Source organism: Mya arenaria, chromosome 16 (genome assembly GCF_026914265.1).
Source record: "Mya arenaria isolate MELC-2E11 chromosome 16, ASM2691426v1".
Lineage (NCBI taxonomy): Eukaryota > Metazoa > Mollusca > Bivalvia > Myida > Myidae > Mya > Mya arenaria.
This window is the reverse complement of record NC_069137.1, coordinates 44,820,229-44,945,973: the sequence shown is the minus strand read 5'-3', so window position 1 is coordinate 44,945,973 and position 125,745 is coordinate 44,820,229. Positions and strand designations below refer to the sequence as shown.

The window sequence follows — 125,745 nt, the reverse complement described above, 5'->3', positions numbered from 1 at the left end:
TTGCTTCGTGATCTAATGTCACTTTAATTGTCAATAAGTTATAAGTACCTCCTCGATCAATCTTATTTAAACCGTGACGTCGTGAAACGAGAATTGGTTTTCTGTTTTAAAATAAATTTCTCTTTTTTACTGTCTCTGTCACTGTGATTGTTTTCGCTTTTAACAACGAGCTTGGCTTTTATTCTTTATAAAATATTGTAAACTACAGTATGCAAGCTATCTGACATACCCATATTCTTACAGTATCAAATTGATACCCTTAGCCTGTCTGACAGTCTTAAGTTGATACCCTTATCCTGATTATGACAGTCTTCGGTTGATACCCTTAGCCTGTCTGACAGTCTCCGTTTTATACCTTTAGCCCGTTTGACAGTCTTCGGTTGATACATGTAGCCTGATTCTGCAAGTCTCCATTTTATACCCTTAGCCTGTCTGACAGTCTTTAGTTGATAATCTTAGCCTGATTGTTGACCGTCTTCGCTTGATACATGTAGCCTGATTCTGACAGTCTCAGGTTGATACCTTTAGTCTGTCTTACAGTCTTCGATTGATACCCTTAGCCTGATAGGGCTCCGGTTGATATCCTTGTCGGATTCTGACAGTCTCAGGTTGATACCCTTAGCCGAATCCTAACATTTTCAGGTTGATACCCTTAGCTGGGTCCTGACGGTCTTATGACGATACCCTTAGCCAGATCCTGACAGTCTCAGGTTCATTCCCTTAGCCGGATCCTGACAGTCTCAGGATGATACATTTAGCCTGATTTCGACAGTCCCCGGCTTATAACATTTGCTGGATCCTGGCATTCTTCGGTTGATACCCTTGTCAGATTCTGACAGTCTCAGGTTGATACCCTTAGCCGAATCCTGACATTCTCAGGTTGATACCCTTAGCCGGGTCCTGACGGTCTCATGATGATACCCTTAGCCAGATCCTGACATACTCAGGTTCATACCCTTAGCCGGATCCTGACAGTCTCAGGATGATACCCTTAGCCGGATCCTGACAGTCTCAGGATGATACCCTTAGCCGGATCCTGACAGTCGCAGGTTGATATTCTTAGCCGGATTCTGAAAGTTACTCATTGATACCATTGAATGAAACTACTTATTTTGTTTGATACAAATTAAAAAGCTCCTAAAATACATTAAAATTCATCAAACTGAGAGCTTCATGAATTAAGGCATTGGACTAAAATTCTGATTTGGACAAATTTTAAGATAAGCCATGTAAAAAAGTATTAAACAACTTATTTGGTCTTTATGAAGAATTTTCCTTGTTTGTTTATGGAGTTTGCATTAGTGTATGTGGAATTTATACGTGTTTTGTCTCTAGGTCATGATCATTCGGCATTTGCTTTGTGAATCTTATCGCGGCTAATTTTGTATATGTCCGACTTGTAGGCCTGTCCCTGTAGTTTTCATTGTATTTTGGTAAAAGCAAACAGACCTGAAGTGAGCAGAGAATTGTTTTTTATACATTTCTACAGGTCTATTTTTGGCGAAAATTAATTTAATTGTTCACAGTTACCACTCGAATCTTTGTTTATGTTGCTGTTTATCTTTGCTATATTATGCTGTTTTTGGCATGCTGTTTAATTTTACAATATTTAGATAAAGCATCTAAAAAAAAACGAAAGATACACGGCCTGTGACGTTTAAAAGAAACGTTTTTTCATATTATTAATGAATGCACATTACCCAACACAATTTATAACATAACTTACGGCGCAAGAGTGATATACCCCATATAATAATTTTCATATGTAACTAGTATACTAACTATGCAAATTAGGTAACCGGATCACAGTATGTATCATAAAAATGAATTTACACACGCTGTACATAAATGTAAACAGACATTAGAAACGATGTTTCAAAAGAAATCATGTCGGTGTCTACAAACTCAACTTCACGATGAAACGAATGGTGAAAAAGGTTGGGCTTAATCCAAACAAACACCTCCCTGATAACAGCGCCAGAAAATACCTCGTCCAGAAATTGAATGATAATAATGTTCCTGCGAACCAGATTATTTATGCAAACATCGGTACACAAAAACATTGCATCTATAAACAACTATACCCACATAAATCATAATCAACACAAGGAAATTGCCAGCATCCTGTAACTTTAGTCAAAATACCCCGTCTACTTCCTTGCAAAATGCTCGTTCTAGGCGATTGGCCAGCAATGCTCAAGTGCACACACTGTCACAGTCACTGATTTCACATACAATCCCATCTTTTCTGGTAAATTTTACCGCATTTGTGGTGCCCAAGTACACGGAGGTAATGTTCTTGTGCACATTCATCAAAATCCATGCTGTAATCGACAAGCTACAAAGCGAATTCGCACTTTTGAAAACGACTGTGACGCTGACTAATGACTTCAACCGCCAAATGACATGTACACACTCGCGTGATTACTAATGACGTCACGCAGTTATGACATTACTCTTTTTATTGATTTGCTGTAATGCTTAAAATGTTTGTCCTGTGTTACATGTGTATGTAACAGCTTGTAGGTCTGCTTTGATATTCGTTAAAGTTTATCGAGACCTTTTTAAGTTTATATTAAATACAAATAATTTGTTATTGTAGCTTACGGTGAAAACATATACTCTTCACTATGTTTTTTTAGGCTTTAATATTTAAAAGAAATATCTTTATTTTTTCAAACCAATTTCATTTGAGTACATTATTTGATCATTTTTGTTCATTGAAATTCATGCTTATAGCATGAACCCGCTCTTAAAATAATCTCTCTTCCAATATTTTGCCTTAATGGCATTACATAAGCAGTGTGGATTTGTTCTTCACAATGTAACATATTTTGCTTGTTAGGACACTGTTTAAAGCTGTATTAATGTGTCAACACGTGTTCAACAGGTACTTGACTACAATAATAAATCTAAGCAAATTAATAGTGTTTCCTGGCAATTTCTCATTGGATAGGAGGTATGGTTTTACATCTTAATAACTATGGCAACAGTAATTATATACTGTCAAACGTTGGTTGCAAATGCTTTATAACACTGACAGATACTTCACACACATATCTTGTCTCTTGTTGGATTTACCAGTTAATGACAACCCGTTTATTTATATAAAAACTAAACATTACCTACAATTTATAGAGAGTGCTGTAACAACAACTGTTTAACGATGGGGTTAATAGTAAATATGAATAATTGCTTATACAGTAATATTATGAACAAAATCGGTCAAAAAACGTTTAGGAATGCATTGTTTTAGGTTTAAACCTCCTTTCATGTATATCTTATCAGAAACGTATCCGTGTGATAGTAACTAGTAATAGCTTTCTTGCGACCACGTACTTTAGTTGTTATATTTAAAAGATTGATTTAAAATCAGGTAACGTTACTTAGGCTTCATATTTATAACTTTTTCAACATGTAACGTCTCTTAGGCTTCATTTGTGTGTCTTATTTCAGTAGGTAACATTTATTTGGTTTCATAATAGTGCCTTAATCAACAGATAATGTCTCTTATACTTCACATCAGTGTTTTTGATCAATTGGTTTTGTCCCTTAAGCTATATATTTGTGTTTTTAATCAACAAGTAACTGTTTCCTACGCTTCACGAGTGTTTCTTTTATATATGTGTACTTAATCAACCAGTAACGACTCTTAGGTTTCATATCTGTGTCTTTCACGAACAGCTTCCATCCATTCGGATTTATAGTATGCTTTAATAAAGATATAACGTCGCTTACACTTAATACGTGTGTCTTAAATCAACAGGTAATGTCTTCTAGGCTTCAAAATTATGCCTTTAATTAGAAGGTAACGTCTTTTAAGCTTTATATATTTGCATTAGAGTAATAGGTTACGTCTCTTAGGCTTTATTTGTCACGTAGGCTCTACATTATATACGTACCTTTTCAACGAGACGGTGGGTTTTAAAAAGTAAAGAACATTCACTATTATGAATCAGTTTGTGTTGTTATGTTGTCATAGGAGTTGAGATGGAGAAATGATTTAATTACCAAGTGGCCTCGTAAACGTGCGACTAGCAAAGTTGCACATTGTATTTCCCCAAATCTTCCTCGTCGAACAGACAATAGCACTACAACCACGTATGGAAAAATAGATGGATTTCTGCTATATACGTGTCTTTGAAAACTATTTTTACACTTTTTATGAAAAACAATTGATTAAAGCTCCATTTAATAAAGTTGTTCTTTTCGCTATCTAAATGACGTCATGCAATTTTGATAATCATTACAAGACATGTTTGTAATCAATGGCAACTACTAGTATAACATAGGCGAACCATTTCCCATCTCAACTCCTATGACCACAAAGTAATGTTTTTACCCCTTTTAAACCCATATTTTAAAAACAATATTGATTTAAATCTTGGATTAATGTTATGGATAACAAGAATTATAGAGAGACTTTAAACAAAACCTTTTATAATATTTATAGAAATTATGCAAGTTAAGTCTTTGTTCTACAAACGACACTTGAATATAAAATTGAGCAATGATATTTATGAACATAAAACAATAACAACATGCGAAAGTCAAACATGATTTATTTTATCCATCTATGTAAACCAATGATTGGATAATGAGAAAGAACTTCATTATTAAAAATAAAATGTTGAGATTCGATGAACATGCGGAGAGCAACTTTAAAATTTGATTGACATAAATGAGACATAATATTAATAATAATAATAATAATTATAATAATAATAATTTTAATAATAATAATAATAATAATAATAATAATAATAATAATAATAATAATAGTAATAATAAAATGAAAATGATAACGACAACGATTATAATTACGAGGATAATAATAATAATAATAATAATAATAATAATAATAATAATAATAATAATAATAATAATAATAATATAATTAAATAATAATTATAATAATAATAATAATAATAATAATAATAATAATAATAATAATAATAATAATAGTAATGATAATGATAACGATAATAATAATTAGGATGATAGTGATAATAATAATAATGATAATAATTAAGATTGTAGTTCTGTATCGCATGGCGCTAACAGGACTCCATGAGAAAAACATGATGGTTATTTGGCAAAGGAACACGTTGTAGTGTGGGAAATAAATTCACGGTACTTACATGTTTACTTCTACAGCAGATGAGCTGATTGTTTAGTCTACGATACTGACAAATAAACGAAACGTACATGTAATGCGGTATGTTTCTAGTTTGCGAAGAAATGTAACAGTCTGCTCAAAATGCCAATTCAAACACAACTATGCAATATTATTGTACAATATCTAAAATGACAATAGAGGAACTAAAGTACATCGTCGGAGATTCTCATGTCATACATATTTCTGACAGTTGGATACACTGTCACATGCACAGGACGTTAATATTGCACGGACGAAATAGGGAACAGATTATTTGTCACCCTCATCCTATCTCAAATGAAGTACAATAGAATGCGAAAATAAAGTATCCGTTTTCGTAGATCTCATGATGTAAATGCCGTTTTCAGTGAATCAGACTTATAAGATATCTTTATTTACTGGGTCAATATCATGGATGTATAACATGGTTTTAAATAGTTCATAAACTGGTCTTAGATGCGTTTTCACAAGTTCTAATTTATCCTTTTATCAAAAATTACTGATTACTTCAGGTGGGTAAACCATCCCAGAACGGAATATTAGCATAGCGTTGTACACAAATATATTTAAGACTTCGAAACTAATAATGCTGATGTAATGCTTTGGCATTTAAGCATTTGTATACGCTAATTGAAATACAAGTAAATGCTCTATCAAAACATTTAAAACATACTCACTTAAATCTTTTATTTAAACATAACTTTATGAATGTTTTACTCAACATCGAGAAATGTGTCTGTTAGATACTCTGCTAGTTGTTTTTCGGTATTTAACGTTCTGCAATCTGCTGCAGTGTGCAAGAAATGGGACATTTAATAATAAACCTGCACGAGCTGAAGCTCGAAATAGCTACCTATATAACAGTGCTGGTACATCCCAGGTACCAGACACGCGGATGCCGGCCTGCTGGAACATTGTGAAACGGTGCTAAAATTTAACGGGATAAAGTTAAAGCATAGTAGTCATTTTAATTTGGACAAGGTATGTTTGCATAATAGTAAATATCTTTTTAAAAAACAATTGTGAGTTATTCCCAGTGATTTTCAAAACAATATTATGGTCATATGTATGTTATAGCCGAGAGTTGTATACATGAATAGTAAGGGTGTATTTTCCTAACTTTCCAAGAGCTCTTTTGCTTTCAAATTACATTAATTCGCAGAAAGCAATACGTTTAAATATGATACCAAAATTATATGGGATCACAAATCATTCCTATAAAGCTTTAATGACTCAATGCTTAGACACGTTACGACGTGTGTACATGATATACACGTGACATTAAAAACATACTAATTACTAACACAACACCTGTTATACGTTTAGAATACTTTATCTAACTGAGCTGATAAGAAATAAAGCGAGCGGGCTGTTAAAACGCATGCGTAATAAACATGTATCATAGTAAATGAAAACGTATAGCATTTGCATATTGCAAATCATGTTTATCTTCGTCCGCATTACAAAACCTTATTTATATGAATATTTATGAGGTACTGGAGAAAAAAATCTTCAAATAAAATTGTACGGTTACAATTAAATACTCTTTAAATGAATAGATTAACATTGATGTTATACAGGGGTTTTAAAACTAAATATAACTAAATATATAAAAGAACACACGGCGTTATCACATTCGGCATATATTCCGTAGAGGTTCCCATAACTGATTCATTAATTATTTATGATAACAAGATTTTACAGCGAAATGTCGCACGCCAAAGTACTCAATGATGCAGAGCGTAAATATGAACTTAGGGTATAAGACGATTCGTTCAAATATGATGTATTGTTATACTGCCTAAAAGATTTGAATTTTTAGCACCTGGATCAATTGTTTTATTGTTGTAAGACCGATATCACGGAGAATGATTACAAATTATCTTCGAACTCTCAAACCTCTTTAAATTCATAATCAAACACAGGTAATAAGACAGTTGCTCAACTTCCCAATTAAACAGGACAAAAATATCATACTAATAAGTCGTACTTTTTTAGTAACACTACAACTAAATACATTAGCATACAGCCGTTTGTGTTCTTTTAAAGTGTAATTACCTGATGGAAATCCGTTTATTTGTTGATATTACATACAAACACTTATTAAATACATGACAAGCATGGACATATACATGGAATAATAATATATTCGTTATCATATCATAAAGTTATGAGAATAGCTATAATTATGTATATTATGAATTCCATTGATGTATGCTTATGGAGATATGGCTTTTTGCATTTGAATAAACTATGAAACTATCTTTGTATAGTGTTTGGGTATTTAAACGGCCAGCATCTAATAAGGATTTTATATTCATATACTTCTGCGTTTTATCAGGTAGGAAATAAGACTTATAACTAAGAAGCCCATTTGAAATAAAATTGTGTTGATAATGTTGCACCATTTGCATTCAATATTGTGGACGAGAGTGCATGCTGTTCATGCGTATATGTGTATTAAAATTGTTAAAAGCGTTATTATTCAACTTATTTATCTTCAGCCAAACTGTAGCAAGATACGGACAATGAGTAAGAAAATGATTGTAGTTTTCACTTGATGACAGTGATTACATACAAGGATTTGCTAAGATATCCAGCGGTTTGAAAGTGTTACCAGGATTTTATAAAGTTTTTACATAGAAAGCTAATTTTTTATGTTGACTTTTTACATGTAAAATTAAATACCATGATCCCCAGTTGTTACACATTTAATATCGTCATATGATCAGAAAATTTAAAATGGTGAAGAAATAGAAAAGTTATCTTCATCTTAAGTAGTCATTCGAAGTAAACTATTGCCTTCCCATGGTATACACACATTGATAAAAGTATCGTTAAAATATTAAACAATGCGTTTTATTTATCAATGTATTTTACAGTATGATGTTGTTACGCCCATTCGTCATTGTTGCACTGGTAGTGTTGACGACCTGTAAGGCAGACAGGTTAAGCAAATTGGAGGGACAAATGAAAGGGATGAAAGGTTTTCAGTCGTACGTAATGGCGGTAGGTATATATTATACAATTATATACTTCTTTTGAGGACAATATGTAGTTTTGCTGACCTGATCAACGGTTTTAAGCGAGGAAGCGAGTTTCTTGGTAATACGATTAAGCGATTGGTAGAGATTGTGAAATTATATAGTTTTGTTGTGGTCAATATTTACTTTTGCCAGCCTGTTAAGTTATATTAATCGAGGACACTAGCTTGTAAGTAGTTCGTAATAGTGGAAAAAGAAATCATTCATTTATATGCTTCGGGTAATGTCAATATGTAGTTTTACTGACCGAGTAAGTGATATTGACCGAGAGCGACAGTTTAATAAAGCTAGGTAATGCAGTAAGGTATATCGTATCATCATCTTCTTCTATTGAGGTCAATATGTAGTTTATCTGATATGTCAGGTGATATTGACCGACGACGCTAGCTTTTCCCTACTAGTTCTACGTTATGGCGGTAGGTATTGACAGTATATTATGATTGCAAAAATGATTACCATGTTAAAATAGGTCGTATAAGTTTGTTTCATAGCTTAGATATATTGTCACATAAAAACGACTTCTCTCTGTGTGCAACTTAGAATTTGCTTTTATTTTACTTTAAATGAAATTATACAGTTCCATCACTTTATTTACAGGGGGCTTGTTCTCGTTTCAGAGATTGGACACACTTGAAGGAGATTTTGGTACATTAACTGATAGAGTTTCAAAGCTTGAATCACTTGTTAACACGTCCGAAAGCGATAATCGGGAGACTGACAGTATCGAATCAAGAACCGGGCATACTGTAGGAAATAAATATATAAAACCTGAAATTAACGAAATCATTAAAACGCTCACAATGTATAAACATTCGTTTAAAAAACATAAAAAGGAGCTAATTAATGCAAATAATGTTTTCAAAAACACATTGTCGGCGTTTGTTTCGAACGCATCCTTAACTGTTAGCTCATTAGCTGAAAAAATATCAGCTACTTTGCAAAAGGTCAACAATACAATAGCTGAAAGTGGAATGGTATTGCGCACTGATACTTTTATATATTTGGGCAAATTCAGATCGGAAGTTAGGACTGATATAGTCATTCACTTTGAAGGCGAAGAACAAAAAATCAATAACACATTGCTTGCTATAAATTCTCAAGTCCGTGAACATATTGCAAATGAAACAAATACTCTTGAACGTTTTAAAACAAATATCCTTCAAGACGCAAAGGCAGCACAAGCAAATGTCCAAAACAAAACATTTGAGATGGAAAAGAAGGTTGAAGAGCTAATAGGCAGAGCAAATGAAGTTATTGACATCATTAATGAGCATAGATCTTCAATAGAAGACGGTATTATGGCCAACATCAGGGCGCGTAAGTAACTCGTTGCTAACATGAGGATATTAACTTAATCCGTGTTTAAAGCAAAATTCTGTCAAGACCTACCTGCATATCTCCTGCACTAGGTAATTCAACAGGCTCATTAAAGGATATTATATGTTTTTGATGAGCACTATAACGATCAATGTGTGGAAAATATGTAGGACACGCAGTTTTTTACCAACTTGAATTAGCAGGGTCTTTGAGGTTCACGCCATGTTGGCAGTTTTACATTTCTAAAATGGCAAGTGTCAAAGAGACATCAGCGGTTACTTGAATACGACTGTATCAAAACAGAACATAACAATTCTTTGCATATTGATCCGCGTCGCCCATTCAAACATACGGATAAATAAACGCGCATTTTATTAATAGGACGCATTTTATTGTTTTAATTCTCATTCAATATCAAGTGACTAGTCTTGATGTTTCATTTGACAGGTGCAGTAGAAATAGTCACAGAACCTGCTTTGCTCCAAAGATGTTCAATATTGTTATATTTCCCTGTCTATTTCATTATATCTGACGTATAAATCTGCATGGACCGACTGTTCGCAGTCATGTGACCGGGATAGCTTCAGAATCTGCGTAGCTATACTGCCGTTAACTTTTTCTCTATTTCTTTCCGCATATTACAGTTTAGAGGTCAAGGTCTTTCTGTTCTTAGTCATGTGACACTTGTAACAGAATTAGACGCAGCATTTGAGTTAAACAATTTAAGCATTTGTGTTGTTCCACTGCTCTCTCAGATTGTTTTTTCTCTAGTTCACATATCTTGGAGTGATTGGTCTACATGGTCCGACTGTTCAGGGTCAAGTGACAGGGGCAGCAGGAGAAGACACAGGTCATGTGATGTATTGTCACCTATTACTGATGGCACGTGCATTGGATATGATACAGATACAGAGTTTTGTCCATGTGAGTACGTTTTGGCTACTCCTTTAGATAAATAGTATCCCATCAGTAACTATCAAAATACAGATTTTTTCAAAACATACATTTTTTTTTCGGTTCGTGTAGGTACTTCCTTTCCCTTTTGTCCATATAAATATCTGTGAGAGTAAAGAAAAAATTAACTGAAGTGTTTAATATATCATACGAATATAAGCTTTAAGAGGCAACTAATATTGTTAAATTGATAAAGTTAATGTAAACGTAAAGAACAAATAAATGACGTAAATCACATAATTACAATTATTTCTGAATGTATTTAACAAAACAATCTTCCAGACATGCCTGCTGTTGGCAAAATTTCCACATGGTTTGTAGCATTTATATTTATTGCAGCAGTGTTTCTTGCAATAAATTAATAATTTGATATGCCATTGTATTTTTCTTAGAAATGTTATCTTCTACGTTTTCAAGATAAGTACTTATAACAATGTAAACGTAATAAATTGATATTTCATTTAATACGAATGCAGGTCTTTTTAATTACATATGCCAAGAATCAAACTTTCATTCTGATAAGTGACATTATTATACTCACCAGATGACTGCAGCGATGTGTTAAACCTTGGCCTGTCACGTGGGTCGGGTGTGTACAATATCAGGCCCTGGAACACGCAAAGGGAGGTGGAGGTTTACTGCGATATGGATACCGAAGGTGGTGGATGGACGGTAAGTATGATTTTGTTTATATTTAGGTAATTCTTTTCTTACATTTCCTGTGTTGTGAAAGAATACCAGCTTCTTATTAAACGATACTATGTTTAAGAGCCTAGTAAATGCATACCTCGGCATTTGAAAGGAAGTTACGAATTAACGTTTCGTAACCGAAATACGTTTATAAGAGTGTTTGCGTAAGATTACAAGTATTGATAAGATTATGCGTTGGCTACTTTTTGCGCTCTACGTCATCACGATATGTTTATATCGAACAAGTTCTAAATGACTTTTTAAATCAAACGAGGAAAGTGATTAGTGTGTGTATTATCGAGTCTACGAGTATTTAATTCAACGGCACCTAGCAATATCTCTATGATCTTGAAAGAAATATGGCAATACTCTCTTCTATCATATTTTGTGGGATCTAAAGGCATTCTTTAAAGATAAAAAATAGTAAATAGTATAAATAGTAAAGGTATTGTTGTTCGAAATATGTGACCCATTTAGGGTAAATAATAATGAAAGGGTTGTCCAAAAATAGTAAAGAGCAATCTCTTATGCTATTTAAAGGATTCTACCCATACACATTAAATAAAACTGTTGCTTAGAGCTGGCGACCAATAAGTATTACGACTTATGCATAAAGTATTTGAGGTAATTTTAGGCAAGAGTAATGGTGTTTAAAGTATTGAACGAATGCAAAGTATCGATTATATTTTTAACCCATAATAAGAAAATATGATTGGTATCTATCCAAAATTACAAAGGAATAATTTAGTTTAAGGTATGTGAAATGAAATAGTACAGTACTATTCTGTTTTTTTGGCATACAAAGTAAAGACTACTTTCATTTCCGGCATTCCACATAGTAATGCTATTTATGGAGTTCCACTTATATAAAGTAAATGATAAGGTTGTTTTAGGTAATTTACCCATGATTATTAAGAAAAATCGTTAATAAAATGTTCCCAGACATACACAGTAAGAAAATATGCTGTTTAATGTATTTGACACATGCATAGTAAACACCTTACATATCAAAATATTTGGCACATATATAATTATGAATAATGTGTTTTAAGGTAGTCAATACTTAGTTCGGAAAATGCTATTTAAAATATTCGAGTGTTTCAATGTTTTCGGCCTTTATACCTAAAAGATAATGCATTGTGTTCGACTTTAATATAGCTCTATATGATGAAAACTCTTGTTTCGTATTTTATTGTATATTTATGAGTGTGAATAATGTAACGACATTATGATAATAGACACGAATAGGTGTCAATGTCTTTTACAATAATAACTATATTATATAGAGGTATGAAAAATTTAAATGAAAACATGTCGAGTTTCTTTAAGCCTAATATTCCGTTATCTTACAGTTTGTTTAGTTAGAAAGGAAAAATGTTATTTAAAGTATTTGGCACAGCCGAGTTACAGCAAGTGTATTTGGCCTTTATACCTAAGAAATTATGTACAACGTTTATTGATGTATAATGTTGTTTGATTAATATATTCAGCACAATTCAAGAGTAAATCATGTAACTACATCATAAAATCGACATACATTGGGATAAATATATCCTTTACAAAAATGTTTATATTTTCAATTAATATGCGTCGATTTTCTTCAAGCCATTTTCAATGATTTAGTTTATTTTCAATGTCATTTTAACCCAACGAAAAATGACGTTTTCGCGAAATATTTGATCGCAGCGTCTATATAAAAAGTCTTGCTATCAGTCATTCTCAGTGCATTATCCAGGAATTCGGATAAACAAACGGTTTGTAATTAAATTAATTTTCAACATTGCTGTCCATATGTAGGTGTTTCAAAGACGCTGGAATGGTTCTGTTGCCTTCAACAGGAGCTTTGCGGATTACGAGAGGGGTTTTGGCTCATTGGATGGTGAATTTTGGTCAGGTGTGTTCTTACTATTACGAAGCTTTTCTCGTATACAAAAACATTAATTAAGCGCTACTCTTCGTTTTAAATTTTGCTACACATTTTTGGTATCAAACATTATAAGGCATCTTGATTCGGTGAACTATTGTAATTCATCTCAGAATTGCAGTCAAATAATGCCCATTTCCAAACATTTCTTTTAAGTTGATGTTTTAAATTGGTATGCACCACGTTAGTTATATTTATTGATAATGTTTGGTAATGTGCAAATCAACTAAACTCGTTAGTTCAGATGCTTATCAGATTCTTATTAGTAAGGTTTGCTCTGGTCGTGAATAGTTTATCCTGTTGTTACCGTACTTACAGTATTCTTTGTCTATTCGAGTATAGGGAAGAACGCGATATGTTAGTTTTTATTATAAGAGCTTATGTAACATCATCTTATTCGAGATAAACCAGATGACTTTACCCTACGCTTGGTTCCCTTGAATTTTAAAGTAAACAGCAATTTCCATTTAAACAGCACTTTCGACACTATTCTGACACTAAATTATCAAACATAATTTTCTTGATATGAAAATTTCCTGATATTGTTTTGCTATGTCTAATAATAGGTGTACACATTGTACTTGATCAATGTTAGTCGCACGAAAGTTTGATTACTCAACCTTGAGAGTAAAAAAAAAAAACTTTATGATTTTGTCTGATTTTCTTTGAACAACTTACAGTGCGTTTGCTTTTAAATGATTATATCGAAATCAAGATGTCGGCAAATTACTTAAAACGGCGGTATGCAGAGCACGTGTGTTAATACATTAGATATTATGGCAGACATTCCTAGCACGCGCTTGCCCGATTCGTATAATAGTCGCACAGTGGTTTCCTGTCAATATACTGTGTTCATTGACTAATGGAACGTGATCTTTATAAATCATCCATGGGGATGAAACACCGAAAATCCATTATACTTTTTCATTTCCGTGAAACCACATGACGTTTGCCTTTAAAAAAAAGATGTCGGCAAGGAGTTTAGAACGGTACTATGCAGATTACCTGCGGTTTGTTTTCACTCGCACATTGTGTCAAAATTGCAGAGCACGCGAAGGCTTAATTTGTATAATTTCGCTAGTAAAGGTTGCAAAGTGGTCTCCGCAGCCTTTAATCTGTGTAACTGTACATAAAAATGTTCATATCAATGTCCTACAACACCAAGGCATGAGAATGCGCATTCAACAACATTATATATGTAATTTAAATGTTTCACAGGTCTGAGTCTTCTTCACTCAATGACAAGCCGGGCTAACATGACGTTACGTATGGATATGAGTTTACCAGACGGAACTTCTGGATTTGACGAGTACTCGGGCTTCTATATTTCTCTACCAGACCGATACAGCATTAACGTTGATAGGAGGATCAACTCAAGAGGAAGTACGTAAATCATAAGTCACTAGGAGGTTGTATACAGTTACATCAAATACGTCTGGATACGATCATAGTAAAACAAATGTTATTTTATTGTTTTCATATGCGTGTTTTGTCTTACCCACACATGTTTTTAATACCGTTGAATGTTTATAGAGCAAAAGTATATACGTCTGGAGGTCTGTTTGTAATTGTTTAGTTGTTTATTGAATTGTCATTCTGTTTGAAACACTCAAACCGCGTTCTACTATAAATATGATATTGATATCAATTTGGGTAAACGGGTATATTTGCAGTGTCCGATTCCTACCTTCTCTCCGACAACAGTACTAATTTTGATATGAATCACCTGCCGTTTTCAACATACGACAGGGACGTGGACAACACCTCTACAAATTGTGCCCAAAAGTATGGAGGTGGCTGGTGGTACAATGCCTGCATGAGCATGCAGCTGAATGGCCCGTTCAGAAGTAACATTTATTATTACGCTTCCTTCAAAAATGGTTTTCCGCGAACACTTAAGACGTCAATTATGATGCTACGATTGAGTTATTAAGATTTGACCGGACTATTTAATGCAAGTCATTAAATTTTGTAAATTTACTATCAAAATGTTGCAAATGCATGAAATTAATACATTTTTGTTCGACACAATCAATGATTCGTGTAATTAAACTAGACATACCCGCTTTTTACTAAGGTATTGAAATGCGATTTGTGAAATGAGTTATCACTTCAGCCATTTCTAAGCCTTTAAGAAACGCTTGTAAAATGACAAAGGCAACATTTTTGGTCAATAACTTAAATTATGTTTGTGCCCCATGTATTGAAATTTGATAAAATTTGCCCTTATGGGTATTTTATGTAACAATACTGAAATTTCAATCGTGTCTCGATCTCAGTAAAGTATTCTGTATTATTTGTATAATTTACGCAGGTACAAATCAGTTTAATATCATGATGGAAATGTCACGGTCATTGATTTACTGGATACAATTCGTTACCAAGGAATAAAAGAGTCCCTCTTACAAGTCAAGTGATAACGTTTATTGTCTTAAATTTATGTACACCGTGAAAACATTGAGGTAAACAACAAACGTATTACAATGAAGAAATAAATTATGAAAAAAAGAAAAAACATGACGCGTAATATTAATTATATCGTAATTTTCCATTTTATTTGACTTGCTTTTATTTATGTTTTATGTAACTAAAATGATTTTGTCATTAGTTTATGTCAAATGATTGGGTTTATTGTTTTAGAAATTTCTTTTTAAGAAAGATGAATCTACATTTTAAAGGATCAATAATGTATTAAGTGCCACTGTGTTTAATGTCACTTAATTTGCCATTAAATTCGTTTTTGCCATTCGAGCGTTTCTTTTTATCTTTATTGAATGCATTGTTGTTGGTTATCGGACATTGGTTATCATATGCCGTATTCTGAATGCGTAGATAACGGACGTTCCCTTTGGCAAACAGTGAATTAGTTAAAACCTACTGTTTGACAATGGTTCAAGACAAACCAATGAAAAACTCTTTTTTTATTTTAAAAAATCACCGTATGTCAACTTTCAGTTCTTGTGCTAGTTCTTTGCTTCACTATATTTGCTCAAATTGAGAAGATAACTAATGACTGCCAGAGGCATAGGGATCTGATTTGGACAGATTCTGAGAAGAGAGATGTGACAAAAAAAACAGTAACTGTTATTCAATATTTACTAAAACATTCTTCTTTGCTTGTAGCATTACGTACGTTTTGATAGAATGTTGATGCTGATCCTAACGTGACAGATGAAACTGTTTAGTGACAGATAAAGCATGAGTAATATTGAGGATCATAACATATCATTGATGATACAAAAATGGATTCGTAAAACAAGCAAAACAAATCTTACTGGTTATAGTCAGTGTATCATGAATATAGGCTGCATTTTAAGAACTTTTTTGAATTGACAACAACATTAATTTTACTATATGTTAAGAGGTAGACTTCAACTTTAAACTCAACCTAACGGGCAGAAAAACAAAACAAACAAAACCCTGTTAAAAAACATGGTTAAGTTTCATAGACAGACAAACAACAGTTAGGGATATATTTTTCACATCAACATCTGACTAGAAATTCAAAATTTCAAAGTAAAAACACTGATATATTTGATCTCTTTAATAATTTCAAGTCATTATTTCTAAAGGTTTTGGTACAAAAAAAATGTTTTATAATAGTTGTTAAGCAAACAAAAACTTAAAACGTCGTATGTCGCTAAACAGAAACTTACTTTTATCTGTGATAATCTTTCATATCTTAATAATAATAATCAAAACATCTGTATTAGTTGAATTAAACAACGTTAAAGCAAATACAGAGCGGATTGCATTATACAAACTACAATGTGTGAAATTGTCAATGCTTTATGTCAAATAATTGGGTGTATTGTCTCAGAAAACTATTGTTAATAAAGATATTTCTATATTTTAAAGAATACAAAAGGAATAAGTGCCAGTGTGTTTAATGCCACTTAATTTGTCATTAAATTTGCTTTTTCCATTCGAGCGTTGCTTTTTATCTTTAGTCAATGCATGTGCGTTGGTTATCGGACATTGGTTATCCTATTGGTGCTCCGTTTTCTTTTTAACATGTATAGACAAAAACGTTTAAAAAACACATACACAAATATATACACCACAGACCGACCACACAAATATATACACCAAAGACCGACCACACAAATACATGAGTTTGATGACACTATACACGCGTCATATCGGATTCATCGTCGGAAACTATAAACAGTCCCCGTAATTTTGCACTTACTGGCTGTTAGACAAGTGGCATTAAACACATTCCAATTCTGTTGGGTACATTTAAATGACCATGCCAATTAAGGTCAGCCTACATTTATACCAATGTGTTGTCTTCGCTGCTTATCAAGCTTGGCGATATTGCTCAAATCGCCATGATGATACGAAGGAATTGAAGTTATTATATTTTTGTTTAAATGTATCCCTTTTTCTTGGGATATATTTTGAAAATGGGGAAATTCCGAGGCTAATTTGTAGAACAATAAGTGTCCGTCGCGTGTACCGGATACGACAAAGAAGGATAACAAGGCCCCGGCTTTTACTATAGTAAATAATAGTTTACTACAATTCTAAAAGGTTCATTTTGATATTAGAATATTCGATAGAAAGAATTACCGAATATTCGAATATCAATATTGTCATTCGTTTGCATCCCTAAATTCTAAACACAATTGCTTGTGAATGTTTGTTCAAATTATGACCCTGGGGTCATTACTGGCCAGACCCCCGGGTTCAAAGGTTTAGTATACTTAAATTGGGAAATGTTTGAAAATATTTTTGAAACCGCTAGGCAGACCCTTGGTATTGAATAAGGCGTAATTTAGTTGTCCGCTACCATGGTTGTTCAAATAATGCACATGGGGTCAAAACTGGCCCTGCCCTTGGGGTCACAAGATTCCTAGAAATTAATTTAAGAAAAGCTTTCAGATCTTCTTGTTTCAAACAACAGGGCTCATACCTTTGATATAGGTTGTAGAGCATCATATGATGACCGTGTAGCAAAACAGTTGAAATTATGCCCATGGGGCCAAAGCTGGCCCTATCCCTTTTGTCCTCCTTTTTTATTTTCGAAGCTACATCACTGAACTTTGGACCATGTGTACTGTTCTGTAAAAAATAAATGTTCTTTAATGACCTTGTTTGTGATCGCTTGATCTACTTTTTTACATTTTAAGCTATAGCAATACAAATTTTCATCGTGTGTACAGTTTTGCAAACAATGATCAATGTTGTCCTCGGATGACCTTGACTGAGACCTTTTGACCTACTTCCTTAATTTTGAAGCAACAGCTGTGAAACTTTGACCATGAGTACAGTTTTGATAACATGTTTTTCTCAGATGACCTTTACTCGGCACATATAAAAATAGTTCAGGTAACTTAACTGCTTACAAAACTTTCTGTCATCAGATGTTTCAGCTAACCAAAACACAAAACATGAACTATATGTGTGTTGCCCATTACCAATACATAAATGCTCTGGATTAAAAACGATCACAAGACCCATGCCAGTAGAGCATAGGCCCTCATTGGCCTATTGTTTTATCTTCTAGTTTTTGCATTAGTCTCAGAATCTACTGTTTTAGAAGAGGATAGCAGTTTCCCCGAATTAGACCCAGTCAATTCGGCTGAAATACAGTAAACCCATGATTAAGTTGGCCATATCGATGCAACTAATATAGCTTGTGAATATTCAAATTCCGTTTTCAGTAAAATCCGAGCAATCAAGCTGAAATTTGGACAAACGTAATAACAACAGTTTATCGACTATGAAAACGGAAATGCATCCACCGCAACCGCATCAGGTTCTGTATGTCTCGATACATATGATGTAAGCTTTGTATTTAAACGAGTTGCGAATATATCGGTATGCATATCTTGGAACTTCAACAATATTTTGTTCAATTCAGTCTCGTCTAAATACCATTCTAAGTCATCATGCCAAATTCGGCTAAGGGTATCCGCTTGTTTATATGATGATCCTACCATATGTAGAACGGAAGTGTGTATATTCCTTCAATGGCCCCAAACCATAGGCGTCTGGCGATCGTGTCAAGATCAGGAATATTGCCTCCGTATTTATTGATGCATAAGCAATAAGTGGTGATATCTGTATATAATTGCACGTGCACCTACGTGAACCGGGGTAGTTGGTTGATTTGCAATTTACATCATTGTTTTAAAGATATATGTTAGAGGTCCCCTGACACCATCGTATATACAGATTCTTCTTTGAAAATGTATGGGGCATACGACAAAACTAACGAATTAAAACAAATGTATTTGGTCTTTAGAAGAACAAAAATTGCATATTAACGTTTTGGAACTGAGGGCTTGTGAGATAGGTGTACAAACGTTTTACAAGAACATAACCAACTTGCACGTGCAATTATATACAGATATCACCACTTACTGCTTATGCATCAATACATACGGAGGCAATATTTCTGGTCTTGACACGATTGCTAGACGCCTATGGTTTGGGGCCATTGAAGGAATATACACATTTCCGTTCTACATATGGTAAGATCATCATATAAACAAGCGGATACCCTTAGCCGAATTTGGCATGATGACTTAGAATGGTATTTAGACGAGACTGAATTGAACAAAATATTGTTGAAGTTCCAAGATATGCATACCGATATATTCGCAACTCTTTTAAATACAAAGCTTACATCATATGTATCGAGACATACAGAACCTGATGCGGTTGCGGTGGATGCATTTCCGTTTTCATAGTCGATAAACTGTTGTTATTACGTTTGTCCAAATTTCAGCTTGATTGCTCGGATTTTACTGAAAACGGAATTTGAATATTCACAAGCTATATTAGTTGCATCGATATGGCCAACTTAATCATGGGTTTACTGTATTTCAGCCGAATTGACTGGGTCTAATTCGGGGAAACTGCTATCCTCTTCTAAAACAGTAGATTCTGAGACTAATGCAAAAACTAGAAGATAAAACAATAGGCCAATGAGGGCCTATGCTCTACTGGCATGGGTCTTGTGATCGTTTTTAATCCAGAGCATTTATGTATTGGTAATGGGCAACACACATATAGTTCATGTTTTGTGTTTTGGTTAGCTGAAACATCTGATGACAGAAAGTTTTGTAAGCAGTTAAGTTACCTGAACTATTTTTATATGTGCCGAGTAAAGGTCATCTGAGAAAAACATGTTATCAAAACTGTACTCATGGTCAAAGTTTCACAGCTGTTGCTTCAAAATTAAGGAAGTAGGTCAAAAGGTCTCAGTCAAGGTCATCCGAGGACAACATTGATCATTGTTTGCAAAACTGTACACACGATGAAAATTTGTATTGCTATAGCTTAAAATGTAAAAAAGTAGATCAAGCGATCACAAACAAGGTCATTAAAGAACATTTATTTTTTACAGAACAGTACACATGGTCCAAAGTTCAGTGATGTAGCTTCGAAAATAAAAAAGGAGGACAAAAGGGATAGGGCCAGCTTTGGCCCCATGGGCATAATTTCAACTGTTTTGCTACACGGTCATCATATGATGCTCTACAACTTATATCAAAGGTATGAGCCCTGTTGTTTGAAACAAGAATATTTGAAAGCTTTTTTTAAATTAATTTCTAGGAATCTTGTGACCCCAAGGGCAGGGCCAGTTTTGACCCCAGGTGTATTATTTGAACAACCATGGTAGCGGACCACTCAATTATGCCTTATTAAATAGCAAGGGTCTGCCTAGCGGTTTCAAAAATATTTTCAAACATTTCCCAATTTAAGTATACTAAACCTGTGAACCCGGGGGTCTGGCCAGTAATGACCCCAGGGGCCTAATTTAAACAAACATTCACAAGCAATTGTGTTTAGAATTTAGGGATTTAAACGAATGACAATATTGATATTCGAATATTCGGTAATTCTTTCGATCGAATATTCGAATACCAAAATGAACCTTTTAGAATTGTAGTAAACTATTATTTACTATAGTAAAAGCCGGGGCCTTGTTACCCTTCTTTGTCGTATCCGGTACACGCGACGGACACTTATTGTTCCACAAATAAGCCTCTGAATTTCCCCATTTTCAAAATATATCCCAAGAAAAAGGGATACATTTAAACAAAAAATATAATAACTTCAATTCCTGTGTGTTCATATTTGTAAACAATGCAAAATAAGATCGGAGAATTTCTTATTTTCCCGGTTTAATGACGATATGCGCCAACATGGGACTTGCAGCATAGTTCTGGGATTGACGTAATATATTTATTGAGAACGACACCATGGCCAAACGTCGACTTTGACTGATGTATTGTACAACAATACAAGACATATATCCTTAAATGCTAAACCATACAGCTACGTTTGAAGGCAAGAGCGTTTTATCGAAACATGTTAAACAGTTTGATGCACATAACTAGCACATGTCCTTCATATCATCATGGCGATTTGAGCAATCGCCAAGCTTGATAAGCAGCGAAGACAACACATTGGTATAAATGTAGGCTGACCTTAATTGGCATGGTCATTTAAATGTACCCAACAGAATTGGAATGTGTTTAATGCCACTTGTCTAACAGCCAGTAAGTGCAAAATTACGGGGACTGTTTATAGTTTCCGACGATGAATCCGATATGACGCGTGTATAGTGTCATCAAATTCACACCTCTGGCATTAGGGGCCAATCGTTGTAAAAACAAGATAGACGAAGAACACAGTTGTAGGCAAAACGTTTATTTATATAATAATTCAACAAAAACATCGAATATTCGAATACCTATTTTGACATTCGAATACCGAACGTTCGATCGAATATTCGAATATTCGTTTGCATCCTTAGTTTAGATGGATGCGTGAACGACAGAAACTTCTGGTCTTTGGCCAATAGAGCTAAAAATGGCCATTGGCCAAAAGACCTAAAAATCAACCAACCCCTTAAAACTGTAATTTTGATCCCTTTCAATAAGGGCAAGGGAGAGTACAACATAAAACCAACTGCACAACCAAAACACAACATGTCTTTCTTTAATCCTAGACTTGGCTTCACATGGAGACTTGGCTGAAAATAACATATTTTTATACTTTCAAGAGCCTTTTTCTAGGTATGCATGGGCGGATCTGGCTGGTTTTCGAAAGGAACCTATCTCTGATGGATACCTATAATCTGTACAAGTTTCATTGAGATACAATTAAAAGACTGTATCGTGTTCACACGCAATTGTTTACAGAAGCACTGACGCACAGACTTACTGACGCAGAGACGCAGAGACGCACAAACGACGTACACATTACCATCGCATAAGTTCTTATGGCCTTTGGCCAGTAGAGCTAAAAAAAGACTTGCGGTTTTCCTTTATCAGGGAAGCGTTGCAAAAGTAAGGAATATCGAGAAACGCTGAAGATCTCATCATTAACTCCTGGCGAGGTAGCACACAACAACAGTAAATTTCCGTAAAGGGATGGGAAATCCCTTTAATACATCTGTCCGAATTGTGATGACATTTGTTGTTGATCTTTATCAGAAAGTATTAAGTTACAGTTCAATTAACAAAATTCGATAAGCAGTTTTGTTTCAATAACGGGAAATGTGAATATTCACGATAACGAACTATTTCGATGAGTATGAAAGGTGTATTCAGTGCAAGACCACAGCTACCACGATATACCCAAACTTGGGACGTGTACACTGTGTTACAATACTTGGAACATATAGTTACAATATCATTATCGTTGACTTGTAAATTGTTCATGCTATTTCTACTAATTTCTACTCAGAGATGTCATACTTTACATGTTATAAAACTCTCTGATATGGAAGTGTTAACTGGACAAAATTGTGATTAATGATTCATGCATATTGAAACAAACACGACCAGGGTTTCACCTCAAACCAAATATCTAACAAGCAAACCCTGAAAAAACGACAAACTTTGCATTGTGAAGACGATAAGAAATTAATTGGAAATGTGTGTGCTGCGCCTTCAACGCGCAGGACGTACTTTTTGAATTGTTCATGCTATTTCTACTAATTTCAACTTAAACATGTCATACTTTACATGTTATAAAACTCTCTGATATGGAAGTGTTACTGGACAAAATTGTGATTAATGATTCATGCATATTGAAACAAACACGACCAGGGTTTCACCTCAAACCAAATATCTAACAAGCAAACCCTGAAAAAACGACAAACTTTGCATTGTGAAGACGATAAGAAATTAATTGGAAATGTGTGTGCTGCGCCTTCAACGCGCAGGACGTACTTTTTGAATTGTTCATGCTATTTCTACTAATTTCAACTTAAACATGTCAAACTCTAGATGTTATAAAACTCTCAGATATGATAGTGTTACTGGACAAAATTGTGATTAATGATTCATGCATATTGAAACAAACACGACCAGGTTTCACCTCAAACCAAATATCTAACAAGCAAACCCTGAAAAAACGACAAACATTGCATTGTGAAGACGATAAGGAATTAATTGGAAATGTGTGCGCTGCGCCTTCAACGCGCAGAACGTACTTTTTGAAGACGTTGTGTTTTTATATTTCAAATCCATCTATTGAACTGTGGAAAATGACCAATATCAGTCACGCGTTGATATTCTAAAGAGGCAACTGTCCTCCTCATGTATCTTACTATTACGAATACAAGTATATGGAGCATTGTTGTGTTTGTTCACATCCTTATGAAAGAATCAAGGTCTGAAAGCGAACAGTTTATCTTGGCTTAGATTTTTAATGTCACATTTTCGCTTTCGACTTATGACGAATGAGCATTTTTCCAAGTGTTTCGTTCACACTACACTTAATTAAATCAAAGCCGGGTGACTTTTGATAAATTGATGTTCCGTTCGATCAAACCGTGTCACAACTTCTTCCCTTCCTGCTGTTCGCAGTAGCAGTCAACACATTATCGGATATTTCGCACACCAACTTCGATACCTGTTATATCTAACAAGCAGGTGTGATAGTTGTGTTATTCAACAGACAGGTGTGATATTTATCTTCTCTATCAGGCAGTCCATTTCAAACTGTTTCACGTTGCCACATTACATTCACACTTGCGACACGAACTGTATACTGTCTGTTTTTGATGGATACATAAATACCCGCATAGTTACAACACTGATATTCAAGCTCTCGAAGTTAATAATTGAATATAGTTATATGGATTCACATATATATATATTTATAAGTGCAATTTTGCAATGGATTTAAGGGTAAACTTATTTTCAATTATTTACAAAACTTTCATTATCCATCCTATGTACACTTTTGGTAATCAGTACTCAATTTTAGTATACATGTACCTGTATTACGTGAATAAATGCGTTATGTGTTGATGGAAAATATCGTACTTTTTGTATTGCTATATTCTAATGGAATAAAGTCTTTGTGCGTGTAAATACACACCGGGGTTTAAATAACACCAGATATGAGAACTATTTTTTATTATTAATTGTATCTATTTTAAGTGAACAAATGCGTAATGCAATTATTGCAACCATCTTATCATGGGTATTGTTATATTCTAATAGAATAACGACATTGAGCGTGTAAATAAACAAGTGGTTTAAAATAACCCCTGATATGAGAACTATTTTTAACCTATATTAAGTGAACAAATGCGTCATGCGATTATTGCAACCATCTTATCATGGGTATTGATACATACTTAGTATTATGGAATATAGACATGGTTCATGATAATACATACCAGATTAAAAATATATCAACATAATATAATGTTATATTTGAATTCTCAATTACTTTGAGACTATATCTTATTTTTTGGTATATTTACTTGTGGGTTATATTACTATCTAATTATATACTTGTACGTGTAACTGATACATGTTTTCAATGGTATGAAATGTGATCATAATTGTGCCCGTCGCTTTACTGTTAACAGCAATTTTGTGTGATTTGTATTATATAAGATATCGTTATGTGATTATTTTTATAACCACGGGATGTCATTTCAAATTATGTTTCTTTTATTTAAAATTAAACAGTATATATTTTTTAAATGGAACCTTAATTACGTCTTGCATACGTTCGTGCTTAGGACGGCACTATTTTTCGAAAACAAAACAAAACATATATGAAATACAGTTATTTTCATACCAGTTGGCAGAGATCAAGGGTCATGTCCATGTCTGTTGAATTGGACCATTTATGAAGCCGCCATATGTTAAAACCATTTCTCAAAGCGTATCACTTTTTCACATATATTTATTGTTATGTTTTATGTATTGTATCCAGCCAACTTCAATGACAGATGGCTCCCAGAGGAGGACGACCCGAAACCGGAACCTAACAACCGAATTATACCTCGCCACTTGTTGCTACGTAAAGGAGTGACAACCACAACACCAATGATTCCGGAAATTTCCGGTATGTAACTTTAAGTAAAAGCCTAATCATCATCACCATTATCATTATTTCCATCGCAAGCAACAATACAATGATCATCATCAGCAGCAGCAGCAGCAATAGCAACAGCAGAAGCAACAGCAGCATAATTATCTTCATCATCGTCAGCAATTATTTTGTATATATGACTGCATGACAGTAGCATGATAATTATTCTATATCAGAAGAAGCAGCACGAGTAGTAGCAGTAGCAGCAGCAGCAGCAGCAGCAGCAGAAGCAGCAGCAGCAGGAGGAACTCATATTTAGCAATTGCCTACTAGTAATCGTGCTGATAATAGATTAATGGTGATATAAACGGAAATAAAAATTCAAATTTGTAGTGCAATAGTCTTTGTGTGTGTTTTTTTTTGTGTAGACAGAAAGTGATGCACAGTGTAATTTTTTAAAACCTTGGTTAGAGAGTGTTGCAAAGCTCGAGATGTTGTCGTTGTTAAATTGGATTAAAGGGTTTTAAGGTGAAATATACTTAAATGAGTTTCATTCAACATGACTAAAGGACAATAAAAATACTATATATATTATATATATATAACTAATACACTACCTGTTGTTGTTTTTGTTGTTATTTTTGTTGTTGTTCACTACCGAAATAATCATATTAACTGGCCATGATTACTTTTGTATTATGTAATACGGGAAAACTACCAAATTTGAACATAATTTACAACCTTATAAATATAATTTTGAACAGCTGTTGCCTGTTCTCAATTTTAATGTGTTATTTACCAAATATGACTTCCCTTTTAGACCCAATTTTTGATTTTGATTTTGATTCCCAACAAAGAGGAAACCCTATTTCTACAAATTTTGTTAAGATTTAGTTTCCTTTTGACAACATAGTATGCGCGTAAATGCTATAAAAATCAATTCCTTACGATAGTACAGAGACAGCTACAGGGACAAGCCCACTATTCAACAAATTGAGAAAAAAACTTTAAAGAAATGATACTTTATTTTTAACAGTATGCAAAAAAATAAATACGAGGTAATAGTATTATGTACATGTAATTGTTACACAGCAATGCCGTGAGCATTTTGAGCAGTTTATTGTATTGTTACAGAATGTTTAGAAAATATTCCTACGATTAATTAGTTATTCACGTATTGACATGTTTTCCGAGTTATGTTTGTTTGAAAAAACAACAACAATTGGAACTACGGATACAAGATACAGGGACAGGCCCATTCGTGAAGTTTTTTTAATTGCGAGTACAGCTCATCTACCTTGGTCGTTGACTGTATTGGAGGCTCCAGAATTTGTTGTCATTGAGTTGTGTGTATCGAGTGTTTCTTTGGGACTGGTTAACCGCACCTCGATAGATCTGTTTAATGTTAACCGTAAGAAATTTTATCCGAGCGGTTTGAATGTAGCAAATTGTCAACGCACATCCTACATCAACCTCAAGTGAATACCATAAACAGTCGGCAGAACGACACAATGGTAGCAGACAACCCTTTTGTATCATATGACAGTTAATGTATCTCCCTGTTCGTATATTCTCCACAAAGAATTCTTTCCAAAATAGTGTTAAACCTATGAATTACTTGACTTATAACTTCTTTATATCAAAAATAGGGGTATACAACTCTACATCAACCTCCCTTCTTAATCAAACCCTTTTGACGTTTATCCACTTGCAATTTTGTTCATTTACAGCGGCGGGAATATCTTTATCCTTACAAACGACAACGGATGCCCGAGAAACTAAGGTCGACAATGGAGGACTGCTGTTCGGAGGGTCCGGCCTCATAAACGACGAAACAATTGACTCTACCACAACAAAAACAACGAAACTTAGCACCTCCGTCATCTCTGGTGACATCACAACGAGTAGAAGTGATTCTGAAGTTGACGTTTCTGTTGGTGAGGATATAACCACAGACGAGCCCTCCGCTCTCATTGACTTCACACGAAATCGACGTGGTAAAAATGACCTCAAGAATGCAGAAGGCTTGCCCATGATTCACGAAATTGAAGAAGGGATGTGTATTAGTACTATGCGCGCGTACATGGACGCGTGGCTGAGTGTTGATTGTAACGTGGGTTATTTGCAGGTTTGTTTGAAGGGATAACAGGAACATAGCGAAACAGGCGCACATTAAAGAAATAGACTAAATTATTATATTTATTTGATGCATTATCATGCGTAAGTTATTTTACCTAAATGATAAAAGGAATATGTTTTTGCTCTTGTTGATACTACGAAAGTACCTTTAAATAAAATAAAAATATATTAAAAGGCTTATATGTTTGAATGAGCCTAAAACATGTGCAATTTTTATTTTACCATACATTTCAATGAGTTAAACACGATACAAAACTATTGATTATTAGTTTTATGCTTTTAAACTGTGAAAACTGCCACGTAGCTATACATAAAAACATTTTTTGTATAAAGGTTTATATCTTTATAATTACCTAAATCATGTGCAACTTTTATTTGGTCATAAAATGAGTTAAGCATGATTATGCCTTAAAATAAAAAATGGATCGATCATAAATGTGCGCCTTTAAAATGGATAACTACGTCGGTTGTTATATACAATCTAAGAGAAAATCAGTGCATGTTGTTGTTGTTGTTGTTATTGTTTATATATGAATTCCAACCGTTCAAATGAAGAATTGTGTATTCATTTGTTTTTGGTCCTTGCGCAATATATTTCCAATTTACAATGAAAACTATACAAATTCTTTATAGAGTATGACCAAAAATTTGCTCTGATAATAGAAATGAATTTTAATACTGATGTAATTAAAATGTTCTTAAATAAAATAAAAAAAAATCAACAACATTTATTGTTTATATTACCCTTATTGGCTAAAAATTCACATATTGTGATATATTATGTTACTTGTGTACCAATGGTGTACATACGAAGCGAAGTCCGTTTAAGTAGTGGCAAATATATTGAGAAACACTGCAGTGAACAAAACCAAGCATGCTTAAAGCTGCTGATCTATTTCAATTCGGAATGACAAACATCTTTAGAAATGCAGCTTATTGCGAGTTAATAGCCATATAAACTATCTAAAAAAAACGGTATTCTCGTGTTCCAATAATCTGGCCGTTCAAAGGAGTAGTCCAATTATTTATAGGTCAAGCTATCTTGATACGTCTGTTTGTGTGTTTTATTTTTGTATATTATTTTGTGGGGATCATATGTTTGTGTCTCTAGTTTATTGTCGTTCGGACTCTAAACAGTGTTATAGGTTAAATTTTACACTACTTGGCTTGCCCCTGTAGTTCTTATTGTGATAATCATATAAACTCAATGCATTTGATCTCAAGTCAATTCCGTGACAAACTTATGCTAGTCTTGCTTGCCGTATTATCATGATTCATTTTAGGCACCAGTTTATAACATTGAATGATAAGACATTTATTGTGTTAGGCAAACAAAAAAATTAGTTTCTCTGACTTGCCGCAATTTACTTTTCATCGCGTTTTTAAAATACCAAAAAGCATTTATATAATTCCTCAGCCAAACAATATATTTGAAAACAATATAAGGATACTATTTGATTTGTTGATAGTTGGGTATAGCTTTTTCATTTTGTCATGAATTTATTAAACAAAATAGCAAATGCGAACCTATTGGAACATATTCAACAACTTGAACACATGTTTGTAAAAGAGTAATTTACTATTTGGGACCTTTTCAAAGACATTTAACATCTTGAGTATAGACTTGTGAATTGATAATTAACTATCGCTTAACCGTTTGGAACACATTTTACCTCTTAAGAAATTTTCGTAGAATGGTCATTACTACATTGGACCTTTTAGAAGACATTTAACGTCTGAACAGTATTCTTAAATTCTTAAATGAAAATAAACTATTTTGGATCGTACGAAAGGCAATTAATCAATTAATATTTGATTCCTTGTGGAGCAAAATATCAAAATAGAAATAATAAATGAACTACAACAAAATCCCGCGCTAACTTTAAGTGCATGGGAATCTAGAGTATAGTTTGACTCGGCCTTCCTACACTATCTGCGTTTTCATTTGAAAGGAATACGGAGGACACCACTGGTCTTAAAGTAAGTTAAAGTTTAAGATAATTTTAAGGTTATTTCAAACATTCCTATATGATGTTTTTAATTATTTAAAGCGAGCATTATTTAATTTATATAACATGTGTTTGATTTTTGTGTATATATATTTTAAAATAATCCAGTAAGTAGTATAAATTCATTTTATCATGGTATTGACCTAAGTTTAATGTTCAGCCGGTATTACTATGGTTGTCTTATCTACTTTAGTTCACACAGAGTACTCAAATATTGACCTTTGGGATCATCAGTTCAGAACTTGAAGATGATTAAACATTTAACATAAACGGTCGATCAGGACGAAAGAGATAACACATTGCTAAACTTGCTTTAATAAATGATAGAATGACATTGCTCCTTATAGAATAATTACTTTTAAAGTTTGGTTTAAAAATTCAATTTTCAACTGATGTTAAACAGGTGACTGCATTAATCTATTTGTTGTCAACCTTTTTGTTTGTCCAATGAGAAGGCAGTATTTATTTATTTCAGTAAATAAGCAGTCAGCAGTTATTGAACTAAAAGCACGTGAAGCGTCTTACCTTATGTTACATAATCTATATAGTTTACACAATAAAATGTTGACCAATTAAAAGTTTAAGGTTGGTAGTCGCTTCAAATCTTTTTCGTAAGGATACACTTACATTTTAACCATTTTGAGAACACTCTTTCCGTTCAATTTTACATCTCGATTCAGTTCTAAGTACATTGTGCTATTCAAATTATCATTGTTGTCAGATTCAGAATTATATCCAGAAAATGACCTCAAAAATTGGCCTGGCTGTATTTGGTATGGGAAAAATGGGTGAGTGTTTTTGTTTGTATGATTGGAAAAGCTGGTGTCAAATCTGTGTTAATTTATGTCAGTTTACACTGATACTCTTGTTTTTCCTTTTTGGGCTATAATTTACAGTGGATCCATATTCATATTAAACTCGTCTTCAAGATGTTTCAAGTTTTCAAGTTTAAATGTCAAAAGCGGCAATACATTAGCATCTGCAAGGAACATTGCACATAGAAATAAGGTGTCCACAATACTGAATCAATAATTGATAATAATAAAAACAGTTCTAAAATACATTTTGTACAAAACAGAGAATTTGTATATTTCAGTGTATTTCCTAACTATGAAGCAAATGCATCAATGATTTAGGGACGTCGTAGCAATGTCTTTTAAATGTGTTTGAAGTCTTTAAGGCAGATATATCCGGTTGTTTTTTAAACGGACTGTTGTCACAAATCTAGAGACTGTTTTTTTACATTAAAACACCTTTTTGCTTTATTTTGGGTGACTCATTAACTATGTATTTTTTTCACATAATGATGAAAGGTAAGATGGAAAGAGTAACCGTGGAGGTTGAAAGTTTAAACCCTACCAGGGTGTCAGTTGTCCAGTGATATATGTATCCGCCAAACACGGAAAAGGTTCTCATTCCGAGCTCGAACAGGATTAAAATTGACATCTGTGCTGGTTTTTAATTATTCAAATTACAGAATCAAGCATGATCCTATATTCACAATATGGCTACAAGACATCATTTTGAACTAAACACATTACAACCGTGTTATCACTTATATGCTTAGTAACTCGTTTGTTATTGTTAAATATATACATAAAACATGTTTCATGAAGTGTTAATCAACTTGTTAATGCTCTACACATTTCCGATGTCAGGGTTAGAGCACGTAAGGAATATTCTGCGATCGCCACATGCCGCTCTCAGATGGATAGTACGTGAGAACGTTGAACAGGCACGTGCTCTGACGTCATCATACAACCTTGACACGCGCTGCGAGACGCCTGCCAATGCTCAAAAGGCCATCGAGGACCCAAAGTCGGTAGTTAGGGCAAAACATTTGATAAATAAATGGTCTTTTGTCCGTTTTAGTCAAAATGTATCGGCAGCACATACCCAATGCTGTATATCCAAATGAATGATCCAAAACGAGTCGTCATATATCAAACACTTCTATTTAACGAGTAAGTTCAATGTTTAAGTGAATGATTGCTAATATATTGCCTGGACGAGTTGAATGAGTTGGACGAGTTAAATAAATTTGGCGTATGTATATAAGAGAGATTGATACTTTCTATCACATGTTTATGTCAGAAATAAGAAGCTTGTATAAAGCCGAACACCAATTAATGGCAACCCAAGTCATTTCCCGCGTTAAATTCAGTGCAGAAATGTAGAACCCAGAATAATAAAATCAAACAAAATCTATATCCAATCAATACATACGGACATTAATGTTTTGTTGTTGTGTTTTCATAGTTTAATAATATATTTTAATTCATGGCGAACACTAAGTATACTATTATTTACTCAAGATACTCAATACTCAACGGAATATTTAACCTATAACAATTTTGTTTTCTCTGTTTCCTCGATAGGCATATCAGGAAACCGATACCTAATAGCTTAACCGTGTTATTTATATCATGAAGATACATTGCAAGCCTATTTTCTTATACGGACGCTAGTTGTTGAATGCTGACATTGCCAACATTGTACAAAACCAACACTTCACCGCACTACACTCTTGAAATTATAAACTCACGCTGAAATGCAATCACTTTATGTGTATTACTTTTACGTAACATCAAATGTTTTGGTACATTTGATGGTCGTATTTCAGTGTGGAAGCAGTGCTGATTGTATCCCCTTCATCCACCCACGAAGATCTCATTACCAGATCTCTCAATGCAGGTACAATACATAATGATTCCAATGTTCTGTTAAAAATCATCACGGCCTTATTCAGACCAAACCAAGGACCATAGAATCAAATGTGCATAGACATGCTTAACTCGTAAGACTTAACTTCGACCATGTCTGAAGGCACAACGATCAAGGATTAAACCTCTCACAGTTAGGGACATACAACAGTACAATAAAATATTGTCCTTGTTGAAGAGCGGACAACGGCACACAAATCATACAAATGCTATCGATTGTTCAGAGAAAAACCAAGTAAGCAATACTTTGAATGGTCTTGTGTAAAGACACATGGCTCAATACAAATATTGATACCATAGGGACAAGCCCAGTAGCCTTTTACTTAATCAAACATTCTGTTTCAAGGAACAGGAATGAATCTCATAACTAAACACGCAAAAAGGCGAAACAACAGACTTTCTGATGTATCGAAATATCGTCATTATTGGGGCAACATACTAGGCACAGTCAGTGCGACCCGGTTTTGAATATTTAGCCTGTGCGTTTTTTGAGTTTGGTTGGTGTTCACCGTGCTAGACACATGTGTTTCTACAGATTATCTGGTATTCCCCGCATCGCAAGACCACACTCTCGCGCAATATCACGCCAACGAGTGTGTTTTAGAATTAGTAGGTATAAACATTCTTAACACTCGTTTAAAAATAAACATAAATGTTTGAACTAAAACGAAGAAAGAAGTCGCCTAGGAAATGCATCATGTTATCGTTATAAAGAGTGTTATATTTCAGGCAAGGCTGTGTTTTGTGAAAAGCCGCTGACCACGAGTATACAGTCCACCCGGGCATGTTATGACTTAGCGGAACAAAAAAACAAACCACTTTTCTGTGCCTTCCATAGGTGAGTAAACCGTCGACCCGCTAAGTTACTATATTACTGAACAGAAAACAAGTATTGTGTCCAACTGGGCATGTTACGGTCTTTTTGAGAGAAAAAAACACACACCAAATGTTGTGCTCTCCATAAGTGAGTATTGTGTCTAACTGGGCATGTTAAGGGCTTATTGAGCAGAGAAAAAAAAACACCCTATGTTGTGCTTTCCATAGGTGAGTATTGTGTCTACCTGTCTAACTGGGCATGTTACGGTCTTATTGAGCAGAGAAAAGAAAATACCCTATGTTGTGCTTTCCACAGCGAAGTTTTCAACCACACTACAATTCGAAAACAATTATCATTATTTTTTGGTGTCTGGCTCCAACTTTGACCAATACAAAATGAGGACTTATCAACACATTATACCTTTGAATATATCGCGTGCATACGAAAACTTAAACTTTTATTTTCGATTCAGGCGATTCGACCCCAGTCATTTCTCGATCTATCAACAAATTCGCACAGGAAGTACAGGGCCGGTGCGCATTGTAAAATCTACCAGTCGTGATTTTAGCCACCCACCAATAGAATACGTCAAAACATCAGGTGAGCTATGCACCAGACATTTGTAGCCACGCCCAAATGTCCTGAGGAATACCGGGGAAAAACGGCCGTGTTTTTTGGCTTCCAGGTGGCTCCGCAGTGCCGAGTGAAGCCGGTGGTTTTCTCTGCGCGCCGACAATAGAGTCAGTTTTTGCAAAGACGATGTGTCAGCCAATGAGGTTGCATTCTAAAATGCAGGTTGTATTTTAAGTAATTAAGATGACCACAAATTGTATAATAATGATAAATAAGTGTTCGTTTATTTAAATTTAAAATTAAACTTCATGTCATCTAACTATTACTTAAAAAACAGCCTAAATGTTCAGCAAATGAAATTGCAGATAGACAATCATTAATTACATGGCCTAATCGTTATGAATTTCAACTTCGCAGGTGTTTAAGGGCCGCCAACTGCTTGCCACTTATCCAAAACAGAATCCCTGCGTCAAAAATTTGCGTTGACGATATGTCACTCATTGCGAGTGTATTCTAAGTTTATAAGACGGTCTAAATTAAAATATTATTGCTTGAGATCTTACTTCATGCCATTTAACTAATATGTATAACTGTGTTTGTCCACAACACTAGTATATTATAACAGGAGATTCCTCTGGAAAAAAGAAGACATCAGACGCCACTATCTAGGTGAGAGTTGACAAAAACAGGACATAAGTGTGTTACCCAAGCTATTCATCTAGAAGACATTGTTAAAAGGACCAATACCGTGCACGTTATAAACGATGCACAAATAAACAAAGCGATTGCAGATCAAGAACATTTCGAGCGTTGTGTGCAAGACACGCGTAATTCCTTATATACGTATGTACGAATGTCTCTCTATACGATTCAAATTTTCAGGCGGTATTTTCCGGGACTCGACCATCCATGACCTTGACATGGGAGGCTGGATCATAGGGAGTCGACCGACAAGCGTCTTTGCACACGGCCACGCCCACAAAGAGGAGCTAAAGGCGGCAAGCGACAACGATCAAGTGGTTGTCATAGTTACGTATGAAAACGGCGCCATTTCTGTGATAGTCAATGGGAGGTGGTGTCCCTTTGGCTATGATCAACGGCTTGAGGTATAAAAGCATATGCTCCACTATTTCAGTAGTGTTTAGTAACAATTTGAAGGTGTCTCTATTTTAAGTATGGGAAAAGGCTTAAGATTTCAATAGTTTGAATGGGAGTAGCATATTACAGCATATCAATAATGTTACCATTTAGACACAACAACAGCTTACATAAAAATATGAACAGTGATTTGTCAAACTTGTATTCAAGAATTGATATTAACCAATCAAATGATATAAATGTACAAACTAAACTTAAACCTGCTAACAACTTTTCAAGATAATATATATACTAATATTAATAAGTCATGGTATGCTTTTTAAACGATTTCACAATATGAAATTATGTTGTGACGGTACAACGTAGTAACAATAACATTTGCTCATTTGCTATCGCTTAAAAAAGATCATTTAACAACAATAACACACACTTATTTATATGTCGTGAAACATGGGGAATCTTATGTTGTGTTATCATACCTTTTAGTTTTATCGTATTTAAAGCTGACTATATTGTGTAATATTGAAACGCGTTTTACAATTCAGAAGAGATTAATTTGTATCTAACTACTAGTATATATGTTTACATTTGGGCATATCACTATTACGGAGTGTGACGATGTCAAATCATTTGGTAATTCCGTGTAAATTTTTATTGGTTGTTCAATCTTGAAAATTTGCATATTTCCTACAGACATGCACGTACCTTATAGAAGTAAAGTGCGGCGCAATTTTCTGATATGTGCGAGTTCAACAATGCTTAAATGTACATCATACCTGCAAAACAGTAGTCACAGAAACATGTGAACCGCATGGGTTGTTGGGGGGTCCTTTTAGCCCCGATACATTATTTCCCCATTTGTTCGTTAGGTTCTTTGTGAAAAGATGCAGCTCTCTGTAGAGAACAGGGGAGCTAACCACGTGGTTAGCGGTACGAACCAAGGGATGTTACAATCGGCTCCTGAGGCCAACTTCATGCGCAGGTACCCGGAGGCGTACGCCAACGAGTTGGAACACTTCCTTGACGTACTAGAAGGTAAAGAGAGTCCATCAATGTCTAAATTTCATCAGTAATTGACCATTGTCTTTTAAGTTAAATATTCAAATATATATTGTCCATTCATTTTGAATTCTGTTGGACAGGATCGCATTTAATATTGAACGTAAGAGGCGAAGCAAAAATGTGGTTTAGTTTTTCTTTTTTGTTTTTTTTGGCGGCGGGGGGATCTTCTCCAAGGAGAGTGTGGCAGTTTTAGATTAAAATGAAGCAATCTAATGTATTCATATTTTGTGTATAGACATAATAATTCATTTGGTCAATTAACGCCTCCCCTTAATTCGCTAGCGTTGTATAATGGAAACTACATTTGATAATTACACAGTATAAACTACAAGTTTGTAACGTTTTAACTTCAGGAATGAAGGTGAAATACGAACAAAAAGCAGGGCTAACATTGTGTAACTCAACATAGTATAGATTTTATCCTGAGCAAGAGCTATGTAACCAGTAATTAAAACGTCTTTTCATTTTTCAAGAAAAGGAGTATTTCTTGTCACATGATAACACATGTACAGGAATCTTTTGTACAGTTTGATGTACAGATATATACAAGCAGGGTGCAACTATAAAAGTGGTGTGTAACTTTTATCATACAGTTTCTTCCCCTGTTTCAGGAAAGGATGAGTTGCGAGTCACGAGGAGAGATACCATACAGGCCATGCGTCTGGCTGACATGTGTTATGAGTCACTGAGGACGAAAACAGCCGTACCGTACACTGATTAATATTTTTGAATTAGAATTTCATGTATAAAAGATGCTAATAAAACATACAATTTACGAATATTAAAAATACATCCTTCATTTTCAGCCAATAAAAATGCAGATAGGCAATGATTAAGTACTAGGCTTAAGTTTTAGTTTTCGCAATTTTTCAGGTCTGTCAACTTCCACACATTCTATGTAAACTCCCTGACCATGTGTCAGCTATTGTGGTTATATTTTAAGACAGTTAGATGCCCTAAAGTATCCTTAATTGTTTAGAGGGGCTCTTTCAATACGGCCACTCATCCTAATCTTAATTATTAAAATATAGGTTTTTCCTATATATATTATTTTTGGCACAAGATAGCTATTGCAATACAACTTTACACACAGACACGTTGGCTCTTCCTTCAAAACACTGTGTTATTCGTTTTTGAAATCAGCAAGGGATTCTGAATATTCCAACGTTCAAAACACCTCTATAATTTCGTCAAAATAAGCATACTACCAACCCCATAAATTAGTCGTTGTTATTTGACCAGTCTAGTGACGTTTAAAACTAGTGACGTTTCATGTTTCTGATACCCCATCGTTATGATTTTAATTGAGTAACAACAATGAACTATTATATTTTATTTGTGTGATTGGAAACAGTAACTGGTTACAACTTAATTATAACAACTGAATGAAACTGAGAGGATGCTGAAAAGTGTATAGTCAACATTACTAAGAAAACTATACAATAACTTCAAAACAAAGATATTTAACAGTTACACTTAGTAAAAACTAACAATGACAAGAACAAGCATGTATAACATGAACTATCTGATCAATTATTGACTCTGGGATCAATTAATTAATGTATCCAATATGTCACCAACTACTAGTGTCTTCGACGATGATGGTGGGTTTAAATAGTGTGTTAATACATTTGACGGATTTGGTGATAACTTATTCGACCTTCTTTTCTCTTGACATGTTCGAGGAAAAGCTTGCATATAATCCCATGATTTTCCGCCTGCATCTGTCTTTAATAGTCAGCATGTTATAGCTTGTTTATAAACGGAAAGCGGCTGAAGTCAAACACCGAGGTCTTCGATTATTTCAGGCTTGCTTCCGGAAAATGATCGGACTATTGCGGAAACTTTTATCTATTTTCAACTGAGATACATAAATTGAGTTCGCCGATTTAGACAAAATTAGACAAAAACAGTTTCCAATCATCATTTTCGTTTTATTACGCGCCTCTTTTAAATTATTGTTAAATATTTTTAATCCGTTTTGTTACTCATCAATTTTTAAAACAACTGCTTTTTCTATGATTCTGTAACTGTAGACACTTACAAAGAGAGATAACGTATGCACGTACACACATGTAATAATTAATTCAAATTTGAGTTGCTTCCCTTTGAGAAAGATGCCGCAATAAAACGCCAGACTGGTTTGTTAGAAATATTCCATTTTCACTGTTTTGCAGTTGGGCGAAAGAGTGGTACGGGCGAAAAATAGGTCGCTATCCAGTACGTATTTTAACATTTTGATGAATATCACTATACATTTAGTTTCTCTCTCTCTCTGTCATTTCATAAATGTTGATAAAGCCACTACCATAATTGAATAATTGATTTTTGTTTAAAATTTCCAAATACGTGTACAAACGTGATTTTGTAAGCGTATTCCAAGATGTGAATGGCACGAACGAAATCAAGAGGGAGTAGTCTGTCAAATCCAAAATATATTCTCATTCGTCTCGAAATATCTATGAAATGAATGACGCAGTAATTTATATACGTTTTCGGATACCAATCACGCAAAAAAAAGTTGTAAATGGTGATTTATGAACAAAGTTTCAAAACCTCTGACATCAAAAGTCTTACGATATTGAAATTTTTATAGTGCAGCTTTCTTTCAATTAAAGTTTAGATTACTATTTTTTTTTCACGATATTGATAAATAACATTTCAAATTTATTTCTCACAAAATTGATGACTTTATTGCTACTTTATTTCTCAAGATATTCCAAATTTATAATGAAGCCGTCTGCCAATCACAATGATGGAGACATGAGCGTCAACACTAAAGCGTGTTTGCCAAAATAAATAAGAGAGTTCATCAATATGTGGTTCAATTATACATATCGTGTAAGATGGTACTAGTTTCACAAATAAGGTCGAACTGATCATGAACTCAAGATAAGCAGGACTGTCTTCATATAAACGTATAATATTAAATCAGAAAAAAGTAATGCTATGTCAACTGACAAAGAGAAAGGTAAGTTAGCTTAGTTCATTCAAACTATATTATACACTTCAATAATGTGGAATATAATTTATAATATAAAATTATACCAATGCGGTATTATCTCGACGACGGAGTCTTAAGCACGTAAATTCTTTTGTGAAAAATGTACATGTTATATGTCTGAGAATGAAATGCTTTCATTGCAGCAATTCTACTGCTTTTGGCGGTTTGCCTGCACGTGGACACAGGTTTTGGCTCATGCGTGGACCTGGATGTAACCGGCTGCCGGACCAACCCACAACTCTGTCAAGACCCCATTCTCGCAGAGGTCACGTGTCCTGTTATGTGTAACAGATGCTGTGAGTAATGTAAACGTTTTTCGAAAACATTGTGTAATAATATTTATGAAGTGGAACAAGTTGCGAATACTGTAGCACACCTCTCAAGACAACCTAAATCGTTAACGACACATGCATCTTTCGCTGTTTTTGCGTTTGTTTTTTTCCAAATCTAAATTTACTGGGTTTGCCACATAAATACAGGAATTTGAAAATAATGAGCTTCGGTATATGTATATGTTCTAGTAACGTGCCATTCGATATTTTTTCATTTACTTTTATAAATGCATTTTTGTTATCAAAGACATTTCTTGTCTCTCTAGTGTTGTTGTTTTCATAAAGACTTCTGAAATGGTTGTCGAGTAATTTAACGTTGAATTAGAATAACTACTTTACTTTTGTTGACAAGAAAGCAGACAATCAGAACCGTGTCGAAATATTTTGAAAACAACATATCCATATAAGATCAATTTTTCCAGCATCTGTTCCACAAACGACGCCATCTTCCTCATCGGGTAAATGACTTTTTAATAGATTTAGAAACAACTTTTTTTACCATTTTTAAAAAAGGCCACCAGTCTTGAATACGCACAGATAGATGTAAATATTAGCCTTAAAACTATTGTATTTCACAAGGGACTAAAATGAATGCAAATTTCACATACAAAAGAAATGGACAGAGGTTGGTACAGTTTTATCAGGTCGAGACAAATACAAATATTAACCAAGACAAATACAAAAACTAAAATGCAGCAATTGTTTTATTTTCAAATACTATGATGAAACGAATGATAAACAAGTAAAGATAGAAAACGCCCCAATACTAAACATGGTCCTTTATGGATATATGACAGACTAATCATTACTTTACAATGTATCGCAAGGGCAACAGACTGAAAAAAATGGAAAAAATATCACTATTTCAATATACACTCGGAAGGTATAGATCATTGAAGTCGGCATGAAAGTGTCCATGATATACTAAGCAAGCTAGAATGACATTGTCCACATTACACTGGGCCAGCTAGTAAGATGTTGTCCACAATACATTGAGCCGACTTACATGACATTGTCAAAAATATACTGAGCAAACTAGTATAACGTTGTCCACAATATACCGAGCCAACTCATATGTCATTGTCCACAATATACCAAGTAAGCTAGAATGACATTGTCCACAATATATAGGGCAAACTAGTATGACGTTGTTCACACTATACTGAGCAAACTCATATGACATTGTCTACAATATCGAAGCAAGATAGAATGACATTGTCCACAATATACCGGACCAACTAGTATAACGTTGTCCACAATATACTGAGCCAACTAGTATGACGTTGTCCACAATATACTGAGCAAACTAGTATGGCATTGTCAACAATTTACTGAGCCAACTAGTATGACAATGTCCGCAATATACTGAGCCTTCTAGTATGACGTTGTCATCATTACACGCAGACATTTTGTATGGCGTTGGCTACAATTAATTGATCCAACTAGTAAATAAGTGCCAGCCAGGCCAATGGCTTTCACAGAAATGAAAGCAGAAGATAGCGACATTCTTAGTCAATACAAACGCCTGCAATTCCAAACATAGTCATTTTTAAATAAATACAGGTCTCAAATCGAAAAATGGGAAGTTCCCAAATAGTTGACTTACTGAAAGGCCATTGCCCCAATTTAATGATTTGTTAAAGAATAAAACTCCCAAATTCGTGAACATAGTGAAAGACACAAACTCTCAGATTTAATTCACAACACATGTATTGGACACAAATGGGTAAATTTAATCCAATCGTGCTATTTATACGTTTCTTTCCTGATCACTGATGCCCTAATGAAAAATAGGTTTGACGCCACGCTATACGGAAATAATCATAGAAAAATTCTGCTTTTATTGTGACTTGTAGCCGACTTCATTATAGTATTTATTCTTCTTTTCAAACGGAATTCAAAGTACCAAATGGAAGCTAGGAACTGCAGATTTATTTTCAATTGCATGAAATTCAGATTTAGTATTATTTGATAATGTCATGATACTATAAAATCCAGCTTTGCTTGCCGCGGTTCACTGTATCATGGTTATAACACACACATGTCCACCTCTCAAAAGCAACGGATGTATCAATATTTAAATATATTAATTTCATATCTTAACTTATTGTGTATCCGTAATAATCTTACGGAGCCTGAAAAAAATAATAAATAAAATTAATCTAACATCAACATTTCCTTTTGAAGCTGGGGTACTCATAATTAGCCTATTCCATTTGATCTTCCTTAAAATGAGTGATAGCGTATGTGGTCAAGACAATCGCAGTTAACCAACATACAACTTCAACATTTGTGATCAATGAGCAAGTTGCATAACTTGTCATATTTCATTCTACTTTACACACTTGATATTGTAATTTTGATTTGTTTTAGCCCTCGAGTGTTACAGTTGCAAGAATGTAAAGACGCCATCAACATGCAACCAGACACAACTGTGTGGCTTGGGACAGGTTAGTGTAATGTTACGAAAATATGGATATTTAAATATCAACAAACTTATGTGGAAGTATGTTATGGCTAAAAACAAACATTACGAAAATGAAAGATTGTATATTGAAATATCAAACTTGAAGCTTGTAGAAATAATGTGAACGTCCAAAAATATATATACAAATATATAGTTAGCTATTTTTCCAGTCATGCTTTATGGAAAGAACAGTTACAGCGCATGATGTTTCATATGACATGGGATGTCTAAGCAGCAAAGTGAGTTGTTATTTATTTGTATCTTCAGTACATTACAGTTATACTTCCTCATTATTAACATTGCATTAAAAGCATGTTTTCATTTATAATTACTGAGTATATAACTTTGAGTTATTTTTCGATCAGCGTGTACACATGTTATCGATGAAAGACTTATCACTAATTTTGATAATCTATTATTTGAATTCTTTATTTATTTTACAAATATAAAATGGAAATAATTGACTTATTGATACAACTAAGTAATTTTACATAGGGCATACATAACATAATGAAATAGTCACATCGTTTTTCATTCCTTTTAAATAGCAATATTTAACTAGAATACCAATTGTGTCCGTGCATATGTGTAAACGTTTCTGAGTCAAAAATAATTAAGTCGGAGTTTGACTTGTGATGCACATTGCATAGCGAACGTGTAATTAAATAAGCAATGGTTCCAGATACCAGAATGATTTACATGTCAACAATATCTCGTGGTGGTATCTTTACTCAAAATAATACAATAAATAGACTAAACATCTTTTGGAAAATGGCAAAAGGTTTTGTCAACAAATTATTATAACTGTTTCTTGAATTCTATTTTCTGAATCACTACATTTAGTTTCGATAAATAAACAGTTATAACCGATAATGTTGATGGTGTATTATAACATATGACCGGATTATTTGAAAGCAGTATTCAAAAAGGCTAACTCTGTTAATAGGCACAATTCAACTCACGACGACATTGTTGATAACGTTTCTCTATGTCATCGAAAAATTATGAAACTGAATGGATTAAAGGACAATCACATTCATGATATTCACTTCTACAGCCTGTCTATCTTTCATTGAAGTATAGCACATTTTGAACTGCTATTCTAGATTTGTTGGGTTTTCTCTTTACAGATGTGCACACTATCGGGTAATGTGCCTGAAATCGTCGGTCGCTCAATTGAAACACGACAACAACCATCCTGCCATGAATGTTGCACGGGAAGCCTCTGTAACATCCAATTATGTAGCATAAGTAAATGTTCCCTTTATACGATACAAATGTTGGTGTTACCTTCGTGTACACCCATGCTTCAAATAGAAACAACCTTTATTCATCGGCATTCACAGTTAACTTATATTACTGAAAAGTATAACGTTCCATTCAAAGAAAGAAATGTTAGACAGTGAATTTACATATAAGAATTACTTGAACCAATACTGCTACAGAATTCACATGTGGGGATGAAAATATATAGCATATTCCTTAGACCTTGATTACGTGACAAAGGGAACTGAGAAAGTTAAAAGTTTCTTATATTCATATGAAAACATCCAAACGTATTCCACAGTTTATAAATAGTCAATCTTTTTAATCCTACTATTGTGTTACATTTTTAAAACCAATTATTATGATTAAACTGTATATAAATAGTTTCGGCATTATTTACTCAACAGATGACTGCAGCGAAGTATTAAAACTGGGCCTGTCGCGCGGGTCTGGTGTGTACAGAATCACGCCCTGGAACACGCACAGGGAGGTGGAGGTGTACTGTGATATGGATACAGAAGGTGGAGGGTGGACGGTAAGTATGTTTTGTTTAAATTAAGGGTACGCTGACAATATTTGTACTGTTAATGAAAAGCAGCTTCTATAAACGATAATATTTTTAAGAGCCAGGTCAATAAATATTCGTGCATTTGAATGTAGGATATATAAATAAATGTTTCGAAAAAAAATAATTATAAAGAGGTTGGAAACCACTTGTATGAAAACGAGTATGTGTGGGTTACTTAAAGTTAAGTGTACATCGTACAAGCTTGGCACGACTGGTACGACAATACAATGAAAACATGCCGTTTTTCGTCTCAATAAACTCCAGAAAAGATGCCGTGTATGCCATATATTCTATATCGGCGTCTTCAAAGACGTTTTGAGAGCATCTATGCATAATGCATTATCCAGGACTTTAAATATACAAACAGTTTGTAATAACCATGCTTTCAATATATAGGTGTTTCATAGACGCTGGGATGGTTCTGTTGCCTTCAACAGGAGCTTTGTGGAATACGAGAGGGGATTTGGCTAATTTGATGGCGAATTTTGGACGGGTCAGTTCCTACGAAAACGAAACATTTTCTCGTATAAACAAACGATAATGAATTGCTACAATTTGTTATAATTTATTACACATAAATATAACATCACAAAACATCTCAGAAAATTCACAGAAATTAAAAAAATGGCTGTTTACAAACATTTATTTTGACGTAAGGGTTTTAAGTGGTATGCGTAACGTTAGTAACACTAACTGAGATTAAGTGTTTATTTACGAATAAACTAAAATAGTGAGTTTCAATGCCTATAAACATTGTATGCTCTGTTCGATGAATGCCTTACAATATGTACAAATACTTTTCACTCTAAGAAACGTTGTACATTGTTTTGGTGTTACTACATATAGAAATGTTCGTACCCATATCCTATAACATCCGAACACGAGTACACATCCAACACCATTGAAAATGTAAATTAAATTTATCTTATCTCACAGGTCTGAGTCTTATTCACTTAATGACAAGCCGGGCTAACATGACGTTACGCCTGGATGTGAGTTTACCAAACGGAACCACTGGATTTGACGAGTACTCGGGTTTTTATATTTCTCCACCAGACCAGTACAACTTTAACGTTGATAGGAGAATCAACTCAAGTGGAAGTATGTTATTCGTGATATTTGCTAGGAGTTGTTATGCCGTTAAAGTGGTCATAAAGGCATATCATGAATCAGCTTTGTACATAGCTTAAGTTAGTACATATCAGTGTATATAAAACATAATTATTTACCATTGCTCAGTATATCAGTCCTATAAGTTACTAGGAGTTGGTTTATTATTTAAATACATATTATGGTATGATTTATGCACAGATAATAATTACTTGCCATATTTGTTTTTAAATAATTCTGCGCTGGCACATTTAAAAAGCGCAAAAATATCGCTTTTTTATCTCTACACTGGATTGCATCAATAGACTTTAAGTTAAAAATTAACTCATCTTTATGTATGAAATTAAATTAAAATGTGTTTACAAAAGGTTTATTTTTTTATGTAATTTATTCAAATTCCAACACTTTTTAAAGAGTTTTAATGATAATGGTTTTATATGGATACACCCTATTTGCAGTGTCCTATTATTGGCTTCTGTCCAACACTGGCAATAATCTTGATATGAACCACCAGGCGTTTTCAGCATATGACAGGGACGTGGACAACCGGTATTATAACTGTGCAGGCAGATATGGAGGAGGCTGGTGGTTCAATGGCTGCTTCCACACTATCCTGAATGGTCCGTACTCCCATGGATATTTTTATTATAGCTCATTTACACAACACCAAAGACTGAAGACGTCTAAAATGATGTTTCGAATGAGAAGTTCAGATTAAACGTGATTGTTGCAAGTGTTAGCTCATTCCCGAAACATACAAAATGGACATATTTCAACTGATTTAATTAAGCAATAATGTTCAATTCCAAACATTTGTGTGACTTGCTAATCCAGTTGTATCACAAATATGTTGGTGTATTTAACATTAGCGATGACGGAGAGGTACTCCATTCTGAACTAACACATAGTAAATATTACAATAAAAACATTTCTAGCCCAAACAGAAGTATTGTAAATAGTTAGTTGTAGAAAAACGCGGGAGACTGAACACAAATAGTATTTAAACTACCGAGACAACCCCGGTAGTCAACCATTTTAACAAGGACTCTTTTTAAACGCGCATTGCTTAAACTCACATAACGAGAGACACACAGCGTGCAGAAAACCTAAACATGAACATATGTATGAATACATGTTATTTTTTATAATCAATTTCGCGGTTGAATGAAGAATGTGTATTCTTTTTAATAACGTGTTAGTATAAAACCAATATTTCAGAAGGAATGGATACTATTTAGGAGGAAACATGTCAGATATGTCTTGATTCTTTCGAATTTGTTATGAAAATTAAAATGTCGTTATGTTACGTGACTCTATGAATTAGTTAAAGAACCCGTAAGAGCTCAACATCAGCTGTTGATGCTATCCAGTTGACTGTAGCTGGGCTTTTATTTGGATATCAACCACCGGCCTTCAACCTGAACGGGGGCAACGGGGACAATAGTGACCAGCAAACGACAACAGTGCACAACAGTTTGGCTGGTTCAATAACTGCATGTACAATTACCTGAAAGGACCACACACCACTCATCACTTTTTTGTCAAATCTCATAAGAAGGAGTTTCAATGAGCATTTAACACGTTTTCTATAATCGTACATTTTAAAGAACAATTCAAATATTTCAATTGTTATTTTGTTTTCAAAATCATGCAAAATTATGATCTTAATACGATTTTTGTTTAGATCAGTGACTTTTCGTGTTAGTAAACTCAACAATTTATCTTAACTATTTTAACAATTGGCCGATTGTTCAGATGCTTGTTAAAGTTACCAACGTGATTAACGGCATTGTTTTTAACTCTCCAACGTGACTTTTTTGAATATGTGCTCACATAATATTAACAGTGCAGCGGAAACACTTGTCTAAAATTTTGCTTAATATACAACATATAACATGGCCAAGTGTATTCAATAAACCTTTAGAAAAGTAACAATTCGAGCTGGAAATGATGACGTTAATAACGTTGTTAATTTTAACGAAATATTGGACACTCGATCAAACAACGCTTATTTTCAAACAATGTATACATCAATTTCCGTCTAAAATATGTTGGTGTAATGAAATTGATTGTAATGCTCTCATGGATTGAAATCAAAGTTGTTTTTAGAAGTGAAAATCGTTCGTTGTTGTAATTGTGAGTTTGCGCCATGCAGGTAAAGTCTACAAATGATAGCATATTGCCTTTGACATTGAACTCAATTTAAACGGCGTGATTTACAACAAAAATAGAGGAACGGGCACGCGCCGCTGCCACTTCTACAGAATTGACAATATCTCGCGTAACACCTCTGCATTTTGAATATAATATCCCTGCCAAGAACTATACCGGACTATAAGTACAATAAGGTTAAGAGTAGGATTCAGTTTAGTATCAAGTAAAGGTATATTGGTGTACAAACGTGTTTCAATGATGCTACTACGTGACGGTCTGTAATTTTATATTCCTTCTTCGTCTGTGAGTATTATAGTCGATTATTTTCATAGACCAATAACGCAATGGATAAGGCTCGTCACGAACAAAGAAGAAGGTACATGATACATTCCCCAGGATAAATACTCAAAAGCTGCTTTGAGGTATGACCAATTAAAATAATCAAAGGCGGATTTATTAGCTTCCATATTACATTTGTATTATTGTTAACTACAACAAAAACAACGGATAAAATGTATTGCTGTTTCCGGGAAAAGTTAGAGGCGAAGTGTTTTCATCGATTTCACATAAGGTAGGGTTGAAATTTTATCGACGTACGCATTTATAATTGCTTCACAGACAATGCGAAGAAAAAATGGACCACTTTGAACGAAAAGACTGTGCTGGTTTAAAACAGTATTTATTCATATGTTGCTAATATATCAGCATGTTACAAGTATACTGGGTAAGGATTGAAGAGATAGCTTAGAGCTTAGATTAAGACTTCTTTACTTAAAAAAGACTGTGTTAGTTGTTTAAGAAATGGAAAAGTGATAGCCAACCTAAATCCATGAGTCAGCACTGTTTAATCCATTTAGTAACTAAGTAATTAATGTATAGTGGTATCATGTAGCCCTTACATCAAGCTCATCGAACATGATATGCCACTCAGCCTCAATTTGACTGCATTTCCAACTCGGCCATGATAAATTCAAAGCCTCCGAAGTGAAGCTTTATTGAAGTCCATAGTCGTTTGAAGAAGCTCCTTTGCCATCTCCATTAGCTTTTGATCTAAGCAACATCTTCTCCGTCAACAGCTTTTTTGGATAGTTATGTGTTCGGGCTGTTTGACAACAACATTTAAACAACATATCCTCTTTTATACTGATTTTGACATATTCTGATATTTTTAAGTAATAATCTTTAACAAGCATTCTTTCTTCTTATCAAGGATTATATAGCCACTTAAAAGGCAATATATTTGATAAATAAATTCCTATTCGCGAAAATAATGGTAAAACTGATCACCTTTTTTACATGCAATCGGTAATGGATTAATTGTTTTATGGTGTCAATCACCGGTTTTGACCGATTATTTTGATAAATGGGGAAATTTCCAGAAGTTGAAATGTTTTGCTAAGATTCCGCATGACTTCTGCCTCAGAACGGTTTCAACAAGGTATGAGAAAAGGTCATGCATAGCGATGAATATTGCATGGAATTTCAAATTTACTAACAATAAAAAGAACGTTTAAATGCTGCCATGTTGAACTGAATCAATAAATATCGAGAAATACATGAAGCTAATTATAACCAGAAGATCTCTTTAACAAAGAGGTAAAATACGAAAACATAAACATACCAACACATGCCAAAAGTAGTGTTGCAGGCATAGTTGCATAAATTTGGTGTTGCCTTATTTCGAGAGAAAGCGGTTAATTAAAGTAGGGATTAAGAGCAAGTGAATGTACATTGTACATTTTTAAAATGATGAGCATAAGGAGCTACGAGTTATACCCATGGTTATTATTCGTAACTTTTCTCTCTCTGACTCCAAAACAGAAGAAATTGATCCTTATTTGGAAATGTTGCGCTGATTAAGAAGTAATAAACTTGTTGGTATTTGCAGTTTTACGATAATAGAATCAGGTAATGTTCGGTTAAACATTCAATGTTAACTGTTTAGTCATTAATTGAACATACGTTCAACTGCTTGAACTTGAATAACATAATCTGTTCATGACTGCATCGTACTTTTGAAATAGTTTTGCATGAGGTGCTTCCTCCATCTGCAGAAAGAGTTGGGATCTCTAATCAAAGAAGTACTTGAGGTTTACCTATAAGTTATTATTTTTGTTATTCTTAAGTTTCTTCAAGTTAATGCATACTTTGGTAAGATTTACCTTTTGCGTTTTTTCTTTGCTTAGGATTGTTTGGATAAGAATGGGTTTGTGCACTTAAACTGCTTTAAGCTCCCAGTAAATTTACATTTTACTGACCGTTCCAATGCAGTACCTAACAATCTTTGATAAACATACCTAGTTTGTATATATATAGTTTGTATGCCCTGTGCTGTTTGTGGAGTTTTGTGCTGTTCTTCCATGTTTCTTGTTTGTGAGTTAATGTTCTTTGTCGTTGGCGTTTACCTAGTGCCATTAAACCGGGTTTATGTTTAAACTTTTTGCTACTGAGCTTGTTTCTGTAGCTTTGCGCATAAATACTGATCGTTGGTACTTTTATTACTTGCACCTTGCACTCGTATAGATCACATACTATTTATTTCATATATATACTTGCTTTCTTTTGGTAAAAACAATATCGCAATTGCATGCTTTAATTTTTATGGTAACTATAAATCCCGTTGCATTACAGTCGTGTATAATCTCCTCATTTATAAAAAAATGAAGCGACCTTTTTATAAATAACTAATAAGTGCAAGCATGGTGTATGGATGGAATGGTTACAGTAATTCGATATAGATTACATACTCCTAAGTTTGATGCAAACGGACACAAAGACAATAATAGCTTTGTGGCCTAAATTCCACTATTGAAAACACGCAAACGTTTCACTCAAAATAGTTTTCACCTCATTGTGTACACATTATTTTCGTTTGAAAGTCAAAATAATATTGTTTTAAAACAATAGAAGAAATATGTCGTATCAATTTTTTGCAATCCCAATTGTGGACATAAATATTTTTGCATTAATGTATGGTAAAGTGCAGAATCTATTCGTAGTTGCGCAATAGACATTTAACCTGGCATTTTGTATTTTATATCGTGATCTTCCTTTGGCCTCGACGACACTTTAGGCACAAGGATTGTCCTGTCGTGTTTATAGAGTCATATTTGTTTACTTAAATTGATAAGACTTTTAGTGCGCATGATCAGATTTGGTGTTCAAAGATTAGGCATTATATCTAAGGTTAGTTGTAATCCGCTTTCGATTGTATGTGATCAGTTTGTCGTATTTGTGTATGTGGTGTTCAAACGCTTGTGTTTTCTAGTTCACTGTTGTTTGGCCATTGCATTGGCGGCGTTTCCCTGCAGTTTGCATTGCATGTTTGTCGAAATAATGAGACTAATTGTATATCAGGATTGCTTAATTAATCGTATGAGTAAAATTATGAACGTGAAAAGGTCGTTTGTACTTTGATCAATATAGAAAATTAAATTTTATTGTAAAGGTTATAAATACGTTATTTAACCATTATTTAACAGGTTTGCATTGTTCAGCGTCAGGCCAATGAATTTGGAGAGATCGTGTACGATCTCAGAAGTTCCCCAAGCACTGTAGGTATATCATAATTAAGCATCAGGTGAAACACTCACGAACCGGTCTAAACCCCAATCGAGTTTTTATATAATTCTCCCCGACTGTGACACGGCGATTACCCCGACATTTTGAATATAACGAGTTATACGCGATTATTTCTGCGATGATAATCATGCCTTATTTCACATCTTGCCTTTTTGTTCGTTTGATTTTTAAAAAATATATTGTTTTCTTGTTTAGGTGAAGTATTGCTTGTGCAATATCAAACTATGTTTAACTATAGTCCACTTGTCACAATTATTCATTATTTCTCTTGTAAAGTTTTAAGTCATTGACTTTGCAATACGAAGTCGTATGTATCCTTTCAGACATGTACGAACATCACTTCTGTATCTCAAAGCAGCCGGTGTACACATTGTTGTGACATTGATCTTTGTAATCACGTAACCTGCAATGCACAAGGTGAGGATTCTACAATAAAGTTTACTTGACTTGGTGACCAGTAACGATACTCACATTCGCCTAAGCCAGATACAAAGAAAATCAACTCTGCTTCCATCGGTTTTCAGCGATGTTAATGCTACATAAATTACAATGAAATGTACATTGAATGGTAACCAAATGTTTATAATGATAATGAAACGGAATGATTTAACTATCAGTAAAGTATTTCCTTTCAGACTATCCTGCCCAAAGAGGTCCAATCTGTTACAACTGTCAGAACCCTACGCCGTCTGGAAGATTCCATGATATCGAGTTCTGTGAACAGAATAAGGTAATTTTTACGATTTATTAATAAAATATTTATTACTTTGATTTATTTTCCGGTCTTGTGTATCGAAATCTTTATTTGATTTATTCTAGAAAATTGAAAATCCCTGAAATCCTGATATCCTCATATTGTTTTGGAATCCTTTGTGTACAGCAAAAATAAACAAATAAATGTCTATTTTTCTAACAGATTATAATTGACCAAAATATATCAATTAATTTATTTTAAACTAACCTTATAGGAAAGTATCTTATTTGTAAATTAAATATCTTAAACAGGTTGGACTTGGGCGTTTCACAGTCTTGTATTTAGAGATTACACTATTCATCAATTGATTTTTATATTAAGACCATACGTATTGATCCACAAAAATAACATATAGTAGATGTGTACGGTGATTAAGCCCATGAGATGGGTAATTAATTTCAAGGTATCGCACGTGTTGACAATGAAATAGTTATTTGTTACAGTTATCCAAGATCGTGTGCAATGATATTTCGTGAACTCACGACTCATTATTTTAAAGATATGTAGATTGCGGAATAATAGCGATATCCAATCTATTTGGTCCGCAGTTACTTTGTTTCGTTTGTAGGTAATCTCTAACCAGACAATTCTGCGTGTAATGGTCTCAAGTTGTTCTGTAATACTGAATTGATTTGTAATCAGACGTACCCCGTCATACGCCTCTGTAGAGCTTTATTCGATAACATAGTATATCATGATCAAAATTGTCTATATATTCATAAATTATTCAGATATGTAAAGTGGCTGCGAGGAATATATTCGGCGATATTTGTTATACTTCGTCATGTGAACTTCAGCATGTAAGTTTTAGACCTAACTAAGCGTATTCTTAGAATTGCATCAAATCTGCTAGTTTTGATAGTGGATAAAGGTGTTTGTCTATCAAAATAATGTTTATATAATCAATTTCAAAACTTAAACAACATGCACAGATTGGTTGGAGTAAAAGGAGTTGGATCGCATCATTGACATATGTCTTCAACAGTCCGTAAGTCTTCCTTTTGAACCAAAATTACAGGCGCTCTTTAGAGCGACGAACCTTATTATGCAGGGAAAGATGAGTTAGGCCAGGCAAACTTTTATTTGAATGATACATATGTAAGCCAAATACTTGTTGTTACAGTATTAAGTCCAAACTGTTTTGACAAAATGTTTGTTATATAAACGTGAATGATACTTCAGACCTGTGGACGGTACCACGGACCAGGAATAATTGGCAAACGAGAGGCCGAGATCGTCCGTTCAAGCGAAAACATCCACGTATGCGATGCTTGCTGCTCCACAGATCATTGTAACAGAGATTGTCAAACAGGTAATAAGGTTGGCTCATGGTAGGACAACGCAATGGTGTGTTATATATAACTTCAAACTTACTAGAGTGAACTAATATACCACTTCATAGGTTGATTTTTTTATAAAGCATGTCAAAATATGGGTCTGCTACAACTTGTAAGGACGACAAATTATCAAATAACAAAAATAAAAAAGAAGTTTTACTTAATTATTAATGAATATATACACTCTTTGACTAGAATTGGAGAAATAATAAGAAAAAAAATAAGAATAAAGGAGCCAAATTAAAAAAGAAAAAAAAAACCATGAAAATCATGAGCTTGAAGTGATAATGGACTATCAAGCTACGACACATTCTGGTGCAAAATTGATCCGTTCTTAATTGCATTACTTTATGTTCTAAATAATTATAATTCTATCATTTGAGCTCTTTTATTGATTTATGCATATTTAATACATATTTCAGATTTCATGAAAACCAGATAAAAATTCATAAACTAATTGACTGGGTTCTCATTTTCTTCTGCTTGAAGAATAATTTGCTATTTCATATTAGCAATGCAACGTATCGATGGCCAATGGGCTGAGTGGTCGTCTTGGGATTCTTGCTCGCTCAGCTGTGGTGACGGCGTGCAATCCAGACACCGAAAATGTACAAATCCTTCACCGACAAATGGCGGAGTAACGTGCTCAGGACAAGTAAACGAGTCAAGGGCCTGTACAATACAAATATGTCCAAGATGGTTTGCAGGGAGTTCAACATTTTTTTTATATTATTGTTATGTAATATCGAAACATGGTGATGGCGTTGTGACCAGAACACGATCCTGTTCCAACCCAAGTCCGGAAAAAAAAGGCGGGAACAATTGCTTGGAACTTGACAATGAGAGAAAATCATATCAAATGCCACATCATATTGTGTGTAAAACTTTATTTATTAATGGATGAGACTATAGCCTGCATTTGTCTGTTTTCAACATGTCTAATCAATACATATATCAAGTGACGTAATGATCATTTTTCACAAAATTACAATAAATTTCATATATTATATACTGCATGTTGATCAATATCTACATAACAGATGACTGTAGCGATGTTTTAAAACTTGGCCTCTCGCGTGGTTCAGGAGTCTACAAAATCACGCCCTGGAACATGCACAGGGAATTTGACGTATACTGCGATATGGATACCGAGGTTGGGGGATGGACGGTAAGTATTTTGTTGCTTATATCTAATAATTTATTCTGCTAAACTGATTATGAGCCTTGTTGTATAGTAGTAGTACGTGTGTAAGGATAATAAGTGCTACAATGTTTGAATGTTAGATCAAGAATGTATTTCTTAACCAGAAACCATTAGTTTGATAAATGGTATATTTACAGTGTCCGATTTATACCTTTTGTCCCAAACTGCTACTAGAATGGATATCAACCACCAGCCATTTACAACATACGACAGGGATGTGGACCAAGCCCCTTCTGACAACTGCGCCAAGAATATGGAGGTGGCTGGTGGTTCAATGAGTGCATGTGCAATAACCTGAATGGACCGTACACCAGTCATCTGTTTTATTATCAGTCATTTAAATTTGGCGATCCTGAAAGACTGATGACCTCAACTATGATGTTCCGATCGTTAAGTTAAGGTTGACTGCAGTATTTCAGCATTATTAGTGCGCTTGTTTTTTATGTTACAATTAGCATGATTGAAATAATGTTCCGTCGCTGTCTGCGCTGATTTACCCGTATAAAAATGTACACATTGGTTCCCGAGTCTATCGTGTGCATATTTAATATTTGAAAGTCACGTGATTAGTAAAGATACATAACCCCAACCTGTTCTTGAATGATCTGTTTTAACTTGGAACACAAACCCAGTAAATTTCGAATTTGAAGGAAACGCAAAAACTGCGAAAAATACATGTGTTGTAAGCGATGTGATACATCAGTAAGTAAGATTCAAAGTGTTGCAAACAACGATTTCAATTTTCTGTTAGCTTTTGACAATTTGCATTCCTTTTCGAATTGTACCATCTTGTGCCTTGATGTTTTCATGATGGGTATGCTACATTATTCGCAACGTGTTTCACTTCATAACTGTTTGTGCAATAACTTTTCCATAACTCCCGGCATCTGTAACACATTACTTGAAACGTGACCTCTGCGAGAAGTGGGTCTTGACAGAATTGCGGATTGGTCAGGCAGCCGGTCACATCCAGGTGCATGCAAACCGCCCAAAACAGTATACTTGTTGCGATAAAAATATCATACACCCATCTTAAAGAAATATTACACACTAATGAGGGACATATGACAAAATAAGGACCGGTCAGTCAGCCCCAGAAGGTGTATATGGTCCGAGGGGCTAGCATAGGTCTATTCACATTCGGAGGCAGACTGGCCGGTCCTTGTAATGTCATATGACCCGAAGTGGTGTTTTATATTTATTATATTACACTAAACACTATTTAACAATTTAATAATTCTAAAGCGCCTTTGAGGTGTTTTTTAAAAGATCTAATAATGTTTACTTGCCAATGAAATGTCGTTGTGAAAATTAAAAGCAGTTTAATGACTTCAGCTGTCCATATTATATGATGTCAGGTGTCCATATCATATTTTAGCGAGGTCCGGACCGGCCTAAAATGATATAGACCATTTGAATAACTGGATATTTATTCAAATGCATTGATATACGACCGATCAACTTTATATATACGAAGAAGGGGCACATTTATGTAAGGTATAATATTACTTAATAAATACATTTTTCACAAACAATTATATGTACTTAAGACTAAGTCGACGAGTTAGTATGACATTGATATGATTTTATATTATATAATATTCTACAACATTATTTTGTATTATACAGTTTTATGACCTAAGCTTAATTACCTTCATTTTTGTTAGCAGACCTGGCCTTACTTTTACAGGTTTAATATTATACGTTAATATAAAAATATTCCTGCTTATCTTAAATTCATGATCTGTTCGACCTCATTTGTGAAACTATTACCATCTTATACGATATGTATAATTGAAGCACGTATAGATGAACTGTCTCATATATCATAGCAAAATACGCTTTAGTGTTGATGTCAAGTCTCCACCATTGAGATTTGCAGACGGTTTTTGGTGTCATCCTTCATAACGCCAGTGACGAACCAGTTTTATTAAGTTATTAGCAAGTTATAAATTGACCATAATTTGATGCTGTAAATGCAGTATAAATTTTCAATATCGTGAGAAATAAGGTTGCAATAAAATTATCAACGTGTATCAATAACTGTGTTATTTATTTCATATAATTATGTTTCCAGACGAGTGAGAATATAAATTTGGATTTTACAGACTTCTCCCCTTTGATTATCGGAATATGTGCTCACCAACATCACTTATTTGCACGTATTTGACCAAAACATGAGAATATGTAAAATTTTGACTAACGAAAGAGGTTATCTTGTTCTCGATACTCTTGAGAAACCTGCTGGTATATATATATATATATATATATATATATATATATATATATATATATATATATATATATATACTGTTTGTGAACGATATATATATATATTTTCTCTCTTTTTTTTTGAATATTAAAACAATATTATTTATTGTGGTTAATCTTATTTGGGAGTAAGAGTGCATCTTTAACTGAAACGAATCACGTTACGTTTTAGGGTAGATTTTGATTTTTGTTCAGAATTTTAACATTTAACACAAGACATGGTCACGGCAATGCTTTGTGGAACCACATAGTTTATCATATGCGGAATTTCATTCCCCATTTTTTTAATTTCATCCAAAACATAAAATTAAGAAACACTAGACGCGTTAGAGCATTTTCATTGCAAAACAAAATGTTATGGCTCCAATGATTGCCCGCCGGGAATTTGTCATAAGACATACCGTTTTGAAAGTATTGTCGATGCGAAGGTACCTACAACTTACAATTTTCATATGATCTAAATAAATACTTCAAATTAATGCGGGTTCCTTTGAGTCTGAAACATTTATTACAGTTCAATGGTAGTTTTACCTTTAAACTAGTCAGATGTACAGATTGACAGTCAGGCCCGAATTTCTCGAAACGTCTTAAGCTTAACAGGCTTAAGTAGCTTATTTCAATTAGCCAAAATACATACTTTAATTGAATTTTGATAAATGAAAAATAGTTTATCGTGATTATTATAATGATAATTCCTATCTAAAGTATAAGAACTCCTTAAGAAGTGAATGTTACGCAATTTATTGAAAACCAAAAAAAGTTAGCTTAGCTTTATCCTGTTATAAGGGACTTAAGAAGTTTCGAGAAATCGGGGCCAGATGCTTTGCTTTGTTTTATTATAACGTGTGTTTTCGGTTTTGCAGAGATCAACAATCAACAGGTCGTCACTACAGGGTTCTGTGGGTACTCATTCGTTCCTTTCGAGCTTTGAGATTCAGCGTTTAACATGGTTTGGTCCGTGGCATGAAATTACACGTCTACATAAAGAAATTCTTTATTTCTGTTTACCAAAGTGCTCCATATGTTACAAAACGTAATTGCTATATCTCCTAATTAAACTTAACATACTTCTTTAACCTATTTTAGTATATAGTTTAATGGCTGTGGGCCTAAACGCGTCGTTTATTGTTTCCAGTCGGAGGATGCTACTACAATGGAAAGTCGTACACTCAAGGCCAGACCTGGGACGACGGTTGTATGTACGAATGTACCTGTGACGATGCAACTATGGGCAAATATAGCTGCTACAACAAGTACGTTTCGCAGTGTTCCCGTGCGGGACGCAATTTTCTAGTGAATACGAATTTATTTAAGCTCGATTGTGACGAAAGCTGATAGCTTTTGGTAGCAAACTCTAGTTACCTGGTAAGAACAAGTACTAGTGTCCATTTTTCATATACCATTTTTTAAACAACCCGAGTGAGGATCCAACCACCTCCTCTATGACAGGCGGTCAACTCTTCCACAAGACCATTATCATCATTTGTATTTATCAAAATTTGGTAAAGGCGACGCAACGCGGTGGTAAAACTATCGAAGAACAATGTTTGTCAAACTAAAATAATTGTTTATAAGCATACATTCTCGACCCAGTCCGATGACAAAGTCATATCTTAAAATGTAATCCCGAGTTACGAAATTGTCCTTGTCCGCTTAAGCGGTCGACCTGGCTTCGGCTTTGTGCTATTCTTCTGTATTCTGTTCATATTAGGGAAAATAAGACTCTGTATTTAATATTAACACTCCCCCCTGCCTCAACAGGTGTCCTATTTACTACAATATGCCACCCCAGTGTACGCTGGTGAAGAAGAGCGGCGGCTGTTGTTTAGAGCCCGTCTGCCAGTTCAAGGGAACCCACCTCACAACCAACGGCCAGTCAACCGGAACATACAATGGAATGGGTGCGTTGGTTCTTAATGTTGATAAAAATTATATACGGGAACGCTCACCTCCGTTACATACTGCAAACTTTACAAGCAACGTGTGCGGATTATTGTTATTCCAGGTTACTTAAGCTCTTTTTATATGACAAAAGTTAACCCTGGGGGCAAAGTTGTACCCGCGGATAATGAACACTAGGGGAAAATATGTGCATATAAACGCAAATGCCAACGGGACTAAACTTACCGTCAGAGGCAAATCAACATGGAGGCTTTTCTTTCAAAAAAAACAAAACATTTCGTTCAAAGATATGACCTCCTATTTTAGCTGATACCTTGAAAATTATGTCCTTAAACACATTCTTTATATTCTAATTTGTTTCATTATTTTTCTGAAATTACTGCAATATAATGTCCCTAAATTAGATTGGTAGCAATTACACACATAAACAATTGGCATTTTATTAAAGGAATATTTAAATTTATCAGTTAGAAATCATTCTAATACTCAACTTGACCTTTCTTGAAGTAATCACTGACGGCACGCCGAGCAAATGCCATTTGGTTTCATTGTGTTTCAATTTTTTATTGCAGCTGTATGTATGTACAAAAGCATTCCATACTACCAGGGCCAGACATGGCAGGACGGCTGTGACAAGACCTGCTACTGCCAGGACGCCGAGGTCGGACTGTACACCTGCCAGTCTGTGTATGTATAGCATAATGTTGGTATACTTGCCATTAACCGCTTTGCAGATCAATTTAGGCAAAACCCGTCAGAATAGATTGTTCTGATTGAAAGGCGGGAAAACCGAGAGCTGTCCGAAAATAACATGACTTTTTTATAAGAAATAATTAACAAATGTAAATATAATGTTTAATTGGGGCGAAAAAAACGGCTGACAGTTCCGGATTAAAACTAAAAAAAACAACAAAGAAAGCCAAGGGCAGGTAATTCAATTTTTAAGTAAAGCTAAGAAGAATACTCTCCCTTGATACTTATTAAATTTTATCAAAATGTGTTATCTATAAGGAAACCGAACCCTCTCGCTTATGCTGTAAATATAAATCTTTTTTCTATATACTCAATGCCACTATATTGTATCTTCGACACCACCTAGAAAGTTCTTTAAATGATTTGCCTTTATATAGCTGCGCCCACTACGACTCTGTGCCATCGGAATGCCACTTGGAGACACAGGCCGGCAAGTGCTGTGCGGAACCGGTTTGCACCTTCAACAAACAATATGGCCACTTCACTGGAACAGGAACGGTTTCCGGCAAGGGAACAGGTATATATTTCCATAATAAATGCAAGGAATGCATCTGCAATGTAATCGTTCCTACCCTCAGCGCTTTATTGATAGAAAATAGTTTGTTTTTCAACTGTTTACATTTATTGCGATATTTTATAATGATAAAACATTAAAGATGCACTCTTACTCCCAATCAAGAGTTACCACAATAAATAATATTGTTTTAATATTTAAAAAGGATGAATAAATGTCGAAAACAATGGTTCTTATGAAGGATACCTGAATTTGAAAGCAATGAGCCTAAAACGCAAAACTTCTACCTTATAAAACTTAAGTAGACCTCAGTAAGCATTCACCAATCATTTAATATTTTTGCGCTTTCTGCTATTTAATACACGGTTACAATCTTGTTAGGCCTAAAAAAAAAATACATTTGGTTCGGGTTACCCGACCCTACCTACGGAATAGGCGCCGACCCTAACGTTTTTATAGTCAGTTTGAAAAAAGATATGAAAAACTAAAAAAAAAAAAAAAAATATTTTTTTTTTGCTTTTCAATATGTACTTTAAAACCTTAATTGCTTATATAGAAGATAACTTTAACACCATTCTCCAATGATGAAAATGACATTCTTATATAAAGCCTAATAAAAAAATAAAAATAAAAAAAGCCTACCTTCCCTACCTATTTTTGAAAAGGATGTAACCCTAACCAAACAAATTTTTTTTTTAGGCCTTACCTGTAATTAATATTTTCCATAAATGCATTATTTAGTAACTACTTTGAGGTTAATCAGTCAAAATGTATGTTTGATAGACATGTGTTTGTATTGATTTTGAATAAGAGTTTCAATTTAATACAACTTACTTTATATCACATGTTTCTTTTCCAGGGGCCCTTCAAGTGACAACGCCGTTGCCATGTACCGATAAGATTCCTAACTGTGCGTCCTATGGCCAGGCAACATGCGCCGATGCGAACTATGTGGCCTGGGCACATGATCAGTGTACCCATTACTGCGGATTCTGTGGTTGGTATACATTTGGAGTTCCTCGGTCATTATTATCGGAAAACAACCTCGGATGTATATGGACGGTTAACAATGTCAGAAATCCGGGGGGTTTCAGTCCGCTGCAAGTAGATCACGTAGTAATTTAATTTAGCAGTTAAACTTAATGACTTAACTCTTAGAAATCTAAATTATATTTGCAATTATACACTTCACGGACAATCGGTTTAAATTAAGACCAACACATACAAGGTATAACACTACATTTAATTAATGATTAAATTCAAAATGTAACGAACTACATGTACTTTTACTGATTTACCGGCATACATCCGAGGCACCGTCGTTTTCGATAAAAATGGCCGTGGAGTTCTGAATGGTTGGTATATTGAAACCAATTTATGGTTTATGCTTGAACTATGTACTAACAAAAATAGTTTGGTGCGTCGCAGTTACATTGCCATATATTTTGTGAATGTATATACTAACAATACTGGGTCAGCCTCTGTTTATATTTACCGCTTCACCTCCTGAAAATCATTAACGGCTGGCCGCAGATTTCTGAAATAAATGAATTGAAAAACTTGAGAAAAACCTTCTTCTCTTTTGGCTGAATATAATTTTGATCACTAACACAAACACAAATATTGTCGAAGTTATTGACAGTTGCTGTTTTCTTTTGGCAGTATAAAGGTATTGTTTACGATGATAAAGTCCTTCTTATATACACACAACACTAATGTACAATTAACTGTAGTGAACTTATTCATATAAACAAGAAACATTGGCGACTTGGGCCGGGTTACGTTGAGATGCGATGCCACAGAGAATCCTTAGTAAAATTTGTATGAGTTTTGGCGAATCCATACGCTATGATTTGATCAACATATCGTAAAAGATACACGACAATTCGTTTGAGAGAGTGTTTACACCCCTCGACATGAGACTGTATCGACGGCGTGGTCTGTGTTTAACGTTTAACGTCTTGATTTCCAGATGGAACTCCGACCCCGGGACCAAACGGTGAGTGTAACCGTTTGTTAAGATTATAAACTTGATGTTATTGCTGTGGACTTATATTTCAATAAAAACATCCCTTTTAAACGTGGCTCTTTTACAAAGATAATCGAATAAAAGTTATAAAAATATCATAAGTAACAGTTCCCAAATCATTATTGATAAGCCTGGGATTTTTTATAAAAAATAGGGGGAGGGGCGTGGTCAAAGGGTTGTGTCAAAGCAGCGCACCCTGCCCCTGTGAAAACGCCGGCATATCTATATGGTTATTTATACATTTCACCATTTTCAAGTGAGGAGTAATTTCAATTGCAACTTTCATGCCAAAAATGACATGGAATTAAATATTACCATTCAAAAGTTTATTGTACTTACGGTTGACGTCTCGCTGTATTTTCTGTACAGACGTGTGCATATACAACGGCGTGGCCTACTACCAAGGCCAGCGATGGGACGACGGATGTGAACTGGAATGTGTATGCGATAACGCCGCCTATGGATTCTACAGATGTCAGAAAAAGTAAGATTATTTGACCATTGCTAAGGTATGCAACTGAGGACAAATTTACGAAGTGCTTACTTGTTGTATGAAAATATTTTGTACAGACGGTCGAAAAATCGCTCTAAAAGCTCTCTATATGCTTATTAAATATTGTTCTCCTTAAACCAATTTTCGGACCACTGTGCGCATGATTGTTGCAGAACTGAAGGTTAAACACCACTCTTGCTGTTCATCTCAGGTGCGCGGATGTCGTCAATCTTCCCCTGGGATGCTCGCTGGTGAAGAACACCGGCGACTGTTGCTCCACGATCCAGTGCACGGGTAACACCGGCACGTTCACGAGCTCCCAGACCATCACCGGAACCATCGGTGGCAACCCGGCCCCGCAGCCAGGAGGCACGGCAACCGGAAACCCAGGAAGCATGATAACTGGAGCGCTCAGTAAGAATTTTCATTGGATTTTGTTGCATTTAAATTATGTTTCATACATATACCAATGACTAGCAGTGAATATTTAACACCAAACAGGTGAAATAATCATCTATACTTTTTATCAGGCGGTTGTCTGTACAAGGGAGCGTTGTACCAGGTTGGTCGTCGCTGGGACGACGGATGCTCTTACACGTGTGTGTGCGCGGATGGATCTACCGGGCAGTATAAATGTTCACACAAGTAAGTAAATCCGTTTTAGATAATCATATTGATATATTATGCTATATACACATTTTAGAATGGGGGTTGCTTGTACATGTATCGTGAGTTTGAAAAGACAATAGTAAAGAATAAAACAAGGTACCCGAAGTGATGTTAAATCACAATTGCTTGATTAATATGAATGATAGCTAGTTGAATACGGTAGTGGCCTATTACGCATTATATTTTTTTCGATAAAAATGGCCGAGGGGTTCCGAATGATATTTTCACTCAAACCGGGGTTAATGGTTACACACTACTATTTCCCTATACATTTCAGTGTTAACGGGCAAAACTTCAGATCGGATAAAAATGCTATGTGTAGGGTTTCACGTATATGACAACCATGCATTTTCTTAAAATTCAGTTCAAAGTCAAATTATTTAAACAATACAAAAAGGTTTGTGACATTTCTCCTAAGAAAATTCGCTATAATACACTGCCGTAATGTTAGATATGGAGGATATGGTCAGCCGGTGATGCCCCAAGCCGGCACCCAGACTTCCGGTATGAACACTACCCCCTCCCCAGGTAGCGGCGGCACAGGCACCGTCATTACCGGAAGTGGTCGTAAGTATCTAATGACACATAAACCCGAGGACATGAAGTCATTTTGGCTGATTTCTGCCATTTCGGGCGATTTTATGGTCTTATATGAACCATACTTCGGCATTGGTATGCATACATACGGTGACCATTCGTCATTGGGCGTATGCTCGCCTTTCGTTGCGAAAATGCGAACACATGAAATGGCATAAATCAGTCACCATAGAAGTCGTTCCATCTGAAAAAAGTGGCATGGGATAAGATCTGAAGATCTCTGAAGATTAATGAATGCATCAGCAGCTAGTTAACCCGTCTCTGTTTTGTTTTGAAGATTTTAATAAATCTTATTTTTGCCATGATTACTTCATTTAAGACACATACGCTCTAAAAACGAGTTCTACCAATTTTCTTTAAATATCCAGGCGGATGTGTGTACAAGAGTAACACGTACGGACAAGGCGCCACCTGGGACGATGGCTGTCAGTATCGATGTGAGTGTCTTGACGCTACCGCCGGACAGTACAGGTGTACCGAAAGGTGAGAAACACATAGGCTATTCTGCAATTTTATTTCTTCCATTTACAAGAACTGTAAATTGATGAGTTGCATTTATGTTGACATTAAAACTATATTAACTTTAAGGCGGCATTTGCGCAGTTTTTCCCCACATTAAATAACAATGGAGGTAGCGTTTTTAACCTTGGTAAAGTCGTCGTCCTGGGTAGCGGCTACATTTGTGACGTACACACATTGAAGTTTGGCCATAATTTTGTGAACATGACATTGTTTTGAAATGGAAATTTTATATTTTATGTAGTATAATGTGTTTAGAATGAGACTTTCATAAACTAGTTTGTACTCCTGCGCAGGTGCCCGGCGTACGTGAACCTGCCTCCCCAGTGCAGCCTACAGACGGATCCACACGACCACTGCTGCAAGACAGTCCACTGTGACTACAATATGGTCGTCACCACGCCCGCCCCCATCTTCGCCGTCACCACACCGCCCACTGGAGATGGTAACATTCTGCATTTTAGACATGTTACTTTTATTTTATGTTTCCATCTTGCAACGATCTGGAAAAGGCTGCATTTTTTTCCGACGGATTTTCTTTTATTTATTATAATGAACCTGAAGTAGTATACATTGTGATGCTTGCCTCCATTGCTGCCTTGTACTTCAATGTATTGAACGTGTGACTAGGTCTGAAAGTATGATTTTATTACATTATTATCATGCTTTAATATTACGTTGTTTAAATAACTGTTTCAGCCCTGTGTCACTACAAGGGCCTGTATTACCGACAGGGCGAGTCCTGGTATGACGGATGTGGACTCCAGTGCCGCTGTGAGGACGCCCTGAACCACTACTACCAGTGCACGGACAGGTAAACATGGACACCCAACCATGATGGCAATGATTGTTTAACCATCGTAAAATATCTATTAAGTAGTAAACGGGATGATATTCGGAAAAACATGTAGACATCGTTTGAACTTTAGTCGAACCCCGTTTGGTCGAACTCGCTTACCTCGAATTCCTCGTTGGCTCGAACTGGATGTAAAGGACCGATTTCATTAAACTGAAGGTAAGCAATACCGTGAGTTCGAGCCAACGGGGATCTATTGTAGTCGTATATTACGATGGACACGACCATGACCTTACAAGTAACTTTATTTGTTTTCATTTGGATTCTCTTATTCATTTTTCCCTGCCCTATTCGTTGTAACCCTATTATGGAGTTTTTAGTCTTTAGATTGATTTGTGTCCAAAAATCAGATTCACTTAAATATAACCCTCTACAGGTGCCCCAAGTACACCAACGTGCCTTCCACGTGCACATTCGTCGCCGACCCCAAGGACCCACAATGTTGCCGGGTACCACAGTGTCAGAACGCCGGCGGAAATGTAGGAACAACGGGATTTGTTGGCGCCTTCACCGGATATGGCCACCCAACCAGCATCATATCTGGGCAGATCAGCCATACCAGTTACAACAGTAAGAACGGAGTTCTTTTTATCGCTGTGTAAGGTGATCAACCAATCATTAATTCAAACACAGATGTGGTATAGTTTTAAGTTACAAAATGTTAAATTTGAATATTGTTAATGTTTTAACCGAGTGCTGTTTTATATAGATATTGTGCTATTTAAGAAATAAATTAACACAATTGCTTTATAATCATAGTGATATTATATTTCATTACTTCTCTTATATATTTATATATCATAATCGTAGCATAATTCTGGTGTTACTCAAAAATGAAGTTCATGCAAAAAATGATATGATGGTTTTCAATATACCTTAACACCTGCCTCAGTTAATACCTTAAGGGTGGGGGGGAGCTAAAAACGTCCATCGTCCGGGTTTTTTATGGCAAAATGAATAAAATATGCCCAAATGCACCATTTCGGACTCGTAATTGTTGAGCTATTTTTGGGTGAGAACTCCCCATGCCAACACGTTATACCTAACCAATTTCGGTTCTGAGGGAAGGGCGCAGGTCAAAAGGTTACGCCCCTAAGTTACACCCCCTCTAACGTCATATATGGATGCGCCCCTGCTTAAGCACCAACACATATTTGCATCCTATTTATGAAGCCAAACTCTCTGTGACTTCGGCCAGTGTATGTGTATATAGGCATGGATAATGAATAATAAGTTTCATAAGCCCCCTTTCAAACTTTCAAATTGAATAACGAAAAGTGCCGACAAAAAACAGCTCCTCTTTAAAATATGTTTATTTAAGCAATCGTAACAACTCGGCCATCTCCGGCAAGCTTCGAGCCAATTCCTAAATCGATACTGGCCGAGGTGTTCCGATTGTCAGTTAAGCGATTAAAAAATAATATCGGCATTCGAATGTTGACTGTTCACACATTCCATGTTATTATGGATTGTGTTTATCTTGTTACATAACACTAGACACATATCAATATCGCAGTAGTATGGCATAAACGACCTCGATCTGGTCTGCAATTCCCAGTTCACGGCATCGAATACTGCTGCCTTTAATTACATTTTGAGTTCAAGGGGATCTAAATTGCTCAGTCCTGTATATATGTTTTTTATCCTTCAGGCAAATGTCTGTACAAGGGTCAGGTGTACGCCCAGGGCGCCACGTGGCAGGACGGCTGCGCCTACGACTGTGAATGTGTGGACGCCAGCAAGGGAATGTACAGGTGTAATGAGAGGTGAGTGACGTCATTTCCAGTGTAAGGGGATCCATTTCCTCACGCAGTGAGATAGTAAGTGCAATACCTCACGCAGGAAAGATTTTGACATATGTAGTTATAAAATGAAAATACTGAAAGAACGCTTCATGAAAATATGAAATTAGAACAACTCCATTGTTTATAACGAAAGCTTTTAATCGCTATTGCCTTTGGAACTATGAAATTACTTGGAACTATTTCATGTACGCCGTTCGACTCAATACGTTTCCTTTTACGCAGATGCGCAAGAATCGCGTCCGTACCAACTGGCTGTTCTTTCGGCCAGGACCCGCGCGACGCGTGTTGCCAGGTACTGAAGTGTGACGCGGCCCAGACGTTCGGCACGTGCCAGGACAAGGTCAACTGCCAATCGTACGGCAATTACGTATGTGGACAGCAGTATGAAGTATGGGCGAGGGAGAACTGCGGAAAATTCTGTGGCTTTGCGGTGGCGGTACGGGCTGCCTTGTTTGTTTTTTAAATTGGTTATTCATGAGGCTATAGATAGATTTGCGGCTGCTAATTTCCGAATTTTAAACACGTTGTCGCGTATGGTGTATTAATGGAGGTTTTGTATTTCTTCTATACTATTCAACTTTATTGTTGGATGTAATAGTGGTTTCCAAGCGCTAGATTGTGACCGTCAACTTTCTTTTGTTTATTTTTACGTATAGGTACCAACCCGTACTTGGCGACGGCACCACCTAGCGGCGCATGCGTGGACGCGATCCCGAACTGTGCCCAATACGATGTCAGTGTGTGCACGGACGCCCAGTACCGTCCATGGGCCGTCGCCAATTGCCCAAAACACTGCAACATGTGTGGAGGTATGTGGAAACAATTTAAGCAATGGAATGCATACTTGTTTTTTGCTAGCGCCAAGAAAATATGATTAATGCATAAAATGAAAAATATATCAATGTTCATTCAATTCCACGTCAATTTTTGACACCTTTTTCTAGTCACAGGCAAACGGTCTATGTTTACCTGGGGTCGTATTCAATAAGCATCTTAGTGAATATTTTCAACTTAGTTAGATTTTCGTAATTTTTCAGGCCATTTTTTTTAAATATCCGCTACTTTTGATCAGATCTATTCATGTGCATATATTGTTCAGACCGTTTTCTTGCTTATTTTCATGGTTTTGGTGTACAAAGATTGTTCTTTTTCTTATAATTCAAATAAGAAAATAGCAAGTTTTCTCTAAGTTGAAAAGTGTTTCTAAGATGCTTATTGAAATCCACCCCCTTGCAAGCATTTTAAGTCAAGAATACTAGTACAAGTACGAACAAGTTATATATAGGTTTTCCCATAAGACAATGATATGTTTTATTTTGTTAAGATATGTATTCCCATTATTTACTATTAAACATTTATTCGAGTTTGACATATTTTAGATAAATAAGTTGTATTCATCGTTCATTGTATTTTTCACCTTTTAACACCAGTAAGTTTAAATTGATTGTCAGTGAAGTGTATTATTGAAAACATAATTAAGATTCCCAAGAGTTAAGTCAGAAAGTTTAACTGCTAGATAAAATTACTACGCGATCTACTTGCAGCGGACATTAACGTACCACTTTTTGAGTATGTAAACCGCCCAAATACATCCGAGGTTGTTTTCGATAAAAATGGCCGAGGAGTTCCGAATGATACAGAGAGTATATTCAGGATAAGGTTTTAGTCAGATTTGTAGGTTAAAGTAAACTTTTTTTTTTTAATTTTAAAAGTTAAAACTAATGATATGAATAATCAATTCCGATGACAGGGACAGGGTGCGTTGTTTTGACACAAACCTATGACCACGCACCCCACTGTTCTGAATTAATCCCAAGCTTATTGATAATGATGGGAGATCTGTTACATTTTTTTTTTAATTTTATTCTATAATCTTTGATTTGTAATTGATCATTAGTAACAATTCTCCCAGCATTACCTATAAGCCTTGGATTGTTTCAAAACAATGGGGGCATGGTCATAGGGGGTTGTCAAAACATCGCACCTTGCCCCTATGATTCCGATTTGAAAACAGTTGTAAACCAAAGTAATGCATAATCGTTTTGAAAGTTAATAACGAGGATGAACATTGATGTCCATAGGAGCAGGGACGGGGATAATCACTGGTAAGCATGTTCATAGTTTGCAAGGCTTTTATTATTGATATGTGCGTTTGCTTATCTTAGGTTTAGATCGGGCTTTGCCTTAAATCTTTCATTCGGAACTCCTCGGCCATTTTTTCAAAAACAACCTCGGATGTATGCCGGTACATCTGCTGAAGTAGTCCGTATTTTTTTAATAAAAGCATTAATTAAATGTAGTGTTTAAGAGTTGTATTCATTGCTCTCAGTTTAAATTGATTGCCAGTGAAGTGTATTATTGCAAACATAATTACGATTCCCAAGAGTTAAGCCATAAATTTTAACTACTAAATAAGATTACTACGCGATCTATTTGCAGCGGACTTAAACGTACCACTTTTTAAGTATGTAAACCGTCCATATACATCCGAGGTTGTTTTTGAAAAAAATGGCCGAGGAGTTCCGAATGTAAATCTTTAAGCCGAGGACGACCAGCTTGCTTATGGATAAAGGCCGGGATTGATGATTTATTCAGAATTATCTGTATGTATGTTTGACTATATACCAAAACGCTGTCGTTCCACATATTTTGTTGTTAAAAAGGATATAATGAATATATAGACTATACTTATTTGATTTTTGGAACAGGCACTGGTACTGGTACGGGAACTGGCACTGGTACTGATACGGGAACTAGCACTGGTACAGGTACGGGAACTGGTACCGGTACAGGAACTGGCACTATCACAGGTAATGATACAAGGGATTTGGAGCGTACCAAATGGTTGTTGGGACATTTTACACGATAGTTCCTTGGAATTATCAATAAAACATTGTCGAATTCCGCGCTCTGCTATTTCTATGACTCTGCAGAGTATTGTATCCAATGGAGTTGTATTAGATTATAAGGGAAACTTGTTTTGCTTCCCACCAAGGGCAATTTTGTAGAACATGATTTTATGAAAGTGTATCATCATATAAACATTTTAAGACATGTTTACGCCTTGGCCGTTGGGGCGTCTGGAAACTAAAGCACCATGTTAAAAAATCGTTACTAAATAATTATCAGCTTTTGAACATAATGTTTACTTGTAAAAAAATATAAAAGAAAAAGTATAGAAAACTGTTTTAATTTAATTATACATGACGTAATAAAACATCATAATTTTTTTCAGCGAATTTTTTTCATGCCTGAAAAAACTGTTATTTACGTTACTTCCAAACTTGCAATTTTTTATGATGAACAAAAAACTACAAAATAATCTGCATCGATTTTTCGGAGAAGACTAATTCAACATTAAGACATAAACTCAAGTATGGTTTCACTGTAATAAATTTACGTGTAATACGTCACATCATAAGAAAAGAAAACTACCTGTTTATACATATTTTACAAATAAGGCCTGCAGTGAGCATTTGATGTCACTTTGCAATGCTATCTATACAATGCTCCTTGTTCATGGCATAAAAGCAAAGTGCACAAATAATAAAGAAAACCAATCACATATTGTGATAAATGTGCATGTAGAATACATTACTTTGTAAAAAAAACAACTTTACAAACAACTTTAATGTTAACAGGACAAAATTTATTGACTTAACACTTTTCTTATCATGTTATATTATATTATGCAAGTTTTAGTTGCAAAAAATGAGCGACTCTAAAATTTAAAGACATACGACAAAAACACCAATTTTCATATTAAATACGTTACTTCAAATTTCTTTCACATCACTTGACATGCTGACTAGATAACACAACACTCCTAAATGTTTTATGTTAATGGAATAGAAATATCACAATTACATATTAAACGGATATAACATTGCATCTGTAAATTGTAGTAATAAATATGGACGCTGTATTGAGTATGAATAAAATATATCTCTTTTATATGCCATTTTACAATTTCTGTTGAACAAATACATATATTTTATGTAATTGTGTTTTTACATTTAATAGTTTGCTATTCTATTTGATCTAACCCGTTTTTTACATAATTTTTAACATTCAACACTTTTGTTTTAGTAACAAAATCATGGTTACGTAAGTTATACTAGTGGTTTAAATTAGGAATAAAACAGTGTATAACTAGAGTGTTTAATTTGTAAAAAGTATTAGTGCTTTATCAGGATGAATCGTTGTTGTGCAAAATACAATTGTAAGCTACGTAGATAACACACGCATTATCTGTGCAATCATAAGGAAGTTTAAGGAAATTTTGATGAAATTGTGTAATATGTATTTTGAATATGACATACCTTTTTATCAAGCGAAATGACATAACTTTATTTGTTTAAGCACTCTGTGTAACCTATCATTTTTGTAAAAACGTTGTTTTTATATTACATTTAAAAAGTCACGAAATATACACCAATTCGTGCAGTCTGAATTATTTAAAAACCCTTCATAGAACTTAAGATGGATCATTTACCAACTTATTTTATCTCATTGAAAACCATCATTATACATGGAAGAAAAAGTGGTGATAAAATTATAAAAAAAAACGTAGGGTAACGTAGTTTAAATGTCCGTTGCTCACTTATGCCCCCTCCCTCAGAGCGTAAACATATCTCATTTTGTGGCGTTTTGCTTAAGCTTTGGGAAAATTATATCCTTCATAATTGCCCCCGGGGCTGGGGAGCAGGGTCAACTGGCAGCTTAAGGTCTATCTATTATGGATGGATCGGGTACCGAGGATGCAGAGGACTAGAAATTGTAAAGTGAAGGGACACATGTAAAGGAAATTAAAGATGCAGCAGACAAAGTATGAATGTATAAAAATACATTTAATAAGAACATGCTTGGTGAAAATCCTTTACTTCATACTATTATTTAGAAGGTTTCAGCGCAAAACAGAAATTGTACTGTGCTTTTATTGATTATGAAAATGCTTTTGACACTGTTATACACGATGCTTTGCGGATTAAATTAGTTCCGTCTGGTACAAGTAGTTAAATGATAACCATGCTTATGTCCCTATATGCAAATGTTGAGGCGTGTGTTAAACATATGTTATATTCAGAACTGTTCGATATATTTATTGGAGTGAAACAAGGGGAACCTCTTTCTCCTCTTTTATTTATTTTGTTTATTAATGACATTCGGGAGTATTTAGATTTTGAAAATCTAACCCAGAACGATATAATTAAGCTGTTTCTATACACGTTACTAATTGCTGACGACATTGCTCTGTTCACAACTGACCCTAATAGTCTTCAAGCACAACTTGATGCAATACATAGATATTTATGCAAGTTGGGTCTTGAAAATTAATCTAAAAAACTAAAATATGTATTTTTGAAAAATGAAAAACATTGAATCGCTTTGTTTGGTCCATTGATAATAATGTTGTCGAAACAATGGATATCTTCTGTTATTTGGGTATTAAATTCAATTACAATGGAACTTTTTGTAAATGCGGTTAAAGCGCTGAAAGATCAAGCTTTGAAAGCATATAATCACATTGTATCATTTTTTGGTAGAGTTAAACACGACGTTTAGACTAAACTCTTATTGTTCGACTCTATGATTGCTCCTATTCTTATGTATGGTTGTGAGGTTTGGGGTATATATGACATGAAATAGGTGGATAAACTCCACCTTAAATATTGTAAAAACATTCTTGGAGTTCGCTCTCAAACTTCTAATGCTGCTCTACTAAGAGAGCAAGGACGATTCAGAGCACTTAAAGTTTGGTGCAATATCAAATCTTCCCCAACCTCGCTTATAAATAATATATATTGTGAAAAGTTAATGATGTTAGTTTTGTTTACTGCAATGCTAAGGATAACTGGTCTAAATATATGAAGAATGTGTTAGACACCCTCGGTTTTAGTTATGTTTGGTCTTCTGATCATATATCAAATTGTTGTTTTATATCGTTAAGACAACGCCGCCACGATCAATATGTAAAACACTGGACTGACACCATTCATTCACTACCGAAGTTAAATTATTATAAACAACTCAAGTTAAATTTTGAATTTGAAAAGAATCTCGATTTCATAGAAATATAGAATTGCATTAACGGGGTTGCGACTATGTTCTCACATTCTTGAAATTGAAGTTGGAAGGTACAATCTGAATTTTATTTTTTGTTTGCTTGTCCTTTTTTATGACTTACGTCTACAATTCAATGTTTTCAATTTGTGGAATACCTTGAATAAATTTAGGGTTTTAATATCCTCAAAAGCACAAACAATATAAGACATGTATCTTAATACATTTACAATGCTTTTCAACGACGTTCTGCCAGTATTGACGCAGTTGCTTCATAGTTAGATATTACAATCAAGTAAATTGTTATTGTGTATATACTATGTACGTGTGAAATGTTTTTTGTTAGTTTATTTTGTATTTGTCACCTTTTCAATTTGTGTACATTTCATCCTATGTGTATGTTTATGGCCAAAGGCTTATGTATTGCCGATATTGCAAATTAACTTGGAACTGTAATCTTACTCTTCTTAGGAACTGGGTCTGGTAGCTGTATGGACAAGTTATCCAACTGCGCTGCCTACACTCAAGATGCGTGCACGGGATTGTACGAGCAATGGGCACGTGACAACTGCGCACACTACTGTAACCTCTGTCCAGGTAATTGGTACCTGTTTGTTCATACACTTGCTTTAAGACCTCGTGAGAACCATCTTCCAAACACCCACTGTTACTGTAGACAATTAGTCATTGTCCGTCGCCCGTCGTTGGCGTCGTCGTTAATAAATTAAGAGGTGTTTTAAGTTAAGAAAATGTGTTATATTCTGTTCTCTGCATATGATGTAAAGTAATTGACAAAACATTTGTTGTAACCGCTGTTTCAGCGACGGGTTCTGGTGGTGTAATAACCGGATCCGGTACCGCGGCACCGGGCACTGGGACAGGGACGGGAACGGGAACCGGCACCGGCACTGGCTCTGGATATGTGGAATACAGTGAGTATTTTAAACTCCTCCTTTATTTTAATAGACTTCTTATATCAATAAGGCTGAAACTTCCTGACATTTTATACATTCTAACGCTGTGATTCTAAAACATAAACTATATCTAAAGTATTACAAAAGCAGTCTAAATTTCTGACTGTTCATTGAGAGTAATTGTTAAAGCGACAATATCGTCACCATTGCAGTTATTCGCCCGAGGTCATTCAATGATATTCTTAGACAAAATCAATCTCTTTAAAATCATATCGTGATGTTCGCTTTATTTCACTACGCAGTATGCGATCAGAGAACATGACTTTGGAGGCCATTGCCGCCGTAAAACGATTACTTGGGATCTGATTTTAATGACATTTGGACAGAGTCAGCAGTGTTTTGTTGTATTTTCAGGTGGCGGTTGCGTATATAAGGGTCGGTATTACGGAGCTGGTGACCATTGGTATGACGGCTGTGACTACAACTGTACATGTGAAAACGGACAGACGGGCTTCTACAGGTGTGGAGATAGGTAAGAGAAAACCAAGGGATAGGTTCTTTTTAATTTGTCCCATTCGGGAGCGGCTTGTCTTAAATAGGAGATGTATATGGTAAGTATATGATACATGTATATATAACTAGCACAGGCTGAAGAGTCGTTAGGGAGAGGTCTGTCTTGAAAAGGGAATGTATTACCTGTACAGGCTGAGCCATCGGGAGAGGCCTGTCTTGAATAGGGAATGTATTACCTGTACAGGCTGAGCCATCGGGAGAGGCCTGTCTTGAATAGGGAATGTATTATCTGTACAGGCTGAGCCATCGGGAGAGGTCTGTCTTGAATAGGGAATGTATTACCTGTACAGGCTGAGCCATCGGGAGAGGCCTGTCTTGAATAGGGAATGTATTACCTGTACAGGCTGAGCCATCGGGAGAGGCCTGTCTTGAATAGGGAATCTATTACATGTACAGGCTGAGCCATCGGGAGAGGCCTGTCTTGAATAGGGAATGTATTACCTGTACAGGCTGGCCATCGGGAGGGGTTTGTCTTGTATAGGGAATGTATTACCTGCAAGGTTTGTCTTAAATAGTGAATGTAATACCTTACAGGCTGAGCAATCGGGAGAGGGTTGTCTTGAATAGGGAATGTAATACCTGTACAGGCTGAGCCATCGTGAGAGGTCTGTCTTGAATCGGGAATGCACTACTAGTACAGACTGAGCCATGGGGAGGTGCTTGTTTTGAATAGGGAATGAATTACTTGTACAGGCTGAGCCATCGGGAGAGGCTTGTTTAGAATGGAGAATGTATGACTGGTACAGTCTGGGCCATCGGGAGAGGCTTGCCTTGAAAAAGGAATGTGTTTTAACTAATTCAGGCTAGTATGTATAAATAGTTCAGGCTGAGCCATCGGGAGGGGCTTGTCTTGAATATAGAATGTATTATTTGTGCAGACTGAGCCATCGGGAGAGGCTTGTATTCAATAGGGAATGTATAACTAGTACAGGCTGGGTCATCGGGAGGGGCTTGTCTTGAATAGGGATTCCTAAAACAAGTTCCTGTTTGATGTGGTTCAGGCTAGGTTGCTCCAATAGAATCAGATTACAATATTGGCATAATAAATGGTAGTTGGTGAAATTCAATTGCGTTAGTAACCGTGAGGGCTTGGTAGTTATTACTAAGGAGATTTTAAAGCAAGTTTTGTTCATGCTTCTTAAATATGTTTATATGTTAATGCAATTTGGCAGACGGACAAAACATGTTTCGTCTTGTATGTACAATTAAGCCAATGACTTTTTAAACCCCAATATTGACATGCTTTATCACAATCAGGTGTCCCACGTATAATTTGGCGGCGGGCTGCGTATTGAGGACGGTTGCTGAATAGTGTTGCGGTGTACCGGACTGCACGGGAGCAACGGGCACAGGGACAGGCACCATGACCGGTACGTGTTGCAACATTACCGGAATTTGGATACGTACTATTACTTTTGTACTATGAGCACCATATATAGGAAAATATCTACATTCGCACTCGATTTTTTGAACGATAAATTTTGCGTTCTTTTTGCATGATCCGTTCGACCTTTCGTGATCTCTTACTGACCTGGGGCATGCATATGTAAAACACGAATTAAAAACACTCTCGAAAGTATTCTTTCCTTTATTGTAATTAAATCGCGGAAAAATAAAATGATAAATTTGTGAAAAGGGGAAATGTAAATATAAGCATCGATCCTTATTATTTTTTCCTTTATGCAGTTTGAACGATTTTGCACGGAAAAGAAGAATCACTCCGTAATACCTTTTAAAGCTGTGTAGTTTAACGTCATAACATTATCTTTCGCATTTACTTTATATTTAAATCTTGCATTTTATTGATAGTGTTTATTGCACGTATGTAGAACATTACGGTTTGTGGCGGATCCGGGGTCTAGTTGTAACACACTTGACTGTCAATCCAGAGGTCGTAGGTTCGATTCCCCGCCGCACCACTAAGAATATTTCTAATCGTCTTCCGCCAGGGACGTTCAATGGAGGTCATACACTGGTGCACGTTAAAGAACCAGGGCTACATTCTGTCAGTGCACTTTGCTCCAAAAACCTAATATGACTAACAATCTTATCGGAGCACTCGCCGAATGGGCCTTGCCCAAGTGTGAGAATAAATAAGCTTACACACACCCTGTGTAGTTTGTATTTTGAGTTGGCCTGTGGTCTTACAGGTCAGACGACCGGCTGTTACTACAAGAACAACGTGTATACGCAGAGCCAGACATGGAGGGACGGGTGCGACTATAAATGTGAATGTACCGACGCCTCGATGAAACGATACAGACGCACTGCTCTGTAAGTTGGTCACCTGCTGGTTTCAAAGGCAATGGCAATGCAGCACTTTTATAGAACCCAAGTCTTAATACAAATTATATGAGAATTTAAGTAATTCCGCCATTAAAATTTAAGAAATGAAGACCGCCCCAATTTCATGAAACTTCTTAAGCTTAACAGGATTAAAATGGCTTATATCAATATGCCAATATACATTCTTAGATATAAGGGACTTAAGAAGTTTCGAAACATTAGGGCCTGGGGCCGCATTGATCAAGCAAATTTGTGAATATTTCGAAGTTAGTGAACATTTCGTAGTATTTGACAACGATTATTTAAAACACACTCTACTTTACATGAAATTTATTCATATACATTATATTGTTTAAACCATTTTCTTGCTTATTTTCATATTTTCATGTACAAATATTGTCTGTTTTCTTTCAATTCAACAAAAAGGCTATTTTTCACTAATTTAAAAATTGTCACTAAGATGCATTATGCATACGATCCCCTCGGGCTGTATTTACAAAGCATATTAGTGAGTAATTGTAAGAAAATCAATATAATATTAGAAGATTATTTCAAGAAAGGGTATATTTTTATGAACTTTATGCATATGCATCTATTCGTGTCCATATTTTGTATACAAACATTGTTAGTTTCTTTTCCTTAAAATGCAAGTTGAAAAAAGGACAACTTTCCATTTAGTTCAAAATTTAACATTACGACCATTGTTCCGCCATATCCGACACTATTTACACAAGAATGACAACTCGAATTAACTACTTATCCATGCCATTATGTTCTCCTATGAATGTCGCACCGCAAAATCCATGAACAATTGTGTCGTCGTTCTTGCCCACCAGTATCATTATTTGCGGCATACATGGATTAAATCTGATCTTAATCGCGTGAACTTTCCAAATGCAAAAATGATTGACCAAATTTAATATTTATTTCTTCACCATTAACGTGTAACAAGAACCTATACTGACATGCTTAAATACACATGTAGATCAGGCTGGTATTCAATGTTGGATCTAAGAACGATGTAGCTAATCGGATTAATGATTATTAATAACTAACCAATAGAGTGAATTATGTCAAATATGAATGACTGTAAGATTGATTTGATATGCATAATGAATACAACCCCTGTGTCATTTTGACAAGTGCTAGAAACTTTACTTTCACGGTAGATCATATCTTTGAATATTATCCCAAGTTTCCTGGACTCCTATTATTTATTTTATGTCTCTTTACACGTGCTTGGGTGTATTGTAAGCCATGGATATGTCTGTTCTTCAAGTCTTATATCATTAACGTCCTTCAGTTTGCTAAATGAACATTTTTCTCTTAACAGATGTGTGGTGTGGAACCTTCCCCCGACCTGCCACTTGGACGCTCCAGCCCCCGGAAAGTGCTGCCAGACTCCCAACTGCCCTTCAGATGTCGTCCTAAGTTACCCACCAGGCTATACGGTGGAATAAGAAACGCTTCACGACGTTTTCAAGACGTTCGGTCACTTTTATAAAGTTTTTTTTGTACAAAAGTTATGAGTTTTAATTGTCTGAGATTTTTCTTGAAATATTTGTTCATTGTGTTTTGTAAATAAATTACAAGATGTTGAAATGTTCCTGTTCTGTTTGTTTGTTTATTCTTTTAATAATGTTACTTTGCGTTGGGTGTTGGTTCGATTAAAGCGACACTCTTGTTAAAAATCAATACATATACATGTATAACAAACATGAGTGATAAACCTTTATCTACTTACTTAATAATTCTTCTATGGAAAATATAACTTACTGATAACAAGATTGTAACCGTGTACTTAAAAGCTAACAAAGGCAAAAATAATGAGTGATCAAAGATTTACCATGAAATTCTATCATCTCATAAGGTAGAATACCGTGTTTTCTGCATCTTTCTTTCAAATTAAACTCAATATCCTTCATAAGAACCATTGTTGTTTTTTACATGTATTCATCATTTTTGGTATACTTAAACAATTGTATTAACTATGGTAAATCTTATTTGGGTATATGAGTGCTTCTTTAACGAGACTGAACAACTCCAGTTGCGATATAATGCTACCAAATGCATAGATTTCATCGATATCTTTTTTACTTCACATACATCTATAAAATAGGCTTCTAAGCGCAAACTCTGTAAGTTATTTGTATACTGATAATTATTTTTTAGGGAACAACACAGTAGTTATTTGCAAATGTTAGGCTCCCAAATAGACAAAACGCTATGAGATGACGCATAGTTAAGTTTATACTTAAGAGGTGTTTAAACGGTTTGCAACATTATATTTTAAACTCAGTTTCACAACAACAACAATGTCTCCGTACATGAGAGACGGGGTCCTGGGTGGGGTTGGGGCGGGTGGTGGGGGAGCAAAAGAAACAGGCGAATAAGCGAAAACACAAAGGATTTCTATGTTGTACACTGTCAGTAAATGTCGGTCATGTTAGGTCAAAGGTTTGTACGCATTTTTTAAAATGAGATTAAAGGGACTAGACACCAGATGATACAATTGCAAGAAGAAAAGAAAATAGTCGAACACTTACATAACATTGACATCGTTTATACATCGTATTGAATCTAACTTACTGATCTATCACATCGCAAACGAAACTTGCATCTTTCGCAGATTTTGCGCATTTTTAAACTTCGAAAGTTACCGGGGTTGTCTCTTACTTAAAATCAAGTTATTTTGAAAATAGCGTCAGCTTATTTATCTGTACTCCTCACGTGACTTTCAAATACTTAATATTCACACTTCATGGCTTTCCGGAAGAAACGGACAAATGATGAATATTATTAGTCTAAGAACTGAAAGGGACTATATACGACAATGCACCCATTGTGATTTATTAATAGACAATTAAGTTGTGCATCGAATTTGCTTCTGTAGTCCTCATGATGCGAAACGGCATTTGATGTGGAGATATGTTCTCACCAACTCTGACACTCCATTGAATTATGCTAGTTTCATTTCTTTAAGGCCAGTCATACAGAGCAATAAACTGATTGAATGTGCTGTTCATTGCCTCATAAGAAACACATCTGTATATCTTGTGAACCTCATTTGCAGCTTGTTCACATAGTTTTCTGAGAAATTTTATAAACCCAAACATGCTGGCACATCATAACTGATATATCGTTATGACTATTTATATGTATTATTTATCTGTAGAAAGGATGTGATATTCATTAAGCAAATTTATCTAGATATTTCGTTTTCGTATCTAGGAAATGCATGCAATACGGATATTGTCTTAAAGTGTGTGTATATAATATTGGTCTCTAAATTGTGCTTTATATTTACTTATACAGTTAAGTAAATATTGATAAAGCAATATGAAAAAGACACAGGTCTGGTAATACCATTTTCGTGGAATTCCAATTTATGTACTCGAAAATGAATTATATAAGTGTGAATGCTGTTTAAATATTTCTTTAATTGCATACTGTCATGTTGTAAACTTGTATGTTGTACATTTATAAACTGTAGTTTTGCTCTTCATAGCATTATGGAGGAAATAAAAGTATATATAAAAGTATATATAGGAAAACTGCTGCGAAACAACGTAGACACAGATTTGTCATCAACATCAGTGATGCAATTGATCAAAGGAAACCCTTGAAAGAGCCTTTAACTCTGCTGGAAATGACAGCGAGTTGTGATGCGCGTATTGACAGTTTTGTGTGTGTAGCCATCACATGACTTGCAAGCTGTCGGAAAAAAAATCATTCCGCGCTTTTTTAAACTGAGAAACCATTTTGCGCTTTTTAACGGGGAAACTCAGCTGAGACAGCGACATGACAATGGCGGTTATTCTTTAAATCATGTAAAAAATGCATTATCGGTTTCATGCTAGCTCGCAGCTTGTCTGGAGGAAATACTGTATATGCCCATTGTGGGACCATCTGGTGTCTGGTCCCTTTAAAGCAGTTATGAAACGTTTTGGGTTAGGAAAAAGGTCAATGAGATAATGAAATTGTACCTGCTGTCGGTCCATAAGTTCAAGTTTTATCAGTTGTGTGTGTTTATTGGTTTGCTTCACATTTAAAAATGCATTATCGGTTTTGTTCTTCATAACGAATGAATATTTAAATATATGTAGGATAAAAATTCATGGAGTGCTAGACAATGTTCCATTTCGTAATCCATACATAAATATTTGCATAGCTAATCTTTTCAGCGATAGAAGTCACACTGACAAATAAATTGATACATTTGTTTGATAAGCTCAAAAGACATTAAATGTCCTCTGTTACTGTCATTACTCATGTAGGAAAAGGTATGAACTTTTTGGACAAACTTCACTTGCGGATCCAGGGATGGGGGCACCCGGCGCCCCCCCCCAAAAAAAAAATAAATAAAAAAAATAAAACAAAAATAAAAAATAAAAAATAAATAAAAAATAAAAGTAAAATACATTCGTTTACTTTATATGTTAATATCGGAGAAAATAATAATAAAATACGCTCGAAATGCACTATTTTGGACCAGAAATTGTTAAAAATTTCTGAGAGAGGGCCGAAAGTCAAAAGGTCCAAATCTAAGCCCCTCTTACGTCAATTTTGGAACCACCCCTGAACTTTTAAAGCATATAGGCCGCGATGTAAGCGTACATTTGGTGCATTTAAGGTTAACAGCTAGTACTTTTCGTCGATGTAAAATTCGTAAAAAATATCGATTAAGGTAATGTGCTATTCAGAGATCCAGCTGAAACTTTGATGTTCATGTTCAACAGTTTTAAAGACAGACTTTTTACATAATGGTTTGGGGTGATAAACTCCAAAAAAGGTTTTCAATTCATTTTACATTCATGCCATGCACATATCGAACAAAATAACTATTGAGAAACATAATTATTTTGCTTTTAGAACAGAACAGTAAACACAAATTTATTTCAGCAGAAACAAGGTTGTTATAGCCAGTGACCATTTAAGTTATTTATCATTTGAATGACGGTTTGCACTGAAATTCTTGCCAGAAGACATAAATAAATATACATGTATAAGCAGTACTATTCAGAAATAAATTATTTTGAGAGATACTAACTAGCAGTTCCGCTTTTGGCGATTATTGTTCGTATTTTCTCTTAAAAGGTGAATAGTATAAATATAAACGTAATCGCGATTCATTGAAATGGTAAACAGCTATCGCACGTGCCCTCAGGTCGATTGTTCTCAATCGGAAATACATTATACATACAGTCGAACCCCGTTGGCTCGGCGGGAATGTTTACAGTCAGTAAATAGAAATCGGTCCCTTACATCCACATCGAGCCAACGATAAATTCGAGCCAAGCGAGTTCGAGCCAACGGGTTCGACTGTACTTATATTTTTCCAAAACCTTTATTTAAATACTGTTTACATGAACAAAAATACAGCTAGAATTCTTATTGGCACTTTTTCTTAAATGGCATAAATATCGCCTGTTTTTCAAAGAAACGACTGGAAGCATTGTCGTAGGCTTGGTGTTTTTGTCGGCGTCGTTGTTATAACGGTACCAATTTAACCTTTGTCATAGCTCAAAAGCCTTTCCAGATATTCAAATGGAATTTGGTACATATGTTGCCAAAGGCAATTAGCACATCTATGTTTAATAGGTCAGCAACGCTGTCTTTAATAGTTAATGATATTACTCCGAAAAATAACAAAACAGACGGGCGTTGGTGTTCGCACAACGGCGCTCTTGTTTCGTTTAAGAAACATTAAACAGTATTTTATTCATCTATATTGGTGCGTTTTGCACTTAACTAGTGCGTTTTGTTTTGGCGAACTTCACCAGTTCCACTTTTTACCCCCGTGCGAAAGGGACATTTAGTTAAACCGAAGTACACCATATGCTTCGCTCTTTTAGATAAGTGTTTGTTTCAAGAGTTGATAATAGTTTTAAAATTATACATGCAGTCACTCCTTTTTAGGATGACAATGACGATCTTCAAGTCGTTTTGTAATGAAAAATTATACTTAAATGTTGATTATGCTATTATATACTAGGTACGACAGAGATGTTAACAATTCAGGGCAAAAGTTCCTTAAAAGAACAAATTAATACATCCTATACTTAATTATTACCTTTTGTATTTCATCTTATACGGATACTCGAATGGACACCTGGCTGCATTAAAATTTCATAAGTTGAAAGGGAATGTTGATCACTTTTTGAAACATCTTGAATGTTGCGAATGTCGTCAATGTCTTGAATGTTGCTAATGTCGTCAATATCTTGAATGTTGCAAATGTCGACAATGTCTTGAACGTCGTCAATGTCTCGAATGTTGCGAATGTCGTCAGTATCTTGAATGTTGCGAATATCTAGAATGTTGCGAATGTATTGAATGTCGTCAATATCTTGAATGTTGCGAATGTCTTGAATGTCGACAATATCTTGAATGTCGTCAATAACTTGAATGTTGCGAATGTCGTCAATATCTTGAATGTTGTTGCGAATCTTGTAAATATCTTGAATGTTGCGCATGTTTTTGTGAATGTCGTCAATATCTTTAATGTTGCGAATGTTGTTGTGAAAGTCGACAATATCTTGGATGTTGTGAATGTCGTCAATATCTTAAACGTTGCGAATGTCGTCTTGTCTTTAATGTAACAAATGTCATCAATATCTTGAATGGGAATGTCGTCAATATCTTGAATGTCGTAAATATCTTGAATGTTAATGCGAATGTCGTCAATATCTTGAATGTTGCGAATGTCTTCAATATCTTGAATGTTGCGAATGTCGTCAATATCTTGAATGTTGTTGCGAATGTCGTCAATATCTTTAATGTTGCGAATGTTGTCAATATCTTGAATGTTGCGAATGTCGTCAATATCTTGAATGTTGTTGCGAATGTCGTCATTATCTTGAATGTTGCGAATCTCGTCAATATCTTGAATGTTGCGAATGTCGTCAATATCTTGAATGTTGCGAATGTCTTCAATATCTTGAATGTTGCGAATGTCGTCAAAATCTTGAATGTTGTTGCGAATGTCGTCAATATATTAAATGTTGCGAATGTCGTCAATATCTTGAATGTTGCTAATGTCATAAATATCTTGAATGTTACGAATGTCGACAATGTCTTGAATATTGCGAATCTCGCGAAGGTGCTCTGAGCATACAAACTCGAATGTCGCAAATGTCGTTTATACCTATATTTGGATGTTGAATGCCGAAAGTCGTATGTTCATCCAGTTTCACACAGCAAGGAAATTAACCAAGTTTTTTTTTAAAAAAAGCCTAGCTTTGACATTAACATAAGTTGCGCACCGGGCGATACAAACCTATGCATATTATATATAGCGACGGAAGCGTTTTAATCTACATTCTATTTTTATAACCAAATCACTGTCTGTACCAGCCCACGTCAAGCCAATGTTGTGGTAAATAAAAAAATAGATCTAGATTTATTTTTTGTATTTTCAATGTTTAGATGGTACCATCTCCCAGGACCTGTTTGTATACACATAATAACATCCAGGTCACATGACCAATGTCAACTTTAGGTGAAAAGGAAAGAAAATGAAACTTGTTTAAACCGTTTAACCCGAGTTAGAGACGATAATTTATCTCTTTAATAGTTTCATACAAATACAAAGTACAGTTTAAAACAATAAATTGCAAACAAAATTCTTCCCCCCAGCGGATGTTCCTATTCATACTTGCAGATAAACCCATTGGCGAGTGACCCAAATCGCGCCATATCTAAGTACAAGCGCTATCTGAGCCCATGGCTCGCTTTGGGGCATCTATAAAAAGCGCATTCCTACGAAACTCGGGCATTTATCCTCCGACAATGCTCAGGAATTTTCTGGTAGCCCTCGTGGGCCTAACGGCAGCCCGAGGGGTCCAGGCAGCGGCCACGACCCCGGCACCAAGTAAGTACCACCCCTGGGGTTCTTATTGTATTTTTGCGATTGTTTATTAATATTTTGCGTTCATAACTAGATGCTTATAAATGTTTGTCTAACTTAATTGTACCCGTGTCTGTTATAAAAAAAATAAGGCAAATAGTAATATCGAGGAGAAACAAGCAAACCACAATACTCTTATTTTTTGCAATAGTTCAATTTTATACGCGCTATCAGAAGAATACTACAATGTCTAATGAGGTTATTGTTGCATAATTGTACTTGTATATATTTTGTTTGTGGTTAAAGTGATTGTTTACTTTCACGCGCATGTGGTCACATAAGGCAAGCAATATCATCGGGTGATAGTAAACAATAAGACGATATTCATTATTTATTTATTTATACGCTCTTAAATTGAAGAAATCTTAGTGTTTCTATAAAAGTTATTATCAATGAAAAATGCAACACTATCATTGTTATTCAAATGTAATTGCTATATTCTCCTTTCTATCAATATGTATATGGACATGTCGGTCTCCTAGAACTATACACATGGAGGCAATTAAATGGGAAAAAATACGTTTTATTTGAAAGATTCTGTTTATTTCTTACAGTCTTTATCTGCTTTTATGAATCAGTTGTTATATAACTTGGGTGTTTCCATTTGTGTGTGGGGCATTTTTTCAAGTTTTCTGTTCATTAATTTAACGTTCATCGATTCTGACGAATGCACCAAAAAATAGTTTCATAGAGTGAAAGGTAATGTATCGTTACAGAATGACAGAAGGATGCAATCTTAACAAATGTAGAGCAAGCGTCACTGCGATTGTAAAACGGTCCGTTAACTCTTCCCAATATCTTATTTGTACCACATGTAACCATAACAGAAGAAACACACGAGTGCCACAACAACATCCTAAAGAAAACGATTACTAGATTTTTTAGAATCTAACGAAACTATTACTTATTTAAAGATGCACTCTTACTCCCAAATATGATTCAACAAAATTAATACAATTGTTTTAATTTACCAAAAAGGCTGTACAAATGTCGAAAACAATGGCTCTTATGAAAAATACCGAGTTTAATTTGAAAGAAAGGTGCAGAAAACACGATATTTCTATCTTCTGAAACGATAGTAGATCACAGTATATCTTTTAGCATTCACCAATCATTTAATATTTCTGGGTTTTTAGCTATTAATTACACGGTTATAATCTTGTTATCAGTAAATAATATTTTCCATAAATGCATAATTTTGTAAGTAGTTAAAGTTTTATCACTCAAAACTTATCTTTGTTATACATGTGTATGTCTTGATTTTGAAAAAGATTGTCACTTTAACAATTCTGTTTCACAGACTGCGGATCGAACCCGGCCGATATTGTGTTCCTCCTCGACTCTTCCGGTTCCGTCGGGAGCACGAACTTCCAGAAACAGCTCGATTTTGTCTCACGCTTCGCGCAGACTTTCGACATCGGACCGCGCAATGTCGAAATCGGCATCGTCACGTTCGCGGCCACCCCGCACAACGAGTTCAATCTCAACACATACTCAACCAAACATGATCTGGTTGCAGCCATCCACAAAGTTGGGTAAGAAGCGTGAGTTCTTTCTTTGTAACCCGACCTGCTAATACTCCAAAACTGTTACGTCTATGAGCTTTAACGAATGAAAGGCCGTATTTGGTCGAAACAAGCTCTTGAGTCACAAAAACAACACAAATTGTTTCATTTTCTTTGAATTCAAGACTAGTGTCTTATTATTTATTTGGGGGCATTGCTTGCACTGATGCAGTTACATAGACTTTTATTTTTTTTCTCCCACCGCTCATAAGTAGATCCAAATATATGGCCATGCTGGAAATCCTTTTCTCCCACCCCTGATAAGTAGATAAATGAATGGCCATGCTGGAAATCCTTTTCTTACCCATTAGCAAAAATAAAAAAGTAGCCGTATGCAAAAATTAAATTAAAGACATTTTTGCTATATTTTATTTTAATGAGGTGGGAGAAAAAGCATCTACCATGGCCGTTCGGGTAAGATAAGTTCATCCCAACCCTCACGCAAGGTGTTTTGCGGAAATTCGGTAAACCTGGATTGCGCAAAACACCCTACACTCGGGTTGGGTTACACCTAACAGCTCGGCCATGGAAGATACGTATAATATCGTACAATTTTAAAGACCTCACCATTGGCTGCATTAGTATCAGATTGAACATGTATAGTTGTTGTTTTTTAAGGGGTGCAATGATTTAGGGGCCGCATTTCAGTATATTTCAAGCAAAACTCTGCATTTCATTTTTTGAATTACGAAAATTGTCAATTGTCAAAGGTCGCATAAACTATCAAAAGATACTTAAAAATACAAAAGATTACCAACAAATTATCTTTCGAACGCACCTTATCATAAAATTAAGATGCATAAGCCTTTTATTTATGTTTTTATCAACATATGTGACACGTATCACATGGGCGGTACTCGCAGTGACCTTGTCCTCAAGTGAATGCAATTATAAACATATATGACAGGCACCACAGGGGCGGTACTAGCACTGACCTTGACCTCAAGTAAATGTAATGATCAACATATATGACAGGTAACACACGGGCGGTACTAGCACTGACCTTGCCCTCAAGTAAATACAATTATCAACATATATGACAGGTATCACAGGGGCGGTACTAGCACTGACCTTCCCCTCAAGTAAATACAATTATCAACATATATGACAGGTATCACAGGGGCGGTACTAGCACTGACCTTGCCCTCAAGTAAATACAATTATCAACATATATGACAGGTATCACAGGGGCGGTACTAGCACTGACCTTGCCCTCAAGTAAATACAATTATCAACATATATGACAGGTATCACAGGGGCGGTACTAGCACTGACCTTCCCCTCAAGTGAATGCAATTATAAACATATATGACAGGCACCACAGGGGCGGTACTAGCACTGACCTTATCCTGAAGTAAATGTAATGTTAACATATATGACAGGTAACACACGAGCGGTACTAGCACTGACCTTGTCCTCAAGTAAATACAATTATAAACATATATGACAGGCACCACAGGGGCGGTACTAGCACTGACCTTGTCCTCAAGTAAATACAATTATAAACATATATGACAGGTATCACAGGGGCGGTACTAGCACTGACCTTGTCCTCAAGTAAATACAATTATAAACATATATGACAGGCACCACAGGGGCGGTACTAGCACTGACCTTGCCCTCAAGTAAATGCAATAATCAACATATATGACAGGTATCACACGGACGGTACTAGCACTGACCTTGCCCTCAAGTAAATGCAATAATCAACATATATGACAGGTATCACACGGACGGTACTAGCACTGACCTTGCCCTCAAGTAAATGCAATAATCAACATATATGACAGGTATCACACGGACGGTACTATCACTGACACTGCCCTCAAGTAAATGCAATAATCAACATATATGACAGGTATCACACGGACGGTACCAGCACTGACCTTGCCCTCAAGTAAATGCAATAATCAACATATATGACAGGTATCACACGGACGGTACTAGCACTGACCTTGCCCTCAAGTAAATGCAATAATCAACATATATGACAGGTATCACACGGACGGTACTAGCACTGACCTTGCCCTTAAGTAAATGCAATAATCAACATATATGACAGGTATCACACGGACGGTACTAGCACTGACCTTCCCCTCAAGTGAATGCAATTATCAACATATTTGACACGTATCACACGGGCGGTACTATCACTGACACTGCCCTAAAGTAAATGCAATAATCAACATATATGACAGGTATCACACGGACGGTACTAGCACTGACCTTCCCCTCAAGTGAATGCAATTATCAACATATTTGACACGTATCACACGGGCGGTACTATCACTGACACTGCCCTAAAGTAAATGCAATAATCAACATATATGACAGGTATCACACGGGCGGTACTAGGACTGACCTTGCCCTCAAGTAAATGCAATTATCAACATACATGACAGGTATCACACGGACGGTACTAGCACTGACCTTGCCTTCAAGTAAATGCAATAGTCAACATATGTGACACGTACCACAGGGGCGGTACTAGCACTGACCTTCCCTTCAAGTAAATGCAATAATCACATATATGACAGGTATCACACGGGCGGTACTAGCACTGACCTTCCCCTCAAGTAAATGCAATAATCAACATATATGGCAGGTATCACACGGGCGGTACTAGCACTGACCTTGATCTCAAGTACATGCAATTATCAACATATTTGACAGGTATCACACGGGCGGTACTCGCACTGACCTTGCCCTCAAGTACGTGGAGGCGAACAGTTTCACCGAAGCCGCCGGCGACAGAGCAGGAGTCGCAAACATCCTCATTGTAATGACAGACGGCAAGTCGAACGTGCCGGCAGAAACCGTCAAAGAGTCTGCTCATATACACAGCAATCTTAATGCTAAGGTAGGAAGACCTTTAAAGGCATTTCTTGTTGTTTTGTGTATTTTGCTTTAACAACAATAAGGTATTGGCTACTGTAATGTCCCCGGTAGTTTCCGACATTGCTTTGAATCTGAACTAATGTGTAATTCACACATTATATTTACCTTCGTTTAAGTTTTGGTCAGTTTCAATTATAGTTTTTATTCAAAAACTAGGCCCATATGGGCATCAGTTTCACAAACAAAATACTCAATGCATAAACATAGCATTGCATGATTAACATACAAGCGAACACATGTATGCACAAATACATTGTTTTTGTTAATTAAGGAAACATCCGATGCATTATGAAATTATATTTTACCGTACTATAATGGAAAAGTCAATTGGGTCAAACTGGGCTAAATGGCCCCGACGGGTCCCACAGCTTCAAATACGAGTGCATGACTGGGTGGCTTACATGGTTTACCTTTCTAGATGAAATTCAGCCATTTGTTAGTGAAAAGAGATTATTGTTTGCCAGACATCAAGGTTATATGTTAACGTTATATGTCACTGTGTGTATACCACGTGATAAATTACGTCATAAATGCTACGTCGGAAGGCAATATTTTGATTTGAAAAAAATACTTTAAACAAAGATAACTTCACTATTCACCATTTTAAATGAAACATAGCGCAGTCTACGCCGATTACAGAGCCCTGCCTTTGGTCTTTTACCAGAGTTTGATTGAGAGTTTAGTTTCATTAAACACTTCGGCAAACCTTTTCACAATACGGCCGTCTGACGTAGCACTGTCAAAACATGATTTTGGAAACAGGTTTGTCGAAGTGTTTGATGAAACTAATGACTTTACCAAATTTCGGTCATAAAACAAATGCAGGGCTCTTTAAGAGGCATAGACTGCCCTTTGTTTCATTTAAAATATAATTTAAGTCTTCATTTTAAGCAAAATGTTGCCTTCCGACATAGCATATATGACGTAATTTATCACGTGGTTTACACACACTGTATGTGCATGCACTCGTATTTGAAGTTGTGTAAGTCTGGGCCATTTAGCAGCAGCTACATGCTTATACATTATATAGTTACGATGGAATTTAAAAGTGAACTTACTATTGAGTATAAATAACCGTTAAGTGTTCTGACAAAATTGTAACTCATCTAGGTGACCTTACTTTTAACCTTGTATGAATTGAAGACCGAGTTGTTTAGACAAGATAATGTTACTAAGGAAAGTTTCACTAACATCCTGAATAAAACTTCCGACACTTTACGGATTACTGATATCAAAAGTTTAGATTATAAACATTTTAAAAGATTAATAAATGAGTATCAAAGACTTTTAACCACTTGAATATCATTTGAGACCTGTTTTATCACACAAGATCCTCTTGGTGTTCCTGTTTATAGATTCATGAACGTGCTTGTTGAACACGTACGGTATCTTTTGGAACGCGGCCATATTTTGTTACAAAATATTTCTTTCTCTTTTAAAACCGTTCGTTTGACTTGTATGAATAATGACGGAAATGATAATAAAGAAGAAGGAGGAGAAGAAGAAGAAGAAGAAGAAGAAGAAGAAGAAGAAGAAGAAGAAGAAGAAGAAGAAGAAGAAGAAGAAGAAGAGGAAGAACAAGAAGAACAAGAACAAGAACTAGAACAAGAATGATACTAAAACTAATTCTCATACTAATAATAACAATAAAAAATATATTAAAAAAAAATAAAAAATAAATAAAAAAATATAATAATAATAATAATAATAATAATAATAATAATAATAATAATAATAATAATTATAATAATAATAATAATAATGATGATGATGATGATGATGATGATGATGATGATTATATGGAGCACAGAAATGGTTTTGTTTAACATCAAATATTTTATTGTTCACCATTCAAAGAACATTGATTTAAGATATTTCATAAATATTATAATTTTAACCCTTATGTCGAGATATGCATTTTTCAAACGATTGCTTCCATAGAGACCTGCATATGTGAAAAGATGATAAATGATAATTCAAGATTTTTTTGTAACCCTGTGTTTCGCATGCTCTTAATCTGTCTTTAAAATGATATTTATTGTAAATGTACGTGAAGTTAGCGGCCTAGCGGCGTGAAGTTAGCGGCCTAGCGGCGTGAAGTTGGCGGCCTAATTATTTTTTCTATTTCCAAGTTATTGTTAATGCGTTTTTATTTAAAACAATGATAAATCAAGGTTTTTTATTCATACAGTTACATAGCGGCCTTAAATTGTTATCTATTCAGAACATTTTTCTTTACCTTTTATTCTAAAACAATTTTAAATTAACTGTTTTATGCACGAATTATCACTCTGAAGCGTTTATCAACTTTTTTTTCAAAAAAGTCGATTAAGAACTTCAGCGACCTAGCGGCATAGCGGCGTGAAATTAGCGGCCTAGCGGCCTAGCGGCCTAAATTGAATCCTATTTCAAAGCATGTATACAAGCATTTTCTTCTAAAACAATGACATTTTAACTGTTTTTATGCTCAAATTAACACATTGAAGCGATTATCAACAGTTTTTTTTTCCAAAACGTCGATAAAGCAGTCAGCTAATTCAAAGCATTAAACATGCCTGTTCTTCTAAAACAATGATGTATTTACTGTTTTAATGCACACATTATCACTCTGAAGCGTTTTTCTTTTTTTTCCAAAAAAGTCGATCGAGCACTTCAGCGGCCTAGCGGCGTGAAGTTAGCGGCCTGGCGGCCTAGCGGCCTAGCGGCCTAGCGGCCTAAAATGTTTTCCTATTTCAAAGCATGTATACATTCATTTTCTTCTAAAACAATGACATATTAGCTGTTTGAATGCACAAATTAACACTTTGAAGCTATTAGCGATAATCAACATATTTTTTTTCAAAAAAGTCGATTGAGCAGTCAGCTATTTCAAAGCATTAAAAATGCCTGATCTTCTTAATCAATGATATATTTACTGTTTTTATGCACAAATTATCACTCTGAAGCGTTTTTCAACTTTTTTCAAAAAGGTCGATCGAGCACTTCAGCGGCCTAGCGGCCTAGCGGCGTGAAGTTAGCGGCCTGGCGGCCTAGCGGCCTAAAATGGTATCCTATTTCAAAGCATGTATACAAGCATTTTTTCTAAAACAATGACATATTAGCTGTTTTTATGCACAAATTAACACTTTGAAGCTATTAACGATTATCATCATTTTTTTTTAAAGCGTCGATAAAGCAGTCAGCTATTTCAAAGCATTAAACATGCCTGATCTTCTAAAACAATGATATATATTTACTGTTTTATGCACAAATTATCACTATAAAGCGGGGTTTTTTTCAAAAAAGTCGATCGAGCACTTAAGCGGCCTAGCGGCCTAGCGGTGTGAAGTTAGCGGCCTGGCGGCCTGGCGGCCTAAAAGTGCTCGATCGACTTTTTTGGATTTTTTTTAAAAAACGCTTCAGAGTGATAATGTGTGCATAAAAACAGTAAATACATCATTGTTTTACAAGAACAGGCATGTTTAATGCTTTGAATTAGCTGACTGCTTTATCGACGTTTTGGGAAAAAACTGTTGATAATCGCTTCAATGTGTTAATTTGTGCATAAAAACAGTTAAAATGTCATTGTTTTAGAAGAAAATTCATGTATATATTCTTTGAAATAGGATTCAATTTAGGCCGCTAGGCCGCTAATTTCACGCCGCTATGCCGCTAGGTCGCTGAAGTGCTAGATCGACTTTTTTGAAAAAAAGTTGAAAAACGCTTCAGAGTGATAATTTGTGCATAAAACAGTTAATTTAAAATTGTTTTAGAATAAAGGTAAAGATAAATATTCTGAATAGATAACAATTTAAGGCCGCTATGTAACTATATGAATAAAAAACCTTGATTTATCATTGTTTAAAAAAAACGCATTAACAATTGCTTGGAAATAATTAGGCCGCCAGGCCGCTAGACCGCTAGGCCGCTAACTTCACGCAGCTAGGCCGCTAGGCCGCCAGACCGCTAACTTCACGCCGCTAGGCCGCCAGGCCGCTAACTTCACGCCGCTAGGCCGCTAACTTCACGCCGCTAGGCCGCTAATTTCACGCCGCTAGGCCGCTAGGCCGCTAATTTCACGTACATGTGGTGTAAACATATTTTATTTCATGAAAAGGGTACAAAAGGCAACGTATATTTTACACAAAATTTAAGAATTTGATCTGAAGGTAAAAAGCTTATAAAGATCTTCTTCGGCTACTTCAATAACTCAAACTGCAAGTACTCGCCGATCGGGATAGGTATTAATTGCACATGTCCGTCTAGACATTTATGAATGAAAAAAACAACGTATGGTTTATCAAATATCAGATTACAAAATTAAATGTATATATGTTATACAGTCATATACATAACATATTGAAACGGATAAAAACGAAGGCAGAGCGTATATAATGTTTATTTCCGAAAAATATCTTACCAAAGTTGATTATTTGTTTTAGATTTTCGCGATCGGTATCGGGTCCGGCGTGGACAAGGCGGAGTTGCAGACGATCGCCACGAACAGCCAGCACGTGTTCAATGTGAGCAGCTTCGACGCCCTCAACACCCTACAGGCCGAGCTGAAAAAGACAGCGTGCAGAAGTAATATTTTATTCAAATTAATACGTGAACACAGAATGCTTATCAATGTTAGATTTATGTTTCATATATCAATATAAGAACCAACTTTTTATATGGATGTTCGGGAAGCTTAAAGCTGCACTATCACAGATTGAACGTTTTGACAACTTTTTTAAATTTTTATCTTGGGACGAGCCAATTTATGCGAAAATGCATGGAAACAAGTGACATAAAACTGCTGACAAAAAATCAGATCGAAGATATTCACATTTGAGTTAAAAAATGATGTTTTATGAACTTTTCTAAAAACCTTTAGTAACGCTTTTAGCCATAAAACATCAATTTTTGAACAAATATATGAAAACCTGCGATCTTAGCTTTTGCCAGCTGTCTTTTATCACTGGTTTTCTCATTCCAAAAAAAGTTGTGAAAACGGTAAATCTGTGAGAGTGCAGCTTTAAGATGTTGTTCCAATAAAATAAGTAAAATCTGTACTCCTTACCATACCACCCCGTCTTTGAGGCGGTTTGATTTATCACCTCTGTAACAGTAACATTTTACTTTTACAAAATTATTTCTGTGAAACATCAACATGGCTCTGAATTAGACCAGCTTGCTTATGGAAAAGGCTGCATTTTTTTCCGACGGATTTTCTTTTATTTATTATAATGAACCTGAAGTAGTATACATTGTGATGCTTGCCTCCATTGCTGCCTTGTACTTCAATGTATTGAACGTGTGACTAGGTCTGAAAGTATGATTTTATTACATTATTATCATGCTTTAATATTACGTTGTTTAAATAACTGTTTCAGCCCTGTGTCACTACAAGGGCCTGTATTACCGACAGGGCGAGTCCTGGTATGACGGATGTGGACTCCAGTGCCGCTGTGAGGACGCCCTGAACCACTACTACCAGTGCACGGACAGGTAAACATGGACACCCAACCATGATGGCAATGATTGTTTAACCATCGTAAAATATCTATTAAGTAGTAAACGGGATGATATTCGGAAAAACATGTAGACATCGTTTGAACTTTAGTCGAACCCCGTTTGGTCGAACTCGCTTAGCTCGAATTCCTCGTTGGCTCGAACTGGATGTAAAGGACCGATTTCATTAAACTGAAGGTAAGCAATACCGTGCGTTCGAGCCAACGGGGATCTATTGTAGTCGTATATTACGATGGACACGACCATGACCTTACAAGTAACTTTATTTGTTTTCATTTGGATTCTCTTATTCTTTTTTCCTTGCCCTATTCGTTGTAACCCTATTATGGAGTTTTTAGTCTTTAGATTGATTTGTGTCCAAAAATCAGATTCACTTCTAAATATAACCCTCTACAGGTGCCCCAAGTACACCAACGTGCCTTCCACGTGCACATTCGTCGCCGACCCCAAGGACCCACAGTGTTGCCGGGTACCACAGTGTCAGAACGCCGGCGGAAATGTAGGAACAACGGGATTTGTTGGCGCCTTCACCGGATATGGCCACCCAACCAGCATCATATCTTGGCAGATCAGCCATACCAGTTACAACAGTAAGAACGGAGTTCTTTTTATCGCTGTGTAAGGTGATCAACCAATCATTAATTCAAACACAGATGTGGTATAGTTTTAAGTTACAAAATGTTAAATTTGAATATTGTTAATGTTTTAACCGAGTGCTGTTTTATATAGATATTGTGCTATTTAAGAAATAAATTAACACAATTGCTTTATAATCATAGTGATATTATATTTCATTACTTCTCTTATATATTTATATATCATAATCGTAGCATCATTCTGGTGTTACTCAAAAATGAAGTTCATGCAAAAAATGATATGATGGTTTTCAATATACCTTAACACCTGCCTCAGTTAACACCTTAAGGGTGGGGGGGAGCTAAAAACGTCCATCGTCCGGGTTTTTTATGGCAAAAATGAATAAAATATGCCCAAATGCACCATTTCGGACTCGTAATTGTTGAGCTATTTTTGGGTGAGAACTCCCCATGCCAACACGTTATACCTAACCAATTTCGGTTCTGAGGGAAGGGTGCAGGTCAAAAGGTTACGCCCCTAAGTTACACCCCCTCTAACGTCATATATGGATGCGCCCCTGCTTAAGCACCAACACATATTTGCATCCTATTTATGAAGCCAAACTCTCTGTGACTTCGGCCAGTGTATGTGTATATAGGCATGGATAATGAATAATAAGTTTCATAAGCCCCCTTTCAAACTTTCAAATTGAATAACGAAAAGTGCCGACAAAAAACAGCTCCTCTTTAAAATATGTTTATTTAAGCAATCGTAACAACTCGGCCATCTCCGGCAAGCTTCGAGCCAATTCCTAAATCGATACTGGCCGAGGTGTTCCGATTGTCATTTAAGCGGTTAAAAAATAATATCGGCATTCGAATGTTGACTGTTCACACATTCCATGTTATTATGGATTGTGTTTATCTTGTTACATAACACTAGACACATATCAATATCGCAGTAGTATGGCATAAAGGACCTCGATCTGGTCTGCAATTCCCAGTTCACGGCATCGAATACTGCTGCCTTTAATTACATTTTGAGTTCAAGGGGATCTAAATTGCTCAGTCCTGTATATATGTTTTTTATCCTTCAGGCAAATGTCTGTACAAGGGTCAGGTGTACGCCCAGGGCGCCACGTGGCAGGACGGCTGCGCCTACGACTGTGAATGTGTGGACGCCAGCAAGGGAATGTACAGGTGTAATGAGAGGTGAGTGACGTCATTTCCAGTGTAAGGGGATCCATTTCCTCACGCAGTGAGATAGTAAGTGCAATACCTCACGCAGGAAAGATTTTGACATATGTAGTTATAAAATGAAAATACTGAAAGAACGCTTCATGAAAATATGAAATTAGAACAACTCCATTGTTTATAACGAAAGCTTTTAATCGCTATTGCCTTTGGAACTATGAAATTACTTGGAACTATTTCATGTACGCCGTTCGACTCAATACGTTTCCTTTTACGCAGATGCGCAAGAATCGCGTCCGTACCAACTGGCTGTTCTTTCGGCCAGGACCCGCGCGACGCGTGTTGCCAGGTACTGAAGTGTGACGCGGCCCAGACGTTCGGCACGTGCCAGGACAAGGTCAACTGCCAATCGTACGGCAATTACGTATGTGGACAGCAGTATGAAGTATGGGCGAGGGAGAACTGCGGAAAATTCTGTGGCTACTGCGGTGGCGGTACGGGCTGCCTTGTTTGTTTTTTAAATTGGTTATTCATGAGGCTATAGATAGATTTGCGGCTGCTAATTTCCGAATTTTAAACACGTTGTCGCGTATGGTGTATTAATGGAGGTTTTGTATTTCTTCTATACTATTCAACTTTATTGTTGGATGTAATAGTGGTTTCCAAGCGCTAGATTGTGACCGTCAACTTTCTTTTGTTTATTTTTACGTATAGGTACCAACCCGTACTTGGCGACGGCGCCACCTAGCGGCGCATGCGTGGACGCGATCCCGAACTGTGCCCAATACGATGTCAGTGTGTGCACGGACGCCCAGTACCGTCCATGGGCCGTCGCCAATTGCCCAAAACACTGCAACATGTGTGGAGGTATGTGGAAACAATTTAAGCAATGGAATGCATACTTGTTTTTTGCTAGCGCCAAGAAAATATGATTAATGCATAAAATGAAAAATATATCAATGTTCATTCAATTCCACGTCAATTTTTGACACCTTTTTCTAGTCACAGGCAAACGGTCTATGTTTACCTGGGGTCGTATTCAATAAGCATCTTAGTGAATATTTTCAACTTAGTTAGATTTTCGTAATTTTTCAGGCCATTTTTTTTAAATATCCGCTACTTTTGATCAGATCTATTCATGTGCATATATTGTTCAGACCGTTTTCTTGCTTATTTTCATGGTTTTGGTGTACAAAGATTGTTCTTTTTCTTATAATTCAAATAAGAAAATAGCAAGTTTTCTCTAAGTTGAAAAGTGTTTCTAAGATGCTTATTGAAATCCACCCCCTTGCAAGCATTTTAAGTCAAGAATACTAGTACAAGTACGAACAAGTTATATATAGGTTTTCCCATAAGACAATGATATGTTTTATTTTGTTAAGATATGTATTCCCATTATTTACTATTAAACATTTATTCGAGTTTGACATATTTTAGATAAATAAGTTGTATTCATCGTTCATTGTATTTTTCACCTTTTAACACCAGTAAGTTTAAATTGATTGTCAGTGAAGTGTATTATTGAAAACATAATTAAGATTCCCAAGAGTTAAGTCAGAAAGTTTAACTGCTAGATAAAATTACTACGCGATCTACTTGCAGCGGACATTAACGTACCACTTTTTGAGTATGTAAACCGCCCAAATACATCCGAGGTTGTTTTCGATAAAAATGGCCGAGGAGTTCCGAATGATACAGAGAGTATATTCAGGATAAGGTTTTAGTCAGATTTGTAGGTTAAAGTAAACTTTTTTTTTTAATTTTAAAAGTTAAAACTAATGATATGAATAATCAATTCCGATGACAGGGACAGGGTGCGTTGTTTTGACACAAACCTATGACCACGCACCCCACTGTTCTGAATTAATCCCAAGCTTATTGATAATGATGGGAGATCTGTTACATTTTTTTTTAATTTTATTCTATAATCTTTGATTTGTAATTGATCATTAGTAACAATTCTCCCAGCATTACCTATAAGCCTTGGATTGTTTCAAAACAATGGGGGCATGGTCATAGGGGGTTGTCAAAACATCGCACCTTGCCCCTATGATTCCGATTTGAAAACAGTTGTAAACCAAAGTAATGCATAATCGTTTTGAAAGTTAATAACGAGGATGAACATTGATGTCCATAGGAGCAGGGACGGGGATAATCACTGGTAAGCATGTTCATAGTTTGCAAGGCTTTTATTATTGATATGTGCGTTTGCTTATCTTAGGTTTAGATCGGGCTTTGCCTTAAATCTTTCATTCGGAACTCCTCGGCCATTTTTTCAAAAACAACCTCGGATGTATGCCGGTACATCTGCTGAAGTAGTCCGTATTTTTTTTAATAAAAGCATTAATTAAATGTAGTGTTTAAGAGTTGTATTCATTGCTCTCAGTTTAAATTGATTGCCAGTGAAGTGTATTATTGCAAACATAATTACGATTCCCAAGAGTTAAGCCATAAATTTTAACTACTAAATAAGATTACTACGCGATCTATTTGCAGCGGACTTAAACGTACCACTTTTTAAGTATGTAAACCGTCCATATACATCCGAGGTTGTTTTTGAAAAAAATGGCCGAGGAGTTCCGAATGTAAATCTTTAAGCCGAGGACGACCAGCTTGCTTATGGATAAAGGCCGGGATTGATGATTTATTCAGAATTATCTGTATGTATGTTTGACTATATACCAAAACGCTGTCGTTCCACATATTTTGTTGTTAAAAAGGATATAATGAATATATAGACTATACTTATTTGATTTTTGGAACAGGCACTGGTACTGGTACGGGAACTGGCACTGGTACTGGTACGGGAACTAGCACTGGTACAGGTACGGGAACTGGTACCGGTACAGGAACTGGCACTATCACAGGTAATGATACAAGGGATTTGGAGCGTACCAAATGGTTGTTGGGACATTTTACACGATAGTTCCTTGGAATTATCAATAAAACATTGTCGAATTCCGCGCTCTGCTATTTCTATGACTCTGCAGAGTATTGTATCCAATGGAGTTGTATTAGATTATAAGGGAAACTTGTTTTGCTTCCCACCAAGGGCAATTTTGTAGAACATGATTTTATGAAAGTGTATCATCATATAAACATTTTAAGACATGTTTACGCCTTGGCCGTTGGGGCGTCTGGAAACTAAAGCACCATGTTAAAAAATCGTTACTAAATAATTATCAGCTTTTGAACATAATGTTTACTTGTAAAAAAATATAAAAGAAAAAGTATAGAAAACTGTTTTAATTTAATTATACATGACGTAATAAAACATCATAATTTTTTTCAGCGAATTTTTTTCATGTCTGAAAAAACTGTTATTTACGTTACTTCCAAACTTGCAATTTTTTATGATGAACAAAAAACTACAAAATAATCTGCATCGATTTTTCGGAGAAGACTAATTCAACATTAAGACATAAACTCAAGTATGGTTTCACTGTAATAAATTTACGTGTAATACGTCACATCATAAGAAAAGAAAACTACCTGTTTATACATATTTTACAAATAAGGCCTGCAGTGAGCATTTGATGTCACTTTGCAATGCTATCTATACAATGCTCCTTGTTCATGGCATAAAAGCAAAGTGCACAAATAATAAAGAAAACCAATCACATATTGTGATAAATGTGCATGTAGAATACATTACTTTGTAAAAAAAACAACTTTACAAACAACTTTAATGTTAACAGGACAAAATTTATTGACTTAACACTTTTCTTATCATGTTATATTATATTATGCAAGTTTTAGTTGCAAAAAATGAGCGACTCTAAAATTTAAAGACATACGACAAAAAACACCAATTTTCATATTAAATACGTTACTTCAAATTTCTTTCACATCACTTGACATGCTGACTAGATAACACAACACTCCTAAATGTTTTATGTTAATGGAATAGAAATATCACAATTACATATTAAACGGATATAACATTGCATCTGTAAATTGTAGTAATAAATATGGACGCTGTATTGAGTATGAATAAAATATATCTCTTTTATATGCCATTTTACAATTTCTGTTGAACAAATACATATATTTTATGTAATTGTGTTTTTACATTTAATAGTTTGCTATTCTATTTGATCTAACCCGTTTTTTACATAATTTTTAACATTCAACACTTTTGTTTTAGTAACAAAATCATGGTTACGTAAGTTATACTAGTGGTTTAAATTAGGAATAAAACAGTGTATAACTACAGTGTTTAATTTGTAAAAAGTATTAGTGCTTTATCAGGATGAATCGTTGTTGTGCAAAATACAATTGTAAGCTACGTAGATAACACACGCATTATCTGTGCAATCATAAGGAAGTTTAAGGAAATTTTGATGAAATTGTGTAATACGTATTTTGAATATGACATACCTTTTTATCAAGCGAAATGACATAACTTTATTTGTTTAAGCACTCTGTGTAACCTATCATTTTTGTAAAAACGTTGTTTTTATATTACATTTAAAAAGTCACGAAATATACACCAATTCGTGCAGTCTGAATTATTTAAAAACCCTTCATAGAACTTAAGATGGATCATTTACCAACTTATTTTATCTCATTGAAAACCATCATTATACATGGAAGAAAAAGTGGTGATAAAATTATAAAAAAAACGTAGGGTAACGTAGTTTAAATGTCCGTTGCTCACTTATGCCCCCTCCCTCAGAGCGTAAACATATCTCATTTTGTGGCGTTTTGCTTAAGCTTTGGGAAAATTATATCCTTCATAATTGCCCCCGGGGCTGGGGAGCAGGGTCAACTGGCAGCTTAAGGTCTATCTATTATGGATGGATCGGGTACCGAGGATGCAGAGGACTAGAAATTGTAAAGTGAAGGGACACATGTAAAGGAAATTAAAGATGCAGCAGACAAAGTATGAATGTATAAAAATGCATTTAATAAGAACATGCTTGGTGAAAATCCTTTACTTCATACTATTATTTAGAAGGTTTCAGCGCAAAACAGAAATTGTACTGTGCTTTTATTGATTATGAAAATGCTTTTGACACTGTTATACACGATGCTTTGCGGATTAAATTAGTTCCGTCTGGTACAAGTAGTTAAATGATAACCATGCTTATGTCCCTATATGCAAATGTTGAGGCGTGTGTTAAACATATGTTATATTCAGAACTGTTCGATATATTTATTGGAGTGAAACAAGGGGAACCTCTTTCTCCTCTTTTATTTATTTTGTTTATTAATGACATTCGGGAGTATTTAGATTTTGAAAATCTAACCCAGAACGATATAATTAAGCTGTTTCTATACACGTTACTAATTGCTGACGACATTGCTCTGTTCACAACTGACCCTAATAGTCTTCAAGCACAACTTGATGCAATACATAGATATTTATGCAAGTTGGGTCTTGAAAATTAATCTAAAAAACTAAAATATGTATTTTTGAAAAATGAAAAACATTGAATCGCTTTGTTTGGTCCATTGATAATAATGTTGTCGAAACAATGGATATCTTCTGTTATTTGGGTATTAAATTCAATTACAATGGAACTTTTTGTAAATGCAGTTAAAGCGCTGAAAGATCAAGCTTTGAAAGCATATAATCACATTGTATCATTTTTTGGTAGAGTTAAACACGACGTTTAGACTAAACTCTTATTGTTCGACTCTATGATTGCTCCTATTCTTATGTATGGTTGTGAGGTTTGGGGTATATATGACATGAAATAGGTGGATAAACTCCACCTTAAATATTGTAAAAACATTCTTGGAGTTCGCTCTCAAACTTCTAATGCTGCTCTACTAAGAGAGCAAGGACGATTCAGAGCACTTAAAGTTTGGTGCAATATCAAATCTTCCCCAACCTCGCTTATAAATAATATATATTGTGAAAAGTTAATGATGTTAGTTTTGTTTACTGCAATGCTAAGGATAACTGGTCTAAATATATGAAGAATGTGTTAGACACCCTCGGTTTTAGTTATGTTTGGTCTTCTGATCATATATCAAATTGTTGTTTTATATCGTTAAGACAACGCCGCCACGATCAATATGTAAAACACTGGACTGACACCATTCATTCACTACCGAAGTTAAATTATTATAAACAACTCAAGTTAAATTTTGAATTTGAAAAGAATCTCGATTTCATAGAAATATAGAATTGCATTAACGGGGTTGCGACTATGTTCTCACATTCTTGAAATTGAAGTTGGAAGGTACAATCTGAATTTTATTTTTTGCTTGCTTGTCCTTTTTTATGACTTACGTCTACAATTCAATGTTTTCAATTTGTGGAATACCTTGAATAAATTTAGGGTTTTAATATCCTCAAAAGCACAAACAATATAAGACATGTATCTTAATACATTTACAATGCTTTTCAACGACGTTCTGCCAGTATTGACGCAGTTGCTTCATAGTTAGATATTACAATCAAGTAAATTGTTATTGTGTATATACTATGTACGTGTGAAATGTTTTTTGTTAGTTTATTTTGTATTTGTCACCTTTTCAATTTGTGTACATTTCATCCTATGTGTATGTTTATGGCCAAAGGCTTATGTATTGCCGATATTGCAAATTAACTTGGAACTGTAATCTTACTCTTCTTAGGAACTGGGTCTGGTAGCTGTATGGACAAGCTATCCAACTGCGCTGCCTACACTCAAGATGCGTGCACGGGATTGTACGAGCAATGGGCACGTGACAACTGCGCACACTACTGTAACCTCTGTCCAGGTAATTGGTACCTGTTTGTACATACACTTGCTTTAAGACCTCATGAGAACCATCTTCCAAACACCCACTGTTACTGTAGACAATTAGTCATTGTCCGTCGCCCGTCGTTGGCGTCGTCGTTAAGAACTTAAGAGGTGTTTTAAGTTAAGAAAATGTGTTATATTCTGTTCTCTGCATATGATGTAAAGTAATTGACAAAACATTTGTTGTAACCGCTGTTTCAGCGACGGGTTCTGGTGGTGTAATAACCGGATCCGGTACCGCGGCACCGGGCACTGGGACTGGAACGGGAACCGGCACCGGCACTGGCTCGGGATATGTGGGATACAGTGAGTATTTTAAACTCCTCCTTTATTTAAATAGACTTCTTATATCAATAAGTCTGAAACTTCCTGACATTTTATACATTCTAACGTTATGATTCTAAAACATAAACTATATCTAAAGTATTACAAAAGCAGTCAAAATTTCTGACTGTTCATTGAGAGTAATTGTTAAAGCGACAATATATTCACCATTGCAGTTATTCGCCCGAGGTCATTCAATGATATTCTTAGACAAAATCAATCTCTTTAAAATCATATCGTGATGTTCGCTTTATTTCACTACGCAGTATGCGATCAGAGAACATGGTTTTGGAGGCCATTGCCGCCGTAAAACGATTACTTGGGATCTGATTTTAATGACATTTGGACAGAGTCAGCAGTGTTTTGTTGTATTTTCAGGTGGCGGTTGCGTATATAAGGGTCGGTATTACGGAGCTGGTGACCATTGGTATGACGGCTGTGACTACAACTGTACATGTGAAAACGGACAGACGGGCTTCTACAGGTGTGGAGATAGGTAAGAGAAAACCAAGGGATAGGTTCTTTTTAATTTGTCCCATTCGGGAGCGGCTTGTCTTAAATAGGAGATGTATATGGTAAGTATATGATACATGTATATATAACTAGCACAGGCTGAAGAGTCGTTAGGGAGAGGTCTGTCTTGAAAAGGGAATGTATTACCTGTACAGGCTGAGCCATCGGGAGAGGCCTGTCTTGAATAGGGAATGTATTACCTGTACAGGCTGAGCCATCGGGAGAGGCCTGTCTTGAATAGGGAATGTATTACCTGTACAGGCTGAGCCATCGGGAGAGGTCTGTCTTGAATAGGGAATGTATTACCTGTACAGGCTGAGCCATCGGGAGAGGCCTGTCTTGAATAGGGAATGTATTACCTGTACAGGCTGAGCCATCGGGAGAGGCCTGTCTTGAATAGGGAATCTATTACATGTACAGGCTGAGCCATCGGGAGAGGCCTGTCTTGAATAGGGAATGTATTACCTGTACAGGCTGAGCCATCGGGAGGGGTTTGTCTTGTATAGGGAATGTATTACCTGAAAGGTTTGTCTTAAATAGTGAATGTAATACCTTACAGGCTGAGCAATCGGGAGAGGGTTGTCTTGAATAGGGAATGTAATACCTGTACAGGCTGAGCCATCGTGAGAGGTCTGTCTTGAATCGGGAATGCACTACTAGTACAGACTGAGCCATGGGGAGGTGCTTGTTTTGAATAGGGAATGAATTACTTGTACAGGCTGAGCCATCGGGAGAGGCTTGTTTAGAATGGAGAATGTATGACTGGTACAGTCTGGGCCATCGGGAGAGGCTTGCCTTGAAAAAGGAATGTGTTTTAACTAATTCAGGCTAGTATGTATAAATAGTTCAGGCTGAGCCATCGGGAGGGGCTTGTCTTGAATATAGAATGTATTATTTGTGCAGACTGAGCCATCGGGAGAGGCTTGTATTCAATAGGGAATGTATAACTAGTACAGGACTGGGTCATCGGGAGGGGCTTGTCTTGAATAGGGATTCCTAAAACAAGTTCCTGTTTGATGTGGTTCAGGCTAGGTTGCTCCAATAGAATCAGATTACAATATTGGCATAATAAATGGTAGTTGGTGAAATTCAATTGCGTTAGTAACCGTGAGGGCTTGGTAGTTATTACTAAGGAGATTTTAAAGCAAGTTTTGTTCATGCTTCTTAAATATGTTTATATGTTAATGCAATTTGGCAGACGGACAAAACATGTTTCGTCTTGTATGTACAATTAAGCCAATGACTTTTTAAACCCCAATATTGACATGCTTTATCACAATCAGGTGTCCCACGTATAATTTGGCGGCGGGCTGCGTATTGAGGACGGTTGCTGAACAGTGTTGCGGTGTACCGGACTGCACGGGAGCCACGGGCACAGGGACAGGCACCATGACCGGTACGTGTTGCAACATTACCGGAATTTGGATACGTACTATTACTTTTGTACTATGAGCACCATATATAGGAAAATATCTACATTCGCAGTCGATTTTTTGAACGATAAATTTTGCGCTCTTTTTGCATGATCCGTTCGACCCTTCGTGACCTCTTACTGACCTGGGGCATGCATATGTAAAACACGAATTAAAAACACTCTCGAAAGTATTCTTTCCTTTATTGTAATTAAATCGCGGAAAAATAAAATGATAAATTTGTGAAAAGGGGAAATGTAAATATAAGCATCGATCCTTATTATTTTTTCCTTTATGCAGTTTGAACGATTTTGCACGGAAAAGAAGAATCACTCCGTAATACCTTTAAAAGCTGTGTAGTTTAATGTCATAACATTATCTTTCGCATTTACTTTATATTTAAATCTTGCATTTTATTGATAGTGTTTATTGCACGTATGTAGAACATTACGGTTTGTGGCGGATCCGGGGTCTAGTTGTAACACACTTGACTGTCAATCCAGAGGTCGTAGGTTCGATTCCCCGCCGCACCACTAAGAATATTTCTAATCGTCTTCCGCCAGGGACGTTCAATGGAGGTCATACACTGGTGCACGTTAAAGAACCAGGGCTACATTCTGTCAGTGCACTTTGCTCCAAAAACCTAATATGACTAACAATCTTATCGGAGCACTCGCCGAATGGGCCTTGCCCAAGTGTGAGAATAAATAAGCTTACACACACCCTGTGTAGTTTGTATTTTGAGTTTGCCTGTGGTCTTATAGGTCAGACGACCGGCTGTTACTACAAGAACAACGTGTATACGCAGAGCCAGACGTGGAGGGACGGGTGCGACTATAAATGTGAATGTACCGACGCCTCGATGGGACGATACAGATGCACTGCTCTGTAAGTTGGTCACCTGCTGGTTTCAAAGGCAATGGCAATGCAGCACTTTTATAGAACCCAAGTCTTAATACAAATTATATGAGAATTTAAGTAATTCCGCCATTAAAATTAAAGAAATGAAGACCGCCCCAATTTCATGAAACTTCTTAAGCTTAACAGGATTAAAATGGCTTATATCAATATGCCAATATACATTCTTAGATATAAGGGACTTAAGAAGTTTCGAAACATTAGGGCCTGGGGCCGCATTGATCAAGCAAATTTGTGAATATTTCGAAGTTAGTGAACATTTCGTAGTATTTGACAACGATTATTTAAAACACACTCTACTTTACATGAAATTTATTCATATACATTATATTGTTTAAACCATTTTCTTGCTTATTTTCATATTTTCATGTACAAATATTGTCTGTTTTCTTTCAATTCAACAAAAAGGCTATTTTTCACTAATTTAAAAATTGTCACTAAGATGCATTATGCATACGATCCCCTCGGGCTGTATTTACAAAGCATATTAGTGAGTAATTGTAAGAAAATCAATATAATATTAGAAGATTATTTCAAGAAAGGGTATATTTTTATGAACTTTATGCATATGCATCTATTCGTGTCCATATTTTGTATACAAACATTGTTAGTTTCTTTTCCTTAAAATGCAAGTTGAAAAAAGGACAACTTTCCATTTAGTTCAAAATTTAACATAACGACCATTGTTCCGCCATATCCGACACTATTTACACAAGAATGACAACTCGAATTAACTACTTATCCATGCCATTATGTTCTCCTATGAATGTCGCACCGCAAAATCCATGAACAATTGTGTCGTCGTTCTTGCCCACCAGTATCATTATTTGCGGCATACATGGATTAAATCTGATCTTAATCGCGTGAACTTTCCAAATGCAAAAATGATTGACCAAATTTAATATTTATTTCTTCACCATTAACGTGTAACAAGAACCTATACTGATATGCTTAAATACACATGTAGATCAGGCTGGTATTCAATGTTGGATCTAAGAACGATGTAGCTAATCGGATTAATGATTATTAATAACTAACCAATAGAGTGAATTATGTCAAATATGAATGACTGTAAGATTGATTTGATATGCATAATGAATACAACCCCTGTGTCATTTTGACAAGTGCTAGAAACTTTACTTTCACGGTAGATCATATCTTTGAATATTATCCCAAGTTTCCTGGACTCCTATTATTTATTTTATGTCTCTTTACACGTGCTTGGGTGTATTGTAAGCCATGGATATGTCTGTTCTTCAAGTCTTATATCATTAACGTCCTTCAGTTTGCTAAATGAACATTTTTCTCTTAACAGATGTGTGGTGTGGAACCTTCCCCCGACCTGCCACTGGGACGCTCCAGCCCCCGGAAAGTGCTGCCAGACTCCCAACTGCCCTTCAGATGTCGTCCTAAGTTACCCACCAGGCTATACGGTGGAATAAGAAACGCTTCACGACGTTTTCAAGACGTTCGGTCACTTTTATAAAGTTTTTTTTGTACAAAAGTTATGAGTTTTAATTGTCTGAGATTTTTCTTGAAATATTTGTTCATTGTGTTTTGTAAATAAATTACAAGATGTTGAAATGTTCCTGTTCTGTTTGTTTGTTTATTCTTTTAATAATGTTACTTTGCGTTGGGTGTTGGTTCGATTAAAGCGACACTCTTGTTAAAAATCAATACATATACATGTATAACAAACATGAGTGATAAACCTTTATCTACTTACTTAATAATTCTTCTATGGAAAATATAACTTACTGATAACAAGATTGTAACCGTGTACTTAAAAGCTAACAAAGGCAAAATAATGAGTGATCAAAGATTTACCATGAAATTCTATCATCTCATAAGGTAGAATACCGTGTTTTCTGCATCTTTCTTTCAAATTAAACTCAATATCCTTCATAAGAACCATTGTTGTTTTTTACATGTATTCATCATTTTTGGTATACTTAAACAATTGTATTAACTATGGTAAATCTTATTTGGGTGTAAGAGTGCTTCTTTAACGAGACTGAACAACTCCAGTTGCGATATAATGCTACCAAATGCATAGATTTCATCGATATCTTTTTTACTTCACATACATCTATAAAATAGGCTTCTAAGCGCAAACTCTGTAAGTTATTTGTATACTGATAATTATTTTTTAGGGAACAACACAGTAGTTATTTACAAATGTTAGGCTCCCAAATAGACAAAACGCTATGAGATGACGCATAGTTAAGTTTATACTTAAGAGGTGTTTAAACGGTTTGCAACATTATATTTTAAACTCAGTTTCACAACAACAACAATGTCTCCGTACATGAGAGACGGGGTCCTGGGTGGGGTTGGGGCGGGTGGTGGGGGAGCAAAAGAAACAGGCGAATAAGCGAAAACACAACGGATTCCTATGTTGTACACTGTCAGTAAATGTCGGTCATGTTAGGTCAAAGGTTTGTACGCATTTTTTTAAAATAAGATTGAAGGGACTAGACACCAGATGATACAATTGCAAGAAGAAAAGAAAATAGTCGAACACTTACATAACATTGACATCGTTTATACATCGTATTGAATCTAACTTACTGATCTATCACATCGCAAACGACACTTGCATCTTTCGCAGATTTTGCGCATTTTTTAACTTCGAAAGTATGCTTATTAATGACAGGCTTTGATAAATTACCGCTTCAAATGGCCCCATTCAGGAAAGGATACTAACACATTCATAAGTTTACAAAATGTTACCATATTTTTAAATATAATTCTTTCAAGAAATATATTGTATATATGTAGCATACGTTTATAGACCTAAACATAAAGATAATGCTACTTATCTTTATCTAAAAGTAAACATATTGGATACTCAACAACACTGCTAAACGAAAAGCCCTCTTTTCCCCTGTAAGTAATCACTGTTTTCTCTCCTGCACCTCTTATACCATCCAAAATGCTACCCCTGTGTACCCTCCGTTAATACGGATGTTCGGTAGCAGTCAATCGTTTAGTCATCATTCGATTGTTCATCGTAAGATGCGAATCGGGGATCCCAAATTTCTATCTATAAGGCATTGAAGGTAAATTTCGGCAATATCTGTCTCTAAAAAATATAAAGCTATTGTTTTTGTTAAACAGGTACTATGTTACGACTGTTTCTTATATAGGGCCAATTTAAATTCGAAACTGTGCTAGAAACACCCTACCTTTCAAATCTGAAGCTAAGCTTTAAAGCTGTACTCTCACAGATTGAACGTTTTCACACCTTTTTTGTCTTGGAACGAGAATTTCTTTTGCGTAAATATCTGCAAACTAATGGTAAAAGACTGCTGACTAAAGATCCGTCCCAAAATTGATGTTTTATGCATTTTTCTTAGTAACGGTTTAAGCCATAAAACATTAAATTTGGAATGGAAATATGAAGATCTGCGATCTGATTTTTTGTCAGCAGTCTTTACTCACTGGTAAGCAGATATTTACGCAATATTTTCCAATTCCAAGACAATTTTTTTTTTTTAAAAAATGGAAAAACGGTAAATCTGTGAGAGGGCAGCTTTAAACCTGATGTCTGCAACCCGGTGTTAATCAATCTCCAACGCAGTGTTCTCAATAATTTACATTTCATTTACCAAAATAACCTTTTTTTCTATTGACACGGGATTTTCATGTTGTGTGCTCAAACACCTTAGCGATGTATATTCATGTGTTCGTTCATTATGCTCAGACCAGAGTTTCCCCAGATCAATGGCCTATGTGAGGTTGAAGTGATTCCAAATTCCTACCACTCTGGCAATATTCATGTTAATTGAACATAAACTCGTGAATGCCTCGAACATGAGCCATCACAGCATATTGAGGTATAAAGCAATGCTCACATGTTAATGTGCTCAAACCAGACTTTTCCGAATACAATGGTATATTTGAGGTTGAAGAGATTCCAAATGCCGACCACTCTTGCATAGTGGCAATAGCCATGATAATTTTAAGCAAACGTGTCAATGCCTAGAACATGAGCCATGAAAGAGTATTATTATTATCTATACTTCACATTATAGGCCCTGAACCTAGTTATCATTACACTTTCTGTTAAGGACCTCTTAGTCGAATAATCGGGTCAGTTCGTCCCAAAAATGGCTTTTGCAGCAGCAAAGTTCAATTTTCGAGCTCTATTTTCGGCTATTCAGTACAGCAGCTCCAGCGAAATAAAATTGATCATAAAGTAAGCCTCGTGGCCTAGTTCATCCCTACACTTATCGTTATGTCCCCGAGGTAAAATTTTTGGGTCAGTTTGTCCCTATCCCGCATAGCCTGCCTAAAATCCTAGGGTATTCACATGTGCCATCACCTAGGGCCAGGTCTCGGCTACACAGTGACATAGGCCCCTATAGGTCCCCTTGCTCGTTTCTGCGAGAACGAGCCTTACATGTATGGTAGGGGTCAGTAGGGCTTATATTGCCCATATACGCACAATGTTGGGCTAAGGACGGAGCCAGACTAAAATCCTCGTAGTATTAACAGTTTCCCCGAATGTATCACACCGCCAGGTAACCCTTGGATACAGTGCCATTGGTCCCCTTGCTCGTTTTTAAGGCATCCGCACCATAACAGTGTCTGAATATGGGCCAAATTGGCATGGGGGATCGAGTTCATGTCCCTATCCCGCATAGCCTGCCTAAAATCCTAGGGTATTCACATGTGCCATCACCTAGGGCCAGGTCTCGGCTACACAGTGACATAGGCCCCTATGGTCCCCTTGCTCGTTTCTGCGAGAACGAGCCTTACATGTTTCTTCGAGAATATTGCATGTCCTCTTATTGTATAGATTTTGATGGTGATACGGTGCTAGCACCGCATCACCGCGGTGATATGGGGATACGGTGCTACGGTGCTAACTTCACGCACATGTTTAAATGATATAAATAAGGAGAGAAGTCTTAAATGTAGGGTTGTTTCCGATTTTGTAATGGTGTGCGTGTGTGTGTGGTGGGGCGGCTGGGGCGAGGCGGGCCTTAGCTTCACTCCTTTTTTGTTTTATGTACAAAATTATGACAGATATACAAGTTACCTTTATCACGAAATTACGTCAATATAAAAATAGTGCGGACCTTAGCCTTATCTGAATCACAGTGGCTTGATGACAAAGGCTCATTTAAGTCACAATAAATGATTTCAACTAGCCAAAATGATATTTTATACATATTTGAACATGTATATCACCAAAATAATACATTGCCATAAACATAAAATGAGATTTGACAAAATTAAAAATTCTCTATACTGTAATATTTTTGAATTTGAAGGAGAAAAAAAATAAGCTCAAAAGCACCATATCGTCCCCCCTCCCCCTCCCATCGTATTAAACTATTTCAAGTTCTGTTCTGAGAGAGGGGCGAATGTCAAAAGGTTGTGCCACTAAGTAACGCCTCCTCTAACGTAAATTTCTGGACCCGCCCCTGTTTCATACATGACTTGAGTGTTTTGGTTACTCATGTGAACTATTTTATTCCACCTTTCAGCTACATATCTGGCGGAACCCGCACTGACCGCGCCCTCAAGTATGTGGAGGCGAACAGTTTCACCCACGCCGCCGGCGACAGAGCGGGAGTCGCCAACATCCTCATTGTTATGACAGACGGCAAGTCGAACGTGCCGGTGGAAACCGTCAAAGAGGCTGCAAGCATTCATAGTCACTTGAACGCTAAGGTATGCACATGGATACAATCTTGTAATTCATCAGTCAGTTGTGACCACGGCCCCCAAAGGGTTAGCGGGGGCGTGTTTTTACCTTCCAGGTGGCTCCGCAGAGCCGATCGAAGGCGGTAATTTTGGTTTTGCGCCGAATATAGCGGGGAATCGGCCTAACCTAGGATGTCCCCGAGGTGCGGGGGCATTTGGCGGGCCGCAGCAGTTTGTTCCCGCAGGGCGGGGATTTTACCCGGGATTGACTGGACCGAAAGTCAAAGTCCCCGTTGTTCCCCGGACTTGGTGGTGGTGGTGGTGGGGGGGGGGGGTTACAATTGGCTGGTGCATAAAGAACTTTACATTTTGGGTCTTTACTTTGCAGCTCCAAGTTATAAAAACATTCACATTTAACTCGACATTGTTAAAGACATCAAAATATAAATAAGTATTCTAAAAACTTATGCTTTAACTGTTAGATCGCGGATTTCAGATTTTCGCGATCGGTATTGGATCCGGCGTGGACAAAGCAGAGTTGCAGACGATCGCCACGGACAGCCATCACGTGTTCGAAGTGAGCAGTTTCGATGCCCTCAACACCCTACAGGCCGAGCTGAAGAGAACAGCGTGCAGAAGTACGTATCGTCTACCTTAAGCTAACCTCAACACACACTCTTCACGGAACTTGGTCGGATTGTGTGTATTAATGGAATCTAGGTCAAGCACGAGTATGAACTGTGTTGGGTAAATAGTAGGTCACTAGGTGAAATAATACAAACAATAACCCGGTTTGCACTCTACAGTATGTACTTAAGTGTCAAACCGATCTTACTTAACACTTGACCAGAAGATTAAGAGTGGTTTATTGGTTATGTCCGATCACATACTCAATCGTTGCACATTGAACACCACGTTAACCTTTTAGATGCCACATTTCTATTCAGTTAAACATTGAAGGACTATATAAAGTTAAAGGTTAGATGACTATACAAAGTTCAAGGTTAGTGGACCATACAAAGTTCAAGGTTAGCTGACTATACAAAGTTCAAGGTTAGCGGACCATACAAAGTTCAAGGTTAGCGGACCATACAAAGTTCAAGGTTAGCTGACTATACAAAGTTCAAGGTTAGCGGACCATACAAAGTTCAAGGTTAGCTGACTATACAAAATTCAAGGTTAGCGGACCATACAAAGTTCAAGGTTAGCTGACTATACAAAATTCAAGGTTAGTGGACCATACAAAGTTCAAGGTTAGCTGACTATACAAAGTTCAAGGTAAGCTGACTATACAAAGTTCAAGGTAACCCCTTGGTTCAATGAAGGCTTACTACATGGTCCTAATGTTTGCGAGTTGGTTCCGCGGTTTTAGTGTATGCGCTGCAATGGATAAACAAACCAATATACATATACCTGGGATACAAAACAGTTAACAAACGTGAGCGCTTGTTAACCAGTGCAGATGTCATGCTGAGTAAACAGTAGGTCACAATGTCGTGTTTAGAACAATCTTGTTAACGTTTTAAATGCCATATTTTCTGCTTCAGTCTTGTTCATATTAATGAGAAATAACATTGATGGTGTGTTTGTATATACAGTTGAGCGATATAGAGACTCAATGACCTTTGAAAGTACAGTAGTCGTGCAAGCTAACGCGGCACTGTGCTCCTACCGTTTTTATAATATATCGTTTACGTATATTATAAACAATTCGGAACTCCCCGGAACCGGCGAAAATACCTCAAGCCTCAGAAAGTTTGAGCCAACCGGGAATGCTTACGTTCAGTATTAAGAAATCGGTCCTTAACATTCAGTTTGAGCCAACGGGAACGGTTAGACTGTACTTAATAAGGTAGTAAAATTATATATTAAAATTGCCCGTTAATCATAGTGTTCTAGTATTGATAAAAATATTTCAGTTGACGGAGCTTGGACAACGTGGGGATCATACTCCCCGTGCACAAAGTCCTGCGGAAGCGGCACTCAGTTCCGTGAGCGCTCCTGCACCAACCCGCGCCCGGCTAACGGCGGAGCAGACTGTACCGGAAACGCCAGAGAGAATCACGCGTGTAACACAGCCGCCTGCCCAACGGCACCTCCACCGACAACCACGGTTCAGACGCTCCCTCCAGCCACAATGGCTACTGGTACGCATCTGTTCAAAGTTCTCTGCATACGTGTAGGCTTGCATCCTGATACTCGCTGCTTAACCTTTATTAACGGTCTAACGAGTTGCATATTCGTTGAAAATAAAGGCACGTGCTTCCCTTGATCGACAGGGATATTCAAATATCGATTCTAACTGATGTTATGAAGACGAAGTTCCAAAAACTCAATGATCATTATAAACGGTAGACACTCTCATGCATTGCTCATTTTTAGACTATCTGCGCATGCGCGCAGGTAGTCTTAAGACCGCAAATTCCAAAGAACTACTTCTATTCCTGTCGTTTTAACCCATTTTTTTGTCTCAATGAGCTCTATGTTTAGCAGAATGACGACAAAATCATAAAAATAGATTAGTTGTATTGCGTTCCGAGTATGAGTTCTTGCGTGTTCGGCTATTTCTGCGCTGTATTTCTGTATCCCGGCGTTTTATTTTTAGCAGGACATAACTATTTTTATATGGTTGTTGGCAAAGTTCCTTAAACATCAAGGCAATAAAAGTTTTAACCATAAACAATTCATGTATACGAAAAAGTGCATTGTACATCTTACAGTTGTCGGCGAAAATCCTTTAACACGATGGCAATAAGACCATAAACAATACACGTATACGAACTCGTTTGTGCATCGTAAGTTGTTGACATAGTTCCTCAAAAACGATGGTTAGTATACCATAAACAATAGACAATCTCACACATTGTTCATTTTAGGTTGTGTTGAGCCCGCGGACATTGTGTTCATCTTGGACGCTTCCGGAAGCGTCGGGGCTTCGAACTTCCAGAAAATGCTGGGCTTTGTCAACACCCTGGTAGACGGGTTCCCGATCGGGCCCACGCAGACTCATATCGGACTGCTGACCTTTGACACGAAGTTCTACAACCAGTTCCATCTGAACAAGTACAACGACAAGACCGCCATCAAGAACGCAGTTACAAGCACTCAGTATGTTTTACTCATACATTTGTATTAAACGTTAAAATGACGTCACACTTTAATATGCAACCAAAAAAAAAATGATGATGATGATGATGATGATGATGATGAGATATCGCCTGAATAGTATTCATCATTAATTCACCAGGTACACATCTGGCACAACGCACACGGCTGAGGCGATCAAGTACGCCCGGGAGACGTCCTTCTCCACCGCCAACGGCATGAGGGCAAATGTCGCCAAGGTCGCTATCATCGTCACTGACGGTTCGTGACATCTGCTTACACTGATATATGGCTTAAAACTTGTGGGTTTCGATTGAGTTTAAAAGGAGTATTTCTTCATTTACTTAAAACGAGCGTTTGTCCATAATGTAAAAATAGAGAAGGTATTTGTCTACCAATCGATATATGTTGCTGCGTTAACATATCCAGCACTTTTATACTGATGATCTTCATACGCAGGCAAATCCAACAACGCCGCTGCCACGGCTTCAGAGGCAGCCAGCCTGCGCGCACATGGTATCACCGTGTTTGCGGTAGGTGTTGGGGCTGGCGCCCAACAGAGCGAGCTGAATTCAATGGCAACGGACCCGGACAGCTCCCACGTGTTCCAAGTGGACAATTTCAACAACCTCGCCAACATCAAGGCTTCGCTGTCACACCAGGCGTGTGAAGGTTTGAAGCGTTCAACGATCCTAATTGGCTTATTCCGTGTTATCTTAAAGATGCACTCTCACTCCCAAATAAGATTTACTACCAGTAATAATATTGTGTTTTAATATTCCAAAAAGGATGAATAAATGTCAAAAACAGTGGTTTCCTATGAAGGATATCGAGTTTAATTTGAAAGATATGAGCATAAAAGACGCTCTCTCTACCTTATGAGACTATAGTAGACCACAGTAAACCTTTTAGCATTCACCAATCATTTAATATTTGTGTGCTTTCTGATATTAAATTCACGGTTACAAGCTTGTTTTCAGTAGTTAATATTTCCCATAAATGCATTATTTAGTAAGAAGTCTAATGTTTATCAATCAAAATTTATTTTTGTTATACATGTGTATAAATTGATTTTGAATAAGAATGTCACTTTAATTATAACCATTGCATCACCTTTTAATTGATGATACTTAAGCTATGAAGTATTAACCTTTTTGGATGACAGTTAACGTCAACGTCACAGTAGGTACGCTCACATATACATCTCATGTTTTTATTAATATAGATTTTTTTAAATAGTCAAAGTGGTAACGTTGCCGCCGACGACGCCTGCTCCGAAGGCGGACTGCCAAGCCCAGGCGGACATTATGTTCCTGCTGGACTCTTCCGGTTCCGTGGGCTCCCCCAACTTCCAGACAATGAAGGGCTTTGTCCACGACATGATGAACAGCTTCAACATCGGGCCTAACGCCGTCCAGGTCAAGGCAGAGTTCTACATGAACACGTACCAAGACCGCCCGAGCGTCCAACAGGCCATCAACAACATCGCTTATCACTCCGGCTTGACCCACACTGGCGAGGCTCTCCGATTCATGCACACTGACAGTTTCTCCGCCGCGCACGGTATGCCAGTTGAACGTTTTTATGCCAGTTAATTGTATTGTCCTGTCCTCTCAGACAACATCATAAAAAGTTTGGTTTTCCACACAATGACAGTTTGTGTATTTCAAATATAATCACTGCGTCATATCAGCATGCAAATTCGATAATACTGCGTGCATTAATATCTATTTGCAGTCTGTTAAAAAAATAAAATCATAAACACTGAGATTAAGAAAAATAATGGAAACTCTATAATCGCTGAAGCCTAATATACAAGTAACCAAGATCCTTTTTAAAGCTGCACTCTCACAGATTGAACGTTTAGACATTTTTTTTTTGTTTTAGAACGAACCATTTTTTGTGAAAGTCCATGAAAACCGGTAATATAAGACTGCTGCCAAAAATTAGATCGCAGATTTTTTATATTTCAGTTTAAAAATTGATGTTTTATGCATTTTTCACAAAACATATATTTTCGAACGGAAATATGATAATCTACGATCTGATTTTTTGTCAGCAATCTTATATCATTGGTTTGCAGATATTTACGCAAAAAATGCTCTTTCCAAGACAAAAAATAAAAAAAAAAGTTGTAAAAATGGTAAATCTGTGAGAGTGCAGCTTTAAAGGCACATCGATCAATACAATACATGCACTAAACGAGAAACTCATTATTAAACTATCGGCATTAGTCAATGTGTAGGTAACCGACTTAAAAATCATCTTAAAACGATAATAAATTACAATATAACATGTTCCCACACCAAGGTGACAGAGCCAATGTACCCAACATCGCCATCGTGGTCACTGACGGACAGTCAAACAACCCGACCCTCACGGCTGCGGAAGCGAAGGCGGCCAGGGACGCCGGCATAACCATCCTTGCCATCGGTGTCGGCCACGGTGTGGTGCGGTCGGAACTCAACGAGATCGCTTCTGACCCAGACAGTACCCACGTTTTTACTGCCGACTCGTTTTCTGCCCTGAGCTCCTTGAATGCCCTCCTGTCTACAAAAGCGTGTGAAGGTGACGATCTAAACATAAGTCTAAACACATAAACACACTGTATAATGAGTCTTCGGTTAACAAGTGTTTGCCATGTTCACTACCTTTCTATCTCTTGGTGATTGAAGAATAGTTTGTATAATGGTTGTGTATTTTTGAATGGTATTGAATTCCAAGGTTTTCTCTAGCCGTTTTTCTTATATTTTCATATAAATTTTCTTTTGTTCAATACAGTATCGAAACCTCATGCACAGCCGCATACCGCCCCTAACTGTGCGGCCAAGGCCGACGTCGCTTTCATTCTCGATTCTTCCGGAAGTATTGGTGCCACCAACTACCAAAAAATGCTCCAGTTCGTTCGTGACGTCACATCTAAGTTTGACGTCGGTCCAGACAAGGTGCGCATTGCAACGGAGATTTTCAGCGACAGAACATTCCCACAATTTAATCTGAACAGGTAAATATTGAGATTTGAAACATATTTGCCCGTATGTTCCTTGTTCAGATGTTTACATTCACCTCGACAGTCCGAAAAAAATATGTCCGAAAAGAATATCCGAATTATATGCACTCGTCTTCGTAAATATGGGTAAGTTTTGATAACCGCGATTTAATTGCACGAATAAAATGAATTCCTTGCACGGACTGAATTGATAGAGAACACATTATAACGTGAACACTTTGTCTGGTATTTTGTGCCTATAAAACCTTGAGTCTGTCTAGCTGGTACTCTCGTATTCAAAAAAAAAATGTGTTAGGGGCGTTTACTACAGCCCGGGTAAGAACTAACGACACTTATATTTAGTGGCATCTATGTTTTATGAACACAAATTACCAGGTAATTCCATTTGTCCAGGTATACGACCCAGCAGCAGGTGGACCAGGCCATCGCCAACATCCCGTACAAGCAGGGAACCACCAACACGGGACAGGCTCTCCATGTACGCGTATATTAGTATTATCACGTCCATGTTCAGCGTTTAAAGTCATATATTTACCTTCGCCTAATATTTTGTATAGAAAATACAGGGTCATATTGTATATCCCGCTAGCGATAATGACGCTATTGTTTATTTCAGCAATTCGTTCTGATTGGACTCTGATTGACACGAAAGAAGTTATATAATTAACATGACTTGCTGCCTTCTTTTTTCACAATATACCATCACGCACGGTTATCGTAAAAGTATTAATTTTTATGTCATTTAAAAGTTACTCTGGGACATCGGCCTTAATATAAACAATCACATAAAATGGCGTTGGCATAACGGTGTTGACGAGATAGGGACAAAGCTCTGTAATTTGAAGACCATTCCGGTAATTATGGTGATAATTATATCATTGCTGTTGCTGTTGCTGTAGTTGTAGTAGTAGAGGTTGTTGTTGTTATTTCACACCCGTTCGCCTTTTGTGTAACAGGACGCCTACACCACGATATTCAACCAGAACAACGGTGACCGTCCTGGCATACCCAACATCGCCATCGTAGTTACAGACGGACGGTCGACAAACCGACCTAACACTCTGGCTGAGGCACAGAAACTTCGCAACTCTGGTGTTCAGGTACAGCAGTTTTGTGGAAACAGTATTCTTCGTGTAACCTAAATGTTTTGTTTATTGAAGATACTCAGCTTTGATGCGTTTTGATTTATTCTATATCGCGAGTAGGTACGATTTTTATACCCCACCTGTAGGCAGTTATTTACGGGGTAATTCTGAAGACGGATTACATAAGATTTCACTATACTCCATTCCATATGTATTGTCAACTATCCTCTCATATTATTTGATTAATCGATCCCTGTATCTCGAAGAACATGTAATATGATAGACGGGCACCAAAGCACGTGCATCGTCCTTTTAACATTGATGTAGGTCAACTTCGTTGATGTTGTAAAAAGTGTATTGGGAACCTGAAACATCTTAGTTTCTATGATACAGGTGTTTGCTGTCGGTGTAGGTGGCGGTGTGGATACGTCGGAGCTAAACGCAATCGAGAGCGACCCGGACAGTTCCCATGTGCTTACCGTGCAGGATTTCAGCCAACTTGCCTCGATCACCGCCTCCCTCAACAGCCAGGCATGCGCCGGTAGGTTTTGGGTGCCAGTTTGTTAAAATCATTAGAATATAACCTACATGTTCAGCCAATGGAATTTAAGATAGGCAATCATTTAGTTTTAGGCTTAATCATTAAGAATTTCAACTTTCGCGGGTGTTTAAAGGTCCGCCTACTGCCGCTCATCCGATACACTCTCCCTGCGTCAGATTTTGCGTTTAAAATGTATCAGCCAACGAGGTTGTATTCTAAGTCACATAGATAGCCTGAATTAAAATCTAATTGATTAAGAAGGGCTCGTTCGCGACGCTCGTTCCGCCTATTCTTAATCACAAGGATTTTAATTCGTGTCATTTAACTATTACTTATGAAGAAGAATTAACCGTGTTGATATCTTTTACAAATCCAAATTATATAAATGGTATTAAAGTATTCGAATGACAAAAATAGAAGAAAAATAACAACTGTTTAAACTCGACACTAAATTTTGGCGGATGGGTGACTGACTCAATACTATCAAATCATTAGCGATCCCCCCAACTGGCCAGACAGTGATGACAACGATTCCTCCGCACGCATGCCAGGACAACTTGCCAAACTGCAAAGCGTATGAATTACCCGGGGTGTGCACGAGCTACGCCGAGTGGTCGCACAGCAACTGCGCTGCAAGCTGTGGCTTCTGTCGTAAGTAATAAATGACTATATCATGTTAATATGTACATTTAGAGTTATTGTGTTTAATTTAGACCTTTTGCGTACACTTTAAAGCTGCACTCTCACAGATTGACCATTTTAGCAAACTTTTTATTTTATTTTTTGTCTTGTAATTTTATGCGGAAATATCTGCAAACCAATGATATAAGATAGCTGACAAAAATCAGTTCGAAAATTAATATATTATGGCTTAACGGTTAAAGAAAAATGCATAAAACATCATTTTTTTGAAATTAAATATAAAAATCTGCGATCTGATTTTGTATCAGCAGTCTTATATAACTGGTGTCAATGGATTTTCGCAAAAATTGGCTCGTTCCAAGACAAACATAAAATAAAATTAATGTCAAAACGTTTAATCTGTGAGAGTGCAGCTTTAAAGCCCAATGCCGATGTCCAAGACTACACAAATGAAGTGCACCGCCATCGAGCGTGTTGTATTTAATACATTCTTGTATATATACTATCTAATATCATGTAGGGAACATCACTAAGACTAGATTCACTTTTATTTTTGATAAAATAAACACGCGTATTTACACTGTATTATAAGTAATACCAAAATTTGAAAACATAAGACGTCTTATGAAAGTGACATTTTTATTCAAAATCAATACAATCACATGTATAACAAACATCAATTTTGACTGATAAACCTTTAATTACTTACTAAATTATACATTTATAGAAAATGTTAACTACTTATAGTAAGATTCTAACCGTGTATTTAATAGCAGAAACCGCAAAAAAATATTAAATGTTTGGTGAATGCTAAAAGATTTACTGTGATCTACTATAGTCTCATAAGGTTGAAATACCGTGTTTTATTAATTAAGCCCGGTATCCTTAATAAGAACCATTATATATATATATATATATAGTTATATATATATATATATATATATATATATATATATATATATATATATATATATATATATATATCTACTTAGGGCATTAAGGAGACCGTATGTATTTTACGGCATTAAGGAGACAATTTGTATATTTTTTGTTTTATACTTTATTTTGCTTTTTTGTTGATAATTTAGTATTGAAATGATCATTTATTATGTGTACAAGATTTAGGCTTCTTAAATTAATTAACAAAAAATATACGTAATTTGCGGTCTCCTTAATAATTTGTAAGTATGTTGCAGGTTTTAAGGGGACAGGTATATATGTCGAAGGGTTTATGGAGACCAGTGTATATATTATATTATTTTTGAGGCATTAAGGGGACCATCCATATTTTATGGCATTAGGGGGACAAATTATATATATCTTACTTTTGACAGTGAAGGCTCCCGTAACCTTAAGAGACAACTTTGTAATAGTATTTTTATATAATTGTGTGTAATAAATCCACAAACAATGACCGGTCGAAACGGGAGGACTGCAAATTTCATAGGATATTCATCGGAAATCTTTTACAGACCATCTCATTCATTAAATGAAATTCAGCTTCAGTCACTTGGTATGTGTACCGTTTGATAAACAAAAAATATAATGGCCAGGGGCGGATCCAGGAATTGTCGTTAGAAGGGGGCGTTACTTAGGGGCGTTTGCAGGAGGATTGAGGGTTACTCAATCAAGAAATTTTTAACAATTTGTAGTCGGAAATGATGCATTATGTGCGTATTTATTTTCTTCTCATATATTGACACAAAAAGTAAACTTGGACGATTTTAAAGACAATTGCGCCCCCTTCTCAATCCGCTAGTGAATGGTGACTTAATATTTGATATATTATGGTTAAATAGAACTTTCAGTTGAATTATATAGAAACTGTAAATGCTAAATACAAGTTCTGTGCTTGTAAAAACAATAAAAGTTTCGTGTGTCTGTTAACGCTTGAACAGTTAGCTCATGATAAAAGAACATTGTTCATTGGGTCCATTGTGACCCATGGAAGTTTTATTTATTAAATTCCAACTTCCCCTTAAATTTTACTTGCCTAAAACTTTAACCGAAGTCAATCAGGGGCCATAACTTGTATTATGGTGTTATGTAACCTCATTGGCTGATGGTCCTGAACAATTGTGTGAAGTGTTTTAAGTCAATTAGATGAAGGGTATAGAACGCCTTAACCAATAGGCTACGGAGACGGTTTTAATGCATGTACTCAATTGCAGATTCAGGGGGGGGGGGTCGGTCCCAGCGCGCGCGCCGTCCCCCACCCCTTTGAATCGTCCGTTTATAATACGTTCTCAGTCAATATCGGGAAAAAATACAATATTAAGATAAAAATGCACTATTTCGGACTATAAATTAGGGGAGTCTAACCCCCACCCCGGTTCAACATTTTAAGCCATTCAATTTCTGTTCTGAGGGAGGGGCGGATGTGGAAAGATTAAGCCCATGAGTTTCACGTACCCCTTCTTAAGTCAATTCCTGGATCTGCCACTGATATCTGTAATCAGATTTGTTGTTTCATAATGTTATAGTTCCTTTAAACAGTTTAAACCTTTTATGGCATCAAAATAAACAGACGCATGTTCAGTAAAAACATTCTCTGTATACAACGTTCTCGTACTCCAGAGCGATGATGCTATGCATTATATTTATCACCATCTGACTGACTGAGTAACTGCCAAAACTTTTCCGTTTAAAAAGACTCTCTCATGTTTTGGCACCAAGCATATTTTTCCTCGTAATGCATCTGAAAACACTTACATGTATATTTATTTTACTCCTTGGTACTGAAATTGCAGAAATAATAGTAACCAGGTTGATTTTCTTTTATACTTCAATTGCATTTTACAGTAAAGTATTAAAAATTAATCTTGTTCAAGTTGGGAGCAAGCACATGGGGGTGCAGATAACACATAGAATAAAAAACGGAACGCTTATCCACTCGCCCACAGGGACTCATACTAAGGTGTTGAATATTTTAACCTTAATGGAAGTTATTGATTTATCACGTGATTATGTCAATCAACTGATTGTGCAACAGCCTTTTGTTGAATCGGGTTAGTAACGCATTTCAAAATTTTGGACTTCAAAGACTATATTTTAGCACATATCAACATTTATTGAAGGGTTTCAGCCATCAATAGCTTGGCTTTAACACTTCGTTTGATTCGCCATACTTTATTTCGTAATAACAATCTATAAAATCCAAGTAAAAGATGCATTTTCAAAACATTCGCTTATATTCACTCAAAAACTCATGTTCGAAAGATATAAAAAAAAAGTATGTCATAATCATATCCTCTTTAGCGGCTGAGTTTCTTAATATATAAATCTCTTATAAATTTGCCAAATAAAATTCAACATGGGTAAACAATTATAACAAATAACGTATTTTATGTATTGCAACATATTTATAAAAAGATAAAGTCAATTGAATCAAATGAACATTTTCAATGTACTTTCTTTCTCGCGGAAAGTGGACATTTCATCTTACTCCAACAAGTGTGGGGTATGGTTGATTCTCTTCGTGACTGAAATCAACTTTTTAAACACTTGGTGCATTTCAAATCTAGTCCATATAAACAGCCCCTTCAGATTCTTTGACGATTGCATTTCCATGGGAGATCACTGCGTATGATAAACATACAAGTGTTGTTTAGCCACACTGTGGTTTCAATTATGTCAGGGGCGTAGCTACCCCTCTATTCATGTGAATTCATAAATGTGCTGGGGGGTTCAGGGGCGTGCCCCCTCAGAAAATTTTGAAAACCATGGTGCAATCTAGTGCATTCTGGACGTTCCGATGTGCATTATTTAGTACTGGAAAATAACCTATTTTAGATTCATGTAGTCAAGTTCGCATACTGCAACTTTGGTTGATTTTTTTGTCAGAATCATGTGGATTCAGTGGCGTATTCACGTATAGGCGGCTACACGCCTGTATGATGTGCATATGAATGTATAATTTGGTTTAAATGATGCATCCTTAATGTAACACCTCCTTGCTGCTACACCAATAGAAACTTCATGGGATGTTAATAGTAAAAGAACTAGCACTGACGTTCCCATTTTTGTCTGAGTCATTTAAATAATAGATAACAAATTACAAGATAAACAAATTTGTTTTGACTTCTTTAATGAATTATATAAAAACATTGTACAAAGATATCATGACACTTTAAAACAATAAGTATGGTTGTCAATTAAACAGTATGCTAGCTTTAAAGATTTAGGCAAACCATTGGAATTTTACAGCGGTCTTAAAAGGTGTATTTAAAGCTGCAATCTCGCCGATTGATCGTTTTGACTACCGGTACTCTTTTATTGATCGTCTATTAATGGAGTATTTTTTGCAGAAATGTCTAGACCCAATTTTAAGTGATATAAGACTGCTGAAAAAAGATTAGATTGCAGTTCATCATATTTATGTTTAAAAAAATGATGTTTTATGACTAAAAGCATTACGAACAATGACTAAAAGCATTACGAACAATTTAATGTAAATGAACTTTTCGGCAGTTTTACCAAACATTTTTGATTGGTTCTATCGTGAATTATCTAATATGACTGAATTAAAGGAATGATAACCAAATCAGCCGATTTTGAGACAATTTTGTGTCTAAACTGACAATCTGTAAGAGTGCAGCTTTAAGTGTTGATCTAAAGCTTCATATACACATTGTTATATTGTCAATAACTGTTTAAAAGGTCTCATGTACTAAATAAGATAATAATTTTCATAATATCTAAAATTGATTAAAATAAATAAAGTACCATTATACCTATTTCTTAATAGTGCCGTTTCTCATCTGACAATACCATTCAAAGCCATCATTTCAACTATGAATTTATTTTTAACTTTCAACTTTTCTATAGCATATGCAACAAAATATACCAAAAATACAAGCCATGAACAATATGATTGTTCAACTTGCATTATCTTTGACCTTTTGATATGACCATTTTCCAGTTTTGTCTATTTGTAAGTTGTGCCCTGAAGAATAAAGTATGACTGTATGAATCAAAAACAAGCAATAAAAACACTAAAAATATACCCCAATCCCTGTAATTTCTAATACAGTAGTAAAATCAAGCAATTAAACATTTAGAGCTGCACTCTCACAGATATACCGTTTCCACAACTTTTTTTGTCTTGGAATGAGCAAGTTTTTGCGTAATTATCTGCAAACCAATGATAAAAGATTGCTGACAAAAGATCAGATCGCAGATTTCATATTTCCGTTCGAAAATTAATGTTACTAACGGTTTAAGAAAAGTGCATGAAAAACATCAATGTTTTAACTTAAATAGAAAAATCTGGGATTTAATTTTTCGCAAAAATTGGATGGTTCCAATCCAAGACATAAAATGAAAAAGGTTGTCAAAACATCTAAAGTGTGAGAGTGCAGCTTTAACGTTTGAAAGTAACTCTGTTTGCCTCGTGCCCCTAAACAGGGTTTAATTATATTATATGCCCAGTGGGCTTGTCCCTGTATATTTGATTGTATGATTGCAGTAATGGATACTGGTCTAATTATCTTCTGACAATTTTTCACCAATTTTAAAGAATGAGAAAACACATATTAAGCTCATATAACGCTGTACAATTTAATCTCATTCATTAGGTTGAGAAAAATTCCCTAAAAATATTAATTGTGGAGACATATCTTATTTAAATACATACAGGAAATGGCGACATCATTTACCCTTTAGTATGAAAAAGGCAGTTTCCTGATATTTGAATAGCGGTTTTTTATTTAAGCATCTCAATTCATAGTATGTATCAAGTTTCAAAGGAAACCAAATCATTGTAACGATTGTTTTCAAAATAGATTCACACTCTTGATAAACTTCTTTTCCTAGTTTCAACTTTTGAGACTTTTTGATGAGCCTGCACCTTCCCCCCTCTTGTGCAGTGGCTTCAAGCAATAAAGCTACCAGCTCAAGTTGCACAGCTGGTGAACAAGACTGCTGATAGTCGGCAAACTGCACACTTTATGCCATGATAAATCACGTCCATCGACTTCCAGAATGAAGAAATGACGCAGCACAGAATTGATTTCAATTGGACCTCTCTGTACTTTCATCACCTTGTTGTAGTCAAAGACTATGTCTTAGTGTGCAGTGCGGGATCTTGAGAAGCTTTCTGCTCGTCTGATGAAGTAAGTTTGGCAGAGTGTGACACTCCTATCTACTCATATGGCTAGACACCTGTGATCTATGTCTTCTTGTGTGTGCCCAATCATCACCTGAAGAGAATTTAGAGGAAGTTAGTGCTTGCTAACAAGTCAATGTGACAAAACAAGGTCTTTCATTTATGCCACCAAGAACTAGTATTCCAAGTTTCATAACTCGTATGTTAACTCAAAGCAA

The 125,745-nt window shown here is 35.8% G+C and overlaps 8 protein-coding genes and 3 long non-coding RNA genes across 16 annotated transcripts in view; 10 read left to right on the top strand and 1 right to left on the bottom strand.

Annotated features, from left to right (window-relative positions):
• The first annotated feature begins 6,048 nt into the window (after positions 1 to 6,048).
• LOC128221268 (angiopoietin-4-like) lies at positions 6,049 to 28,122 on the top strand. 5 transcript variants are annotated; one of them, XR_008258936.1, is made up of 10 exons: positions 6,049 to 6,139; positions 8,041 to 8,167; positions 8,820 to 9,519; positions 10,291 to 10,443; positions 11,018 to 11,145; positions 12,961 to 13,057; positions 14,306 to 14,470; positions 14,761 to 14,872; positions 25,295 to 25,426; positions 27,124 to 27,261. XR_008258936.1 is itself a non-coding variant. In XM_052929816.1 (10 exons), exons 2-10 carry the CDS (start codon positions 8,042 to 8,044, stop codon positions 27,537 to 27,539), a joined length of 1,419 nt encoding a protein of 472 aa, XP_052785776.1. In that variant the 5' UTR covers positions 6,049 to 6,139; position 8,041; the 3' UTR covers positions 27,540 to 28,122. The 5 variants fall into 5 exon arrangements, 4 of the variants coding, with proteins under 4 accessions (XP_052785776.1, XP_052785773.1, XP_052785774.1 ...); XM_052929816.1 differs by having other exon boundaries at positions 8,820 to 8,847; positions 14,761 to 14,934; positions 27,124 to 28,122; XM_052929813.1 differs by having other exon boundaries at positions 14,761 to 14,934; positions 27,124 to 28,122.
• Positions 28,123 to 30,283: 2,161 nt separating this feature from the next.
• LOC128221279 (inositol 2-dehydrogenase-like) lies at positions 30,284 to 36,547 on the top strand. The gene is made up of 8 exons (XM_052929834.1): positions 30,284 to 30,329; positions 31,200 to 31,359; positions 32,165 to 32,235; positions 32,994 to 33,102; positions 33,554 to 33,681; positions 34,537 to 34,760; positions 35,622 to 35,787; positions 36,426 to 36,547. The coding sequence occupies exons 1-8, from the start codon at positions 30,284 to 30,286 to the stop codon at positions 36,533 to 36,535; spliced, it is 1,014 nt and encodes a 337-aa protein (XP_052785794.1). The 3' UTR covers positions 36,536 to 36,547.
• A 2,216-nt stretch (positions 36,548 to 38,763) lies between these two features.
• Positions 38,764 to 45,454, top strand: LOC128221696 (fibrinogen beta chain-like). Its single transcript, XM_052930297.1, has 9 exons — positions 38,764 to 38,785; positions 38,962 to 39,114; positions 41,524 to 41,600; positions 41,788 to 41,856; positions 42,748 to 42,868; positions 43,291 to 43,418; positions 43,848 to 43,944; positions 44,388 to 44,552; positions 45,020 to 45,454. Exons 1-7 carry the CDS (start codon positions 38,764 to 38,766, stop codon positions 43,920 to 43,922), a joined length of 645 nt encoding a protein of 214 aa, XP_052786257.1. The 3' UTR covers positions 43,923 to 43,944; positions 44,388 to 44,552; positions 45,020 to 45,454.
• On the top strand, positions 44,426 to 65,908 carry LOC128221695 (cell death abnormality protein 1-like; the record flags this gene model as incomplete). Its single annotated transcript, XM_052930296.1, has 19 exons — positions 44,426 to 44,552; positions 45,020 to 45,181; positions 53,429 to 53,556; positions 56,727 to 56,766; positions 56,999 to 57,116; positions 57,625 to 57,764; positions 58,338 to 58,452; positions 58,896 to 59,035; positions 59,892 to 60,029; positions 61,005 to 61,031; positions 61,431 to 61,545; positions 61,766 to 61,968; positions 62,085 to 62,199; positions 62,675 to 62,790; positions 63,189 to 63,303; positions 63,636 to 63,784; positions 64,039 to 64,153; positions 64,572 to 64,765; positions 65,847 to 65,908. Coding segments are annotated over exons 1-19 (2,319 nt in total), but the record flags the coding sequence as incomplete, so codon positions are not given.
• Positions 65,909 to 66,390: 482 nt separating this feature from the next.
• LOC128221694 (uncharacterized) lies at positions 66,391 to 73,513 on the top strand. Its single transcript, XM_052930295.1, has 6 exons — positions 66,391 to 66,436; positions 66,657 to 66,809; positions 68,709 to 68,810; positions 72,535 to 72,660; positions 72,885 to 72,995; positions 73,392 to 73,513. The coding sequence occupies exons 1-6, from the start codon at positions 66,391 to 66,393 to the stop codon at positions 73,511 to 73,513; spliced, it is 660 nt and encodes a 219-aa protein (XP_052786255.1).
• A 2,253-nt stretch (positions 73,514 to 75,766) lies between these two features.
• On the top strand, positions 75,767 to 77,442 carry LOC128221301 (uncharacterized). Its single transcript, XR_008258954.1, has 2 exons — positions 75,767 to 75,824; positions 77,170 to 77,442. It is a non-coding gene; the product is annotated as an uncharacterized LOC128221301 (long non-coding RNA).
• A 6,119-nt stretch (positions 77,443 to 83,561) lies between these two features.
• LOC128221693 (cartilage matrix protein-like) lies at positions 83,562 to 93,510 on the top strand. Its single transcript, XM_052930293.1, has 5 exons — positions 83,562 to 83,709; positions 85,046 to 85,280; positions 87,984 to 88,170; positions 92,630 to 92,771; positions 93,497 to 93,510. The coding sequence occupies exons 1-5, from the start codon at positions 83,562 to 83,564 to the stop codon at positions 93,508 to 93,510; spliced, it is 726 nt and encodes a 241-aa protein (XP_052786253.1).
• A 4,102-nt stretch (positions 93,511 to 97,612) lies between these two features.
• LOC128221294 (uncharacterized) lies at positions 97,613 to 102,093 on the top strand. Its single transcript, XR_008258947.1, has 3 exons — positions 97,613 to 97,634; positions 98,239 to 98,340; positions 102,065 to 102,093. It is a non-coding gene; the product is annotated as an uncharacterized LOC128221294 (long non-coding RNA).
• A 1,201-nt stretch (positions 102,094 to 103,294) lies between these two features.
• On the top strand, positions 103,295 to 106,968 carry LOC128221692 (uncharacterized). The gene is made up of 4 exons (XM_052930292.1): positions 103,295 to 103,329; positions 104,334 to 104,446; positions 105,227 to 105,350; positions 106,696 to 106,968. Exons 1-4 carry the CDS (start codon positions 103,295 to 103,297, stop codon positions 106,820 to 106,822), a joined length of 399 nt encoding a protein of 132 aa, XP_052786252.1. The 3' UTR covers positions 106,823 to 106,968.
• Positions 106,969 to 110,884: 3,916 nt separating this feature from the next.
• LOC128221691 (cartilage matrix protein-like) lies at positions 110,885 to 118,295 on the top strand. The gene is made up of 11 exons (XM_052930291.1): positions 110,885 to 111,065; positions 111,535 to 111,676; positions 112,958 to 113,185; positions 113,915 to 114,146; positions 114,286 to 114,404; positions 114,603 to 114,815; positions 115,383 to 115,706; positions 116,454 to 116,711; positions 116,925 to 117,147; positions 117,547 to 117,631; positions 118,110 to 118,295. Exons 1-11 carry the CDS (start codon positions 110,988 to 110,990, stop codon positions 118,293 to 118,295), a joined length of 2,088 nt encoding a protein of 695 aa, XP_052786251.1. The 5' UTR covers positions 110,885 to 110,987.
• A 5,042-nt stretch (positions 118,296 to 123,337) lies between these two features.
• LOC128221287 (uncharacterized) overlaps positions 123,338 to 125,745 on the bottom strand; it is a 10,059-nt gene continuing 7,651 nt past the window's right edge. Inside the window, exon 7 of one of the 2 annotated variants that reach the window (XR_008258940.1) lies at positions 123,338 to 125,621. This is a non-coding gene — a long non-coding RNA (uncharacterized LOC128221287). The remainder of the gene's footprint in view (positions 125,622 to 125,745) is intronic. The other variant, XR_008258939.1, reaches the window with a different exon arrangement.

What these genes read in the sequence shown, in the direction of transcription:
- LOC128221693 (XM_052930293.1), top strand. Translation starts at nt 83,562, where the DNA reads ATGGCTCGCTTTGGGGCATCTATAAAAAGCGCATTCCTACGAAACTCG. An exon ending in GGCCACGACCCCGGCACCAA is followed by an intron (nt 83,710 to 85,045) that starts GTAAGTACCACC and finishes TCTGTTTCACAG; the next exon opens with ACTGCGGATCGAACCCGGCC. An exon ending in GCAGCCATCCACAAAGTTGG is followed by an intron (nt 85,281 to 87,983) that starts GTAAGAAGCGTG and finishes CATATTTGACAG; the next exon opens with GTATCACACGGGCGGTACTC.
- LOC128221691 (XM_052930291.1), top strand. Translation starts at nt 110,988, where the DNA reads ATGACAGACGGCAAGTCGAACGTGCCGGTGGAAACCGTCAAAGAGGCT. An exon ending in GTCACACCAGGCGTGTGAAG is followed by an intron (nt 114,816 to 115,382) that starts GTTTGAAGCGTT and finishes TTTTTTAAATAG; the next exon opens with TCAAAGTGGTAACGTTGCCG. An exon ending in CAGTTTCTCCGCCGCGCACG is followed by an intron (nt 115,707 to 116,453) that starts GTATGCCAGTTG and finishes TCCCACACCAAG; the next exon opens with GTGACAGAGCCAATGTACCC.
- LOC128221696 (XM_052930297.1), top strand. Translation starts at nt 38,764, where the DNA reads ATGTCAACTGACAAAGAGAAAG. An exon ending in TGGGATGTCTAAGCAGCAAA is followed by an intron (nt 41,857 to 42,747) that starts GTGAGTTGTTAT and finishes TTCTCTTTACAG; the next exon opens with ATGTGCACACTATCGGGTAA. An exon ending in CAGAAGGTGGAGGGTGGACG is followed by an intron (nt 43,419 to 43,847) that starts GTAAGTATGTTT and finishes TTCAATATATAG; the next exon opens with GTGTTTCATAGACGCTGGGA.
- LOC128221279 (XM_052929834.1), top strand. Translation starts at nt 30,284, where the DNA reads ATGACCTCAAAAATTGGCCTGGCTGTATTTGGTATGGGAAAAATGG. An exon ending in TACCAGATCTCTCAATGCAG is followed by an intron (nt 32,236 to 32,993) that starts GTACAATACATA and finishes GTTATATTTCAG; the next exon opens with GCAAGGCTGTGTTTTGTGAA. An exon ending in AGAATACGTCAAAACATCAG is followed by an intron (nt 33,682 to 34,536) that starts GTGAGCTATGCA and finishes TCAAATTTTCAG; the next exon opens with GCGGTATTTTCCGGGACTCG.
- LOC128221694 (XM_052930295.1), top strand. Translation starts at nt 66,391, where the DNA reads ATGGGCGAGGGAGAACTGCGGAAAATTCTGTGGCTTTGCGGTGGCG. An exon ending in TCTGTGGCTTTGCGGTGGCG is followed by an intron (nt 66,437 to 66,656) that starts GTACGGGCTGCC and finishes TTTTACGTATAG; the next exon opens with GTACCAACCCGTACTTGGCG. An exon ending in ACACTGCAACATGTGTGGAG is followed by an intron (nt 66,810 to 68,708) that starts GTATGTGGAAAC and finishes TTTTTGGAACAG; the next exon opens with GCACTGGTACTGGTACGGGA.
- LOC128221692 (XM_052930292.1), top strand. Translation starts at nt 103,295, where the DNA reads ATGTATTACCTGTACAGGCTGAGCCATCGGGAGAG. An exon ending in AGGCTGAGCCATCGGGAGAG is followed by an intron (nt 103,330 to 104,333) that starts GTCTGTCTTGAA and finishes TATCACAATCAG; the next exon opens with GTGTCCCACGTATAATTTGG. An exon ending in CGATACAGATGCACTGCTCT is followed by an intron (nt 105,351 to 106,695) that starts GTAAGTTGGTCA and finishes TTCTCTTAACAG; the next exon opens with ATGTGTGGTGTGGAACCTTC.
- LOC128221268 (XM_052929813.1), top strand. Translation starts at nt 8,042, where the DNA reads ATGATGTTGTTACGCCCATTCGTCATTGTTGCACTGGTAGTGTTGACG. An exon ending in AGATACAGAGTTTTGTCCAT is followed by an intron (nt 10,444 to 11,017) that starts GTGAGTACGTTT and finishes TATACTCACCAG; the next exon opens with ATGACTGCAGCGATGTGTTA. An exon ending in GCTGAATGGCCCGTTCAGAA is followed by an intron (nt 14,935 to 25,294) that starts GTAACATTTATT and finishes TATTGTATCCAG; the next exon opens with CCAACTTCAATGACAGATGG.